Here is a 141295-nt window from a genome sequence, read left to right as displayed (position 1 = left end):
ATGCTGCCAGACCTGCTGAGTTTTTCCAGGTAATTCTGTTTTTGTTTTGGAGTTACAGAGATAGTGGCTGTAATGTTCTAACAGAGGGAGTTACAGAGATAGTGGCTGTGCTGTTCTAACAGAGGGAGTTACAGAGATAGTGGCTGTGCTGTTCTAACAGAGGGAGTTACAGAGATAGTGGCTGTGCTGTTCTAACAGAGGGAGTTACAGAGATAGTGGCTGTGCTGTTCCAACAGAGGGAGTTACAGGGATAGTGGCTGTAATGTTCTAACAGAGGGAGTTACAGAGATAGCGGCTGTGCTGTTCTAAAAGAGGGAGCCACAGAGATAGTGGCTGTAATGTTCTAACAGAGGGAGTTACAGAGATAGTGGCTGTAATGTTCTAACAGAGGGAGTTATAGAGATAGTGGCTGTGATTTCTCAAAATTCCTCAGATTTGGGAATGATCCCACTAGACTGAAGTTGGAAAATGGTACATCTCTTTTTAAGGAAGGAGGGAAAGAGAAAACAATTGTTGGGAAAATGCTGGAATCTATTATTAAGGTAGTTGTAAGAATGCATTGAGAAAATCATAGACTGATTAGAACAAGTGAACATGGTCTTACAAAAGGGAAACCCTGTTTGACAAATTTATTAGGGGTTTTTTTTTGAGGATGTAACTAGTAGTGTAGATAAAGAGGAACCAGTAGATGTAGTATACCTGGATTTCCAAAAGGCATTCGATTAAGGTGCCACACAAAATGTTAATAGGCAAGATAAGGACTCATGGAGTTGGGGGCGGTGATATATCAGCATGGTTAGAGGATAGGTTAATGGATAGAAAGCAGAGTGGGTGTAAATGGGGCTTTTTCAAGTTGGCAGGCAGTGAATAGTGGAGTGGAGTGCAAATACAAGGATCAGTGTTGGAGCATCAGCTGTTTACAATCTATATTAATGACTTTGATGAGGAGACAGAGAATCATGTATCTAATTTTGCTGATGATACCAAGCTGGGAGGAAAGGTAAGCTGTGGGGAGGACACAGAGAGGCTGCAAAGAGATATAGACAGGTTAGATGAGTAGATAACAAGATGACAGGTGGAATATAACGTAGGAAAGCAGAATATTTTTTAAAAGGTGTGGAACTTTTAAGTGTTGATGTTCAAAGTGAATTGGATAAGTTTGTACAAGGAACGCAGAAAGTGACAGGAAGATATAGGCCAGGATATTGAGGTCGGAGAGTGGGAGGGTGGAGGAGAGGGTGGGGACCGGGAGGGTGGGGGAGGGCGGGGCAGGGTGGGGCCTGGGAGGGCAGGGCCTGGGAGGGCGGGGCCCGGGAGGGTGGGGGAGGGTGGGGGAGGGCGGGGCCCAGGAGGGCAGGAGAGGGTGGGGCCCGGGTGGGCGGGGGAGGGTGGGGGAGGGCGGGGCCCAGGAGGGCAGGAGAGGGTGGGGCCCGGGTGGGCGGGGGAGGGTGGGGGAGGGTGGGGTCCGGGAGGGCGGGGCCTGGGCACGGGATGATGTCGGGTGAAATTCCCACCGTCACCCTGTGGGGGTGCCAGTGGGGGCGCAGCTGTGTGCCCGCCGACCTGTCAATGGCCAATTGAGGCCATTTAAAAAGTAATTGACATAATTAAAGGACCTGCCCGTCCAACCTTAAGGTTATCGGACAGGCCGGGAGTCCTGGTGGGAATTAGGAGAAGCATCAAACCTCATCCACGGGCAGGATGATGTTTAGTGAGGGTTCTACAAATTTAATAAATGTTTGATTTAAAATGATGGACAAATCCCAACTTACGTGACAGTGTCACATGAGGGGACATGTCAGGGAAATTTTGTTTGTGCACCGTTACCATTTTAAAATTTGGCGCCAATCTCCCTGAGGCAACACTTAGCCTCAAGGAGATCTGTGCGCTCTTCCGTGCGCTTGCGTGAAAGAGCTCGCTCCCGGGTCACGGAACCCACCCCCCCCCCCAAACCCGCACAGCTTCCTGGTGGAAATCACGCTGGGTGGGCCTTAATTGGCCTGCCCTCATAAAATGACAGCGCCCCCCCCAATTGGTGGCGCCGATCGGAGGCGAGCTCGCTCCTGAACCTCCCCCCCAACGGTGGGGGGAGGGGGGGAGCGGGAGGAATTCTTCCCATAATCACATAGTAATTTCATAATGTTATTGGAACTTATTACAAAGTAGAGTAATAGCGGGGTCTGTGTCTATGGGTGTGTGTGTGTATAGGTGTGTGTGGGTGTGTGTGGGTGTGTGTGTGTGGGTGTGTGTGGGTGTGTGTGGGTGTGTGTGTGTGAGTGTGTGTGTGTGAGTGTGTGTGTGTGGGTGTGTGTGTGTGGGTGTGTGTGTGAGTGCTTGGGTGTGTGCGCGTGGGTGTGTGTGCGTGGGTGTGTGTGTGTGTGGGTCTGTGTATGTGTGTGTGTGTGTGTGTGTGTGTGTGTGTGTGTGGGTGCGTGGGTGTGTGTGTGTGGGTGTGTGTGTGGGTGCGTGGGTGTGGGTGCGTGGGTGTGTGTGTGGGTGCGTGGGTGTGTGTGTGTGGGTGTGTGGGTGTGTGTGTGGGTGCGTGGGTGTGTGTGTGTGGGTGTGTGTGTGGGTGCGTGGGTGTGTGTGTGTGGGTGTGTGTGTGGGTGCGTGGGTGTGCGTGTGGGTGTGAGTGTGGGTGTGCGTGTGCATGTGGGTGTGTGCGTGTGGGTGTGTGTGTGTGGGTTTGTGTGTGGGTGCGTGGGTGTGTGTGTGGGTGTGTGTGTGGGTGTGTGGGTGTGCGTGGGTGTGTGTGTGTGTGTGGGTGTGCGTGGGTGTGTGTGTGTGTGTGGGTGTGCGTGTGGGTGTGCGTGTGGGTGTGCGTGGGTGTGTGTGTGGGTGTGTGTGTGTGGTTGTGTGTGTGGGTGAGGGTGTGTGTGTGGGTGCATGGGTGTGCGTGTGTGTGAGTGGGTGTGCGTGTGTGTGTGTGCGTGTGTGTGTGTGCGTGTGTGTGTGCGTGTGGGTGTGTGTGTGTGGGTGTGTGTGTGTGGGTGTGTGTGTGGGTGCTTGGGTGTGTGTGTGTGTGAGAGTGGGTGTGTGGGTGTGTGTGGGTGTGTGTGTGGGTGCGTGGGTGTGTGTGTGTGTGTGAGTGGGTGTGTGTGTGGGTGTGCGTGTGTGTGTGTGTGGGTGTGTGTGTGTGTGGGTGTGTGTGTGGGTGCGTGGGTGTGCGTGTGTGTGAGAGTGGGTGTGCGTGTGGGTGTGCGTGGGTGTGTGTGTGTGTGTGTGTGTGTGTGCGTGTGTGTGTGTGTGTGTGTCTGTGTGTGTGTGTGAGTGCGTGTGTATGTGTGCGTGTGTGTGTGTGTGTGATTTAATTGAATTAAAGGCAGCCGGCCTGAAGGCTTTGATGTAACAGAAGATAAGCCTGGTTTGGAATATTAAGCAGGTAAACATAGTTTGATTTAACCTTATGGTTGGATGGGCAGGTCTCAGGATAAGGGGCCGATCGTTTAGGACTGAGATGAGGAGAAATTACTTCAATCAAAGGGTTGTGAATCTTCGGAATTCTCAATCCCAAAGGGTTGTGGATGCTCCATTGTTGAGTATTTAAGGCTGGTAAAGGCAGGTTTTTGGTTCCTCAGGGAATTAAGGGTTTTCGGGAGTGGGTAGGAAAATGGAGTTGAAGCCCAGGATCAGCCATGATGATATTGAACAGTGGAGCAGGCTTGCTGGGCCGTGTGGTTTACTCCTGCTCCTATTTCTTGTGTTCTTGTAGAAATTGAAGCTACACTACAAGAATGCTACTAACTGCTAACTTAGCTAACACACTAACATAATTATACTTCCCAGGAGGATTTATACATACTGTAATTTAAATATAGCTGCAACCCAATTAATCTCCAAAAAATTAGTTTGGGAGAACACGTGTCATATTTAAATATGAGCTAAATGCAGACAGATGAACCAAAACTGCAGAGCCTGGAGCGGCTCAGAGAATCACTTTAGACCACCTGACAAAATAACATTTGCTGTTATTTGCAGCCTACTTTTTGATGTTAGAAGAGATACTAGACTTCCCATATTTGTTCCCATAAGGGATGTATTATCTGATGGATTGGAAATTAGGCGATTTATGCAACTTTGACTGGTCTGGAACACATCTCCAAGCCTTGCAATTCTACAGGGAGCTGTGATCAATAAATAAGAATCTCAGTTACAGTAAAAGGTTAGAGAAGAAAGTTGTGTGAATGAAACAGGATAATGTCTCTTAGGTTTTATCCCCTTGAGAAAAACATATTGAACATTCAGTGTTATTTGTAGCTCCAGGTGTGCGTAGATCTAAGGAGGAATCTTAACCCACCTCAATCGGCAGAACGAAGGCAGGGACTTTTCAAATGGAGTGTTTGCCCTGTTCTGATTCCTCTGGAATCTTGCTGGTCTCCACTTGAGCTGCAAACGAGCAACAGCCTCAAGTTTACGCAAACCAGGATCCCCCACCCCATCAGGACCTGATGGAGAGACACCATTGCTAACCTCCTGTCAGGTGAAGGCAGAATGGCAGCAATTAGGAAGACAAAGAAGCACATCCTCCAACACCCCAAACCTCTGTTCCCCCCCTCCCCCACCCCAGCCCCCACACCTGCCCCCACCCCTCCCCCACCCCTGCCCCCACCCCAGCCCCCACACCTGCCCCCACCCCTCCCCCACCCCTGCCCCCACCCCTGTCCCCTCCCCACCACCGCCTCCCCCCCCCCCCCCCCCCCCCCCCCCCCCCCGCCACCCCTGCCCAAGCTGTGTGGAAATCTTTCCTGTGTGGCTCCAGGAGGACAAAGACAGCTCTCCTGGGCCTAGCAAGAAAAGCCACGGTCTCTCCTGTAGTGGGAGGTTCTGGTACCTAAACAGTTAACATGGGACTGAGTGCAGGACCACCCACCGAGGTGATGTAAAAAGGCACATGGCCTACAGCTAAGGCCGGTCTAGAGATAGGTAGTAACATGTAAGGAACTAGATAGATTCCTCTCCCTAACTGTACCCTCCCCACCTGGTGCTTCGAGTCCGGAACATCACAAAAAACAACGGGAAAAGAGATCGAAGGTGGAGGATTTTTTTACAAAAACAAATCGAGTGCCTTGAGATTCTTCGGCATTCCGGCCAAGAAGAATCCTGCCTTCCTGACTGATCCCCGGCCCACAGCACACTGACCCTCAGCAGCGACTCCACCCACTGCTACCCTCAGCGGACATCCACCCTCTGAATTGCACACCGAAACTGAGAATGGCACAAAAATCCTGTCTTTATCAATACTGGCGATGCCATCTTAAAATCCCCTTCGTTCTTAAGGGGCACCCACACTTTAAAAATGTTTTAAAGATGGAACACAATTCTTCCTTACCGCCAGAATGTACCTCACCGATGGCCCTGACCAACTTCACAACTGGAGTTATTGGAAGTAAAGGTTCCTGAGGTACAGCACTGCTGCAGGATTAAGTAAAAAAGTTGGAGGCAGAACAAGTTAGTACATTACATTTATTCCATCAGGCCAGTTGTAGATGATAGCATTGCCAGGCAAGCCATAGACGAATCATCTGAAACAAGACTGTTTCATGGAGTCCAAGCAGCATGCATCATGGGTACCGACAACAGAACAGATCATTGCCTGTCTGCAACTCCTGCCCTACTGCCTCCCTCAGGGTAGTGTCCTCGGCACAACCATCTTCAGCTGCTTCGTCAATGACCTTCCTTCCATCATAAGGTCAGGAGTGGGGATGTTCACTGATGATTGCACAATGTTCAGCACCATTCATGACTCCTCAGATACTGAAGCAATCCATGTCCAAATGCAGCAAGTCCTGGACAATATCCAGGTTTGGGCTGACAAGTGGCAAGGAACATTCACACCACACAAGTGCCAGGCAATGAACATCTCCAACAATAGAGAATCTAACCATCACCCCTTGTCATTCAATGGCATCACCATTGCTGAATCCCCCCACTAACAACATCCTGGGGGTTACCATTGACCAGTAACTGAACTGGACTAACCATAAAAATACTGTGGCTACATGAGCAGGTCAGAGGCTAGGAATCCTGTTGTAAATAACTCACCTCCTGACTCCTCAAAGCCTGTCTAACACCTACAAAGCACAAGTCAGGAGTGGAATACTCTCCACTTGCAAGAATGAGTGCAGCTGTAACAACACTCAAGAAGCCTGACACCATCCAGGACAAAGCAGCCCACTTGATTGGCACCTCATCCACAAACATTCACTCACTCACCACTGATGCACAGTAGCTACAAGATGCACTGCAGGAACCAAGGCTCCTTCAACAGCATCTTCCAAGCCCATGACCACTACCATCTAGAAGGACAAGGGCAGCAGATAGATGGGAACACCACCACCTGGAAGTTCCCCTCCAAACCACACACCATCCTGACTTGGAAAAATATTGCCGTTCCTTCACTGTTGCTGGGTCAAAATCCTGGAGCTCCCTTCCTAACAGCACTGTGGGTGTACCTGCACCACATGGACCACAGCGGTTCAAGAAAGCAGCTCACCACCACCTTCTCAAGGGCAATTAGGGATGGGCAATAAATGCTGACCCAGCCAGTGACACCCACATCCCATAAATGAATGAAAAAAAAAATCCTGAGTCACCTTCCACAAGACTCATCTCTTTGTTGCTCTGTATCTACGTGCTGGAGAGAGTGACTTGACAAAGAAAGATAGGAGAAAAGACAATTACATTTGCAATCACTCATCCCACAGAGCCTGTTAACAGATTCAGAGAAACAGAGAAGGAAAGAGAAAACACAGATGAGAGAATATTAGTGAAATGATTGTTGGACGATATAACAACTCATCTCAGTCAAGTATTAAAAAAAAGCCTTAAATAAATAAATAATGTCAATGTCGGGATCAAATGTGGATCCCAATTCTGCATTGTGCTGGGAGCAGGTGCCTGTCATCGACCCTGGCTGGATTGGCCAATTTGTGAGAGAGAGAGCACTTCTTCCAATTGAGGATGGCAGCTCGGCTCCTGAGGCTGAAGGTCCAATAGGAGGCCCTCCTGTGATGACTTATTGGCAATTACACCCCCGGGGTGGGATATGCTAATGCCCATAGCGTAAGGGAGGGAGGGAGAGAGAGAGAGAGAGAGAGAGAGAGAGCCTCACAACGAAGATGTCTTCTGAAGACCAGGGAGAGAATTTTCCCCATATTGGGCGGGGAGTGTGTGAGCAGCTGCTGGCGCTTGGGACTGCGCCGCCATTTTGTGTTTGTGGGCCAATTAAGGCCAGCCCAGCGTGTTTGGTGACTTCCGGGGACAGTGGGCGGAGTTGGGTCAGCAATCACTGCTGGGTCCAATAGCGACCCGGCGGCCTGGTTAAAGGCCAAGCTGCAGCCGCACCAAGGCTGCTGTACATGGCCAGAGGTCGGGGCCAAGGCACATCTAAAACAGCCATGCAGGAGGGTAGGGCGGGTGGCCAGTGTGTGCCCAGGTTTTCTGATGAATGCCTTGCTGCCCTCCTCGAGGAGGTGACAGCACGGTGGGATGTGCCTGTTCCCAAGGACAGGAGGAGGAGGCCCCCCCACTTGACCAAGTGTGTGTGGGAGGAGGTTGCGGAGGTCGTGAGCTCCCACGATGTGGTGCGGCGCTCATGGACCCAGTGCTGCAAGTGATTCAACAACCTGCTGCACACGGGAAGGGTGAGTAACATGTTGGCATCGTTCACTGCACCCATCATGTAACCTTCTCCCCCCCACCCCCTGGTGCCCCACCCATGTCTGAGTGTCCTGAGTGCAATGGGTCAGTGACGGCCTGTGTCCTTAGCTGGGTGGCCCACCAGATATTCCCTATGTGTTTGTCAGCCTGAGGGGGTGGCGATGAGATGGGTTCTGCACCCGCAGCAGGTGGTGCAGTGACACCCACATGACTGTGGTGGGGTCAACCTGGAGGAGCTACACCCAGGCGCACTGGTCAAACTCCAGGACATGTGGAAGTCAGGGTGATGACCTGGTGTGAGGGGATGTTCAATGTCCTGTGGCACAGATGGATCTGCTGCCCTCTGCCCTCCACATCATTGTGCCTCCTTGCAACGGCTGGTACAACTGTGTGTTCCCAACTGTGATGAAGGCAACATGTGGTCGGGGGGAGGTGGGGGGAAGGACAAACCTGGCATATTAGTGTGAGTGCCAGCGACCAGTAGGGGAAGGGTGCACTGCAGCCCTGCAGTGGCCAACTGGGCTTGGGGTGGGCTGGAGATTGATGCGAGGAGATTGACGGTACAAGTATCACTTATCAATGCTATTTCTTCATTTCCAGGAGAAGAATTCTCATAACAGCGCCGAGCGGCTGAGGACTGGCAGTGGGCCTGCCTAGATATTGATGTTCAGCCGCTTTGAGCAGGAGGCACTGGACCTGGAGAGGTGCCACACGCCCAGGTCCACTGGAGCTAGAGAGGCTGGGGTTCCACGGGCAGGTATGTGTGGCCAGCACTCAGGTCACCAGTAATCTCCCAACATCCATACCATTGCTGATTGTTCAGTGAGTGATGTTACCAACATGACTTGGCCAGTGCGTGTGGAATGATGAGCGCTTGATGATCCAGGGGACAGACATGTACATTGACATTGCCTGCAGGCTAACTGATCGAATTTCCTTACTCTTCCTTTCAGCATCATCGGCACACGGCCGGGAGCAGGAGCAGCAGGAGCCCCTCTGACACCTGAGGGCCATGAAGTTTCACCTTTAGAAGCGACACACCATCTCTGCCAGGCAGGCACCAGTGCAGATACTGGCACCTCAGTGGGCATCATATCTTCGGCTAGTGTCCCAGGTCACAGCGGTGAGGGCACTTCACAGTCACTGGATTTGCTGGCGGAGACAGAAAGTGCCGATGGTGCCAGCAGTCAGAGGACTGAAGAGGCCCAGGCACATGCTCAGTCAGTGCCTGATGATGAGCCTCTGGAGTTGTAGGCGATGCAGCCAAATGCTGACATGCAGCTGGGTGTTTGGGAACATCTGGTGAAGATACATGAGGCTCTGCTTGGCTCGGTGTCAGTGGTGGAGGAGTCTACATGGGCCATGGCTGATGCATTGAGCATCATGGCTGAGCGCCAAGCTTCCTCCATGGAGAGATTGGTGACTCTCATGGAGAGACAGCTCCAGGGACAGGATCAGGGGTTCCTGGGGTTGTGCTCGGACCTGCAATCCCTCACAGGGGCATTGACCTCGTCTGGTCAGTGCCCATGTGGGCGGTGGTTTGGCCACCAGGTCTCCCACCTCGGTGCCCATCCATCTACAGTGAGCAGGGAGGGTCAAACAGACCTCACATTGGCGGAGCAGCTGCCTGTCGTCTCTGCTGGCGCCTCTCAGGGCGCTGCGGGTGAGGGCAGCAGCTCCTCTGCCCCTCTGTCAGTGACCATGGCACCCAATGAGGCTGCGATGACTGGGGAGGTGCCAGCTGTGGAACTGGCAGCTCCCTCCCAGGCGGGGCCAGCACAGGCTCCACAGGCCAGAGGATGCCCGCCAAGGTCATCGAGGCCAACAGGACAGCAGAGAGAACAGGCTGTCTCAGATACCAGTGCCAGTGAGGGGGCACCACAAAGACGTAGCACCTGGAAATGAAAGATGAAGGCACCTTAGGCACATCCCGGGTTCATCACTGGAGGTTTTCTGTTGGGACCCCCCCCCCCCCCACCCATGAGCTGTATCGAGCTTTGTGTGAAGTCCAACACAATTTTACTTCTGTTATATGAAGAGACTTTGGTAACAATATTAAATTAATGTTGTCTCAAATGGCTGTGGGTTCCTCTATTTTTGGGAAGGATTCCTGAGATTGGATGAGTGATTTGTGTGTCTTTTAGATTTATTGACTGCGCCCATCGCCAATCCTCCTATCCAGACAGATGAGGTCTCCAGGATGGAGGCTACAGGCCAGGCTGGTGTTGGAGATCCATATGTGCTGTGCTGGCTAAAGGTTCCTTGGATTAGAGCCTCCCAGGTGTCCCTGCCTCCCTGGGGTATGCCTGGGTCAGCGTCTACCCCCTTAGCATTTCCCTGTGTGTATTCATCCTCGGACTCACTGCTGGACTCATCGTATGGAGCCGCAGACACTGTGTCAACATCTTCATCGTCCACTGCGTCCCCCCTTTCTAGCGCTAGATTGTGGAGAGAGCAGCATCCAACCACTATCACCAACACACGATCTGGGGGGTACTGGAGTGCGCCCCCTAAGTGGTCCAGGCATCAGAAGTGCATCTTGAGAAGACCAATGGTTCTCCCCACCACAGCCCTTGTGGTGCCCTGGCTCCTATTGTACCGCTGCTCAGCTTCTGTTCTTGGATGGTGGAGAGGTGTCATGAGCCACCTTCTGAGGGGATAGTCCTTGTCACCCAGCAGCCATCCATCCAGCCGGGCTGGAGCACTGAAGAGCCCCGGCACCTGGGAGTGTCTGAGGATGTAGGCGTCGTGGGAGCTGCCTGGGTACCTTGCACAGACTTGTAGAATCAGCATCCTGTGATCACACACTATCTGCATGTTCATGGAGTGGAAGCCCTTCCTGTTGACGAAGGCACCGGGCTCACCTGCTGGCGCCTTGATGGCCACATTTGTACAGTATATAGCACCCTGGACACGGGGGAAGCCAGCAATGGCCACGAAGCCTCTGGCTCACTGTGTCTGACCTGCCTGGTCCCAACGGAAGTGGATGAAGGTCAATGCCCATCTGAACAGAGCGTCTGTGACCTGCTTGACACAAGTGTGGACAGCTGATTGGGAGACACCACAAAGATCATCCACTGAGCCCTGGAAAGAGCTGGAGGCATAGAAATTGAGGGCAGCTGTGACCTTCAGAGCCACTGGCATGGGGTGTCCACCCACACAGTTAGGGGGGATCTCAGGGCCAATCATCTGACAGATGGAGGTGACTGTCTCCCTTGACAGACGGAGCCTCCTTTGGCACTGCACCTCAGACATATTGAGGTAGCTGCATCACCGCCTGTAAACCCTGGCAGCAGGATAGTGGCGTCTTCTGCAGCCCCTTCCACCTTGGACTACCTCTTGGCCCTGAGCCCCTTGTGCCTGCGCCTGACCTCCCAAAGGTGGCTCCCCTGGAGGCTGAATGTACACTCCTGACCTCCTCCCCCTTCTAGCCCTCTTTTCCTCCTCAGATGAGGTGCCTCCAGTGGAGAGATCACCTCCCATTCCCAGGCTCAGGGAGGCTTGCTGAAACCTACAGGCCCCAAAACAAATCCTCACTGAAAAGTGCCGACCTGAAGGTTATGAGTGGATTCCAAGCAGCTGCTGTGCGTTTGAGCTTTCTCCACCTCACACACGCAACTTTCAATAACTCCTGAGCACTAACTGTTCAATGTCTGGATTCGCAAAACCTCCGATCCTTCTTTCCTGCCCGTGGATGAGGAACATTAAAGTTTCGGATAGCCGTCTGCCCGTTGTGCTTGTGCGATGAGCCGAATATCACACGGACGCCTTAAATCCACCACAATTGGAGCCTCTACTACCTTAATTGGCCTGGTAATTACTGGCGGCTGCGCAATGGACATCATCACGCACCTGCCCAGTGAAATGTCACAATGGTGCGCGGTGACACTGGGATGTGCGCCCGGCATCCCCCGTGTCATTTTAAACGTCGGCATGTGGGTCCCACCTCCTGCTCGCCAACGGAAAAACTCTGCCCCGGTTGAAAAAACTGAATTTGAGAAAGGCCACAGCTGCCTGGCTTTAATTGTGGAGACACTGCCTTCAGTGGATGGTCAGAAGCCACAGCTATGGCACAACGGCCATGGCATGTGTGGGTGGTGGTTGCTGGGGGTTCCTATGAAGGATCATTGCCCTGAACTCAGATGCTGCCTGTAGCGTCGAGCATTTCCAACATTTTCTGTTTCTATTTCAGATTTCCAGCATCTGCAGTACTTTAATTTTCTGACCTGGAGATCCTACATTTCCTCTCGAATGAAACAGATCAATTTTCTAATGTTTCTAATCCAAGCCATGGGGATATACAGAAACTTACTGCTAATATTATAAAATTCAGTTAAGTCGCTTGGTCGTATTGAACTTGAATCTTGCTGAAAAGAGGGACATGGTGCAGTTTTTCATCTTGCGCTCACCAGGACAAACACGAGAATTGTAAATTTCAAACAATCACAACAATTTATACTCCTGGAGAACAGGTAACATAAACTGTTGTGAAAGTTTGAAATTTGGTATTCTTGTGGTTGGCCTGACGAGTGCAAGATGAAAAACTTCACCAACATGTCTCTTTTTTCAGCAATGTTCACGTTCAGTATATTTACAAACTCGTAACTAAGGTAGCTGCTCACACCTACTCCTTTGTACTTGTTAATAAATTACAGAGATACATCTGCAGAGTATTTGCATTTTTATGTTTGGAAATTATCATTTTTATATCTGCAGTCACTCAGGGTATACAGACAGTCTTATGGAACAAGATCCATCTTCATACATGCTAGTTAACTGTGCTCTGGCAATACCAATTAATCACTGCCTTTTGATAAGGGGATTTGATACCTGAAATCTTTGCTCACATTAGTAGATGATAGATCTGGCCCAGGCATGTCTATCCTGCTATACCAAACCTGGAATATCTCAATGACAAATGACTGGCTTACAAATTCCCCACAAATCTTGTCAACTCTTAACCACCTGCTGTCTGGAGGACAAACCTCAAGTGGAGACTAGAAATTGGAAGGAAAATATCTTTCAAAAGAGTAAATCATACTTGTAGCAAACTCCCAACAATGCCATTGAGACTGAGAAGATTAATTTCTTCAAAAAGAACCTAAATTAAAGTCTGAATAGGATTGGAATTATTGGCAATAAGCTTGACTCTATGCAATGTGTCAGAAAGGATGATTATTGTCTCAAGGACAGCAAACTGATGTTTAATAATGACAAAGTGAGAAAGACTCGATAATCTAGAATATTACTGATTACCATTCAGGAACTGTGATATTCCACATTTTTTCTTCATAAGGTTCAATAAATAGGACAGACTGGATCACATCTTATCATATTGGACAGGAAGCAGAGAGTAAGGATAAATGAGACGTTTTCAAGTCAGCAGGTTGTGACTAGCGGAGTGCCACAAGGATCAGTACTGGGCCCCCAGCTATTACAATCTTTATTAATGATTTAGACCTAAATAATCAAGAGTAATGGATTCAGGTTTTTCCTACAATATGAAGCTGGGCAGAAATGTAAGCTGCAGGGAGGACACAAAGAGGCTGCAAAGAGATACACTAAGGTCAAGTAAGTCAGCAGCAAGGTGGCAGATAGAGTATAATGTGGGGAAATGTGAGATTATTCACCTTGGTGGTAAGAATTGAAATTTAAAAGGAATGAAACTTCTAAATGTTGATGATCAGGGAGACTTGGGTGTGCTTGAACAAGGAGCACAAAAAATTAACATGCAAAAGACAAATCCCAAATGTCAGGGGAAAGAAAATACTTGTGCTGTATGAGAAGAGAGTGCTGAATAGTTGGCAAGTGGACTCTGATTGGTAGAAGCATTTCTATGGAGAATGCACTCATGGATGGTGACTGACAGTTAACTACCAAGAATTGTTTGAAATTTAAACCAGGCAGCTTGATTCCGATTGGTCAAGACATTGCTCTGGAGAATGAACCAAGGAATGGCTGTCACTTATTTTGTTTAACTGAATAAATGACAGCCATTCACTGGTTCATTCCCCTAGGCAGTGTCTTGAGCAATCAGAGTCAAGCTGCCTGGCTTAAATTTCAAGCAATGCTTGGCAGTTAACTGTCAGTCACCATCCACTGGTGCATTCTTCATGGTAAAACCCCTACCAATCAGAGTCCGCTTGCCAACCAATCAGCACTCTCTTCTCAAACAGTATACATATGTTGTTGCCCCTGTCATTGGGATTTTCTTAAGAATTGTCCTGATGAGTGCAAGATGAAAAACTTCAACAAAAAAATGTCTCTTTTTTAAGCAATACTCAAGCTCTGTACTACCAAATGAAGAAGGGTATTTACCCTCTCAACACTAAGGGGTAAAATAATATCCCCTGCATTCATACCTTCATTTTTTTAGTATAGTAGAATTCTGTCATGTTAATTCTTCATTTGCTAAGACCACACAACACAACTGATTTGTTATATTTAATGTCAGGGGAATTTCTAGACTAGCAGTAACATTCCCAGTTTGAAATCTTTCATGGCTTCTTGTAGGATTAGCCAAAGCCTCTGCTTATTATCAGGTCCTACATTTGAACTTTCTTTCAACTATTTCAGTGCTGAAGTAATCTTTAAAGATTCTTTCCAATCTAATACTAAAGAAGTGCACAAGAGAAACCATCCCTAGGCTTTATCATTCAAACCTTATGTATGCTGGACAAGTTCTCAGCCTTTGCATTTTCCTACATTATTCATATCTGCCATGTCTCTCCTTCTTAGACTAAGGGTTTGAATGGCAGTTCTTAGTTGAGTTCAACTTCCTTTGATATATAGCCACAGGGATGCCTTGTCGCCACCAAACACCTGGCTGTTTTGCTAAATTATAGTCTTCAATAATAGTTTGCTTACAGTTTTAAAGCTATTTGTTGCCAAGCTAACTGTGGTGTTAAATCAAAATCTGCATAGTTCTAAACATTTTAAATAAGAAGCATAGTGTGTAATTCATTATGACATGGCTACCTTCCTTGTAGAAAAAGAACCTTGGGATAATTTGAAAATGGAGATTAAGCTGTCTCTTCACAGAAAACTCATGTATTATAAATTGAGAATATTTCATGTTGTTTAGTTTGATATTGTTTTCAATCGATCAGTAAGGTCACATTGTTACTCAGAGTCAAGCTGCCTGGTTTAAATTTAAAACAATGCTCGGCAGTTAACTGTCAGTCGCCATCCACTGGTGCATTCTCCATGGAAATGCTTCTACCAATCAGAGTCCACTTGCCAACCAATCAGCACTCTCTTCTCATAGAAGTAAGTTGTTTCCCCTGACATTGGGATTTTCTTGCAAATTGGCCTGATGAATGCAAAATGAAAATCTTCAACAAAAAAAGTGTCCCTTTTTCAGCATTACTCAAATACCCTTTTTCTCAAATGGATGTGACAGCTGAGACACATTAGCTGCAGGCTGTTATGTGATGCTCAGTTTCATCAGTAAGATCATCTGGGAAGTGGTTATTCATGATGCATCTGTAGTAACCTAATCTCACATTCTTAAAGCAGTTAAATTGGCACTTCACCGTTATAATGCTTAGAGACCCATTGAATCCAGCTGTGGAGCACACAAAGCACTTTTGGTCTTGGTACAGTATAGAATTTTTTTAAACCCTAGAGGCCCTAGCAGTAATATATCACTAAAACATTCAAAACCTTACATCTGCATGCATTTTCTGTGAACCTTTCCCATTTTTATAATGAATTTATATGTAAACTTGTCATGCTGTAATTGCACTCTCTTGCCAGTGGAGGTATTGCCAGTGGAGGCATTGCAATAGAAAAATTGGGATAGAACGCAATAAATTAACACAGGGCCCTAAATTTCATCTGTACAGGCACATTAATACCCATTGGGATTCCTCATCTCTCCCTAACAGTTGGCTGGTGTATTTAGGCCCTGACTTCTAATCCCATAATAAATTGGAGTTTAGGAAATGATAAAACAATTAAGTTAATAATTAAAAAAAAACTCAGGGTACTTATCTGCGAATTAATCTGCAATCAAGCTAAATCCCTCCACTAAATAAAACCTAGATCATAAGTAATTGTATTAAATCTAAAACTAAATTTAAACAAAAATAATTTAAAAATAGAAGCTAAATGCAGTCTGTGTCGGAATGTAGCAGGTGGAGTTCTGAGGGCAGGGACAAAATTTGGAATTGCAGTAAATCTGAAAACAAACAGAAAAAGTTGGAAAAACTCAATAGTTCTGGCAGAATCTGTGGAGAGAGAAACAGAGCTAACGTTTCAGCTCTGTAACCTGACTTGGCGGCAGGGTGAGGAGTTGTCGTTAATTGGCCAATTAATTGCTTTAATTGTCCACCTGTCTTTGTTCGGTGAGCAGACACGAGGCTGATATTCCTGCCAATGTGAATATGCCATGGCCACAGGAAGACATTGGGCTCCCCTCTGAACCCCTTCCTGCCACCATTTATGAAGATCCCCGCCCCTAGCCTGTCTCCAGGGAGTTGGTCAACTTCAGCCCCAACTGTCCAAATGGGATTGACAAGGAGACCGATCTGGGGGTACAGATACACAAATTGCTAAAAGTAATAAGGCTATAAAAAAAGCAATCAAAACACTCAGTATGTTTTGAGAGGGATAGAACTGAAAAGTAGAGAAGTTGTGTTAAAACTGTATCAAAGAACAGACTGAGATGTGACCTGATAGAGGCTTTTAAGATTATAAAGGGATTTTCTAGGTCAATATAGAGACGACGTCTCCAGCGGAGGCCAGAATTACAGGCCGTAAATATGATAGTCACTTAAATTCAACAGGGAATTCAGGAGAAACTTGTTTGCGCAGCGAGTGGTTAGGATGTGGAGCTTGTTACCACAAGGAGTAGAAGTGAGTAGCACAGATGTTAAGGGGAAGCATGATAAACACATAAGGAAGAAAGGAATAGGAGGATGGGCAGTAACATACCCACATCCTGAATACTCTCAGTGACGCTGGGTGCTCTAGCATAGCCAGCTCCATGATACAGAACACCATCTCCTCCATCAAGTTCAGGGGATGAAGGCATGCATGGTCCCTGCCAATTTTCTGCTAGTTGGTTATATTTGGCGCCTCTTGACCTGCAAGAGAGAGAGGGCAAAATATCAGTGAGGGTGTTGCACTGTGTTTGGCTGATGTGCCTGTTATAACTGAATAGCTGGAGGTGTTTGGAGGGAGTGAAAGGTGGGTGTGGGTGGGCAACATTCGATGGCATGTGAGGATGTGTGGAGTATCTGAATGTTGGGCCTGCGAGGGAGTACTAATGTGTGAGTGATAACGTTTATGGTTCATTGGCAGCATGAAAAGTTATATCCTAAGAAAGGTTATACTTGCCATAGAGGGAGTACAGCGAAGGTTCACTAGGCTGATACCGGGGATGGCAGGACTGTTGAATGAGGAGAGATTGGTTCGACTGGGCCTGTATTCACTGGAGTTTAGAAGAATGAGAGGGAATCTGAATGAAACGTATAAAATTCTAACAGCTGGACAGGGCTGGACAGACTAGATGCAGGGAGGATGTTTCCCCTCGTTGGGGAGTCTAGAACCAGGGGCCACAGTCTCAGGATACGGGGCAGGCCATTTAGGACTGAGATGAGGAAATATTTCTACACTCAGAGGGTGGTCAACCTGTGGAATTCTCTCCCACAGAGGCTGTGGAGGCCGGGTCACTGAGTATATTCAAGAAAGAAATTGATAAATTTTTGGATATTAGAGGCATCAAGGGGTATGGAGAGAAAGCGGGAAATGGCATTGAGATAGAAGATCAGCCATGACCATATTGATTGGTGGAAATGGCTCGAAAGGCTGAGTGGCCTACTCCTGTTCCTAGTTTCTATGTTCCTATGTGATGTGTTGGGTATGAGATGTTTCATGAAAATGCATCCCTTGAGCCTGGCCGCCCTTGTGAGATCATTAAACTTCTTCCAGCACTGCTACCAGCTCCTTGGAATCAGAGTGTGCAAGTTCACCTCCCTGGCACCTGTTCCCCCTCTCTTCAGAGGGCAGGCCTTGAAGGCCACCTCCTAAGGTCTCTGGTGCTGCATCGCTGAATCGTGGTGCTTACTCTCTGCTCTGGTGCTCTATTTCCATTTTCTCCATTTGCAGCAATTATAGTTAACAGCAGCCTCTTTTGATTCAGTGCAGTTTTCCACTAAGAAGGACAGACTGTATTTAAGAGCTGGAGGTTAATTACAACATTGTCTAATCTCGCACCCTGTTGAGCATGCAGCCAGCCAGCAGTGCAGGTCACAGTGGGCTGCACACAGGGATGATGAAAATGAAGAGGCAGCATTAAGCTTGCGTGATCCTGCCTCTAATGGAAACGGGCACAAGCAGATTGTAAATCGTGACACCCTCACCTGCAAACTGGATTAATGAACTTCTCCCCCACAGTATTTTTAACCCTTTTAGTTTGCAGTTGGCAAGGTAAGAAAAAGAGACAGATCGATAAAGGCATTTATTGTTCACACTGATAATGCAAATTTATCCATCTTTAGAAGATTGCGATTTAAACTTGTAGACAGCAAGAATGGATAGGGAAGGCGGGTTTGGGTTTTAATTTACACTAATACTGAATGGTTATTAACATGGAACAGCCATGATTCAGATTTTACATCATTATCTAATTAGCAGCCATTCCAATTTGTGGATCAAGAAGAAGAGACAGAGACACCTCCTATTGTAAAATGAGACCAACGTTCCTGGCAGCTGCTATTGGACTGTTCATAGTCCTTCAATTTGAAATGTTCAAACTTCAATTTAATTTATTATGGAAGCTGGAATCCTATTTAATTACTTATCAGTATCTTCTAGTCTCTGTGCAAATGTCATCCAAGAAAGAATTACTAATTTAGTCATTTGCAGGATTTATATATAGAACAATGAGTAGCTGGGAATAATTATAAACATGCAGCTTAATCAAAGCATACAGACAATTTTATAAACTGTAAGGGCTCTCATTGTGATTCTAAAATTAGATCACGCCATTGAACACACTCTTTATCGTCTGCTTTTTATGAACATAGATTCATTTATATGCACATGAAAGTGAATGGTGTCTGATTCTTTTTCAGCACTTATATTCCCGCTATGCAATGCCCACAGTCTGTGCGGTAGAAATTCCTGTTAAGTGATGACAGTTTACCTGAAAATAGTTATAGTTTTTAGTATGATTGTTTCAGGTATATCATGAAATTGTCTGCAGTCAGAAAAATCTACATTCCACCTCTTACAATTATTAGGTTTTGTGTCTAATGAAATGACTGATATAAAGCTGTAGAGTTTCTTTAAGCTGAACACCAGCCATCAGGGATGGTAGAGGCAAGTGTCTCATCCATGAGCATCATCACAGGAGTTCACCGAATATGGTCATATCCAGTGAAACACTTTTCATCATCAAACAGCCTGCTTGCTAACAGTTCAAATTAGTTCTCTCCTTTAATGTGTTGTTTTATTCCATCCAAATCATCGCATTTTCTAAACACAATAAAATGCCAGCAAAAATAAATTGTACTCCGCCTTGACTATTTCATCATCTTATTCATCCCAGAAAGGTCTTTTGTGTATGTACCTGCCGCAAAGCTGGACCTCCTACCTGGGACATGGATGCACTCCATGCCAGCACCTACTTGCATTTTAAGGTATGTTAGTTTGCTGGGCCAGGCATCCATCCTCTTTCTGCAACTATTGCAGTGTCTATCGATGAGAAGGGGTTTTTCCCTGGGCAGTGTAAGAGGGACAGTGATGCTTGCTGTTGACCTTTAACATTTTCTTAAAGCTACTGGATTTGGAATTGGCCACTTTCCCAATGGATTACCTCACGGAATCCTGATGTTGAAAATAAAGGCTGATTTTTACTCAATGTAGGGATTAGCTTCTTTTGATGACCACATTGTTACTTAGCCAAAGAGATGCAACTGAAAATGTAAATTAATTCACAACAGTAACTTTAACCTTATTCATGTCCTGTTGGAAGTCTATTCAATAAGGTTTTCCCTGGGCGTACAGCTACCTGGAATTTGAAATGTTGCTCCTTTCTTTGAGCTGGCTTTCTTCTGCTGGATCTTTCCCTCTGAAATCTTTTTGGGACTCTGGTTCTCATATCCACACTGTTTGGTGATATTAAATTATGTCCTCGAGTAAATCCCTCCCACCTCCTCCACATAAAATTTGCTAAATATCCCTTTGTTCAAGTACTGCTGCTCCCATCAACAGGTGAATTTAAATCAGCTCTGTGTTCTTCATGGCCTGACACACTCCATCAGATCCACAGCCTTGTATGACATGCCCTCTCCTGGGGGTTTCCAAGACAACTCAAACCCAACCTGAGTGTTTCCCAGCATAGAATAACCCAAGCCCAGCTGCATTATTGTTTGGCCTGGCCCAATTCAAACATTTCCTTCCCCTGGCCCATCTCCCATGTTTCCCAGTCTGACCCAGCTCCATTCCCAGCCTTACCTTTGAGCCCTTCTGACCTGCTCACTTCATATCCCCCTCCCAGGTCCTCCAGCTCCTAGCCTCCCCATTCATTTATGCCGACTTCCAGTGCTCTGGCTCTGCTTCAGACATGTGTGAGTGATCAATGCTGTGGTGAATCATCTTGTACCTAATGCATTTTCCTGCTAGTGTCAATGTTGATGAGCTGTCCACATACCTGGTGTGATAAATAACCAGTCACTGGTCTGAGGATCACCATGGCCATTCACGTTTTGGTTAAACAGCAGTAATTTAAGCCTTAACAACCATTGTTTCAGAATGTTATCTGAAATATTACACAAAAAAAGTACCTTCATAGGACACAGACAGATTTATATTGTTTTGTGGTAGTGACGGAACCAATATGAAAATAAAATTTAAATCTGATGGCCAGGCGTTGAAGGACAGAACTGGAGCCTATCTTTATGCACTTACAAACTTTTATTTACCAAGACACACATTACACTTTCCAACAACTCATTTTCAGTCTGCTCCTATATATAGAAGCTAAGGTGAATTCCCACTGAATGCTCAGTATCTGGCCGCAGTTAAACTCCCATTTGATAAATAGTTTACTATGTGTAGTTTGAAGTTACAAAAAAGTTAACCAACATACAATAACTTCTTAAAAGTACAAAACCCAACAGGTGAATGTTCGTCAAATACCAGAGTCTGGATTATACTCAGTGAGAGTTTCTTTGTTTCTGTTCTCTTGTATCTTTATGCTCCAATGAATATGAATTGACCATAAAACTTAAGAAGGAGCTGAATAAAAGCTTGTGCATTCTGGACAAATCCTTGATAATGTTTCTTATAAATAATATATTTATTACCTTAATAAAGATAGTTGTTAGATACCTTACATTCATGCATACCTTATCCTATTTTAGATTTTCACTACAGAGCCCACCTTCAGCATCTTCCGGTCCCACCAAAGTCAATGGGCTTCTGGCTGACCTATCCCCATCCCCATCCCCATCCCCATCCCCATCCCCACCGCAGGTCCCACTACAGCAGGGCTGGAAAATCCCAGCTTATATCTTTACAGTAATTCAGGAGATCAGCACTTCTGACTCCAAGTCACAGTGCAGTGATCAAGACAAACTCCAATCTATTCATCTTTTCCCCTCAGGCAGGAAACAGGAAATAAATTATTGATCAGAAAACCTCGTCCTTGGGGAATGCTGGGAAATCATCCAGTTTTCTTTGAATTAAGTTATAGGATCTTATACACCCAACCGAAGATGAGGATGGAGCCTCAGTTTAATGTATATCTCATCTGAAAGATGGTATGTCCAATAATACATTACTCCTTTAGTACTAAACTGAAATGTAAAACTAGAATATTCACTCAACTTCCTTCTGGGAAATGAGAGGCAGGAATGCTTCTAACTGAACCAGGCTGGCACTGTCAAATATTCCTCAGCAATTTATAAAGTACACAATATATTTTGAGTCCCCCAAAAAGATTCTACCATCAACAAATTGTTATCAAAGAGGCTGCTTTCTGAGCATCAGGATTTTAAACTCTAACCTGGTGCCATATGAACATAGACTTATTACGAAATTATGTCCATATTTTGTACCAAGTCACATTTTCTCATTTGGTTTGATGAAATATTTGACAATGTTTGTTGGTGAATCAAACGCCCAACTGAACAGGTTAAGGAGCAGACCTAGTTAACTTTGACAGTGAGTTAAATTCTGACATTAGTTTAATAGTATTTAATAGTACCCTCTACAAAGTAAACAGCCTAGTATTGTGCATCATAGAAATGGATCCTGCCAAGAGAGGTAGGCTGGGATTTGCCGTGCCCATTGGCATCGGGCATGTTTGGCGGCATGAGCAGACAATATGGTGAGAAGGCTAAAAATCAGCTTCACGGGAAACCGGTTTCCGATCGTCCGCTCAGCCTGTTGATGACAGGCAGCAATCCCTGCCGTCGGACATCGGGAACCACGTTGTCATACATCAGCGTATCATCATAAGGCCAGCCCGCCAGACTCACCCCTCCGCAGGATTGTCTGCCAACATCCCACTGGTGCAGAACACGTCTTGACAACTGTGACATGCAGAACTCGGGACTTACCACCAGGGCCTTGCTCACAGTGTGGACATCCGAGGAGCAGAAGTTGCTGGAGCCCAACAGCAACAGCACATGGGAGGAACGCCCATGGCCTGCTGGCTGGATTCTCATGGACATGGCTCTGCTGCGAAGCAGCTCATGGACGTTGCAAAGTCACCGTTGATGCTCACAGTGGATGATGGTCAAAAGGGTGGGAGAGGAAGATCTACAATCGACTGGGAGAGGAAGAGGTGTCGGTGGGGGGAAGTGACATTGGGAAGCGGGGAATGAAGGTGTCGGGGGGGTGAGGTGGGAGGTGGGGGGAGTGAAGGTGTCGGGGGATGAGTTTGGAAGGCGGGGGGAGTGAAGGTGTCGGGGGGTGAGGTGGGAGGCGGGGGGAGTGAAGGTGTCGGGAGGTGAGGTGGGAGGTGGGGGGAGTGAAGGTGTCGGGGGGTGAGGTTGGGAGGTGGGGGGAGTGTAGGTTTCGGGGGGTGAGGCTAGGAGGGGGAAGTGAAGGTGTCGGGGGGAGATGTTGGGAGGGGTGGAGGGAGTACGGGGGGAGGAGGGGTTAATGGGGGAGAAGATGGCAACTGGGGAGGTAGGTGTAATGGGGGGTGGAAGGTGGAAGGGAAGGAGTTCGGGGGGGAAGGAGTGTGGAGAGGGGAGGGAGTCCAGTGGGAGGGAGTAGTGCGGAGACAGGAGGGAGTCCGGGGGAGGAAGGTGTCAGGAAGGAGAAGGAGTAAAGCTGGAGGAAGACGTGAGGTTGTCTGAGGGGGTCAGGAAGGCGGAGGGACTAAATGGGGGGTTGAAAGGAGAGGATAGTCCAGGGGAGGAGGAGGATTAAGTGGGGGGAAGGGGTTCCAGTTCCGGGGTAAGGGGGGCAGTGGAGGTGTTCCAGTTCCGATGGGGGGACTAAGGGTCTGGAGGGAGGGGATGTCCAGGTGAACGTGCAGGGGAAAGGGTCTGTCAGGTCCATGACTGCCTCCTGGGGAGTGAACTGAGGGTGGGCGTGGGTATGAGGGAGTGGTGAGAATGACCGAGGGCAAAGTGAGGCAGGAGGGTGAGGGTTTGATGGACACGGTAGGAGGGATGGCGAGGGTGGTTGCTGGGAACTCGGAGGCAGACACGGATCCTGGGGGTGGGAAGGAGGATGTCGGGGGGTGCTGAATGTGGATGGGGGTGGGATTTTCAGAAAGGAAGGGAATGTACACATTCACCTGGACATCCCCGGAGGAAAAGGGTTGTGGCTGGTAGGTGACGGTGGGGAGGTGGAAGGTGATGCTGGGGGTGTCGACAATGGTGGGTTGGATTTTATGTTGAGGGTCCGCTACCCTCCTCATGAGACCTCCATACACGCACATGTAATCCCTTCAACCACTCCAACCATGTCCACTGGCCCAAAAGAATTTTGACCCTTCCACATTCCAAAACTCTAATTTACACAATGTTCAAGACAACAGGAATGTAACTCATGAAAAATACAGGCTTTGGTAAAACATATATAGAGGCAAATTAAAATGTGTCACAAAAAATAAATACTTCATTAGCAAAAATGCCTCAAAAATCGCCAGCTACAATCCAACAACAGGTTAGCTTTAAAGGAATCTCAATGGCAGGACAGGACCATTTTGAACTAATATGCCCATTTTATAACAAAAACAGAATTATCTGGAAAAACTCAGCAGGTCTGGCAGCATCGGCGGAGAAGAAAAGAGTTGACGTTTCGAGTCCTCATGACTCTTCAACAGAACTGGGTGATTATTAGGAGAGGGGTGAAATATAAGCTGGTTTAAGGTGGGGGGCGTGGGAGGTGGGGGGGTGGTGGAGAGGGGGTGGTGTGGTTGTAGGGACAAGCAAGCAGTGATAGGAGCAGATAATCAAAAGATGTCACAGACAGAAGAACAAAGAGGTGTTGAAGGTGGTGATATTATCTAAACGAATGTGCTGATTAAGAATGGATGTCAGGATACACAAGGTACAGCTCTAGTGGGGATGGGGTGGAAAGACTAACAGGGCATAATAGATATAGATTTAAAAATAATGGAAATAGGTGGGAAAAGAAAAATCTATATAAATTATTGGAAAAAACAAAAGGAAGGGGGAAGAAACAGAAAGGAGGTGGGGATGGAGGAAGGAGTTCCAGATCTAATGTTGTTGAATTCAATATTCAGTCTGGAAGGCTGTAAAGTGCCTAGTCGGAAGATGAGGTGCTGTCCCTCCAGTTTGTGTTGGGCTTCATTGGAACAATGCAGCAAGCCAAGGACAGACATGTGGGCAAGAGAGCAGGGTGGAGTGTTAAAATGGCAAGCGGCAGGGAGGTTTGGGTCATTCTTGCGGACAGACCGCAGGTGTTCTGCAAAGCGGTCGCCCAGTTTACGTTTGGTTTCTCCAATGTAGAGGAGACCACATTGGGAGCAACGAATGCAGTAGACTAAGTTGGGGGAAATGCAAGTGAAATGCTGCTTCACTTGAAAGGAGTGTTTGGGCCCTTGGATGGTGAGGAGAGAGGAAGTGAAGGGGCAAGTGTTGCATCTTTTATGTGGGCATGGGGTGGTGCCATAGGTGGGGGTTGAGGAGTAGGGGGTGATGGAGGAGTGGACCAGGGTGTCCCGGAGGGAACGATCCCTATGGAATGCCGACAGGGCAGGTGAAGGGAAGATGTGTTTGGTAGTGGCATCATGCTGGAGTTGGCAGAAATGGCAGAGGATGATCCTTTGAATGTGGAGGCTGGTGGGGTGATAAGTGAGGACAAGGGGGGCCCTATAATGTTTCTGGGAGGGAGGAGAAGGCGTGAGGGCGGATGCGCGGGAGATGGGCCGGACACGGTTGAGGGCCCTGTCAACCATCGCGGGTGGAAAAGCTCGGTTAAGGAAAAAGGAGGACATGTCAGAGGAACTGGTTTTAAAAGTGGCATCATTGGAACAGATGCGACAGAGGCGAAGGAACTGAGAGAATGGGATGAGTCCTTACAGGAAGCGAGGTGTGAGGAGCTGTAGTCAAGGTAGCTGTGGGTGTCGGTGGGTTTGTAATGGATATTGGTGGACAGTCTATCACCAGAAATTGAGAATGAGAGGTCAAGGAAGGGAAGGGAAGTGTCAGAAATGGACCATGTGAAAATGATGGAGGGGTGGAAATTGGAAGCAAAATTAATAAATTTTTCCAGATCCAGACGCGAGCATGAAGCGGCACCAAAGCGGTCATTGATGTACCGGAGAAAGATTTGTGGGAGGGGGCCTGAGTAAGACTGGAAGAAGGAATGTTCCACATACCCCATAAAGAGACAGGCATAGCTGGAGACATGTGGAACATTCCTTGTTCCAGTCCTACTCCAGCCCCCTTCCACAACTCTTTCTCCGGTACATCGATGATTACTTCGGTGCTGCTTCATGCTCTCGTCGGGACTTGGAAAAATTTATTAATTTTGCTTCCAATCTCCACCCCTCCATCATTTTCACGTGGTCCATCTCTGACACTTCCCTTCCCTTCCTTGACCTCTCTGTCTCAATCTCTGGTGATAGACTGTCCACCAATATCCATTACAAGTCCACCAACACCCACAGCTACCTTGACTACAGCTCCTCACACCCCGCTTCCTGTAAGGACTCCATCCCATTCTCTCAGTTCCTTCGCCTCCGTTGCACCTGTTCTGATGATGCTACCTTCAAAAACAGTTCCTCTGACATGTCCTCCTTCTTCCTTAACCGAGGTTTTCCACTCACGGTCCTCAACTGTGTCCGGCCCATCTCCCGCGCATCCGGTCTCACGCCTTCTCCTCCCTCCCAGAAACATGATAGGGTCCCCCTTGTCCTCACTTATCACTCCACCAGCCTCCGCATTCAAAGGATCATCCTCTGCCATTTCCGCCAACTCCAGCATGATGCCATCACCAAACACATCTTCCCTTCACCCCCACTGGCGGCATTCTGTAGGGATTGTTCCATCTCCGACATCCTGGTCCACTCCTCCATCACCCCCTACTCCTCAACCCCCACCTTCTCATGCCCATGCAAAAGATGCAACACCTGCCCCTTCAATTCCTCTCTCCTCACCACCCAAGGGCCCAAACACTCCTTTCAAGTGAAGCAGCATTTCACTTGCATTTCCCCTAACTTAGTCTACTGCATTCGTTGCTCCCAATGTGGTCTCCTCTACATTGGAGAGACCAAACATAAACTGGGCGACCGCTTTGCAGAACACCTGCGGTCTGTCCGCAAGAATGAGCCAAACCTCCCTGTCGCTTGCCATTTTAACACTCCACCCTGTTCTCTTGCCCACATGTCTGTCCTTGGCTTGCTGCATTGTTCCACTGAAACCCAACGCAAACTGGAGGAACAGCACCTCATCTTCCGAATAGGCAGTTTACAGCCTTCTGGACTGAATATTGAATTCAACAACTTTAGATCTTGAACTCCCTCCTCCATCCCCACCCCCTTTCTGTTTCTTCCCCCTTCCTTTTGTTTTTTCCAATAATTTATATAGATTTTTCTTTCCCACCTATTTCCATTATTTTTAAATCTATATCTTTTATGCCCTGTTAGTCTTTCCACCCCACCCCCACTAGAGCTGTACCTTGTGTGTCCTGCCATCCATTCTTAATCAGCACATTCGTTTAGATAATATCACCACCTTCAACACCTCTTTGTTCTTTTGTCTGTGACATCTTTTGATTATCGCCTCCTATCGCTGCTTGCTTATCCCTACAACCACCCCCCAACTTCTCGCCCGCCAACACCCCCCCCCCCCACCTTAAACCAGCTTATATTTCACCCCTCTCCTAATATTCACTCAGTTCTGTTGAAGGGTCATGAGGACTCGAAACATCAACTCTTTTCTTCTCCGCCGATGCTGCCAGACCTGCTGAGTTTTTCCAGGTAATTCTGTTTTTGTTTTGGATTTCCAGCATCCGCAGTTTTTTGCTTTTATGCCCATTTTATATGTGCAAAAAACACACCAGGAGCAGAATCTCATCTAAAGTTGATACTTTCAACATGGGACCTAATTAACATAATTAAAATATGATAACGAGACTAAATAATGCCCTACACTGAGGTCTGCTTCTTCCTATTAAAACTGTCTCTTATCAAATATTATACAATACAAAGCAGGCATGTGGGTCCTCTAGTCCTACTCCCTCAACCCCACTCACTCCATCCACACCTCAAGCTGCCTGGAAAACAGGGCTGAACGATCTCTTATAATCCAGCCTGACAATGGCTGTACAATAAATAGCTTTATTGCTGATTTGGGTGTCAGCTTTGGCTCAGACATAACACTCATACCATTTGAAGGGTTTTGGGTTCAAGGATTATAGGAGCTTAGGTACATGATCCAGGTTAATACAAAACTCATTACACTGGGGGATTCCTGCATTTCAGATGAGGTGCTAAACCTAGTCTACATGCTCAGATGGATGTAAAAGACTGGGTGAGATTATTGGAGGAAGAACAGAAGGATTCCTGCTGCCTTGGTCAATATTCCTTCATCAACCACCTTCATTACCTGCAGATTATCTCAATCTGCTCTATGTTGGAATCTTGCAATGTGCAAACTGACTGTTGTATTTCCCTATACTTTCAGAATAGGACTTCATAGTCTCTGACGCACTTTGGAGCAATCCTGAGAGCTGATATAAATCAAAATTATTTCTTAATCTATGGTGTTTATCTTTTGCTTGTTTAAACAAACTAGGTATGAGGATTCTAGTGAGGGCCAGTGATGTGACAGTAAAAATTCCAGTCAAAACAATACTGACAATCCTCTGTATAATCAGCCATGAGAGTGTCAGTTAGTATGACTTATTCAAATATTTACCATTCTGGTGGCATTATCAAATGACAGTATAACATTCAAAACACAGTCTAGACCTCAAGAAAATGCTAGTCTGAAGAATGATTAACACTTTACCCAGTTCATATCTATCCCCAGAATACTGATTACATGGGATAATTTTAACAGCCACAAAATAATTGTCAGTCTAATTTGTCTGAATGAGAGTGACTATGATATAAGCGTTTTATTCCTATCTATAATTACAGGAATAACCTCAAGTGTGCAGCTTTAGTGCTTCCTTGATAAGCCATGTGCAATTCAGTAGATTTGCAAATTGTTTAATTTGGAAAAACTAGGAGGATTATAATAATTAATGAATTGCATTTGGGTGTTGAGCAATAAAGCTGTAATTGGAGCAGCCAATATCCCATCCCAAAATTAGCAAAGTTACAAATGTCACATGCAGGCTGCTTGCTTTGAGGTGAACACCAGGAAACGTGAGCAGGGTTTGGTTTTGCCTTTGTTGTTTCATTTCACAATGGGTCAATCTCCATCGGGGAGTTTTTTAAGAAGCTGAAGAGTGTGGATGAGCAGAGAGACATATTAGTTCAAATATAGAAATATCTATAAATAGCTGACGTATTTTGGTGATTCTTTTTGCAACTAAATAATATCAATTTGAGGAAAAGTACAATATTCAAATTAAATCATGCTACTGACATTTCATTTTCATCTGACAATGAACGTAACAACACAGACATGGAAATAGTGAAACTCGAATCTAAACAGAGGCCTCAGGCCAAACCCTTTGCTTTGTCAATGACCTACCTCTGTCGTAAGGTCAGGAGTGGGCTTGTTTGCTGATGATTCCACAATATTTAACTCCATTCACATGCCTTCCAATTATGAAGCAACCAAATGTGCGTTTACAGGTGAAGGCAATATTCATGCCACATAAATCACCAATACCTCCTCAAGAGCAATAAGGGTTGAACATCAAATGCTGGCCTAGCCAGCGATGCTCACATCCCATGAGGGAAGGAAATGCCCACCTCAAACAGGAGACAATCCAATCATCTTCCCCTTAACCTTCATTGCTGAGTCCTTGGCTCCTGCATCTTGGTGGGGTGGGGATGACCAATGGTCAGAAGATAATTGGGATGGCCATAATGATACCGAACCTCCAAGAGCAGGAGAGAGGCTGTGCACACTGTGATTAGATACTCACCTCATGGCTTCTCTGTCATTTATGAGGCTCATGTCATGAGGATGATGGAATACTCAGCACTCATCTGGCTGGGTACAACTGTAACAAAAGTCAAGAAGCTTGTCACCATCCAGTCATTTATTTTGTTATATAGTCAACAACACTGACTAAGGTTTTAATAGGAGGGTGCATTATTACCATGTGAACACCATAAAAATGTATTCTACTCAAAGTCAAAGTTCTACTCAAAATCTACTCACAGGAAATATGATCTTGTGGTGAAAATGGAGGTCTGGCTTAAGGGAGGGCAGAACTGGTGTTAAATATTCCCGGGTAAAAGGTGTTCCGAAAAGATAGGTCAGGAAGGAAAGCAGGAGGGGTGGCAGTATTGGTTAAGGAGAGCATTGCCGTGCTGGAGAAAGAAGATGTCCCAGAGGGTTCAAGGACAGAATCAATTTGGCTAGAGCTAAGGAACAAAAAGGGTACAATTACATTGCTCAGTGTAGTCTATAGACCGCCAAATAGTGAGAAGGATGTAGAGGAACAAATCTGCAGGGAAATTGCTGAGAGATGCAGGCATAATAGAGTAGTTTTAATGGGTGACATTAATTACCTGAATGTAGACTGGGACAGTGATGATGTAAAGGGTGGAGAGGGGCAAAAGTTCCTAGACTGTGTCCAGGAGAATTTTCAACAGCAGTATGTGTCCACTCCAGCAAGAAAAGATGCACTGTTGGACCTGGTTCTTGGAAATGAGGTGGGCGAGTAGATCAAGTGTCAGTGGGGGAACAGTTAGGAGACAATGATCATTGTATTGTACATTTTAAGATGATAAAAAAGGATGATAGGCAATCCAGAGTAAGGATAATTAACTGGTCACGAGCCAACTTCAAAGGGGCAAGAACGGAGCTGGGCCAGAGAGACTGGAATGAAAGATTGGCAGGAAAAACTGTAGCTGAACAATGGGCTACCTTCAAAAAAGAATTGGTTTGGGCACAGTCAAGGTATACTCCATTGAAAGGGAAAGGTAGGACAAACAAATCCAGAACTCCCTGGGTGAAAAAAGGGGATTGGAATTGAGATAAAGAAGAAAAAGTGTGCCTATGACAGGTGTCAGGCAGAAAATACAATTGAGAACCAAGAGAAATACAAAAGGTGAAAAAGCATATTAAAGAAGCAAAGAGAGATTATGAGAAAAGACTGGCAGCCAACATAAAGGGGAATCCCAAAGTCTTCTATAAGCATATAAATAGTAAAATTGTGTTAAAAGGAGGAGTAGGGGCGATTAGGGGCCTAAAAGGGAATGTACACATGGACGATGAGGCCATGGCTGAGATATTAAATGAATATTTTGCATCCATCTTTACCAAGAAGGTAGACGCTACCCAGGCCATGGTGACAGATGAGGAAACTCTGTCACTAGAAGCATTCAAAATTGATAAGGAGGAAGTGTTGAATAGACTGTTGGTACTTAAAGTTGACAAGGCACTGGGACCGAATGAGATGCGTCCAAGGATATTGAAGGAGGTGAGAATAGAAATTGCACTGGCCATAATCTTTTGGTCTTCTCTAGACTCATGGGTGGTGCCAGAGGACTGGAGAATTGCAAACATCATGCCCTTGTTCAAAAAAGATTGTAAGGATAAGCTCAGCAATTACAGACCAGTCAGTTTAACTTCAGTGGTGGGCAGGATTCTAGAAACAATTATTCGGGATAGAATTAGTAGTCACCTGGAAAAATATGGGTTGATAAGGAAGAGCCAGAATGAATTTCTAAAGGGGAAATCATGTTTGACTAACTTGCTGGAGTTTTTTGAAGAGGTAACAGAAAAAGGTCAATGGAGGTAGTGCTGTTGATGTGATGCACATGGGCTTTCAAAAGGCATTTGACACAGTGCCACACAACAGACTTGTGAGAAAAGTGATTGCTCATGGAATAAAAGGGACAGTAGCAATGTGGTTACAAAATTGGCTGAAAAATAGGAAGCAGAGAGTAATGGTCAATGGATATTTTTCGGGCTGGAGGAAGGTTTGTATTGGAGTTCCCCAGTTGGTATTGGGACCCTCGCTTTTCCTGATATATATTAATGATCTAGGTCTTGGTGTGCAGGGGACAATTTCAAAGTTTGCGGATGATATGAAGCCTGGGAGTGTTGTAAACTGCAGGGAGGATGATGTAGAAATTCAAAAGGACATAGACAAGTTGGTGGAGTGGGCAGATAGGTGGCAGATGAAGTTCAATGCAGAGAAGTGTGGGATGATGCATTTTGGTAGAAAGAACATGGACAGACAATATAAATTAAGGCGTGAAATTTTGAAGAGGGTGCAGGAGCAGAAAGACCTGGGCATATATGTGCATAGATCATTGAAGGTGGCAGGACTGGTGGAGAGAGCAGTTAATAAAATATATAGTACCCTGGGTTTTATTAATAGGGGCATAGAGTACAAGAACAGGGAGGTTATGCTGAATTTATATGAGGCACTTGTTAGACCTCAGCTGGAGTATTGTGTACCATTCTGGGTGCCACAATATAGGAAGGATGTTAACACATTGGAGAGAGTGCTGAAGAGGCTTACAAGAATAGTTCCAGGGATGAGAAACTTCAGTTACGAAGATAGATTGGAGAGATTGGGATTGTTCTCCTTGGAGAGAAAAAGGCTAAGAGGAAATTTGATAAAATTTTTCAAAATCAAGAGGGGCTGGACAGAGAAGACAGAGAGAGGCTGTTCCTAGTTGTAAAAGGATCAAGAACGAGACGGCTTGTGAGATTCATGCACAAGGACCTCCAAATCCCTCTGTGCTGCAGCTTTCTGCAGTCTTTCTCCATTTAAATAATATTCAGCTCCTCTATTCTTCCTGCCAAAGTGTATAACTTCATATTTTCCCAAATTATATTCCATCTGCCAAGCTTTTGCCAGCCTCACCACTTGCCTTCCCACCTATTTTTGTGTCTTTGAATATTTTTAAGGCAGAGCTAGATAGATTTTTGTTTAACAACGGTGTGAAAGGTTATCTGAGGTAGGCAGAAATGGGGTTGAGTTTACAGTCAGATCAGCTATGATCCTATCGAATGGTGGAGCAGGCTCGAGGGGCCGAATGGTCTACTCCTTCTCCAAATTCATATGGTTTTATGCACTGGATACTGCAAAGGCTATGGACCCTGACAACATTCCAGCAACAGTACAGGAGACTTGTGGTCCAGAACCAGCTGTGCCCATAGCCGATCTGTTCCAGTACAGCTACACCACTGGCATCTACCCGGCAATGTGGAAAATTGCCCAGATATGTCCTGTACACAAAAAGCAGGATAAAACCAACCCAGCCAATTACTGCCCATCAGTCTCTCAATCATCAGCAAAGTGATGGAAGGTGTCATTGATAGTGCTATCAATGTAAGTAAGTGGCACTTAATCAGCAATAACCTGCTCACTAAAGCTCAGTTTGAGTTCTGCCAGGGCGACTCAGCCCTTGAACTCATTACAGTTTGTTCCAAACATGGACGAAAGAGCTGAACTCAAGAGGTGAGATGGGAGTGTCTGTCCTTGACAATTAGGCAGCATTTGACCGAGTGTGGCATCAAGGAGCCCTAGCAAAGCTGGAGTCAATGGGAATCAGAGGGAAACCTCTCCACTGGTTGGAGTCATACCTAGCACAAAGGAAGATGGTTGTGATTATTGGTCAGTCATCTCGGCTCCAGGACATCACTGCAGGAGTTCCTCAGGGTAGTGTCCCAGGCCCAACCATCTTCAGCTGCATCATCGATGACCTTCCTTCCATCATAAGGTCAGAAGTGGGGATTGCACAATGTTCAGCACCATTCAAAACTCCTTAGATAGTGAAGCAGTCCATGTCCAAATACAGCAAGACCTGAGCAATATCCAGGCTTGGGCTGACAAGCAACAAGTAACATTGGTGCCACACAAGTGCCAGTCAAAGACCATCTCCAACAGGAGAGAATCTAAGCATCACCCCTTGATGTTCAAAGGCATTACCACCGCTGAATCCCCCACTATCAACGTCCTGGGAGTTACCATTGGCCAGAAACTGAACTGGATTAGCCACATAAACACTGTGGCTACAAGAGCAGGTCAGAGGCCAGGAATCCTGCAGTGAGTAACTCACCTCCTGACTCCCCAAAGCTTGTCCATCTACAAGGCACAAGTCAGGTGTGTGATGGATTACTCTCCACTTGCCTGGATAGAGTCAAGAAGCTTGAATCCATCCAGGACAAAGCAGCCCACTTGATTGGCACCACATCCACAAACATTCACTCCCTTCACCACCGACGCACAGTGGCAGCAGTGTGTACCATCTACAAATGCAGTTCAGCAACTTATCAAAGTTCCTTCAACAACAAACCCGCAACCACTACCATCTAGAAGGACAAGGGCAGCAGATACATGGGAACACCACCACCCGGAAGTTCCCCTCCAAGTCACTCACCATCCTGACTTGGAAATATATCGCCATTCCTTCACTGTCGCTGGGTCAAAATCCTGGAACTCCCTCCCTGACAGCACTGTGGGTGTACCTACACCATAGAGACTACAACGGTTCAAGAAGGCAGCTCACCACCACCTTCTCAAGGGCAACTAGGGATGGGCAATAAATGCTGGCCCAGCCGGCAACACCACATCCCATGAATGAATAAGAAAACTCTATAATGTATCTGGAGCGCCTGAGTATTTGGCTGGACATTGAAGAAGTGAGTGTGTGTGTGTTGGGGAGATGGGGTGGCTACATTGGAAACGTGTCTGTTCAATCGCTGCCCCTCAAGTCAGGTGGCCCCTGTCCAGAATGCCAGGAAATTATGCAAATCAGCTGAGCTGGTGTTGTGTAGCAAGTTTATCTTGTTTGTGGACATGTCGCATTATTAATCCTGATCAGAGATCCTGGATGGATTGTGGACTAGGGTAATGCACGCGGATCTGGAATAGCTGGCATCAGAGCTGCCTGGAATAAGACACTGGCAACAGATAAGAATGCAGAGCTGTTGAATACAAGCAAATATTTTCTTTAAAGGAGACAGAAAAATAGAATGTCAAGTATTGCAGGGAGTTAAGCAGTTGCTAACCTTTCATCCAAATTTGATAATCCAAATTATTTCAATGGGATAAGCTATATTTAGTTTTATAAAATACAAGCCTGAATAAGTAAATTTAAAAGCCAACATTACTTAAGGTTTTACCTTCTTTAGATGAAACAAAAAAAACTTAACTCTAACATGTACCCACCTCTGATGCATCTTGTGAATTCAATATAAAACCTCACCTTGTATAATATAACCAGTGAGAACAGAAATCTGTCCTTCAAGTTGGATTATCATGGTTTGGGATGAAAAGATTTCCACATCAGTTTGAGATCAGCATTCTGACCTGCATTAGTCCCCTCCCATAAACATGCTTCAATGAGGCAACCCATTCTCCCTGGAGCCCTTCAATTCCCTCCTCAAAGCAGTCGTTTTGTTTCTGAGGAGACTGCTTCTTTCTCCAATTATACTCACTCACAATATGGCTAATCATCAGTTACATAGTATGATTATCACTGCTTCTGCTGCTGAAGAAAGTTCTCCAGATCATTGTGACTAACAAAACTAAAAATAATGGTCACAATGGGTTCTTTGTATACTACATGCTGAATCAGGTCTAGCTCGCTATCGTATTAAATGTTCCTGTACCACAGGGCTGGTTATGAGAGGCTGTATTCCTCTTCAGGGATTCTGCAGCCTTGTGATCATATCAGGTTGCCTCAGCTGAGAACTACAACAAACGGCTAAGTTACTTTGAAATCTCATGTGTGTTTGGGGATAATTTTGAACCAATAGCTAGAGCGTTAAATCTTACACTTCAGGCAATCATTACAGAAACCACCTTGACAAAAAGAAAATCGCAATTTTCTGTCGACTGTCCTTCCTGAATGCAGCCTGGTGGTAAGTTGAAATTTACCCCAGTTCACTTTTTATTCAGCCAAGGTTTCCTCCATGCACTTTTTACAACAAAATCATAATATGTTTATAAAGAACATGATTAAGATTAAAACTTTACATTTTGCAACACACAGCAGGTACAGGAGAGCTTCCCCATAATTTTTGATGTTACCCGACTGAATTAATTCAGTTGCAGTTGACCCCCCAGGAATCAATCCCCAATCATTTAAATAAAATAAAAATAACTTTGTAGCAGATAGTTGTTGGAACAGGAAATGTTCCCCCATAGGGAGTAGGTGATGCAGGCATTGTTTTGCAAGAAAATTGGATAAACCTTTAAGAGCAGGGCAGTGGAACTAGTTTTAGATTACTCTAGCAATGAGTCAGCATGAATATGATGGGCCAAATGGCTTTCTTCTGTGCTGGTTTGGCAATTAACAACTGCAAATAATATTCTTCATGCTATTCTTTCACCTTTATATTGGTTAGCCCAGCAAAGATGGTTGCCACCAAAGGAACCCCAATTAATCATAGGCAAATCTAATTTACTGAGAACGTATGAGCTAGTTTACTGTGTGCTCGCACTCTCTCTGTACAGACATTCCCCAATTACCCAAGACCAGAGAAGGGAGGTGCAGCTTGTAAGATCTCAAGATGTAGAGATCCTCAATTATCTGGGGTTTAACTGGTTAAAACTAGGGAGCTCATCCATACAGACCGCTCATATATTTCCCACTGGCACAGCATTCATTTAACATTCCATAGAGGGCAAAAGAACTGGAATGTCGGGTCAGATGGAAGAGGCTGGGAAAGAATATCGCCCTCCAGTAACAAACCTGAACAGCTGCCACTAATAAAGCAGATTGGTTGATGTAAGAAGCCAACAGAAACCTGTGGATCTGCTGGGCTATCAGATTACCAAATCTGCCACACATGATCTGATTGGTTCCTGTCTCGCCTCAGCACCACGTTACCCCCCCACTGCAGTTTGCAAACATATTTCAAAGTGGCAAAGCTGATATTCTGCAGATTCTTATTAAAATAAGGTTCAAATCAAATTCTCTGATTGCACATTCCCGGCCTTGCCCCCAGAGAGCACAACATTGAAAAATTCTCCCTCTGGAGTTTCTCCTGATGCAATCTGACCTAACTCTTCTCCAATAAAAAGAGTTGTGTCCTGTCCCGGGTAATTACGAAACTATCTTAAACTGACCTCACAGGGCACATGTAGTTGCCAAAGGTGCAAAACCATCATCTCATCTGATAGGGCTGGACTCATAAGCAGGTTCCAGAAATAATGGGATATACTGCTCTTGCTTTTGCATAGTTTATTTTGAGAACAGACACTTAACCATAGCATCTTTAGCTCAAAACTATTTATTACACATTATTATAGGTAAGAATTAACATCAAGGCTCAAACACAGAACTGCTTTTACATTGCTACTGTAGTAATCACCAAAGGTGTGGCAGGCAAAAGAACAGACAGCTGTTTTTCATGTGTCTCGTGGTGAGGTAATGACCTAATTCCCCAGGAACAAAGTATCGAAGAAAGGCTAGGGACTCAGGATGCTGGGTCTCCACCCTCGGTGTTGCCCTGGGAGTTCCACCAAGCTGGAGTGGGTGCCTGTACCTGTAATTAGTGCACACCACACAGAGACCTGTAATGAGACAGAAGGTGACATTCCCAGCTTGACTATCTCATTTCCCTCTCCAAGTGCTGGAAAGACACTCATTTCAAAAGATATCCAGAAGAAATGGGCTTTAGTCCAGACTCCAATAGTCAGAGAGGAGAAAGCTAAGAAAACAGGATCAAAGATAAATGCCTCTTTTTCTTCCAGGGACACAGAGTTCTGATGGAAGTCCCTCGCTGCTTTTGGACAGTGATCAGAAATCTTTGATGAGGGTGGCCGTTCCCAATGTTGCAGGCCTGAGAGGTCACTCACAGCTCAGAATCCATTCTCCAGTGTCCATGTGTTGGCCCACATGTGAGCCAAGCTCTATTCCAGGGAAATGACTGGAAGTACAAGCAAATTCAGATTGTTGCAGATGGAATATTACATTCTACCTCCTGAGCACCCAGGGAAAAGAAGAACAGGAAATCACCCCCTGCACCTCTCCATTTTTTTCTCAGGAGACGTATAATGCATGATTAAGGGGCGAATTTATCTGATGCAAGACAATTTCATCATTTTGAGCATGTTGCTATAAAGGCAATTGCGTATCAGGTATCCAATCCCAGTCATCAAATTATACTGAATTCAATGTGATCATCTTTCTCTTTCTGCTCATTCTCAGTCCTGGGGGTTTATAATTATTTCCTTTGTAATTCACAATTGGAATCGATCAGATGTTCCGTGAGGTTATGTGTTTCTTTGTTTCAGTAATGTGATTTTGGGTGAGATTTTGTATCTTTTGCCTTGTCAAGGTGGCTGTGGTATAGAATGCAGATCACCAGGTAGCAGCAGGGAAAGGAGTAGAACACAAAACCCAAGCAATATAAAATATTTTGGGTGGATAATTTCAAGCAATGAAGCAAGCTCGGGATTCAGGTGACTAACAAGTCATTTCAAGTTTATCTTAATGGTTGTGGTATCACCTGAACCCCTCGGTTGGACCACTCATAGCTATCCAACATCTTCTGCAAATTCATCATTTCGTTCCTGAATAAAAGCAGCTTTTGTATTTCGAATGACTCCACTGACGAACTCCTGCAAGATCAAGGCACTATCACATTATAATACTCTGTAGACTGATTTAAACAATGTACACTATTCACACACTCAACAACACAGCTACACAAAACACCATTAGAATTCACTAGCTAGATTTCCCAGACATAGGAAACATACTTTTTTAAACAAGGCCAAGCTGCACAGCAGGCATAATACTGTAATGTCTCACAATGTTTTGAATGTTTAAAACACTTCTAAATACAAAGCACATTTACAAGGGAATGCAGATATAGCAATCTGATTTTGAGTCAGTTATGCCAAATGTCACCTTGCATTACACTGAAGAGGAGGATACAGTACGTAGCTAGCATGAGTGAGCAATAAGAGATCCATTAGTGGTATCTCAGGAATAGAATCTATGTCATTTTCCTAGGTTGGAGCTAGTGGAGAATGCAGTGAGACTGCAACATCTGGACAGCAGGAAGGGAAAGGATCAAGGCAGGAGAGCACTGAAGCATTAACTTCTTTATAGGCTTCAACCAAGCACCAGGCCTAAAAAGTTCGGTGGTTGTAGTCCAAGAAAGATAGAGGTCACTAGTTGGCCTTCCATCTCTATCAGTCCTAAATGTCACTATACTAGGAGCTCCTCTCCATCCTTCCTCTGAGGGTGGGGTGGGTTAGGAATTGGTTAGGAAATAGGAGTTGGACAGCAAAGATAAATGGAAATAACCTGATTAGTGAGATGTGACAAGTGGTGTTCACCAGGGAACTGTACTGGGGCCTCAGCTTTTCACCAGGTACATCAAAGACATTAATGAAAGGATGGAGCTGGATACTCAAGTTTGCAGTGTTAGGAGGCGCAGGAAGTTGTGTCACTGCGAGCGGTAGGTTACATAAACAAATTGAGTGAATGGGCAAAAGTGTAGCAGGTAGACTTCATGGTTGGGAAGAGACTAGAAACTACAGCTGAGCAAAAAGGGATTTAGTCATGGGGTACACAATTCACTAAAAGCTAGTTCATGGCATTAAAAAATCAGAAATATAAATAGAATGTTGACCTTTATCACTAAGAGTTTGGAATACAAAGTGGAGGAGTTATGCTTCTGTTGTACAAAGTCATGGTCTGACCTCATTTGAAATACTGTATCCATACCAAAAGGAAAGATAGATTGGCTTTGTAAGGTATTCACCGGAATGGGAAATGTGGTGGCATAGTGGTATTGTCACTAGGTTAGTATTCCAGAGACCCAGGGTAATGTTTTGAAAGGCAAATGCTGGTGAAATCATTGCAGATTGTCATAAAAACCCATCTGGTTCGCAATACCCCTTAGGGAAGGAAATATGCTGTCCTCACCTGCTCTGGCCTACATGTGACTCCAGAGCAATGTGGTTGGCTCTTAAATGCCCTCTGAACAAGAGCAATTAGGGATGGGTAATTTCAATTCCTGTCAGCGATGCCCACATCCCATGAATGAATAAGTTAAAAAAAAACAGGAATGAAAGGGTTAGAATATGAGGACAAGTTTGCATTATCCTCTGACTTTAGAAGGTTAAGGTGGGGGGTGGGGGGTGGGGGGGGGTGCGCAGGTGTTGGTAGGGGGCGGGGGGAGGTGGTGGTTGGTGTGTGACCTAATCGGAGTGTTTGAATGAGAAATGATAGATCAGATTATTTCCTTGTGGGAGAGTCTGAACAAGAGGGCACCATTTTCATATTGCACCCTGGCTGTTTAAGAGTGAAATCAGAAAATACTTCTTCACACAAACAGCAGTAAACATCGGAAATTGTCTCCACCAAAGTTGTTGGGTCATTTGAAATCTCCAAGACTGAGATCGACAGACTTTTATTAGGTATGGGGACAGGAGGGATATGGATTAAAGGCAGTAAATGGAGCAGAGATACAGATCAGCCACAGTAAAGAAGGCAAATGGTATGTTGGCCCTCATAGCCAGAGGATTCGAGTACAGGAACAGGGATGTCTTGCTGTAATTGTACAGAGTCTTGCTGAGACCACACCTGGAATATTGTGTGCAGTTTTGGTCTCCTTATCTGAGGAAGGATGTTCTTGCTATAGAGGGAGTGCAGCGAAGGTTTACCAGACTGATTCCTGGGATGGCGGGACTGACATATGAGGAGAGATTGAGTCGATTAGGATTATATTCGCTGGAGTTCAGAAGAATGAGGGGGGATCTCATTGAAACCTATAAAATTCTAACAGGACTAGACAGGGTAGATGCAGGAAGGATGTTCCCGATGGTGGGGGAGTCCAGAACCAGGGGTCACAGTCTGAGGATATGGGGTAGACCATTTAGGACTGAGATCAGGAGAAATTTCTTCACCCAGAGAGTGGTGAGTCTGTGGAATTTGTTACCACAAAGTAGTTGAGACCAAAACATTGTATGTTTTCAAGAAGGAATTAGATATAGATCTTGGGGCAAAAGGGATCAAAGGGTATGGGGAGAAAGCAGGAGCATGCGATTGAGTTGGATGATCAGCCATGATCATAATGAATGGTGGAGCAGGCTCGAAGGGCCGAATGGCCTACTCCTGCTCCTAGTTTCTATGATCTAACTGAATGGCAGAATAAGCTTCAAGGGTTGAATGGCATACTCCTGTTCTTAGGTTACTGATTGCTAATCCCATAGATACACTACATTGCTGTACTTGAATAGAATGCAGCTTTATACAAACACCTTTAATTTATCTGTTGCAGAATGATATATCACTGAAATGTTTGTAACCTCATGCACACCACTGCAGAGATTCCTGCAAAACAACATTCAGGACACATTTTCAAGCCTTTGACTGTTACATAATGGAGCAGGTGAATCCACAGCATTCCTTCAGTAGGGTCAGCCCAGTCTTTGCCATGAAAGGTGTAGATGTCTGCTGTGCTCTCGATGTCATTCTCCTTTCCTTCGCAGCATCTGTGATCAGATAACAACACTCTTGGTGATCTGTTGGAACAGAGCATTTTGCTGCAATATTCATACACAAACAAATAATGGATTCCATTCGTAATAGTGAGGAAAGGTCCAATCAAATTCAAGCTCTAAACACAACTTTCCAATCAAAATCATAATAACAGAAGGTTTGAGGAGTTTTCTCTTCCCTCTCCTGCAATATGCTTTTGAAGCCAATAAGTCAGGTAAATCCAGAATGCAAACTATTATGAAGCTTCATTTAGGTTTAGGTGACAGATGTCTGACTGAGATATCAGATCATGAACATGAAATTAAAATCCTTTGATATGAGTTCTAAAATAAAATCCCCATTAGTTTCAAACGCTTCCTGATAAAATAACTTCCTTTGTTGTGTGTTAATTTTGTCAAATGAAAGTAACATTACACACTGTGGATCTGATTTGGATATTTTCTTATTAAAACAGGAGAAATGTGACTTTATCTGCTCACTTTGATACTACTCTGCACATTAAGCTTGAAGATGTTCTATTACATAATTGTATTTCAAAAATGTATAACTAAATGTCCTTAGTTCAACTTACATTTCCAATGAATCTCTTGTTTAAGACTCAATGCCTTTATTTTTATGCAGGTTTCTAAGTGACATTGTTCAGAAGCAGAATGACAGAATCGGAATGGTAATCACCTATAGCTCTGTGATTGGCTGAGGAGATTGTGGCTGACAACAAGACCACAGGATCCTAAAATAACAGAGTTGAACTTTGTACACGTCCCTCGCATAGAAATTTCTGATTTCAGCCAACATTTGAAAAGAACGAACACTCCCAGTACACCATATTCCTCCTTCACTACTTAGGATAAATAGAGACTTTAGTGAGCTCATCGAAATCATCCAGGGTTATCATTTGTGAAGGGGGCTGCTGAAGGAGTCCAGTAGATTCCACACTCACAACAGGGCAGGCAAGATAACAAAGAGTATATCTCATCCTCGCTCAGAGCATTAGAACACTCTTACTCCCTTAAAAAAAGAATGGACTTAACAACTAAAAGATCAGCTTAAACTCAGCATCTTGCATTATGTCCATCAGCTGCACACAGCAGTTATACATGTGGACAACCTTGAAACTCCTTTCTCCACTTTAACAGCCTCATACCCTCACAATTCTTACCACACTTCTCCCAGGCTGCTTAGTATACATTCTTCAACCCTCATTCAGGAAAACTGGTACACAATGCCTGCCAAATACCAGCACTGGAGAGGGAAGCCCACCCTTAAAACCCTCAGCCCAGGTTATCTGCTGTTGCCTGGGAATCCCTGTCAACCTGTGTGTCATCCACCTCTTTCTCCGAATCCTGATCACAAAGGGGACAATCCTTATCCATTTTTAGCTTCCACCATCCTTCCTACAGATTCAATCGAGCAAGAGGTGGAACAGCAGGAGGAAGATGACAAAGGTAGTGAAAAGGATGTATGATGTTGTCCATCAGGACAGCAGCACTTGGTGGCCATATTTGCACTACACCAAGTGTGGAACACCAAACTGCCAAACAGCACTCGATAAGCATGAGGATCATGTTAATAAGGGCTAATAAGTAAGTTTGCAGATGACACTAAGGTCGGAGGAGTTGCAGATAGTGAAGAGGATTGTCAAAGGATACAATGGGATATAGATCGGTTGGAGACTTGGGCAGAGAAATGGCAGATGGAGTTTAATCCAGACAAATGTGAGCTAATGCATTTTGGAAGGTCTAATACAGGCAGGAATTATACAGTAAATGGCAGAACACTTAAGTGCATCAACGGGCAGAGGGATCTGGGTGTACAGGTCCACAGGTCACTGAAAGTGGCAACACAGGTGGATAAGGTAATCAGGAAGGCATATGGCATGCTTGCCTTCATTGGCAGAGGTATTGAGTATAAAAGCTGGGAAGTCATGCTGCAGCTGTTTAGAACCTTGGTTAGGCCACACTTGGAATATTGTGTGCAATTCTGGTCGCCACATTACCAGAAGGATATGGAGGCATTGGAGAGGGTGCAGAGGAGGTTTACCAGGATGCTGCCTGGTCTGGAGGTTATTAGCTATGAGGAAAGGTTGGAAAAACTCGGATTGTTCTTACTAGAGCGACGGAGATTGAGGGGCGACTTGATAGAAGTTTACAAAATTATGAGTGGCATTGACAGAGTAGATAGTCAGAAGCTTTTTCCCAGGGTGGAAGAGTCAATTACTAGGGGACATAGATTTAAGGTGAGGGGAGAAAACTTTAGAGGAGATGTGCGGGGCAAGTTTTTTTACGTAGAGGGTAGTGAGTGTCTGGAATTTGCTGCCAGAGGAGGTGGTGGAAGCAGGTACGATAGTGGTGTTTAAGATGCAGCTTGACAAATACATGAATAGGATGGGAATAGAGGGATACGGACCCCGGAAGTGCAAAATGTTTTAGTTTGACAGGCAATATGATCGGCGCAGGCTTGGAGGGCCAAAGGGCCTGTTCCTGTGCTGTACTTTTCTTTGTTCTTTTGTTCACAAACTTATAATAATCACAGAAAGAATTAAGGGAGAGGATAGGAAAAGTTAAGAACTCTTTCAGCTGTTACTGAAGCAGATTCCAGAGTCTGTGCATTTATCTCCCCCATGCATGTTCATCTGTTCTCTTACAGCCTACTCAAAGCAGATTCAGAAAGCCTTAGCCATCTACACTTGTATTTATTTTCCACATTGGTCTTTAATGGGGATGATAGGACATGGCGATAAGAATGAATAATTGGAATCCTCCAGTGGAGTCGGGTTTTTTTTTTAAGAAACTGATAGACGCGCTCATAGAGAAGCTAAATATTGAGAAGTCTCAGCTCCTTTCTCCACACATGTTGCCTAACCTGCTGTATGAGGCTTCCTGCATTTTCTATTTTTACTGGACTGACTTTGCAAAGCCATTGGCGGGAGATACTAGTAACCAAGAAAAAACAGTCTCTCACCGGCTGTCACTGAATGGAAATGAGGCAGCTTATATCTGCCTGGCTTGTCCACTTTGTAGGATCAGCACATCAGGAATCAATGACAGTTTAAGAAAGTGTCTCCAGTGACATGTCCAGAAGAATATTCACCGATTGTCTGAATGATTTAACAGCATCTATGATTCTGAATTTACAACATGCATTGTGTTACGGGAAGAAAGGAGTAGATTGCAATTTAAAATCTGGAAAATCGAGGCAATGGTTCAGAATTTTAAAATGCAGATTTAGACTTTGCAGATTCCTGCCTGAACGTGTCCATATTTCCACCTGCATCAATAGGAACGCTAACTTGGAACAAAATCCGTGATCCAAGGCTGGGCAGGTTTCACAGTTCTGCCGGAAGGATTGATCAGACAATTCAAACACAAATAAAACTCAACAATCCCCAAGTAATTGTCCTGTCATACCAAAAGTGTGTAAATTAAGGTATTTTACAATGTGGCACTGCTCCCAACACTCAAGTTGTTGGTCCCACTCAATCGAGGGCACTAACTAAAATATACAGTTCTTTTTTATATAAATGTGGGATGTAAGGAGACCCAATTGTTTGCTGGTGACTGGGGTAGGATTTCCACCTTAGGTACAATCAGGAATCTGCATGCATATCATGTGGTTTACCCGGCTCCCCAACGCCTGTCCCCCATTAACAAGGCACAAGCCAGGAGTGTGATTGAACAGTCTCCATTTGCCTAGATTTGAGTGTGCCTTCAACAACACTCAAAAAGCTCAACACCATCCAGGGCAAAGCATCCCTCTTGTCTAGCACAACATTCACCTTCACCACCAACATGCCTGCAGGGGACCAGCAACAAGCTGCTGTATCACATCTTCTGAAGGCTTATTCAATACTACAGCCCAGACCTGTCATCTCGACTACTTAGAATGACAAGGGCAGCAGGCACATGTGACTTGGAAGTGCTGGCAGTCACACATCTGGTTTCTTCTGACAGCTAAGGTAAAAGGCAGTTCCATTGGAGGACGCAGGGGCAGACAATGTGGACGAGAGGGCGAGTGCATGTGAGTAGCCCCAACAGGGGATAAAGTGAGAGGGTGTTGGCTTCAGAAGGCAGCGTGTGCCTTATGGTGATGGCCTGATGGGAAGCCAGGACACCACATCAATGTTCCTTCCTGGGTTTAAACCCTCAGCTCCACTCTTAGGTCACCCTCAAGAGTGAAAGAATCGACCAACTCTCCTCATGATTGTGCTCAAAGATTTACTCTGTGCCACAAAAGCTCCCTGGTACCTGACTCCAGTAGCATGGTGGTGTCGGAGCATTTGGGAGGGAGGTGGAGGATGTACTTGCCTTTCCAATGAGACTGGTCAGAAGGCAGACATGGGATAGTGAGTCAGTAAAGGCTGAAGTGTGGTTTACTGAAATGAAGAAGCAGCTGGTGATGGAGCCGAGGGGAGGGCAGGGGTTCCCCAGTCTCCATCAAGGACACAGTGAACAAACCGGCTGGCTTGGTCTCAGCACCTGCTCCATGATCTACACAACAATGGACAGGGAGCAGCTGTGGACCAGAAGCCCCTCCAGCAGTTGACTCACCAGCTGACTGCTGTCTTGGGGCATCCGGAAAGGGGACAATGAAGTAAACACCAGGACTCCCAAGGGAAGTTCAGGCCATTATTGACAGACTGAATGTCATTATAAGTGAGGCTTTTCATCTGTCAATGAAACCATTGCTGCTGCCAGTATTCCACCCATCACAGTGGTTGGTGAGATTGTGGGCGAGATCTACACTGGTGGGTTGGCTTGTAGGGTCCCCATGGCCAATGCTTCCTCCTCCTAAGTGTAACAGCACTATCTTGAACTCTAACCTTTCAGCAGCAGAGCCATTGCTAGCTGTTTGTGTGCTGTGACTGCCCCTCGGACGAGGTGCCCCAATTTGTTGTGATCCCGGACGAAGTACCCCAAATTGTTAACCTCCCGAATGGGGCCCCACTTTTGTGATACTCTCGGGTGAGGAGGAATGAGCTGGCTCCCCTTCTTTATTCGAGCCCCTCGGTTGGTCGCAACAAGGTTAATTTAAAAAAGGATCCTTTCCCTCATGGACACCTTTTCCCAGTCTAACTATATTTATGTTTTAGAAGGAGCTAATTTAACCAGGCTTTCTTGAGTCACAGAACGAGTAAGTTTATTAGTTACTAAAAACCCGACAAAAAATAATAAAAACTAAACATGCAAACACACAGATCAAAAATAAGAAGTTCAGCCCAAAAATAAAAAGTTAAAAAAGATATACTGATCAGACTTTGGCTTGTCCATGAGGAGTAGATGGCAAAACGTTGTGGCTGTTAAATTGGGTGATTCCAGTAGAACTGACTTTGGCAGTTGAGCAGTTGGTTTGGGGACACTTGGTTCTGCAGGTTAGCTGAAAGAGTTGTGGGCGAGATCTTTTTTGACTGTGCTTTGCTGATTTGTCTCCAGCCACAGAGAGAGATGAGAAAGGCTTTTACCTGCAAGCTGCAGGGATACCTAGTTGATGTTCTCCTGCTGTGACCTTCACAGCACATACTATCACACCAGAACTAGAACACAGAGATCAGGTTTCCAGCTGGCTTTTTAACCCCTTTTCTTGCGTATTCCTGGATAGGGAAAATAAACATGTCTTTCATCCAGAATCTGCTTTCTTTCAACTCAGAACAGTTCCACATTCTGAGATATAACTCAACAGGAGATGGTTTCTGCTGAGATGTGGTAATCAGCCTCCATTGTCTCCGCAACCACAGGAGATTAAAGTTCAATCTTTTGCATTGCATCTCTCCTTTCCAAGAGTCTGAAGTAGGCCTTGGCACCTTTTTAGGTGCAACGTTCCAGAGCCTCTCTGGACTAGTCGGTCAAGCTGTGTAGATGAGGGTAGTGCAGTTGATGTAGTTTACATGGACTGCAGTAAGGCTGTTGACAATGTCTCACATGGTAGAATGGTCAAGAAGGGAAGAGCCCATGGGATCCAGGGCAATTTGGCAAATTGGATCCAAAATTGGCTTAGTGGCAGGAGGCAGAGGGTGATGGTCGAAAGTTGTTTTTGCAATTGGAAGCCTGTGATGAGCGGTGTATCGCAGGGATTGGTGCTGGGACCCTTGATGTTTGTAGTGTACATTAATGATTTAGACATGAATATAGGAGGTATGATCAGTAAGTTCGCGGATGACACGAAAATTGGTGGTGTCGTAAATAGTGAGGGGGAAAGCCTTAGATAACAGGACGATATAGATGGGCTGGTAAGATGGACAGATCAGTGGCAAATGGAATTTAATCCTGCGAAATGTGAGGTGATGCATTTTTGAAGGACTAACATGGCAAGGGAATACACAATGAACTGTAGGACCCAAGGAAATACAGACGATCAGAGGGACCTTGGTGTACATGCCCATAGATCCCTGAAGGCAGCAGCACAGGTAGATGAGGTGGTTAAGAAGGCATATGGGACACTTGCCTTGATTAGCTGAGGCATAGAATATAAGAGCAGAGAGGTTATGTTGGAGCTGTATAAAACACTAGTTGGGCCACTGCTGGAGTATCATGTGCATTTCTGGTCGCTGCACTATAGGAAGGACGTGATTGTACTGGATGCAGAGGGGATTTACCAGGATGTTGCCTGTGCTGGGGTGTTTCAGTTATGAAGAGAGATTGGATAAGCTAGGGTTGTATTCCTTAGAGCAGAGGAGGCTGAGGGGGGACCTGATAGGAGGTATACAAAATTACGATAAGGTAGATAGGAAGAAACTTTTCCTCTTAGTGGAGGTGTCAATAATCAGGGGGCATAGATTTAAGGTAAGGGGCAAGAGGTTTAAAGGGGATTTCAGGAAAAGATTTTTCACCCAGAGGATGGTTAGAATGTGGAACACACTGCCTGAGGGGTTGGTAGAGGCAGGAACACTCACAAGATTTAAGAAATATTTAGATGAGCACTTGAAATGCCACAGCACACAGGGCTTTGGGCCAAGTGCTGGAAAATGGGAGTGGGATAGGTGCTTGATGGCCGGCACAGACACGATGGGCCACGATGAGCAGTTTAGAACCCAGCACAGGAGGACCGAGAAACTGATTAAGAAAGGGAAAAGAGAATATGAATGTAAACTAGTGAGGAACATAAAGGCCGACTGTAAAACCTTCTTTAGGTATGTAAAATGGAAAAGATTAGCTCGGACAAATGTGGGCCCATTGCAGGCAGGGACAGGAGAATTTATAGTGGAGAATAAGGAAATGGCGGAGAAGCTAAACACATTTGTGTCTGTCTCCACAGGAGAAGATACAGGAAATCTCCCAGAAATGCTAGGTGACCAAGGGTCTTATGAAACTGAGGAACCAAAAGAAATGAGTATTAGTAAAGAGGTAGCACTTTAATGTGAATAAGTGTGAAGTTATTCACTTTGGCAGCAAAAACCAAAAAGCAGAATATTTCTTCAACGGTGAGAGGTTGGGAAGTGCGGGTGTCCAAAGGAACCTGGGTATCCTTGTTCACGAGTCACTGAGAGCCAGCATGCAGGTGCAGCAGCGATTAGGAAGGCAAATGGTATGTTGGCCTTCATCACAAGACGATTTAAGTACAGGAGTAAAGATGTCTTGCTGCAGCTGTATAGAGCCTTGGGGAGACTGCACCTGGAGTATTGTACACAGTTTTGGTCTCCTTATCGAAGGAAGGATATACTTGCCAAAGAGGGAGCTCAACGGAAGTTCACCAGATTAATCCCTGGGAAGGTGGGATTGTTTATGAGGAGAGATTAGGGAGACTGGGTCTGTATTCCCCAGAGTTTCAAAGAATGAGGGGTGACCTCACTGAAACTTATAAAATTCTTACAGGGCATGACAGGGTGGATTTAGATAAGATGATTCCCCTGGATTGAGAGTCGAAAACCAGGGGACATCATCTCACAATAAGTCTAGGGCCATTTAGCACTGAGATGAGGAGGAATTTCTCTACTCAGAGGGTGGTGAATCTTCGGAATTCTCTACCCCAGAGGGCAGTGGAAGCTCAATCATTGAGCGTGTTCAAGACAGAAATCAATAGATTTATGGAGACCAATGACATCAAAGAATATTGAAATAGTGTGGGAAAGTGGCATTGAGGGAGATGATCAACCATGATCAAACTGAATGGTGGAGCAGTCTCGATGGGCTGAATGGCCTACTCCAGTTCCTATGTTTGTACTGTAGGACACACCAGCCACAGCCAGGGCCAGCAGGTAGAGGCTTGTCTCAGCATAGTGGCCAAGCATAGTGCCTCAAAAGAGTAGGAGGATTTTAATTTTCCGTTCCTCTACCACCTCCACATCCTCCTCCTCGTTGTCCAAAGGAAGAGGTGACAGGATGATGATTGCACATTTACTAATTATTTGTTTGGACTTTTTCAAAGTTTTTACAATAATATTTTACACTTCCCTAAAGTAAGACATCTGTAATGTCTGAATATTTCCACATTTGTTGATGAAAATATTTTTTATGACACTCCTCCCATCACCCATTAACAAAACTATCTTGTGATGAACCTGTCTGAGATAGCATTCAACATTCAGCAATCACAAACCATGGAACTCCCAATTATCCAGGCCTGCCCTACCAATGGCTGCACAGACAATCCACCTTCACTCACTGAAGCTGTGGAACAAATTAGTTAGTCATTATCTGGAGGAAAACTGCTTTTTTAAAAAAACCCTTGTTGTGCCAAAACCATTAAGAAACCAACTCATTGAAGACAAAAGAATGTTTAATTTTTGTCATGAGTTCCACATGGGGAGTTTTTAATTCATGAGAGCATTGTGAAGAATGCTTGTAATTGCTGTGTGAGTGATCCTATTCCATACAGCTACAGACTCCTTCTGTCCTTGCATTAGAGCAATCCCTTTGTCCTAACGTTCGCAGTATTCATATATTGGTGTGCTTGTCATGATGCAAAATAACAGGGTTCAAGCCCACTGACAAACAAAAACTAACTCTCTCTGTAATCTCAACCAGCCCTACAACCCTCTTGAGATACCTGTGCTCCTCTTTCATGGCCCCTTGTGCATCATCAATAATGAACACACCACCATGGTGGGCTTGCCTTCAGTTACCTGGAATACCCTCTCTACACGTCTTTTCCTCTCTACCACACTCCCCTCTTTTAAGACACTCCTTAAAACCTAACTTTTTGACCAAGCTTTTGAGCACCTGCCCTAGTCTCACTTTATGTGGCTCGGTGTCATACTTTGTTTTAAAATGCTCCTGTGAAGCCCTTTCAACTTTTGTTACATTAAAAGGTGCTGCATAAATAAGTTTTGTTTTAACAATAAATGTCTTAGTGTTACTGTTTGTGACTGACAGCATTGGTAACATTTTACCCTCTGACTTTGACGTTATACTTCAGGCTGAACAGTTGCATCACATGATTGTCTCAATTGCAACACAGATACAGTTCAGTAATCAAATTTAATAGTGGTCAGTTCTTCTGACTAGTTTTATTCCAACACTTCAGCATGAGTCATATCTGATAGAAGTCAGGCCTCAGATTTCTACCTCATGCAAAAACTCTGGCTTCACATAGAACCAGAAGTATAGCCTCCTATGTAGCAGGAATTGGACATGTTAAAGAACTAGATTTTAACTAGTGCGCGACTGACTCACAGACTGTGAGTTGTGTGGTTCGGCTGCACATGCTAAACACTCTCTCTGCTGCAGCTTCCTTGCAATTTTCAACAGCTTGGAAACCAGCCCGAGCTTTAGCAAGGTATTGCAGGGGTGGAGGGATGTGATAACGGTGGACCTGAGAAGCTTGGCCAGCACCAACCAACATCATTCCTGCAGAGTCAGAGGAGAACTGGCACCTCTAAAGGAGGTTTCACTTTCCTATTGTTGATCTTTGGCCACAAAACTAAATCAAACTGGGTGGTTTGTTCCCAGCATTTACTCTGCTATAATGGCGATTGGGATCTTGCCTGTGTCATTGACTCTAAGGTACATGTCCAAAGGACCTGATCCTTGAAAGAGACAGGCATTCCAGCCAATCAAGATGGAGTTGGCTGATCAGAATCAGGGACAGGTGGTAAGTTTTCGCTTGTGACGTTCAGCATTCTGTTTCTGCACAACCGAAACCAGGGAAAGTCTCCCTCAATATTTCCAATCTTTATTCCATCAACTTCAGTTCTGGTTCTGGCACAGGGATTTAAGTACAGGGGTAAAGATGTCTTGCTGCTGTTGTATAAAGTCTTGGGAAGACCTCACGTGGTACAATTTTGATCCCCTTTTCTAAGGAAGAATATACTTTTCCCCAGAGTCTTCCTTGCCAACCTCCAATCCTTCGTTAGACATTAAACCAAGACCACATCTGGCTGCTTGAGTGATGTAAATGATCCCATGCCACTATTTCAATGAAGAATGGGGGATTTACCCTTGTGTCCTGGCCAATATCTAACGCTCAATCAACATCGTTAAAAATGATCCGGACACTATCACATTGCTGTTTGTGGGAGCTTGCTGTGCACAAACTGGCAGCCACATTTCCTACATTGCAACAACCACACTTCAGAAGTATTTCATTTGCTAATAAGTGCTTTTGAGGCATCTGGTGGTTGTGAAAAGCGCTATCTAAATGCAAGTGTTTCTTCCTCTCTTTCTACAAACACAACTTGTCCAAAGTCAGCAGCCCATGCCTGATCCCACATGAGTTCCTGTTTACTGATCACCCTTGTCTCCAGTGACCCATGTTGGTTCCCTACATGCCTCCCAATGGCTTGATTGTGCAATCCTCATCTTCACCTTTAAAATCTCCATGGACTCGCTTCATGTTCTCTCATCAAACTCCTTCAACCTTATTCCAGGATTGCTTCCAACTCTGGTTCCCATCACCCCCACCACTTCTGATAGATGTTTTCATCCACTTCAGCCCCACTGTCTGAAATTCTTCCAGTAAAAACCATCCACTTCTCTCTCACCTTTAAAGCCTCTTCTCAAAACCCAGGGTTGAATTTGTGATGTTGTCACTGGGAAGTTATTCCCGAAATTATGCTTGGGGCACTCAATCTGGGATGTGAATTTACACCTAAATTTCCTGCCAACCTCAACAGCATACAGCAGGACACAAACTTTTCCCACAAACAAGTGGAAACCAGTACAATGTGAGGAAGTGCAGAACTCAGGCCATATGTTCCTTCTTTAGCTGCACAAATCTCAGTTTCAAACTATTTTGCCATCATTCATGTACATTTGGCACAGCACGTTTAAAACATTTAATTATGGAAGGATTTGAATTTTTAATATGATTCATACAAAAGCTACAAAACTGCATTCAAAGAAACAGAAAATACAGAATACAGTGCTGGTTCCACAGAGGATTAAATATACAAACGTCACTTTAATAATAAAAGATAAAACACATTCCCCTACTGCGACAAATTCTGGGCATAATTTTACACCCTTGCAAACTCGTAAGATTGCAGTAAGTTTGCCTGGAGCTCTCTTTCACTTGGGGTAGAGCCATTATGACGAGCCAAGATGCATTTGGAGGGTAGTGATCAGTTGATGCATGTAGAGTATTTGATGCAGCAAACTTCAGCCCAAGTGAACTGGGGCCAAAATCAAAGGTTTGATGCTGGGGATGGGGATGGGGGGCATAAAAACAGGGAAATTGCAGATTTGGAGAGGACGTTTCTTTTTCCGCATTAGCAGAAATTTACAGAGGTGACAACCAGGAAAGGAATCAGAGTCTTGACAATCAAACACCTACTTGTCTTTCTCGAGCTGGCCTTTGATAACTTCGCCTGCAGGAAATCAGACATTTCTTTATCTTCCTCTCTTTCTCTGTGGTAAAAGCAATAAAATTCAGTGATCACTACTTAGCAAACATCGTGTAGCCGATTAATTCAAAGCAACTGCAACCTTATCAAAGCAAAATACTGTGGATGCTGGAAATCTGAAACAAAAATCTGAAGGAGAGTCATACAGACTCCAAATGTTAACTCCCTTTTTCACTCCACAGATACTGCCAGACCTGAGCTTTTCCAGCATTTTCTGCTTTTATTGCAACTTTATCAACCCATATTTGATAATTCAAATCTCAAATCCTTTAGGCTGTGTCAACATTTATCTGAAAGGCTTGTTTAACTGAAGTGCTGTACCTCAACCGTTCAAATTCAACATCATCCACAAGGAAATCTCTCGTCTCCACCAGCTTATGGATCCGTTGCAATAATTCTTCTTCCTTCTGTTTATCTTCATTCGATTTGTCCTTATCTAGATTTATAAATGAGAGTGCCTATTAGGTCACTATTTATAGAGAAAGATTTTATTTAATCCATCTACACGAAGCTTTTCCAGAAGTAACAGTATCTTACAGGCCAGTAATGGCTCAGTTTTGATCCCTGGTCTGCATAGAATGAACAGATCTGTAGTGGCAGCAGGAGTGCTCCAGTTAACACTGCCCTTAGGTTAGGAAGGGGAAAATCAGCTGTGGCTCTGTTGGTAAACTCTTGTCTCTAAATCAGAGAATTGCTGGTTCAAACCCCATTCCAGAGACTCATGCCCAAAAATCTAGGCTGGCGTGCAGAACTGAGGGGTTGCTACATCGTTTAGAAGGGCTGTCTTTAGGATGAGATGTTAAACCAAGGCCTGGACAGGTGGATGACAAAAGTCCACAGAACCATTTTGAAGAGGAGCAGGGGTATTATCCTCAAGCACCTTGGTCAATATTAATCCTTCAATAACCATCACAAAGACAGTTACAAACAGTCGTTTGATAGTACAAAACTTAAATATTGCTGAAACAAGAGATATGTTGATGAAGCTTTTCATCTTGCACTCATCAGGACAAACACAAGAATGCCAAATTTCAAACAATCACAACAATTTATACCACAGGAGAAAAGGATGTGGATTGGTTGGCAAGTCAACTCTGATTGGCCAAGGCATTGCCATGGAGAAAACAACAGATTAGATGGTCATTATCACATTGCTGTTTGTGGGAACTTGCTGATAGCAAATTAGCCTTTGCATTTCCTACCTTGAAACAGTGGCTACACATCATAAAAGTACTTCATTAGCTGTAAAGTGCTTTGGAACATGCTGAGGTTGTGAAATGTGCTGTATAACTGTTGTAGGGTGGCCGAGCTGTACTATTAGTGATAGAGATGATCTGCAGACACTTCTTAGGTGGAAATGTTAAGTTTATTTACAACATACTCAGCAGCAACTACACGTGTGCTTTCAACTCCAACTCTATCTCTACACTGACTGTGGAGGTAGCCCGCGCTACTCTCGTATTGGTTACCACAGATCATGTGATCTTTCCTAAAAAGTATTGTTCTTAAAGGTACATTACACACTAAATAAAACCATAATTACTACAATAATGGAATCAGAACAAGTTTTAAATTACGATAACTAATCCTGTTACTTCTGTTAAAGTGCCTTTGAAAATAGGGTCAGGCAATGTTGTGCTGCAGCCTGATAGTGCTCACTCTCGAGATTCACACACAAGGATTCCTCTCGGAATATTCCACAGTATCCAGAAATTAAATAAAGGTTCCATCTCCTACACAGTAGTGTGGAGTAACTCAAGTAACTCAAGAGAGAAATCATAGGACATGTAAAAAGTGTCCGTTTTAGATTTCCTTTGAACACATTGGTAATAAAAATATTGGAGACAGCAAACAAAAGACCTGTTTAACTGGCAGGGAGGTTAGAGGTCAGCAACCATGTGGTGAAAGTTCTGGGAATATGTTCTTTCAGAATTGGCAAATCTATCTTGGCATCTTGTGTGAGGTAGGAAGTAGCAGCAGTTCTGGGGCTGCACACAGCATGGAGGCAAAAAGGGAGAAAGCAAACATTTGAGAGCAAAAACTAAAGGTTCCCAAATCTCTCGCACAATCTTTCGGCCTTGGGATAAGCCACTTACACAAAACAGTCAAAACTCTAGCTTATGCATATGAATGCATGTTGCTGGACAGCCTGAATATTTTGCATGCAAACAGAATAGAGCATTTCTCCTGAGATAGGGTGTTCAAAAATAACTTGGGTGTCCATTTCTAACCACAATCAAGTGATAGTTGTGGGATGTGGGTGAATGTGGGGGGTGGAGGGAGGGGTGTCCCAGGGGACAATATCCAGGGCAGCTCTGACATCTTCTATGGATAAAAAAGGTCTCCAGTGAAGAATGGTCACCTGCTCAAAATATCACTCGTAGAGTCACAATAGTTCCATGAGACAAGATGGGGTTAGGGGGTGGGGGGTGGGGGGGGGAACAGGTGGGTAGAGATAGAAATTGGAAGGATAAATTACATTCATGAAACCAAATTAAGGATGAATAAGTATTTTGCTCCTTTCGATAGTGTTAACAAGACTAGACTGTTACTGGATTCATTTTCTCTCGTGGTCTGGTCATCATTGTTAACATATTTCAAGTAAAAAATTATTTGAGGAGACTGGGAAATATTTGGGATTATAATCGGCCCAGTCTGAGTGGGTGGGAGTCCCTGATGTGCATCAAGGTTCTATGTGACCATCTCAGCTCAGTTCCTGAAACCTCACAAAGTTATTCATAAATTTAAGGCTAGGCAATCTTGCAAGATGGTTAGTGCGGGATTTGGAACACAGATCACTCTGCTGGACCAGACATATTTTTGTAAATATCCTGAATGTAATTTAGCTGATGAGATAGTAAATGGTAAAATTATTTTGGATGTTAATAGGTTATTAACCTATTTCAATAAAACTGTTTAATCACTTTGGTAAAATACCAGTAAGAATTTTTCACAAACTCTTTAACCAGGTTGTTGAAAAGAAAGTTCAGATTGATTCCCAAATCATTGCTGGACTAGAGTAAATAGTTATCCTGCAACCAACATATGTATTATCTGATCTGGGAGGACTTGATACTGATTCAATAAGCTCAATATGGAAAAATCTTTCTATTCTGCATTGATAAACATGAAGAAATATCCTAAAAGAGAAATCATTTTTCTCCGTTCAAGCAGAAAGGCCTAAAAGGCACATTTTTGAAAAAGGTGTACAAGTGCTCCAAGCTTCCAAATTTAAAATGCAAAATGTAAACTTTATTTTTGGCTGCTGTAAAGAAACACATGGCAGATGGATTACAATGTGGGGAAGATGGATTATAATAGAGGGAAGTGTTAAGTTATCCATGTTGAAAAATTTTTAAAATTCAGAATATTTATAAAAGATGAGAGAATGAGGGAAAATTGGCATTCAGAGGGACCTGGTGCCCTTTCACACAAATTACAGCAAGTTAACATATAGATACAACAAGCAATTATGAAATCAAATTGTAAATTAACTTTTATTACAAAGGGATTGGAATATAAGAGTAAAGGTTATATAGGGCTTAGTGAGACCACAGCTGGAGTATTATGTACTGTTTTGGTTTCCAGCCGAAGGAAGCACGTACATGTCTCTGAAGGAGTGCAACCAAATTTTACAAGACTGATTCTTGAGTTTTGGGATTGTCCTGCAAGGAGGTTGAGTAAACTAAGCCTATATTCCTGTTACAATCCCAGCTGAGATTACCCCTGAACAAGCCTGATCCCAGAATGGAACCCAGCTTGATAGATCCTAACTTTTATTTGTTTGCTTAGGTACGTGGAGAGTCAGCTGATGAACTTTTAACAAAAGAATAAAACATTTATTCAACAAGAAAAAGGTAAACTGCATTACAATACACCTTCACTCACAACTATATTTTTACAGATAAATACGGATTTGTAAGGATAACACAAGTTACAAAAGCTATCTTATACTTCAATGTTCACAGTAAATACACAGTCCATGTAAACCAATAGGCACCTTGTGGTCAGACACACCACACTCTGAAACCAAGTGACAGATGCCACCTCAACTAGATGCTATGGATCTCTCCTCAACTCCCCCCAGACACTTGTTAGACCGTCAGCCAATCAGTTGCACTGAACTCTGTCTTTCACATGAGGGTTTCCAACCTCCACTCTCCAAGAAATCACTTTGGAAACTTCTCCCAAATAAACACTTTCTCTCAGATACCTTCCGCAAGGGTTTACCTCCAGGGTTTCAAACTCTCCTTGATGTTCCTCTTCCCTGGGTCACCACATGCATTCAAACTATCTTCCTCACATGCTCTCTCACCAACTCAGCCATCAACTGTACCACTGCTTCACATAACCCATAGCAAAGAGGCAAAGAGTTACAGACCTTCAGCTGTCTCTTTGGACCTTCTTGCCTCTTGCAAGATGTTCTCACTTTAAATCTGCTTTCTGCAGCTTTTGTCTCTTTATATCTGAAGCTTGGAGCCTTTCTCTCTGCCCTTCATTCTTAACTTCACCGAATAGGACCTTTTTCCAGGTTGCTGTCCTTCCTTTGACTAGAAGGTCAAACTTTCTCCTGTTCCACTTCCTGGATTTTTGGGGTCTTGTCTTTAGCTTGGGACTGACCACCTGTCCCCTTTGCTCCAGTCTCTCTTGGCAGATACTTTCAAAACCAACTGAACTCAAACGGCTTCCAAAATCAAACTGCTGTTCCTACTCTTGTGTGTATGTGTCTGTGGGAGGGACCAGCCGTTCTGGACACCTGTTGGTAGGCAACAGTGCTGTTTTTTCTACTCTTATTGTTTAATTTAGCTGCAACAGTCCTAAAAGACTCATTAGAAGTGCAGGCAACTTTTAAAGTGAACCTAAAACTCAATTTGACCTTTTCTTAACACACAAAAACAGAAATACAGGTAAAACTTAAACATTAAAGCTAAAACTCAGTTCTAATACCCACAAATACCAATATAACTCACTTAAACTGCCTCTATTTACCGACAATTCCTAAGAATTTAGATGAATGAGGGGTGATCTCGTTGAAGCGTATAAAATTCTCAGGAGACTTGACAGGGTAGGTTTTGGGAGGTTGCTTTTCCTGGAGACTAGAACAAAGGGTCACAGAAATAAGGGGTCAGCCATTTAGGACTGAGATGAAGTGAAATGTCTTCACTGAGTGGGTTATGAATTTTTGGAATTCTCTACCCCAGAGAGCTATGGATGCTCAAGTTGTTGAGTAAATTGAAGATAAACATTAAGGGAACCAAAAAATATGGGGCTAATACAGGAAGATGAATTTGAGGTATAAGATTAGCTATGATCTTATTGAATGGTGGAACAGGTTCAAAGGGCCAAATGGCCTAATCCTGGTCCTGTTTCTTATATTTTAAGGTTCTAATTGCTTTTCTTGTCTGTTTCATTTACCTTGAGAACAGAGTTCTACATTTGTAGGCCATTTGTAACCAAGGCCTGAATTTTCAACAGGCCAGAGAGCCTCTTCCATCATGGTGAAAATGGCCAAAAATCCTTAGTCCCGCCCTCAAAAATGCCACTTCCTATTTTTGTGGGGGCAGGCCAGGGTTCACACATCCGTGGTTTATGGAGGCAGCTGGCCATTTAAATCATCAGCTGCCTCCACTCAATACTGATCTTTTGCGTCCCTGTAGCGTGAAGCCTGGACCAGGATATGGAGGTCGGCAAGCGGGAGTGGGGCCCACTTGCCGATGTGTAAAATGATACAGGATGACTCGGGCGGAACTCCCGACATCACCCTGTGTCATCTCCATTTTCAGGTTGGCGGGGGTGCAGCCGAATCAGCTGTGTGCCCACCGACCTGTCAATGGCCTATTGAGGCCATTTGAAAAGTAATTGAACTCATTAATGGACCTGCCCATCCAACCCGGGAACCTTGGCGGGCTTCAGGAAAAGTATGGAACCTTATCCACGAGCAGGATGTGGTTTCAAGTAGGTTTTTAAAAAGTTAATAAATGTTTGATTAAAAGTGATGGACATGTCCCAACTCATGTGAATGTCACATGAGGGGACATGTCAGGGAAATTTTAACTTTGTGCATTGACCTGTTTTGAATTTGTGTTGAATTAATTTTGAATTAGTCTCACGGAGATCAGTGCGCTCTTTCGCACATAAAATGGCGGCGCGCCCCCAATCAGGGGGCCCGCTCCTGCACTTCCCCCCCCAACAGGGGGAAATTTCTTCCCCTGGAGTATGTAGATCAGACCAGTTACAAGCAGGTCTTTGTGGATTCATTTGGATTGCCCTTTGGAGAGATAAGGTGCCCCTTTAGATCTGGCCCCAGGATGCCTTTGGTGGAGCTAAGGTGCCCTTTGGTGGGGGACAGATGCCCTTTGGGCTTGTTAAATACAGGCATAAATGTGCATAAAAAGTGCATAAACCCATTAACTGTCAAGCTCATCGGACCTGCCAAAACCAACTGTTCAAACCTGTCAGCAGCACCTGTCAAAGGGACCCATCAGACTGTCAGGAGGACCTGTAAAGACCAGCTCTTAAAGGGAGCTGTCAAACATTTAAGGCATTTAAAGTTGTAAGGAGCTTAAAATCCGGCCTTTTAAATTTTTGAAAAAAAAATTGCTTGCTATGGGTACTGAGGTGTAGGTTGGCATGGATGGAATGGGGGTTATGGGGGTGGGTACAGGGGCATGAGGTGGCATGGATGGGAATGGGGAGTGCATGGGGGAGTGTTGAGGGCTGTTTTTTGTTTTATTGGTTTTTTTTAAACTTTGACAAAGTGTTGGATTTCCGAGGCAAGCCCGGCAGCCTCTGTGCCCGCCAACCTCTGTGCCCGCCAGCCTCTGTGCCCGCCAGCCTCTACACCCGCCAGCCTCTGCGCCCGCCAGCCTCTGCGCCCGCCAGCCTCTGTGCCCGGCAGCCTCTGTGCCCGGCAGCCTCTGTGCCCGGCAGCCTCTGTGCCCGGCAGCCTCTGCGCCCACCAGCCTTGGCGCCCATTCCAGGGACGGCAAGTCTGACTCCTGTTACACGCCGCTCACCAAATCCCGGGGCCACTTTTGCCCAAGTCGGGTCTATGGAGCTGGGAATGTCCCAACTCTTATGCTCCTGACTCAGGAGGAAAAACCCTGGCCTAAATCAGAGAACCCACAGGTTAAAGCAGCTTCATTCATGTTGCTGTGTGATACGCGATCGACATCATTCCTAACTCTGTTATCAGGGAAAGAAAAACAATATCAACATCTGGAGCAGAGTCTCCACTTGTTTCAGCACAAAATACAAGAGTAAATCATAACTAATGTAAGCATTAAAGCAATACAAGTTGATAGTTTTTCCATTTAGGTTTTAAATATCACTTCAGTTGACTTCCACCAATAATTGTGAAACTCACTGAGTATTACTGTCCATTATATATCTGTCTTTTACATAATTGTTTCAGTTTCCACATTCCTGGAATCAGTACAAATTTTACACGCAGTGAGAGAAAAATCTTGGAACTCCATTCTTGGGTGCTGGTTCTTGATTCGCTTTAAAACAACATAAACTAACCAACCGACTGTTTCATGTCAAACTACACGAAGATTTCAGCAGATTCAGATACTCACCTGGGATTGATACCAGTTTTTGCAACTCTTTCTTAAACTGGGTTATTTCCTTACACAGTTGTATATCGTCCATCCTAGAAATAAATGTCAGAAAACACATTGGTAATGTGATAATCCACAGAAAGGCATGAAAAAAATTCTCCTAAGGGTGTTATCTTCCCTATGACTGAACAGTATTGGATCTCTGAAATTGACTAGTTAGCCGCTTTTCCTTTTAATCCAAGTGGGATTGGAAAATTTCACAAGGAAATCTTTGAGACAATTCAGCTCGTGGAAGATTAATTACTTAGTGCCACAATGTATTAGTAATAACGGCAATCAAAACTGCAAACAACATCTATTTAAATACAAAAAACCTTTACCCCAAACAAAACAAAAATTGCTGGAAAAACTCAGCAGGTCTAACAGCATCTGTGGAGAGAAAGAGAGAGTTAACGTTTCGAGTCTGTATGACTCTTCTTCAGAACTTTTACCTCATCGTTGTTTACTTTTTGTATATCCTAACAGTGGATTAAATGCTGTCATAAACATTCTCTCAATTATTTAGTTTTTATAAAATCATTCTACCTTTTACTCATGGGCCCCTCATTACTAATTTTCCTAAATTATCTTGCTGTTTGACTAACGATTATCAGTCTAACTATAGAACTTTACTATTTGGTTTTACATCACATAACCATTCCTGAAATAGTAATCCAGAGGACTGGACTGACCATCTGGTGACGTGAGTTCAAATGGGGAACTTAAATTCAATTAATAAATAAATCTGGAATAAAAATCTAGTCTCCGTATTGGTGACCATGTGACTGTGGTAAAAGCCCATCTGGTTCACTAATGTCCTTTAGGGAAGGAAATCTGTCGGCCTTACCTGGTCTGGCCTACATGTGACTCCAGACCCACAGCAATGTGGCTGACTTTTAACTCCCATGATTCAAGAAAGAAAAACAACACACTAAAAATTATTTTTAAAGTTACCCCTGTAATCAATTCCTGTTTTCTGACCACTATAGGAGATCAGCAAAGAAGTGGGAAAAAATAATAGATCAGCAACACAGAAAATAAAATGATAACTTTAGTAACTAGTGAATGAATAGCTTTTAAAAACTCCAAGCAAAGTTCAAATATTTCATTTGAAGAGCTTAATCTAATAAAAAAATTATTTGGTACATGAACTGGAATGCACTTTATTGGTTAAATATAACCAACAGTCACATTCTAAAAGATATTCGTGGAGCCATTACAACTGCAAAATCTAGACCGATTTTTCTTTTATATTTTTAAGCTTAAAAAAAATCTATAGAAAAAGATAATGCGCCATCCTTCAGACCGTGTCAGCTGACATGGCCAGTTACTGACCTGCCATCTCTCCTTCCTTGGGGGTTGGGGTTGGAGAGACAATGCAACGTAAACAATCATTATTTAATTCCTCTCATGGGTAAACAGAAACATAAACTGAGTGTCCGAAGGGACTCCCAGCTTTTGATTTCAAGCTTCTAACTCAATTAAAGAGTCTCAACTTCAGTAATGATGCACAGTGGAAAAGGGAACAGATCCTAATCATAGCAGAAGGTGTCTCAGGGAGGTGTTCAATTATAATGGTTGGAAACGATTACATTGCTGTAATCGAGCCAGGTTCTAGTATGTTTCATATTGTTTCAATTTCACTCTTGTGGTTTTATGTCATCTCAAGCTTCTATTAGAAAAATGCCTTGTAATTAAACCCAGCAAAAAAAATATGGTTTGAGAGTAGGCTCACAGGAGCTATTCCATTCAATGTTGTGAGATACATTAGGAGAGAAGACAAAAAGCTTAGAAATTTTGGCTAATGATCAAAAAACACTGGAGTTTTGAGTTTATGATTTATTTCCTTTCTCAAGCCAAGTATTTGTAGCCTTATGTAGTGTATAAGATATAAAGGCAACACAAACCAGCCTCCATTACCATTCCCAGGTAAGAATAAGGCTTTTCTCCTTGTTCAACTGAAATAAATTCCTCTTTGGAATTAACGCATGGAATATTACAGAATGGGATTGTGCAATTATCCAATAGCTGCTTCTGTCATGTGTCAATCTCCCTCAAACTATGAGCAGAGTAGAGGCTCTAGCCATGGGAAGTTAATTGAAAATACATTTTATCTGCGTTCGATATCGCTGCTGAGCTGGATTCTACTACTTTGCTGTTTGCAAGTGGGGTTCATCATTTCAGTAATTAGGAGTTAAATGTCTGTTTTAACAGACATGGGTAATCACCTGTCCTTCTTCACAATTGAAGACCTACAAATAAATTGGCAATTTTACTTTCATAGAATCTTAATGCACAGAAGGGAGCCATTTGGCCCATTATATCTGTGCTGGTTCTCATCAAAACCCCTCAGAATTTTGAACACATCTATCAAGTCCTCCCCATAACCTTCTCTATTCTAAGAGCCATCTCAACTTCTCTCATCTCTCCTCACAATAAAGTCGCTCATCCTTTTCGAAAACATGTATTCTGCAATTCCACATGAAACAGACATTCTTGCCATGTTTCAGAAGAACTTGAGGCTGTAAATTTCTGTTTATTACTAACAAGGAATGCATAAAAAATCCTGTTGGTTGCATTGCTCAATTTGTTTACAGACACACTTTCTAGAGAGCAATATATGTATTTTGATGCAGTAACAAATATTGGGGTAGCTGACAGAAATTTGTCCATCGCTATTAAAGTTAACAATTCCACTATGTTTTCTAACATATCACCTTTCAGGAGTTATTCTGCATTAAGCATTGTCCCATCTCTGTGCTATCCTTCATTAAACAGAGGTTGAAGAAATGAATGCCATACACAACTATGAAGCATTCATAAACTTATATCCTGAAATTTAAAGTTCAAATTATCTAACTTTAGTTATGCATCTAACAGAGGATATCTAGTCCTGGATTAATGCTTTAATTCCTTTGGCAAGCTCTGGGGATAAGGTGCACAGAACAGGCAGAAATAATATAATTGCTGAAACATAGATCTCACAAGATAATTACAGAAGAGGGAGGTGATTTGATCCATCTGAATTCATTCAACTAGAAGGATCCCAGATGGTCTCAAACTTCAAATTGTCTCAAAAAAATTACAGGTTTGTTGGCATTACTGTTCTTCCTGGAAGATTATTCCATACACTGATCATTATGAAAAAGAATTCAGTCCTAAATTTGCCTCTTACTAGTTTAAAACAGTGTCTCATTGTCTTACTCTCATTTTAGTTTAAAATAAAACTCTGGGTTTACCATGTTCATTTTCTGTAGTATCTTATATCCTGCTAAAGGATCATCTCTCAGATACTTCTCTTCTTGGGCTTTGTCATTAACTGATAGTATAACAGTTATCATGTAAGTAAATCTTCCAATTCTGTGCTCCCAGTGCAAGAGCACTGTGCAGCAAGAACGCACGTTGAAATATTAGGCATAGGGTGGAGCTTACTTACTCCGTAGTCTTCCAACCACCTGTGGGTGACTAGACTGACTCCATTAGCAGCCGACATCACTGCAACTTTCACCTTGGTTTTTACCACAAGTAGCTTTCAACCCTAAAAGTACTTTCCTTTGATGTTTCTCCCACAATTCTTCATTATCAAAAGAAGCTCTTATTTTGCTAATATTTCGAAATACAAAGTGCCATTCTGAACAAAGCGCCATTCTGAACAAATCTATTATGGAATTATAGCTAAATCATCTTCATACCAATCTGACCCCAGCACCTATCAGAGTGATAACCATCTCACCTGACCCACACTTTTACCCTCTATTCTACCTCCTCCACACAGCCTGGAGAGTATTAATAATTTTATTCAGTTTTTGTTTTAAACTTCTGATTATTTTTGTTTTTAATCACTACTTTGGCTGATTTAAGGGTTATTTGCAGGAGGTCATTTCTGGTCAGTTTTTGTTTTGATTCCCTCATGTGATCTTATATCTCTAGGGTCATTGACATTACTGGAAGACAGCTTTTTGTCATCCTGCATATTGAAATAGCTTCAGACGGAGTAAATGCAAAGCTTATATTCATGGACACAAGGTTATGAGGACGTGAAAGCACTGGGATGAGTTGTTTCTTCTTGATTTGCCACCCATTTATCACTTTCCACCATACTGCCATAGACATCTGCTTGCAGCTGCTAAGCCAATCCTCTAGTTGAGAGAACAGGATACAAACACTATATGCTCCTATGTCATACATTGCATGGATCAATCAGAATAAACATGTTAACTAAGGAATGGATTTGGGACAAGGCAGAGTAGAACAATGCATCTCTTCCCTTATAAACCAATTTCTTTTTCACAGAATCACACAGTGCAGAAGAGGCCCTTCGGCCCATCGAGTCTGCGTCGACACGTGAGAAACACCTGACCTACCTACCTAATCCCATTTACCAGCAATTGGCCCATGTTTTTTCACTGGGCTGGTGCTGTTTCCCAGTGGAAGTGAAACTCAGAGTCACTGGAGTTTAAAGTCAGTTCTATTAATTTTATATAATTGTATAAAGGCGCAAAATCTCTTTCCCCTCCTCACTGTGAATCTTCGTCCCCATGCAGATCTTGTTAGGTCTTGCACCTCCTGTAGACAGGCAGGCAGACGGGCAGCCTGATTCCAGGATTCAACCAATCCTGTTCATCAGCTGTTCACTAAGAGATGTGTAATTGCAACAAAAGGACAAGTCCATTATTCCTTCTCCTTCCCTTGGAGTGGGGAAGCAGGTTGCCTGTACTAACCATCACCGTATCACTGAAATCAGCACAATCGGGAGATTGAACCTCTGATCTTCACACTGCATTTTGGAGAACCCAACAGCCCAGATGTTGCAGTTGTAACGATGGTGAAACTGTGATTCCATGTCTCCATTGGTCGCACTATTGAAGTCCCCACTGATGGAGATTATTAGAAATAATTTAAATTGATGTCAACTTCCACACTCTCATCTTGCTGTAAAAACAACCAAAGTTATGCCTGGTTGAATAAGAAACATCTGGGTTTTTAATTGCATACCAAGTCAACCTCTCTGGCCCTTTGTGGAATGTCGTGTTTTTCCGTTATGATTAAAATTACATAGCTTCTTAATATAATCATTTTTGAAAAATGTTTACATTTCAGCTTCTACCATAATCCCATGTTTATCCGATCTTTGTTTTATTCTCTGTAAAATGATTGAAAGGTGGAGGATAACCAGTGCATTTTGCTTACTGCTTTGCTGACTGTGAGAATTCTTCAATGTGATTGGCTGCTTGGCTTGCTCGATGACATCACTGTTGTAGCTGCCAGAGTTCCCCTATAGTTGGTGCTAGAATTAAGTTAACATTGGAAAAGGTGAAATCTACACTACAAAGAGAATGCAAGATCTTTGTGGAAAGCTTTCTTCAAGGTCAATGGTGCGTACATCACTTCATGCGGATTGTAAAACCCAGGCCGATTAGTTTAAAAAGCACTTGGATTTACTTTTATGTTTGACTGAAGTAAAGGAAGCAATGAGAACAGGGGGATGATACTCAAGTGATGGAAGAATGTTTTTCTTGCAGTCAAATATTCTTGCTAATGGAGTGTTGGCCTTTAGCCAACACCTCACACAAATGAGGAAGTGATCTTTCAATTACAGAGTCTTGATTTGACACCATCTGGAGTTACTGTGTTGAACTACAGGAAAGATGTATTGGTCTTGGAAAGAGTACAGCACAGTTTAAACAGGATGATAAACTGTCTTAAATAATTAAATTATGAGGAGAGATTGCATAAACTTAGCTTACATTCCTGTGAGTTTAGATGGCTGAGGGATGATCTAATCAAGGTGCTTAAAATGCTGACAGGATTTGATAGAATAGATTGGAGGAGAAGTAATCTTCACTATAGGGAAATCCAAAACAAGGGGGCTTCATATTAAAATTAGAGCAAGCCATTCAGAAGTTTAATCAGGATGTGTTTTTCATGCATGGGGTCGTGGAAATCTGAAACTTGTCTCCCCAAAAGACTTTGGTTGCTTTTGATTTCATTCCTAATTGGACTTGCTCTGATTTTAAGATGAAGCCCCTTTGGTTTGGATTTCCCCGCAGTGAAAATCACTTCTCCATAGCCACTCTATCAAATCCATTGATGTTAGGTCAATTGAAATTTCAAAATTGACATTGACAGGTCTTTGTTGGTAGGAGTATCAAGGGACATGGATCAAAGGCGACTGGATAAATGGGGCTGAAGTACAGATCGGGTATGATAGACTGGCAAAAAAGACTTGAGGCTGAATGATCTTTCCTGTTCCGATGTTTCTCTCTATTTAGACTGTGGACTTAGGTGTCCAAGAATCCTTTAATGAATTCCTAATCACCTGGTCATGTCATACATGATATCTGGGCTGTACAGATGATGGGTACAAAAGGATTTATGTTCAGTTTCTTTAATCTTGGACTTTATTAAACTTAACAAACACTTTGTAATTGAATGCAATGTTCTACGTTTCATTTACATTTCAAAGCATTGACCTTTCCCATGTTAATTTCATACTTCTATGCCATGAGTGTGGGTTTCATGTAATTTTGGCAATAACTTTAGGAAATGTCATTAATGGTTTTCTTTTCCTGATTCAAGAACAAGAGGGATATCAGACAATTGTACACTTGTTACTTAACCACTCTGGGTTATATGTACACAATGTTCTTTTCAAATCAGAAAACTAGCTTCTTTGAAAAAAATTATGTAAGCTCTTCCCTCTTACATTTTCTAAAACTAGTGTAAATCTTTTTCACACAGCAATACAATATAAATAAAATCCAATAGCATTATACCTTACAACAGATACAACTAGTATCAGAGAATAAATCATTATGAGGAAAGGCTGGACAGGCTAGGCTTGTATGCACTGGAGTTTAGAAGAGTAAGAGGCAACTTGATTAAAACACATCAGATCCTGAGGGGTCTTAACAGGGTGGATGTGCAGAGGATGTTTCCTCTTGTGGGAGAATCTAGAACTAGGGATCACTGTTTTAAAAATAAGGGACAAAAACAAAAATAGCTGGAAAAACTCAGCAGGTCTGACAACTTCTGCAGACAGCAATACAGTTAAAAATAAGGGGTTGCCCATTTCAGACAGAGATGAGGAGAAATCTTTTCTCCAGAGGGTCATGGGTCTTTGAACTCTCTTCCTAAAAAGGTGGTAGAAGCAGAGTCTTTGAATATTGTTAAGGTAGAGCTAGATAGATTCTTGGTAATCAAGGGGGTGAAAGGTTATTGGGGGTAGACAGGAATGTGGGGTTGAGGTTATATTCAGATGAGCCATGATCTTATTGAATGGCAGAGCAGCCTCAAGGGGCTGAGTGGCCTACTCCTCCTAACTCACATGTTCATATGTATGTAGCACAGAGATGAACATTGAATGGGATACTATGCTCCTAATGGAACTCCTAAAGGAAAAGCGTGTGGGTTCAGTTATGGCTGTGTGACCTTCTGTGTTCACTTCTCCTGTACCCAGTCGATGCTTTGCTGTCAAATAGTAATATTTATTAAGAATCTTCACCACCAACTTTTCAAAACCTCAATTAGAAATGTTATTCCAGTTTGGACTTGACCAGTCCCAGTGTTTTTTCTGGCTGTCTACGTACTATGTACTTATGCTCAGATTTAATAGTTAACCTTTAATCACAGAATATTAATTATGGGACAATCACATAAGATCTCCACCATACCCTTCCAAATGGCAGAAATAACACATAATAAACTATCCTTCTTAGGTATAATTACAGGTTTCACACACAGAAGCTAAATAGTACAGCAATATTTTGACAAAGCACAAATCTAATAAAATTAAAATAATTTAATGAAGTGTTATATCCCATTGGAGAACATTTCTTACAGTCTAAGAGGAGCAAACTCAGGTATATCCTGGATGCCATGGGCTGAGCCATCTATCATCAGATTTGGCTGACCATATCAAATACTAACAACAACAACCAGGGCCATTCTGGAGGGCAAGAATAGGCTGAAGTTACATTTTACTATGAACTTCTATTCGTATCCACTTCCTTCGCACCCACTTAACTGTCAATAGCTCATTGATATGTTTGTCACTATCTGTGCTGCTAACCTCAACTACCTGATGTTCTTGAGCTCCAGCCTTCACTCTACTCCAGATCTGAACCACCTTCTCTCTGTAGTTTTGCTCTCATCTCTGTTGTAAAGGTTTGTTTGGTGTCTCACAGAGGCTTGGAGGCTTTTATAGTTGAACATTAACCATTTATTGTTAGCCCACAACTATATACATCTCCAAAGTACAGCCCTGCATTGGTGCTGTCTCCATGCTGAGTCCTTCCAAACTCTACTGCACATATGTGATTCCCTATATCATACTGTAGGCGGTATGGGTTCAGAGAACACGATGAGCCTTGGAAATTTTTTTAAAGTTGGAGAGAGCAGAAGAGTGGATGAGTTTAGGGAGGGTCCCAGATGTTGAGATGAGGGAGTTGGGGGGAAGGAATAAAGGAATGAATGAAATGAACAGAGTATTTGGAAAAGGGTTAAAGGACTAGAGAGGCTACATAGAAAAAGTGGGATCCAACTATGGAGGCGCTTAAACATGAGAGAGAAAGCTTGATGTCAGTCATGTAACTGTGGAATGTGCCTTTGAATGATTAGGACAGAGAAATAATCACTGGAGATATTCTGACAGTGCTGTGATAGGAATTGAGTGGTGCAAACACAGTCCCACAGAGTTCTCCTGTCCCATATTAACCTTTGCTCTGCTGAACACCTTTATACTACAATGGCATGTTGGTATCCCTAAAGGCATACCACAACAATCTCACCCACCTTTTCCAATCCAAGACACTCACCTGTTCCCTCAATCCCTTTACCACTGCACTCCTATCCTGATGCCATGTTAACAGGTATTGTGAATAAATCCCTCTCTTCAGGCACTGCCATTCTCCACTTCAGAGCCATTAGCATCATCCATTCTCAAAAAAAAAACATTCTTGGCCATCAAGTCCAACTCCGTGTGACCAGGTTCAAATCCTTTCATTCTGGCTTTAGCCCTGTTGCAGCACTGAAACGACCCTAACAAACTTCACAATTCATCCTCTGTGCTTGTGATAATACAAACTCTCATCATTCTCCTGACCTTTTTAACATTTCATGAGGTAGATCATGTCATTCTCCTCTTAACATTTTCCCTCCATTTCCAACTCTGTGGGACTGTGTTTGCACCACTCAATTCCTATCACAGCACTGTCAGAATATCTCCAGTGATTATTTCTCTGTCCTCCACCACACTTACCCCTCCAAACCCCCACCCATTCCCCTGCCGAGCCCCCAAATATCCTCATCACCTCTTCATTATCAACATGCTATTTCTTGGCGACATCATTCAAAGGCACATTCCACAGTTACATGAATGACATCAAGCTTTCTCTCTCATGTTTAAGTACATCCATATTTGGATCCCACTTTTTCTATGTAGCCTCTCTAGTCCTTTAACCCTTTTCCAAATACTCTGATCATTTCATTCATTCCTTTATTGCTTCCCCCACCCCCCCACTCCCTCATCCCAACATCTGGGACCCTCCCTAAACTCATCCACTCTTCTCCTCTCTCCAACTTTAAAAAAAATTTCCAAGGCTCATCTTGTTCCCTGAACTTTGGTTACAGCTGCCAATATCTCCCTTCATTTTTTTTTATTCATTCATAGGATGTTGGCTTGGTCAGCATTTATTACCCATCCCTGGTTGCCCTAGGGCATTTAAGAATCAACCACATTGCTGTGGGTCTAGAGTCACATGTAGGCCAGACCAGGTAAGGTTGGCAGATTTCCTTCCCTAAAGGACATTAGTGAACCGGATGAGTTTTTAGAACAATCGACAATGATTTCATGGTCGTCATTAGACTTTAATTCCAGATTTTTATTGAATTCAAATTCCACCATCTGCCACAGCATGATTCAGATGCAGGTCTCCAGAGCATTAGCCTGGGTCTCTGGATTACTAGTCCAGCAGCAATATGCCATTGCCTTTGTTGTATGTTATGGCACAGCCGATGGTAAATGCTGAGCTGCCCAAATCCCAAAGGGAAACTTGAAACAACTACCACAACTGTTTTGCAATTTGTATAAATTTCAAGATGTGTGCCTTGAATTCAATAATAATAAGACATTGAGTTTTAGAGGGTTTTTGCAAAACTAAATTAAACATTCATTGATAGAAGAAATGATTTTGAGCACATACATAGGTCTATAAATTACAACTATAATAATTCTGAGCTCAAATATATATATATATATATATATATATATAAAAACAAAAAAACTGCGGATGCTGGAAATCCAAAACAAAAACAGAATTACCTGGAAAAACTCAGCAGGTCTGGCAGCATTGGCGGAGAAGAAAAGAGTTGACGTTTCGAGTCCTCATGACCCTTCGACAGAACTTGAGTGAGTCCCAAATAACTCCGAGCTCCCCTGATTAATCTAACTCCCAGTTACATCTCCGTTGGATTTTAAAACACATGGATTTTAAAAGACCCAGGCAGAGTAACATGATGCCCCAAACAGTCAAATTCAAACTGAGTTTTGTTCACTTCAGTTCCTTGTAGACAGTAGCGTGAAGCTTAGTTGCTGAAGGCTTTTCACACTTGTGTTAGATCTTAAAATGCCTTCTTTCCTACACACAACCTCATCTCCTTTATACAGATTTCTTCCTTTTCAACGTAAATCCCACTGTCCCAATAAGACTTTTCAACTCTAATTTTCTAATAATAAAAATCTTTCATAGTACCATTTTATCAGTAAGCTTTGGGAAAAATAAACACACTGTTTGGCTTAGCCTCTGTTGGCTAGGTCTAACACCTTACCGCCTCTTTGAAATTCAGTACTCTGGTTTATCTAAAAATGCAAAGGTTCCCTTTACATCTCACACTCTACAACTCCAACCATGCTTACCTATTTAACATTTCAAACCTAGCTTCTCTTGTTGATATGTCAAAGCACCCAGACCAGTGTCTGCAATTCAATACACACACACACTCACAATTACTCTACTTTACAATAAATTCCAATAACGTTATGAAAATTATTATATCTCCCTGACATTTGACATTCATTTTGTTCACACCTGTGAAGAATTGTAGGGCAATGTTTTAATTAAGTTGCTAAATAAATGCAATTTGCTTTTGTTGACTGAGCTTTTGAAAGAAAGAATGTTGTTTGACTTATTGTATGTGGACAATAAGATTCTTGGTTCATAGATACAAGTCAGAATTCTCACCAGAACTACAGCTGTGATTCATGTCCTTGGGTGTTCTTCATGTTATTGACATTTAGACTAAACATTTGACAGATTTCAGACCTGTGAGGTGAGGTGTTAAATGTGAATTCCTGTTATCCTTCATTTGTCATTGTGTTAAAACTTGTTTCTCCATAATTCTCCTTAAAAAGTCAGCAGAGAGATCACAACTGTCAGTTCCATCAAGTAATTTGAAGTAGGCCATTATAATCACCCAACAATTTTTTGACAGTTTCCAAACAAAACAAATAAATTTCATTTGGTGAATATATTTCCCATAAAGTATCTTATCAGGATCCGAATGTGCAGCTCCTGAAAATGAGTTCATTCAGAGATGCAACCAATTCCTAAACTTCGGATAGTTAGGAAATCCTCATTATCTGGCATTGCATAGCATACAATACAAAAATTATAGAACATCTTCATTCAATAAGAAAAAGCTTCAAGACTGTTTATTTTACAATCAGAAAATCTGATCCAGTGCCGTCACCCAGCAATCCCCAGAGCTGTTAATGATGGAGAAAAAGAAAGAGGCATTTGTTTTAATCATTAACAGAAAAATTCTCTTCATCAGAACTTGGAATAAGAAAATTGAACCGTGCTGTGAATTGCCAGTGGGCGACTCAGAGTTAGGAATGATGATGAACAATACAAAAAGTAGAATAGCTTTAGTTTTGAGCAGTGAATTCTCCAAGGTGTAAGGTTAATTGTTCCCTCTGAGCAGCATGGCCAACCCAGAGTTCCTGTGCAGGTCAAGTGCTAGTTGACCCCTTTAAATTAGTGTGTGTGCAGCCATGCTAAAACATTTAAAGGGCCGACACACTTAAATTAACAGAAAAAATAAAGGAGCATTGGTAAGGGTTCAGATAGATATTTCAAGGTGGTACTGCATCAGGAGGATGTCTTGTGGTGCAGTGAGTAGCGTCCCTGTCTCAAACTAATGCTAGGAATTACTACCATAAATTCCAGACTGGGATATTTTAAATAATTCTCCAGGATATCTAATGTTCTACCAATCCAGAGGGATTCAAGAATCGAGAAAGTGTAGCCTCCCCAAGAGGAGTTACAGTCAGGCTGCCTCAGAATAAATCCAATCTTTATATTTCATGCAGGTTAAGTAATAATATAAATTTCAAACTATAATGATTGTTAGAGACAGATTCTGTCGGGTTAGTAAAGAGCAAGGTGAAATAGAATTGTGCAGAATTAGTACTATTTAGAGTGAACGATGAGCACTGTTACAATGTGAAAAGTCTCAAGTTTATCGAAAATCTACATTGTGATGTTACACTATCAGGATGGTTACTGGATTCAGATGTTTTCTAATATCTAGTGAATGTATCTATTAGATGGGTAGATGACTAGGCAAACAGTTTACCAGATTTATGACTAATCCACCCACCAGCAAAAATATCAAATAGATCATCTTGTAATTTCAGGCCCCTCTACCTCAGGTAGCAGGGAAATCGGGAGGAATCTATCCCATTTTTGTTAAGCATACTGGCTATTCCAGTTCAGTAAGATTGAGCACCGCTCTGCAGCACAATGTACTGCTTATTAGTCAGCATTATTCAATAAAAAGGAATAGTTTGAGCTCTGAATCCAGTAATAAAGTTACAAAAGTACCTTTTACATTGTACAAATGCTTATAAAATTAAATCTTGTCCTAATTTCAGAGTTACAGTTAGTCCCAGTGGAAGTCTTATTATTAAAATAGACAGACTGGAGCATCCAGCAATTTCAGATCGATCTGCCTCATGTGGAGGGGGGAATAGAATTAAACTCAATCCTTGTGTAGATGAAGGGGATGCCGCGCGTGCTCCACACCGCACTCCATGCCGCACACGCCTCGCTCCACGCCGCACAAGCCTCGCTCCACGCCGCACACGCCTCGCTCCACGCCGCACACGCCGCGCACGCCTCGCTCCACGCCGCGCTCCACTCCGCACACGCCTCGCTCCACACCGCACACGCCTCGCTCCACTCCGCACACACCGCGCTCCACGCCTCGCTCCACACCGCACACGCCTCGCTCCACTCCGCACACGCCTCGCTCCACACCGCACACGCCTCGCTCCACACCGCACACGCCGCGCTCCACACAGCACACGCCGCGCTCCACTCCGCACACGCCTCGCTCCACACCGCACACGCCTCGCTCCACTCCGCACACGCCTCGCTCCACTCCGCACACGCCTCGCTCCACACCGCACACGCCTCGCTCCACTCCGCACACGCCTCGCTCCACACCGCACACGCCTCGCTCCACTCCGCACACGCCGCGCTCCATGCCTCGCTCCACACCGCACACGCCTCGCTCCACACCGCACACACCTCGCTCCACACCGCACACGCTGCACTCCACACCGCGCACACCTCGCTCCACACCGCACACGCTGCACTCCACACCGCGCACACCTCGCTCCACACCGCACACGCCGCGCTCCACACCGCACACGCCTCGCTCCACTCCGCACACGCCTCGCTCCACACCTCGCTCCACACCGCGCACACCTCGCTCCACACCGCACACGCCTCGCTCCACTCCGCACACGCCTCGCTCCACACCGCACACACCTCGCTCCACACCGCACACGCTGCACTCCACACCGCGCACACCTCGCTCCACACCGCACACGCCGCGCTCCACACCGCACACGCCGCGCTCCACACCGCACACGCCTCGCTCCACTCCGCACACGCCTCGCTCCACACCGCACACGCCGCGCTCCACACCGCGCTCCACACCGCACACGCCATGCTCCACAGCGCACACGCCGCGCTCCACACCGCGCACACCTCGCTCCACACCGCACACGCTGCACTCCACACCGCGCACACCTCGCTCCACTCCGCACACGCCGCGCTCCACGCCATGCTCCACACCGCACACGCCTCGCTCCACTCCGCACACGCCTCGCTCCACACCGCGCACACCTCGCTCCACACCGCACACGCCTCGCTCCACTCCGCACACGCCTCGCTCCACACCGCACACACCTCGCTCCACACCGCACACGCTGCACTCCACACCGCGCACACCTCGCTCCACACCGCACACGCCGCGCTCCACACCGCACACGCCTCGCTCCACTCCGCACACGCCTCGCTCCACACCGCACACGCCGCGCTCCACACCGCACACGCCACGCTCCACACCGCACACGCCGCGCTCCACACCGCACACGCCGCGCTCCACTCCGCACACGCCTCGCTCCACACTGCACACGCCTCGCTCCACACCGCACACGCCGCGCTCCACTCCGCACACGCCGCGCTCCACTCCGCACACGCCGCGCTCCACTCTGCACACGCCGTGCTCCACACCCCACACGCCTCGCTCCACACTGCACACGCCGCGCTCCACTCCGCACACGCCTCGCTCCACTCCGCACACGCCTCGCTCCACTCCGCACACGCCGCGCTCCACACCGCACACGCCACGCTCCACTCCGCACACGCCACGCTCCACACCGCGCTCCACACCGCACATGCCGCGCTCCACACCGCGCTCCACGCTGCACACGCCGCGCTCCACGCTGCACACGCCGCGCTCCACACCGCACACGTTGCGCTCCACACCGCACACGCCTCGCTCCACTCCGCACACGCCTCGCTCCACTCCGCACACGCCTCGCTCCACACCGCACACGCCTCGCTCCACTCCGCACACGCCGCGCTCCATGCCTCGCTCCACACCGCACACGCTGCACTCCACACCGCACACGCCTCGCTCCACACCGCACACGCCGCGCTCCACTCCGCACACGCCTCGCTCCACTCCGCACACGCCTCGCTCCACTCCGCACACGCCGCGCTCCACACCGCACATGCCTCGCTCCACACCGCACACGCCACGCTCCACTCCGCACACGCCACGCTCCACACCGCGCTCCACACCGCACATGCCGCGCTCCACACCGCGCTCCACGCTGCACACGCCGCGCTCCACACCGCACACGTTGCGCTCCACACCGCACACGCCGCGCTCCACACCGCACACGCCGCGCTCCACACCGTGCTCCACTCCGCACACGCCACGCTCCACACCGCACACGCCGCGCTCCACTCCGCACACGCCGCGCTCCACTCCGCACACGCCGCGCTCCACTCTGCACACGCCGTGCTCCACACCGCACACGCCTCGCTCCACACTGCACACGCCGCGCTCCACTCCGCACACGCCTCGCTCCACTCCGCACACGCCTCGCTCCACTCCGCACACGCCGCGCTCCACACCGCACATGCCTCGCTCCACACCGCACACGCCACGCTCCACTCCGCACACGCCACGCTCCACACCGCGCTCCACACCGCACATGCCGCGCTCCACACCGCGCTCCACGCTACACATGCCGCGCTCCACACTGCACATGCCGCGCTCCACACCGCGCTCCACGCTGCACACGCCACGCTCCACACTGCACACGTCGCGCTCCACACCACGCTCCACGCTGCACACGCCGCGCTCCACACCGCACACGCCGCGTTCCACACCGCACACGCTGCGCTCCACACCGCACACGCTGCGCTCCACACCGCACACGCCACGCTCCACGCCGCGCTCCACACCGCGCTCCACGCTGCGCTCCACACCGCACACGCCGCGCTCCACACCGCACACGCCGCGCTCCACACCACACTCCACGCTGCACACGCCACGCTCCACACCGCGCTCCACACCGCACACGCCACACACGCCACACACGCTGCGCTCCACACCGCACACGCCTTGCTCCACACCGCACACGCCACGCTACACACCGCACACGCCTCGCTCCACACCGCACACGCCGCGCTCCACTCCGCACACGCCGCGCTCCACGCCATGCTCCACACCGCACACGCCTCGCTCCACACCGCACACGCCTCGCTCCACTCCACACACGCCGCGCTCCACACTGCACACGCCTCGCTCCACGCCGCACACGCCTCGCTCCACGCCGCACACGCCTCGCTCCACGCCGCACACGCCGCGCTCCACACCGCGCTCCACGGTGCGCTCCACGCCGCGCTCCACACCGCACACGCCTCGCTCCACACCGCGCTCCACTCCGCACACACCGCGCTCCACTCCGCACACGCCTCGCTAAACACCGCGCTCCACGCCGCACACGCCGCGCTCCACGCCGCACTCCACGCGGCACACGCCGCGCTCCACACCGCACACGACGCGCTCCACACCGCGCTCCACACCGCACTCCACGCGGCACACGCCGCGCTCCACACCGCGCTCCACTCCGCACACACCGCGCTCCACTCCACACACGCCTCGCTCCACACCGCACACGCCGCGCTCCACTCCGCACACGCCGCGCTCCACACCGCACACGCCGCGCTCCACACCGCACACACCGCGCTCCACACCGCGCTCCACGCTGCACACGCCGCGCTCCACACCGCACTCCACGCGGCACACGCCGCGCGCCACACCGCACATGCCGCGCTCCACACCGCACACGCCGCGCTCCACACCGCACTCCACGCGGCACACGCCGCGCTCCACACCGCACACGCCGCGCTCCACGCCGCACACGCCGCGCTCCACACTGCACTCCACGCGGCACACGCCGCGCTCCACACCGCACACGCCACGCTCCACACCGCACACGCCTCGCTCCACACCGCACACGCCGCGCTCCACTCCGCACACGCCGCGCTCCACGCCATGCTCCACACCGCACACGCCTCGCTCCACACCGCACACGCCTCGCTCCACACCGCACACGCCTCGCTCCACTCCACACACGCCGCGCTCCACACTGCACACGCCTCGCTCCACGCCGCACACGCCTCGCTCCACACCGCACACGCCTCGCTCCACACCGCACACGCCGCGCTCCACGCCGCGCTCCACGGTGCGCTCCACGCCGCGCTCCACACTGCACACGCCGCGCTCCACACCGCGCTCCACTCCGCACACGCCGCGCTCCACACCGTACACGCCTCGCTCCACACAGCACACGCCTCGCTCCACACCGCGCTCCACGCCGCACACGCCGCGCTCCACGCCGCACTCCACGCGGCACACGCCGCGCTCCACACCGCACACGCCGCGCTCCACACCGCACACGCCGCGCTCCACACCGCACTCCACGCGGCACACGCCACGCTCCACACCGCACTCCACGCGGCACACGCCGCGCTCCACACCGCGCTCCACTCCGCACACACCGCGCTCCACTCCACACACGCCTCGCTCCACACCGCACACGCCGCGCTCCACACCGCACACGCCGCGCTCCACACCGCACACGCCGCGCTCCACACCGCACACGCCGCGCTCCACACCGCACACGCCGCGCTCCACACCGCACTCCACGCGGCACACGCCGCGCGCCACACCGCACATGCCGCGCTCCACACCGCACACGCCGCGCTCCACACCGCACTCCACGCGGCACACGCCACGCTCCACACCGCACACGCCGCGCTCCACGCCGCGCTCCACACCGCACTCCACGTGGCACACGCCGCGCTCCACACCGCACACGCCGCGCTCCACGCCGCACACGCCTCGTTCCACACCGCACACGCAACGCTCCGCTCCGCACACGCCGCGCTCCACACCACACACGCCTCGCTCCACACTGCACTCCACACCGCACACGCCGCGCTCCAGTCCGCACACGCTGCGCTCCACACCGCGCTCCACGCCGCACACGCCTCACTCCACACCGCACTCCACGTGGCACACGCCTCGTTCCACACCGCACATGCCGCGCTCCACTCCGCACACGCCGCGCTCCACACCGCACACGCCTCGCTCCACACCGCACACGCTGCGCTCCACACCGCACACGCCGCGCTCCACTCCGCACACGCTGTGCTCCACACCGCGCTCCACGCTGCACACGCCGCGATCCACACCGCACATGCCGCGATCCACACCGCGCTCCACGCCGCGCTCCACACCGCACTCAACGCGGCACACGCTGCGCTCCACACCGCGCTCCACGCTGCACACGCCGCGCTCCACACCGCACTCCACGCGGCACACGCCGCGCTCCACACCGCACACGTTGCGCTCCACACCGCGCTCCACACCGCACACGCTGCGCTCCACACCGCGCTCCACACCGCGCTCCACGCGGCACACGCCGCGCTCCACACCGCGCTCCACACCGCACACGCCGCGCTCCACGCCGCACTCCACGCGGCACACGCCGCGCTCCACACCGCACACGCCGCGCTCCACAACGCACACGCCGCGCTCCACACCGCACTCCACGCGGCACACGCCGCGCTCCACACCGCGCTCCACACCACACACGCCGCGCTCCACACCGCGCACGCCTCGCTCCACACCGCACACGCCGCGCTCCACACCGCACTCCACACCGCGCTCCACGCTGCACACGCCGCGCTCCACACCGCACACGTCGCGCTCCACACCGCACACGCCGCGCTCCACACCGCACACGCCGCGCTCCACACCGCACACGCCGCGCTGCACATGCCGCGCTCCACACCGCACACGCCGCGCTCCACACCGCACACGCCGCGCTCCACACCGCACACGCCACGCGCCACACCGCACTCCACGCGGCACACGCCGCGCGCCACACCGCACATGCCGCGCTCCACACCGCACACGCCGCGCTCCACACCGCACTCCACGCGGCACACGCCGCGCTCCACACCTCGCTCCACACCGCACACGCCGCGCTCCACGCCGCACACGCCTTGCTCCACACCGCACTCCACGCGGCACACGCCTCGTTCCACACCGCACACGCCACGCTCCGCTCCGCACACGCCGCGCTCCACACCGCACACGCCGCGCTCCACACCGCACACGCCTCGCTCCACACTGCACTCCACACCGCACACGCCACGCTCCAGTCCGCACACGCTGCGCTCCACACCGCGCTCCACGCCGCACATGCCTCGCTCCACACCGCACTCCACGCGGCACACGCCTCGTTCCACACCGCACACGCCGTGCTCCACTCCGCACACGCCTCGCTCCACACCGCACTCCACACCGCACACGCTGCGCTCCACACCGCACATGCCGCGCTCCACTCCGCACACGCTGCGCTCCACACCGCGCTCCATGCTGCACACGCCGCGATCCACACCGCGCTCCACGCCGCGCTCCACACCGCGCTCCACGCGGCACACGCCGCGCTCCACACTGCGCTCCACGCGGCACATGCCGCGCTCCACACCGCGCTCCACACCGCACACGCTGCGCTCCACACCGCACGCGCCTCGCTCCACACCGCACTCCACGCGGCACACGCCGCGCTCCACACCGTACTCCACACCGCACACGCCTCGCTCCACACCGCGCTCCACACTGCACACGCCTCGCTCCACACCGCGCTCCACTCCGCACACGCCACGCTCCACTCCGCACACGCCACGCTCCACTCCGCACACGCCTCGCTCCACTCCGCACACGCCTCGCTCCACTCCGCACACGCCTCGCTCCACTCCGCACACGCCTCGCTCCACTCCGCACACGCCTCGCTCCACTCCGCACACGCCTCGCTCCACTCCGCACACGCCTCGCTCCACTCCGCACACGCCTCGCTCCACTCCGCACATGCTCGCCGTGCTCCACACCACACACGAGAGCGCATACGATGTGCTCACTCACCACACACGAGAGCGGGCCGCACGCGCACAAGAGTCCCAAGTAGGAGACAAAGAGAGGTCCCAATAAAGAACCCAGAGTGGAGATGGGGACCAAGAAAGGTCCCAGTTCAGTAACAAGAGAGAAGCAGAGAAACAGGCTCCAAATAGGAACAGTGCTGTGGGGAGCAAACTTTAAGTGAAGAAATCAGCCGAAGGTTGGTGACTCCACGGTGCGGGTCTCTGGGGCAAAGGCATCCTGTTCTGACCACGGCCAGCGTTAACTGCTGCACAAACCAAATCCCAGAGGGAAACTTGGTTTATGGGCTGTACCCTCTTTTTTATGGTCTGAAAATGAGAAAATGATGTACAAATCTCAGCAGTAAGAGGTCCAGTAACTCTTTTATGTTTTTAAAAATTAAATATAAAAGATTTATTAACAAAAAGAAATAAAAGAAAACTTAAGCACACAAGATTACAGTTACACAATTAAGGTTAGTTTTACAAAACATTCCCTAAAAGCTCTCTACTTGATCAAACTCAAAAGTAAACACTTTCCAGGCAACACTCCCTTATAGATATTTAAAAATGGAATCCAGTAATATCACACAAGGCAGACTGCTGTAGCTTCGATAAAGATGTACCACATGACCTGTATCCTCTTCCACTTTATGATATGGAATCCCCTTCAGAAAAAAACTGCTGCTGCAGCCAAGACTTCTCAACAGCTCAGACAGCTCCAGCTATCTTCAACCATCTCCAGTTTAATGGCTCAACAGCTATCCAGCTCAATAGCTATCTCTAGCTCTCTCTACCTCAACAGCTACCCATACTAACTCTAATACACCCTTTTTTCCTTTCACCTCAGTCCCATTGTTTTCACACCCCTCTGAAACTCAAACCCTTCCAAAGATAAGATCTTCCATGTTTCCATCTTGTCTTTGCTTTTGGGTCAATAAAAATATAATATCCCCACTACGATTTACCTATGGACTCCTACAAGATGCAAACATTTTCCTTTCTTCCTCTGACTCTCCTTTGAAATTCAAACAACCTCTCAACTTATCTAAAAATGCAAATGTGAGATCTAACCTATTTACTTGTACCTCAAACTTAACACCTTTAACCCTTTCATGTTTCCAAACGCCCAGGCAGCCTGATGCCCATCATCTTCTTGCCCAGCTTAATTAAATCAGACACACACACAGAGACACCCAGCATTCTTTACATAATAACACAATATTCCCAAAAGTACTTTTTAAAATGCGCCCTTTTTCACAACCCCTTTGGAGCGGTAGTGTTCTGCTTAACTGTGCTTGTGAGTTGGTGATGGAGTGCATACTTGGGAATTCAGGGGGAATGGAATCCCAGCGACGAGGTTGAAACCCTGTGAGGTGAGCCATTGTTGATGCCGTCCAACTTGGAGTGACCTTTGGAGAGAATTCCCAGTTTAGATCTTTGAAGGTAAAGACTGGAATGCCTCATGGGAGAAACAAAGTTTCAGTGAGATTGGTTGACTCAGTATTACTAACGCCTGTGTCAGCTGTTAAGAAATCCATGGACTCTGTCTTGGTTACATCGGCCATTTATTGTGTAGTGTGGTGTGTTCAACCATAGTTGTTAATTCACATACTTACCCTGAATGTTAGAGTGTATGAAGTATAAGGCAGATATTGTAAATTGTTTTATCTTTCTGACGTTATATAGTAAAGTTTATTTTTGTTTCTTCAAAACCCCACAGAATCTGGTGGCTTTATTCACTTAGTAAGTGTCTTGAATCTCAAAATTTGTCCACTTTAAACAAAACATTAATGGTCCCTAACTGGGTCTTACTAAAAACTTGGGGGCTTGACTCAGGATCATAACAAGGTGTCACTATGCTCATCTTATTTTTTTCATCCTATGAAATAAGGTATAGATACCCGATAGCATTCAAAAATATTCTGTGCACCAGCAATAAAATCTATGGCCTATCTTGCTAGACGCCAGGGTTTTCACAAAGTGTGACTTTGTGATTTTGTATTATTTCATCCACATGAAGGTGACAGAAACTATAAAAGACAATTACAGTATTTATATGTATATATAATACAATATTATATAGTATTATACAGTAATTATACGGCAATTGTGTTACTGTATTCCCAGGCATGGAGTAGTATGCATAGTACAATATGAAATATGGCAATCATAGAAGAAACGAACATTGCAGATATCTTGAAGAATATTGACATGCACTTACATTCAGTCACAAATCTAATAAAACATTTATCTGACAGATACATTCACTGGATATTAGAAAACATTTGAAACCAGTAACCATGCCAATAGTGTAACATCACACTGTAGATTGTAATAAACTCGAGGCTTTTCAAATTATGACAGTGCTCATCTAAATAGTACTAATTCTGCGCAATTCTATTTCACCTTGCTCTTTACTAACCTGACAGAATCTGTCTCTAACAATCATTATAATTGGAAAACATGGTATGAATTTCATTTAATGTTATTTCAATATTATTCCAGTTACCACAAAATTATCAGCACAGACAAATTATGTGGAATATTGGGTTTCTGTCCGAGAACATCATGCAAGGTCTGTGCACTAACAGCCCTCCCCCTCAGCCTATAGAATCAGATAGAACAGGAAACACACTGTGCAGCACTTTGAAACAGCTATCCAATTTGTCTCACTCCCTGCTTTTATCCATAGCATTACAAATGTTTCCTTTTGAAAGCTACTGTTGAATATGTTTCTATCATCCTTTCACCTAGTGTAATCAATGTGTTAATAACTTGCTGCATAAATTATGTTCTGGTTATTTCTGGTTATTCATTTCTGTTCTGGTTACTGTTGTATGTTGATTGTGACTGATTGAGGAATGAATGCTAAGACATTAGTACATCTAAACAATAGCTCTTTATTGGATATAACAGAATGATGTACATACATACAGGAACATACTTGACTGGGTGAATGTCTAAGCTAAAAGGATTCTCCCTCTCAACTCTTGGTCATATGTCTCTTACATCATCATGTTTCCACAGCCCCACATTAACTCTTTCAACCCTAAAACTCCAGTTATTTTGTCAATTACCTTAAATCTGTGCCCTCTGGTTACCAATTCACTCAACTGTGAAGTTTTATGCTGAGCTGTGATGCAGTGTGATAGCACACTGGTCCCCATTTACACCCTTCACATTTGGAGTTCAATATCTGACACAGTTTATCACATGAAAACAGATCTCCTCACTTTTGAGATGTTCATGCTGAGATTTCGCACTGTAACTTAGCTCAGCATTTCCACTTATTAAGCATCACTCTCATCCCACTCCCCAGACATCCCACTGCCCAATCACAGCGGAGCTTTTCCCATTAATACAACTGAACAATTGTCAGAAAAAGAAACTAGAATAATTCTCATCTCCTTTTTGCCAGTTCCCATCTTCTCTCCTATTGTTAATCATTGATACAAAAATAGTATTTGCAGAATTAAAAGAAAAATAAATACATGTATTTTCATGTTTGAAGTAGCAAACAAATATGGAGTGGGCCAGCAGCAAAGGGATTGGGAAATTGAGTTAAGTTAACAATTCTTTCGAGATATATACAGAGATAATAAAACCAGAGGACAACATGTGAACAATGAAATGAATGATCATCCATCACGGTTAAACATTATGAATGAGTACATAACAATTTAGGAACAAAGATAAAAACAAAAAAACTGCGGATGCTGGAAATCCAAAACAAAAACAGAATTACCTGGAAAAACTCAGCAGGTCTGGCAGCATCGGCGGAGAAGAAAAGAGTTGACGTTTCGAGTCCTCATGACCCTTCGACAGAACTTGCGAGTTCCACGCAAGTTCTGTCGAAGGGTCATGAGGACTCGAAACGTCAACTCTTTTCTTCTCCGCCGATGCTGCCAGACCTGCTGAGTTTTTCCAGGTAATTCTGTTTTTGTTTTACAATTTAGGAACATATAGGACATAGGAGCAGTAGGCCATTCAGCCCTTTGAGTTTCTCCAACACTCAATAAAATCATGGCTGATCTGGTCATGCCTCAACTCCACCTTCCTGTCTGACCCCACATAACCTTTGACTCCCTTGTTTATCAAAAATCTGTCTAACTCTGCCTTGATTAAATTCAATGACCCGACCTTCGCTGCTTTCAAGAGAAGACAATTCCACTGATTCATGACCCTTTGAGAGAAGAAATTTCTCCACCACCTGAAAAGGGAGACCTCTTATTCTTAAACTGTGTCCACTAGTTCTAGTCGCCCCCACAAGGTGAAACATCCTCCTGGTGTCCACACTGTCAAGTCCCCTCAGGATGTATATGTTTCTACAAAATCACCTCTCGTTCTTATAAATTCCAAAGGGTATAGGCCCAACCTGTTCAATCTTTCTTCATAGGCTAAGCCCTTGATTCCAGGAATGAGTCATGAACCTTCTTTGAACTGCTTCTAATGCAATTATATCTTTTTTTCAAATGGAACCAAAACTGTACACGGTGCTCCAGATGTGGCCTCACCAAAGCCCTGTACAGCTGCAGTGAAACTTCCTGACTTTTATGTTCTATTCTCATTGCAATAAACTCCAACATTCCGAACCACTGCTGCAGCTACAAACTAACAATCTGTGATATTGTCTCTGAAGAAGCTGAGAATCTGCAGCCAGTAACTCACCCCAATTCCCCAAAGCCTCTCCACCATCTACATAATGTAACCTCTTGATAACGTGCAGAGGAAAAGCAATGGGTGATTAACCCATGCCAGTTTACTAGGTGGGCAGCACACCAACCTCATCTTACAGAGTCGTTTCACTGACTTCAGTATCATTGCATGATCGCAGTCCCCAGCTCAGATACTGACACTGCACAGAATTTAGATTCTGTACAGAGGCAAGATCTATACGTGGTGATCGATCTCCATGGTCAGAAAGCCTGGTCAGAAAGGGACTGCTCAGATTGTCTTCTCTCTCCTCCTGTTACCCCATCTCACCCTCCTGCTCCTCAGCTGCTCGCTGGATAGCTGGTACTAAGAGCAGCACCCTCTTAATGCCAAGGTTTTGGAGCATGCAGCGGACTGCATCAAACTGTGACACCCGCTCGGTGCTGCAGTCCGGGTAGGGTGAGCAGCTCGGTATGTCAATGGCACTTAAAAATCTCCGAGGCACAGAAATGCCTCAGGGAGATGAAGAGTTTTGAACATTAAAAATAAAGATTTCTGAAATGTTAAAATAACATAAAAATGTTATAATGTGTCGCATGAGCAGGGACATGTTATTGATTAAATTTAAACATTTTTATTTGATTTTTATTTGCTGTTGGAAACCCCATCCTGCCCATCGCCTGTTAGGTTGGACGGGCAGTGAAAACTTTCTCTCAGTTATCTTTTCAATGGCCTTAACAGGCCTTTTACTCATTGGTGAGCGCTCTGCTCACTCCAGCACGCGCCCGCTGACTGAGATATCACGCGAGTGTGTAATGACGCTGCTCACTCCAGCATGCGCCCACTGACTGAGATATCGCGCGAGTGTGTAATGACGCTGCTCACTCCAGCACACGCCCGCTGACTGAGATATCACGCGAGTGTGTAATGACGCTGCTCACTCCAGCACGCGCCCACTGACTGAGATATCACGCGAGTGTGTAATGACGCTGCTCACTCCAGCACGCACCCGCTGACGGAGATATCACGCGAGTGTGTAATGACGCTGCTCACTACAGCACGCGCCCGCTGACTGAGATATCATGCGAGTGTGTAATGACGCTGCTCACTCCAGCACGCGCCCACTGAGATATCACGCGCATGTGTAATGACGCTGCTCACTCCAGCACGCGCCCATTGACTGAGATATCACGCGAGTGTGTAATGACGTTGCTCACTCCAGCACGCGCCCACTGACTGAGATATCACGCGAGTGTGTAATGACGCTGCTCACTCCAGCACGCACCCGCTGACGGAGATATCACGCGAGTGTGTAATGACGCTGCTCACTACAGCACGCGCCCGCTGACTGAGATATCATGCGAGTGTGTAATGACGCTGCTCACTCCAGCACGCGCCCACTGAGATATCACGTGCGTGTGTAATGACGCTGCTCACTCCAGCACGCGCCCATTGACTGAGATATCACGCGAGTGTGTAATGACGCTGCTCACTCCAGCACACGCCCACTGACTGAGATATCACGCGAGTGTGTAATGATGCTGCTCACTCCAGCACGCGCCCACTGACTGAGATATCACGCGAGTGTGTAATGACGCTGCTCACTCCAGCACGCGCCCACTGACTGAGATATCACGCGAGTGTGTAATGACGCTGCTCACTCCAGCACGCACCCGCTGACGGAGATATCACGCGAGTGTGTAATGACGCTGCTCACTCCAGCACGCACCCGCTGACGGAGATATCACGCGAGTGTGTAATGACGCTGCTCACTACAGCACGCGCCCGCTGACTGAGATATCATGCGAGTGTGTAATGACGCTGCTCACTCCAGCACGCGCCCACTGAGATATCACGCGCGTGTGTAATGACGCTGCTCACTCCAGCACGCGCCCATTGACTGAGATATCACGCGACTGTGTAATGACGCTGCTCACTCCAGCACGCGCCCACTGACTGAGATATCACGCGAGTGTGTAATGACGCTGCTCACTCCAGCACGCGCCCACTGACTGAGATATCACGCGAGTGTGTAATGACGCTGCTCACTCCAGCACGCGCCCGCTGACTGAGATATCACGCGAGTGTGTAATGACGCTGCTCACTCCAGCACGCGCCCACTGACTGAGATATCACGCGAGTGTGTAATGACGCTGCTCACTCCAGCACGCGCCCGCTGACTGAGATATCACGCGAGTGTATAATGACGCTGCTCACTCCAGCACGCGCCCACTGACTGAGATATCACGCGAGTGTGTAATGACGCTGCTCACTCCAGCACGCGCCCACTGACTGAGATATCACGCGAGTGTGTAATGACGCTGCTCACTCCAGCACGCGCCCACTGACTGAGATATCACGCGAGTGTGTAATGACGCTGCTCACTCCAGCACGCGCCCACTGACTGAGATATCACGCGAGTGTGTAATGACGCTGCTCACTCCAGCACGCGCCCGCTGACTGAGATATCACGCGAGTGTGTAATGACGCTGCTCACTCCAGCACGCGCCCACTGACTGAGATATCACGCGAGTGTGTAATGACGCTGCTCACTCCAGCACGCGCCCGCTGACTGAGATATCACGCGAGTGTATAATGACGCTGCTCACTCCAGCACGCGCCCACTGACTGAGATATCACGCGAGTGTGTAATGACGCTGCTCACTCCAGCACGCGCCCACTGACTGAGATATCACGCGAGTGTGTAATGACGCTGCTCACTCCAGCACGCGCCCACTGAGATATCACACGCGTGTGTAATGACGCTGCTCACTCCAGCACACGCCCATTGACTGAGATATCACGCGAGTGTGTAATGACGCTGCTCACTCCAGCACGTGCCCACTGACTGAGATATCACGCGAGTGTGTAATGACGCTGCTCACTCCAGCACGCGCCCACTGACTGAGATATCATGCGAGTGTGTAATGACGCTGTTCACTCCAGCACGCGCCCACTGACTGAGATGTCGCACGAGTGTGTAATGACGCTGCTCACTCCAGCACGCGCCCACTGACTGAGATGTCGCGCGAGTGTGTAATGACGCTGCTCACTCCAGCACGCGCCCACTGACTAAGATGTCGCGCGAGTGTGTAATGACGCTGCTCACTCCAGCACGCGCCCACTGACTGAGATATCAGGCGTGTGTAATGACGCTGCTCACTCCAGCACGCGCCCACTGACTGAGATATCACGCGAGTGTGTAATGATGCTGCTCACTCCAGCACGCGCCCACTGACTGAGATATCACGCGAGTGTGTAATGACGCTGCTCACTCCAGCATGCGCCCACTGACTGAGACATCGCGTGAGTGTGTAATGACACTGGGACACTGGCCCAACATCATCGTGCGTCATTTTACACTCGATCAGTTCGGGCACACGCCCACCTGCCAAGCTAAACATTCTCCCCGTTGTGTGCGCCAGCAATGCCTTCATTGTACACACACCACACTCATGTGTCAGTTACTGCTGGAGTCATTACCGTGTGTCAATGGATAGACCTTGTTACCACCCTTTACTCTACTGACTCAGATACAGCTGTCACAGAATGAAGGCATTACGACTGCTGCCAGGATAATTTACCGCCTGTGGTCACACACCAGCTGGACAGAGCGTGGAATTCCTGCAGAGCTGTGTGTGGGCTGGCAATGGCCCCCCGAGCCATGGGGAAGCCTGTATTCCTAGAAAAGTAAAGTGCTCACCCTGCCTGCTTCTTCCTGGAAAGAGAGTGAAATGTAGTTCTCTCTCACTGAGCAGAGAGCTTCAGGGACCTCCCCTACACAACAGTGGAGAGTAAATATCACCAGCCCCAGCCCAGAAGAAGAAAGACATAACAGATCATCACCACAATCACTGCCAATGTGCTCCTTGACCCACTCCGAAGTTACAGTTTCTCCTGTAACAAGTGGCAAATTTCAGTGTGGATAACCTTACTAAAGGACGTATGCCTCGCACATTGTTCCTAAGATTCAAGTACAATTGCTGCACAAACACCCTGGGTGGGTGTGGCCTCCTGCTGAGAGCACGTACCTCTCCTCCACCTCTCTCTGCTAGCAGCTTGTCCTGCTCTGCATAACTTCTGTTCATTCTCCAAGTCATGCTGTATTACAAGGGGAGATGCCTACTAGTGCACCCATGCCTGGGGGTAACTGGTTTGTGTGGAAGCATTGACGTCAGCAAAATCTCTTTCTGCGCCAATCACACCACTCCCTGTAAACCTTTGCAACAACAGATGTAGAAATCCTTGTAGAATCGAAGCAGCAGCAAGAAGAAACCAGCCGGCTACTAATGTGTAACTAGTGGGTGGTTCCTTTGACTAGCACCTGTGGAAATGTCCTTCATGCTACATGCTCAGCTGTACAAGGTTGAGAGAAGAATTGGCTAGAGCATTGAGCTCCATAATGACATCTCTGATGTTAAATCCATGTTGTGCATTATCTGACATCATGATCTCCCTGCTCTACATACTTCTGACAAATCTTTACTGCCGGCTCACTAACACTCTCACCATTACAGTGTCTGATGTAGTTCATTTGTAAAATGTGCTTGCACGCCCTGGAGGTCATTCTGTAGCTCTGAGGGCACAAAACACTCATGCAAATAATCCCTATTTCTTGCCCATTGACTGCTTTCCAGGTTACAATTTCAAGAGCATCTACATGGCCATCTCCATGTGATCACTATTTATATATGAGCCTTGACATTAATTACCAGGGAGTTAATGATTTCAAGTTGTACTTAACATTCAGGCAGATAACTGAAGACAAAGCCTTCTTGTCAACTCCTTAGTTTAAATGAATTACCATCAAGAATGAAACAATTCCAAATTACATTGATCGACTACAGTCACTGCAATTCTACTGCCAGAAAGACAGACTATTCCGACAGATTGATCGAGAGTTCCTGCAGCACCTTCAACAAATCAATCTCCACTTGCAGAAAGCTGAAACATGGCAATTAATCATGGAGAATCATGGGAGAAGTGTCAAAATTTTGTGCAGTGACCATGACTCAAAGAGCTTCATCTGAAAATTAGCGTAAAGCTCAGCCCATTATCCACTCAATGATGGTCAGTTGACCATGGCAGAGTGTAACAAAATGAAGAGGATGTAACTACTCATTTGTGACAGAGAATTATTCAAGATCATGGTATCATAGAATGATACAACACACAAGGAGGCCATGTGTCTGTTCATTTTTATCAATCCAAGATTTCCTGAAGTCTATTCCCAGCCTCTTCACTGTTTCCTACATTTAAGTTTCTTGTCATCTGTGAAGTTAAAAGTATGCCTCATACACTCATGCCCAGGCTGTTAATATATAGCCATGTGGACATTGCAAAAATGTTATTCCTGGTGCCTAAAATGACAGGTGCAGGCATGCTTACAATCTCTCATTTAGTTTCAGTTATCTGTTTGAAAACTAGCAACAACTTGCATTTATATAAGAGCCATAAGACATAGGAGCAGAAATTAGGCCATTCGGCTCATCGAGTCTGCTCCGCCATTCAATCATGGCTGATAGGTTTCTCAACCCCATTCTCCCGCCTTCTCCCCGTAACCTTTGATCCTCTTACCAATCAAGAACCTATCTATCTCGTTCTTAAATACACTCAATGACCTGGCCTCCACAGCCTTCTGTGGCAATGAATTCCATAGATTCACCACTCTCTGGCTAAAGAAGTTTCTCCTCATCTCTGTTCTAAAAGGTCTTCCCTTTACTCAGAGGCTGTGCCCTCGGGTCCTAGTCTCTCCTACTAATGGAAACATCTTCCCCTCGTCCAGGCCTTTCAGTATTCTGTAAGTTTCAATCAGATCCCCCCTCATCCTTCTAAACTCCATTGAGTATAGACCCAGAGTCCTCAAACGTTCCTCATATGTTAAGCCTTTCATTCCTGGGATCATTCTCATGAACCTCCTCTGGACCCTCTCCAGGGACAGCACATCCTTCCTGAGATACGGGGCCCAAAATTGCTCACAATATTCTAAATGTGGTCTGACCAGAGCCTTATAAACCCTCAGCAGCACATCCCTGCTTTTATATTCTAGTCCTCTCGAAATAAATGCCAACATTGCATTTGCCTTCCTAACTACCAACTCAACCTGCAAGTTAACTTTAAGAGAATCCTGGACTAGGACTCCCAAGTCCCTTTGCACTCCAGATTTCTGCATTTTCTCCCCATTTAGAAAATAGTCTATGCCTCTATTCTTCCTACCAAAGTGCAAGACCTCACACTTCCCCATGTTGTATTCCATCTGCCACTTCTTTGCCCATTCTCCTAACCTGTCCAAATCCTTCTGCAGCCTCCCCGCCTCCTCAATATTACCTGTCCCTCAACCTATCTTTGTATCATCTGCAAACTTAGCCAGGATGCCCTCAGTTCCTTCATCTAGATCATTAATGTATAAAGTGAAAAGTTGTGGTCCCAACACTGACCCCTGTGGAACTCCACTAGTCACCGGCCGCCATCCTGAGAAGGACCCCCTTATCCCCACTCTCTGCCTCTTGCCAGAGAGCCAATCTTCTATCCATGCTAGTACCTTGCCTTTAACACCATGGGCTTTTATCTTACTGAGCAGCCTCCTGTGTGGCACCTTGTCAAAGGCCTTCTGGAAGTCCAAGTAGATAACATCCATTGGCTCTCCTTTGTTTAACCTACTCATTACTTCCTCAAAGAATTCTAACAGATTTGTCAGGCATGACCTCCCCTTGATGAAACCATGCTGACTTTGCCCGATTTTACCATGCACTTCCAAGTATTCTGAAATCTCATCCTTAATAACAGACTCTAAGATCTTACCAATGACCGAGGTCAAGCTAATTGGACTGTAATTTCCCGTCTTTTGCCTCACTCCCTTCTTAAACAGAGGGGTTACATTAGCGGTTTTCCAGTCGTCTGGGACCCTCCCTGACTCTAGTGATTCCTGAAAGACCATCACTAACGCCTCCACTATTTCTTCAGCTATCTCCTTCAGAACTCTAGGGTGTAATCAATCTGTTCCAGGTTATTTATCCACCTTCAGACCTTTCAGTTTTCCTAGTACCTTCTCCTTGGTAATGGCCACCATATTCACCTCTGCCCCCCGACACTCTTGTACTTTGGGGATGTTACTCGTGTCTTCCACCGTGAAGACTGACGCAAAGTACCTATTCAGTTCCTCCGCCATTTCTTTGTTCCCCACTACTTCTTCTCCAGTATCATTTTCCAGCGGCCCAATGTCCACTTTTGCCTCTCTCTTACCCTTTATATATCTAAAAAAACTCTTGCAATCTTCTTTTATATTACTGGCTAGTTTACCCTCAGATTTAATCTTCTCCCTCCTTCTTTCTTTTTTAGTTTTCCTCTGTTGGTCTTTGTAGGCTTCCCAATCCCCTGGTTTCCCACTGCTCTTCACCGCATTGTATGCTTTCTCTTTAGCTTTTATGCTGTCCCTGACTTCCCTTGTCAGCCACTGTTGTCTCGTCCTCCCTTTAGTATGTTTCTTCTTCCTAGGGATGAATTTTTGCTGTGTCTCCCAAATTATTCCCAGAAACTCCTGCCATTGCTGTTCCACTGTCTTTCCTGCTAGGCTTATCTCCCAGTCAATTCTGGCCAGCTCCTCCCTCATGCCTCTGTAGTTGCTTTTATTCAACTGTAATACCGTTACATCAGATTCCAGCTTTTTCCTCTCAAATTGCAGGGTAAATTCTATCATATTATGGTCACTTCCTCCTAAGGGTTCCTTCACCTTAAGCTCCCTTATCAAATCTGCCTCATTACACATCACTAAATCTAGAATTGCCTGTTCCCTAGTGGAATCCACCACAAGCTGCTCCAAAAAGCCATCTCGTAGACATTCCACAAATTCCTTTTCTTGGGATCCACTACCAACCTGATTTTCCCAGTCTACCTGCATATTGAAATTCCCCGTGATCACTGTAACCTTGCCTTTCTTACACACCTTTTCTATCTCCTGGTGTATCTTGTGCCCCACATCTGACTACTGTTCGGAGGCCTGTACATAACTCCCATTATGGTTTTTTTACCTTTGCGGTTCCTCAACTCTACCCACACAGATTCTACATCATCTGACCCTACATCATATAGCTCCTTTAACATAGATAAACATCCCAGGAGCTTCACACAGGCATTATCCGATAGAATATAATTGGCACTGAACCAGAGAAGGAGCCATTAGAACAGGTAACCAAAGGTTTGTTCAAAGAAGTTAGCTTTAAGGAGCATCTTAAACAGAACAGAGAGCTGGAGAGGCAGAAATGTTTAGGGAGGGAATTCCAGAGACATTTAATGTGACAGACAAGCTGTGCACAGGTAAACAGAGTGATTGATCTGATAATTAAGAGATGATAAGATGGGGAAAGCAGTACCTGCCAGATCTGTCTGGAGAATATAATTGATTAAAAATGACATACTTGCATGTTATGAAAAGAGCTCAGGCTTACTGAAAAAAAACTTGCTCCACAAAGAAAAAGATCTTTGTTCTGAGATACAAGAAACTGTCGGGACCAGAAACAACTAAACAGGAGCTCCTGATGTTCCAGTTCCTTTGTTATGACACTTGTCAAAGTTACTACAGTTAGACAGAACTCCATGGAGCCTGCATGTTGCAGATTTTAAAGGAATTAATTATAAGCACTCTAGAAAAAGACTAATGATTTGCTATTTTGGTCTCAGAAAACAGTTTCCTTGCCAATGAAATGTAAGCACTGTATTGCTATTCACTTGCTTTGTGTCAAAGAGCACATTCCTCTTTCATTTTAATGAGCAATGATTTCTTGTAAAGCTCATTTCTGCCTATTTATTTTGCTATGTTATCTGTTTGGCACTGCTTTGATTAGGAGTGAACAGACGGGACATTGCTATTTATGTACGATATAGTCAGGAATATAATCAGTCAGGAATGTAAGAATAATCAGCTAAAAGGGTGACAGCAAATGTATTTCCAGTTTGATTAAAATATAAAACTTTTGGAGGTCACAAGGCCTATAGAGAATTAGATGGGTACTCAAAAAATGGCAAATGTAAGGTTTAAATGTTCATTTAAATTAAAAGCTGTTGCACTGTTGTGTAACACTAAGACCAGCTAAATGTATTTGGTTGGAAGATCTGCAAATTACCAAACTATTAGCAACATTACATTCAATTATTTAGTGTTTAGCAATTGAATACTTTGCTTAATAAATTTGAGAGGACATTTTCAGCCTTTATACATCTTTGTTATCTTTCCGTAATGAATTGATCAGATGGTTAAAAACACTTCTGCGTGAGCTCCTTCTCATGTGCACAGACGTAAGATAACAAAGATATATAAAAGGGTGAAAGTACCAACAAACCCTGGCTTGGATAAATCAATAAAGTGTAAAGAACCTATCCTCATTCAAAACTGCAATTGTGTTTAGTTTGTGTATCATATTAATGCACTGACAAAGGAGACCAGGAGCATGAAGATCCTTCTTGACAAGTGTGAGTTTACAATCCTTTGCATTTTGTTTTCGTTTCGAGGGTTTCAGCAGAGGCTTTGGCCTTTCACCCTTTGGTATTTCGCGTTCAACCATGGATGTTTCCCCTTTCTGGTTGGGGCTCGATTGCCTAACCAAGGAAACTAAGATGGCTGCAACAAGTAACCTAGTCCCAAACCAGGAGGGGTGTAGCACCATTAGGGTGGTGGTGAAAAATCCTGAAGGAGGTACACCAATTGACCACACCTTCTTTGTCAAGTCTGTCCTTTTGGGATTCTGCAGATTCAAAGCTACAGACATCTACTGCCTGCAGGACTTCCCCAGTACAGTTCCCCAGTGCAACCTTCAAATGAACCTCAAGGCCATCGCTGCATGTATGAAATTTCACATGTTTGAGGATGGAAAGAAACCTGGCATAGCTGAAAATCCTCACAGCAAAGCCGCTGTTTACACTGCTGTCACAATGGAACAGTGTTGTGACTGTCCATCTTTCCTGCCCACATATTCCTGCTGCAGATGTGCTCACTTTCCTAGCCAGGTGTGTTGAGGTGGTTGGGAACTGCACGGAGGTCAAGGCACCTTTGGGATTTGAACCAGGAAATAGCAGGGCAAGGTGACCTTAATGGTGGACGGCAAGGGAACCATCCTCCACACTCCTTCCAGCTTCACTTTTGGAGGAAGTCGGGGCTATTTAGTTACACTGGGCTGCCCAGGGATTGTTGTACCCACAGTAAACCTGACTACTTTGCAGCAGCATCATTTGCAAGAACTGCAAGCAGGAAGGACATCAGACAAAGGACTACAACCTGTGTGGTGGGGCAAGACACCTTCACAAGACCTGCCCAAAAGGCTGCCTCCGTTACACACTGGCAATGAAAACCAAACAGGGGCTTGTGAACACAACGCCAAACCTGGTTACTGCGAAGGAGACTTGGAATCATCCACCAACCAACCCCCCAATGAGAAGAATTGGACAAGAATGGACCAAGGAGGTGGTAAAGGGTGTGACAGCTGATTGCCAAACACCAACACTTTCCCCACGTTTCCAACGTTTCAGCAACCAAATCAATGGAGGAGGAACCAGCAGAGAGACAACGGGCTGAGTGGCAGCTGTTGGAAGAGATAACGACAAGAAAGGACCAAGACATGACACCCACCCGAAATGGATGACAGTGACTACTGCATTTCAGATTAGGAGGGATAAGGAGGAGCAGCAAAAGAAGTGGAAAAGCACTAGGGAGCCGGAAGAGAAGAAACCTGAGCTTCAAAATAGTGGAGACAACAAAGGGGCCAGTGCATCCCAGCTCAGGGAAGCCCGGAGCAGCAACATCCTCAAGGAGGAGCAGAATGGAAAGACTCTTCACTTGAGGAAAGCCCAAACTTCACCGCTTGCTTGACTCCCCCGATGTCAGCCAGGCAGAAGAGCACTAGCTGGGCAGACCAGGATGGCTTTCTCAGCCTGACAACAGTGAAACTGTTTGCAGAAATACTCATGCTTAAACCGTATATTGTCCCTTGGCCACTATGTCCAACTCAGTTTACTGAAACATTGCATTTTCAATAAATATCCATACAAAACATTCCGTACGAGGGCCAAACCAATCCTCACTATCGCTTCATATGCCACATCTAAACTGCATAACCTTATGATGGGAACAAGCAGATAGCATTCTGCCACAGCCAACAGTTTCAGGGTGCTATGGTGGCCCACAGTGGCTCATATGTAATGAAGGAAACAGGTAGCATTGCATCTGATATATTACCAGGTCGGTCAGAATTTACCCCAGAAAATTCTAATTAATCAGTTCTAGAGACAAGAATCATCAGAAGCCACCAGGACACTGAATGATCCACCAATGGTGAATATAGAAAAAGATATTTTCAGTTCCAACTTCAATTCAATCAAGGCATCTGATTTTATGGGACATCTTCTGGTGTCAGGACAAATAACAAGGTTTTTAACTTTAATACTGGCAAACGTGCAAACAGTTGAAGGAGACCTGACTTGATGTCAGATATGAAAGGGTGTTGCTGAACAACTGCGAATTTTTCTCAGAAGATTTCCTCACAAGTGACATATTTATGCCACAATGAAGCGGAGTTTTAATTTTTGCTTTTTATGATTATTACAGTAATAAAGCAGTGAACACTTAAATATATCCATAATGGCAATATCAGCATTTGTTTCAACCTCATCACAACATGTACTTAATTTACTGTAAAGGCTCCAAGACATCCAGTGGTTTTGAAAGGCGCTATATAAATAAAGTCTTTCTTTCCCATGAGCTAAAAACTTTAAAAACAATACTTTCACCGAGACCAATTCCCTGGAGCTGTCTGCAATGTAGCTGTTAAACTCCAGTTTAAAATGTCTATATTTTGCCCTCTTTCAGTTGGGAACTAATTGATTTAAAATTCCCCATTAGTTCCTGACTCCTCATATGGATAGAAGGACATTATCACTACAAATCCACCAGAAGGGCCAGAAGTTAGTAGATACACTGGCTCCTACGTCCTGAGCTGTGAACTTCATTGAGTCTTGTATGGGGTGGAGATTTCACCCTAACCAAAATCAGTGGTAGTGGACCATTAAAGCCAGTGGCCATCAGACCTTGGCAGATGGGGGTCACGCAACTGGAGACATCGTTTTATTCATTCATGGGATGTGGGCTTTGCTGGCTGGGACAGCATTTGTTGTCCATCCCTAATTACCTTTGAGAAGGTGGTGGTGAGCTGCCTTCTTGAACTGCTGCAGTCCATGTGGTGTAGGTACACCCACAGTGCTGTTAGGGAGGGAGTTGCAGGATTTTGACCCAGTGACAGTGAAGGAACAGCGATATATTTCCAAGTCAGGATGGTGAGTGACTTGGAGGGAAACTTGCAGGTGGTGGTGTTCCCATGTGTCTGCTGCCCTTGTCCTTCTAGATGGTAACGGTTGTGGGTTTGGAAGGTGCTGTCTAAGGAGCCTTGGTGAATTCCTGCAGTGCATCTTGTAGATGGTACACACTGCTGCTACTGTGCGTCGGTAATGGAGGGAGTGATTCTTTATGGATGGGGTGCCAATCAAGCGGAATGCTTTGTCCTGGATGGTGTCGAGCTTCTTGAATGTTGTGGGACCTGCACTCATCCAGGCAAGTGGGGAGTATTCCATCACAGTCCTGACTTGTGCCTTGTAGATGGAGGACAGGATTTGGGGAGTCAGGAGGCGAGTTACTCACTGCAGGATTTCTAGCCTCTGACCTGCTCTTGTAGCCACAGTATTTATATGGCTAGTCCAGTTCAGTTTCTGGTCAATGGTAATCCCCAGGATGTTGATAGTGGGGGTTTCAGTGATGGTAATGCCATTGAATGTCAAGGGGCAATGGTTAGATTCCCTCTTGTTGATGGTCATTGCCTGACACATGTGTGGCGTGAATGTTACTTTCCATTTGTCAACCCAAGCTTGGATATTGTCCAGGTGTTGCTGCATTTGGACATGGACTGTTTCAGTATCTGAGGAGTTGCGAATGGTGAACATTGTGTAATCATCAGCAAACAACCCCACTTCTGACCTTAAGATGGAAGGAAGGTCATTGATGAAGCAGCTGAAGATGGTTGGGCCGAGGACACTACCCCAAGGAACTCCTGCTGAAATGTCCTGGGGCTGAGGTAATTGACCTCCAACAACCAAAAACATCTTCTTTTGTGCTAGGTGTAACTCTAAACAGCGGAGATTTTTCTCTAATTTCCATTGACTCCAGTTTTGCTAGGGCTCCTTGATGCCACACTTGGTCAAAGGCTGCCTTGATGTCAAGGGCAGTCACTCTCGCCTCACCTCAGGAGTTCAGCTCTTTTGTCCATGTTTGAAACAAGGCTGTAATGAGGTCAGGAGCTGAGTGGCCCTGGCGGAAGCCAAACTGGGCATCAGTGAGCAGGTTATTGCTAAGCAAGTGCCGCTTGAAAGCACTGTTGACCACTTCAATTACTTTGCTGATGATTGAGAATAGGCTGATAGGTGGTAATTGGCCGGGTTGCATTTGTCCTGCTTTTTGTGTACTCGACATACCTGGGAAATTTTCCACTTAACCGGGTAGATGCCAGTGTTGTAGCTGTACTGGAACAGCTTGGCTAGGGGCATGGCAAGTTCTAGAGCACAATCTTCAGTACTATTGCTAGAGTAACATAGCCTTTGCACTATCTGGTGCCTTCAGCTGTTTCTTGATGTCACGTGGAATTAATCAAATTGGCTGAAGACTGGCATCTATGATGCTGGGAACCTCTGGAGGAGGCCGAGATGGATCATCCACCTGGCATTTCTGGCTGAAGATTGTAGCAAATGCTTCAGCCTTATCTTTTGCACTGATGTGCTGGGCTCCTCCATCATTGAGGATGGGGATATTTGTAGAGCCTCCTCCTCCAGTGAGTTGTTTAATTGCCAACCGCCATTCACAACTGGATGTAGCAAGACTGCAGAGCTTAGATCTGATCCATTGGTTGTGGGATCGCTTAGCTCTATCTATCACTTGCTGCTTATGCTGTTTGGCACGCAAATAGTCCTGTGTTATAGCTTCACCAGGTTGACCCCTCATTTTTAGGTATGCCTGGTGCTGCTCCTGGCATGCCCTCCTGCACTCTTCATTAAACCAGGGTTGATCCCCTGGCTTGATGGTAATGGCAGAGTGGGGGATATGCTGGGCCATGAGGTTACAGATTGTGTTCGAGTACAATCCTGCTGCTGATGGCCCACAGCACCTCATGGATGCCCAGTCTTGAGTTGCCAGATCTGTTTGAAATCTATTCCATCTAGCATGGTGGTAGTGCCACACAACACGATGGAGGGTATCCTCAATGTGAAGGTAGGGCTTCATCTCCACAATAACTGTGCAGTGGTCACTCCTACTGACACTGTCATGGACAGATGCATCTGTGCCAGGCAGGTTGGTGGAGATGGGGTCAAGTATGTTTTTCCCTCTTGTTGGTTCCCTCACCACCTGCCGCAGACCCAGTCTAGCAGCTATGTCCTTTAGGACCAGGCCAGCTCGTTCAGTAGCGGTGCTACTGAGCCACTCTTAGTGATGGACATTGAAGTCCCCACCCAGAGTACATTCTGTGCCCTTGCCACCCTCAGTGCTTCCTCCAAGTGACGTTCAACATGGAGGAGCACAGATTCATCAGCTGAGGGCGGGGGGTACGTGGTAATCAGCAGGAGGTTTCCTTGCGCATGTTTGACCTGATGCCATGAGACTTCAGTCGATGTTGAGGACTCCCAGGGCAACTCCCTCCCGACTGTATAACCACTGTGCCGCCACCTCTGCTGGGTGTGTCCTGCTGGTGGGACAGGACATATCCAGGGATGGTGATGGTGGAATTTAGGACATTATCTGTAAGGTAGGTATGATTCTGTGAGGATGACTATGTCAGTCTGTTGTTCGACTAGTCTGTGGGACAGCTCTCCCAATTTTGGCACGAGCCCCCAGTTGTTATTAAGGAGGACTTTGCAGGGTCGACAGGGCTGAGCTTGCTGTTGTCGTTTCTGGTGCCTAGGTCAATGACGGGTGGTCTGTCCGGTTTCATTCCTTTTTTGAGTGGCTTGATACAACTGAGCGGCTTGCTAGGCCATTTCAGAGGGCATTTAACAGTCAACCACATGGCTGTGGCTCTGGAGTTAAGCGTAGACCAGACCACCCAAAAAAGACATTTGGGAACGAGATGGGTTTTTACAACAACTGATAATGGTTTGATGGTCATCATTAGACTTTTAATTCCAGATTTTTACTGAATTCAAATTCCACCATCTGCCATGACAGGATTCGAACCCAAGTTCCCAGAGCATTACTCTGGGTCTCTGAATTACTTGTCCACCAACAATACCACTACACCATCACCTCGCCTCTAGCCATGAGTCATAGCCTGGGACCCTCAACAATCAAAAGCAACTAAATTCCTGTAACGGTCCCTTACAAAGAGGAGTGGAGAGAGAGCATATAATTCTGATCTTTCTGAGAAATGCCCAGCACCATGCCCAAGCCCAATGGCAGGGATGGATTTTACAATGGCTCCTTGGGGTAGTATTCCCAGAAGAACCCCTGGTGGTACTGGTCAACCACCACTACTAGCGTAATGAGGCAAGAAGTCCCTAATCCCAGAAGTTAGCTGAGAGCAGCAGAGGAGGCTCCTGACACTTATATTGAAATAAGTCTCCTGTGAAACTTCAGCCGTAGAATCTGTAATAAAGGTTGACATTAAGTTGCAGAGATATTTAGTGCACAATTGATTCAAAATAACATTTTGAAATTTGATCTTTCAGATTGAAGGATGAATCCTTGAATATTCTCCACTGTACCAAATAGCACCTATGTTACATTGTGCAGGTGAAAGCACACCCAATCATTTTATTGTAGAGTCAAGGGTGAATGTCCTTGAATGGAACATAGTGTTAGCAACAGAACAATGTAACACACGTACAAACTGAAGGAATATTCTAACTGTACACAGTGCTCCTTGTACATTGCTAAAAACTCCAAGGCTCTACCTGGGGTCAGTTGTTTTAATCCAAGGCAATAATGCTTCAAAAAACTAATTGAAATGAATGCTGTGTTGACAGTAGAAATGTTTTGCAAAGGCCATTTCCAAAGTTATATTAATCAAATATATTCCCTAAAGTACATGTACCTTCCTCAAAACAGGCTTTTCATGAACCTGGCAGAGAATAAACCAACATAATTTACAATGGACAAGCAATTAGGTTATTCAATTCAAAGCATTTCTCGTTTTCCCTCCAAAATTTAGTGTATTCCCATCTTTATCCACCTGTCCCATTTGCTGTGACACACTGTTGTTTGGATCGACATTCCCAATGCCTCAGTTGAGCTAGCAGCCAGAAGATAGATGGAACCGGGCCTTTGCCAATGTTTCTAAGGCAATTAAGGTGTATGAAGTGCCTGTTTGTATAATTTATACTCATTATATACTTATGCAGCTAATGGAGTCAAATAGCCCCTGTTAGTAGCTGAATTACATGGTTTATAATGACATAACTGGATAGAACAAGTCCCACTGGTATAAGGTTTTATGCAGTGGATTTTGTGAGATGTTGTTCAGAATGAGTCAATGGACAGAAAGGAAACTACTTCATACAATGTGAATAAAAGACATCATTATCTTGGCACGACTACAATCAAAGATGGAGGAGACCATACATCATTCCACAGCTCACTGGAGCATCAATGATGCACAATTTATATAAGGCCATAATAAGAAAGGAAAACTCTTACACTTACATGTACCGGAGTTCAGATTCTCTTCTAACCAGGATATCTCTTATCCTTTCAATTTTAAAAAGTTCATCTTCAATGTCATCCACTGTTATGGTAGAATCAGCCATTGATACAACATCTATCTCTGCAATGCAAATAAAGGCATTAGTGATGAATGATTTACACGTTTGAATTACAGGGTTTTCTAGAAATAACTACTCCATTATTTTTTAATTCAGATTTTTGGAAAAAGAACTATTGTATAACACAGACAAAATAGGAAATGATATTCCACTTCGCTGGGGGAAGGGGAGAGGTCGAGTGGAAGGTAGAAACATTTGGTTTCTATGTATTTTCCTATCAATGGCCTTAAGTAATTAGTGGTAAGCATTCTAAATGCTTCATTAAACCATTCCATCACTGAAATTAAAAGCACAAATGATTCATCCATTGTTTCAAAATATAAACCCTGAGATATTAATAGCTAACATTCACTGATATTGATGACACTTTGAACATTTTCAACAAGCTAAATATTCAGGAGAATCACACAAAATGGCAAATTGCCCTTTATATTGTATTCATGTTTCCTAAATGTTCTGTACAGTGGATAATGGTCACAATATACTGATTAAATGAATAAAACCATAAGAAAGAGATCAAACTTTGAGTTGTGGTGTTAGCATTCGATCAGACACTTGATTCAATGATCAAACAAATGGCAGCTGTTTCAATCACTTACTATGACGACTTACAAATATATTTGGGAGAGGATTGAGGTGTCCCACAGTGTTCTGGAACTGTTCCTATTCATGGTGTACATCAAGAATTTGGAATATAGTCTTAGAGGGAGTGACGTCCAAGTCTGCAGTTTCACCTGATCCCATCTCTGTAACATCAAGCCCTCCGACTACCACCCCACTAACCCCGGAATGCTCCTTTCTTTAGCCTCTGGCTTCTTTTACATCCCCTCTCCCTTTGCCTCCGCCATTGGTAGCTGTACCTTTAGCTGCCTCAACATCAAGCTCCAGAATTCCCTTCCTAAATCCTTCCATTTCTCCATCAGTCTTGTCACATGTAAGGTACTCCTTAAAGTTCATCTCTTTGACCAAGCTTTTCCTCAACACTTTCAATATCAACATCTATGGCTCAGCGTCCGTTCTCTCCTCCGTAAATCATTAGAGGAAACTTTTCTACATTAAAATTCAAGTTGATGTTACAGATATCACTTGTGTTGACACAAACACCTCTATGGATTGGCTGGACGATTTCCAGGTATAATTTCTATTAAAAAAAGGTACTTCTGGGACAGATAATAACAGCTATTCCAGGTTTTGACACTACTGTTAAATTCCTCAGTACTGAGCATGGCTGGCTGAGTGGATCCTAAATCTAAACAGCGAGTTGATAAACATTAACCTGCGGAGTCACAGTTAGACGCTTTTAAAAAAATTACATCGTCACTCTCTTCATTAGCAACAATGTCTAGAGTGCTTTTGACTGGAACATTCTGCAACTTAAGGACCAAATATTTTTTGAAACTGAACACCATAAATTTCAGCAAGGTTTTTAAATTTAGTCCTGGAATCCTGCGTGCAGGTGGTTAACTTTTAAAAGTGAAGCATATATGACTGTTTATGTTATTCACTCCTGTAAGTTATCAAATATTTGACAATACTAATTATTCTTCATGTTCTAAGGTAAATTTTTCCTTCACTTACATTTCTACTAGGAGGCACTTTGATGACTGCTGCTTCTATTCTAAGAAGTCACTGGATTGTGATATCTGTATCAAGCTCATCACTAGTTGGGTTGCAGTCCCCTTTGGAAAAGTTCATTTATATTCCAAGTTATTCAATTAGAAATTCTTAAATTAAATCATGTAGGTGCTTTTAAACTACTTTAAAAAAATACGTCCCTAATTAATTTACCTTGTAACTAACTGAGAATGTGTGTTGTAATAAGACTAGTCATTTAAACTGTGAACCAAACTTAAGATTGTCACTTTCCTGTTAGTCTGCTGGGGCATGCCTTGTAGGTCAGAGACTCCTTGATGAAATGGACAAGTTCAAGCAGTGTGCCACATAATGATTTCCCCACGTGCCACAACATCTCAGTGCATGACATTGTAGCTCTGCCGTTAGACTTGTCTCACCAAGACGTGATTTTAAGATATAAAGAAATTATAAGATATCAGGAATCAGAATCTTTCCATTTTGATTTTGGGGTGTAATTCATTAACGTTTCAGAAAGAAAAGTGCCAGAAGTTGCACTTTATATATTACATTTCACAAAGACCAAGATCAAAAGCATTTCACAGCCAATGAAGTCCTTTCAAAGTGTAGTCACAATTGTGTTGTAGAAAACACAGCCGCCAATTCACCCAAAGCAATGAAATAATGACCAACCTGTTCAAAGAACAAAGAAAAGTACAGCACAGGAACAGGACCTCCGCCCTCCAAGCCTGCGCCGATCATGTTGCCTGTCAAACTAAAACATTTTGCACTTCCGGGGTCCGTATCCCTCTATTCCCATCCTATTCATGTGGTGGTTAAGCTGCCTCTTAAACACCACTGTCGTACCTGCTTCCAACACCTCCTCTGGCAGCGAATTCCAGACACTCACTACCCTCTGTGTAAAAAACTTGCTCCGCTCATCTCCTCTATCGTTTTCTCCTCTCACCTTAAACCTATGTCCCCGAGTAATTGACTCTTCCACCCTGGGAAAAAGCTTCTGACTATCTACTCTGTCCATGCCACTCATCATTTTGTAAACTTCTATCAAGTCACCCCTCAATCTCTGTCGCTCTAGTGAGAACAATCCGAGTTTCTCCAACCTCTCCTCATAGCTAATAACCTCCAGAGCAGGCAGCATCCTGGTAAACCTCCTCTGCACCCTCTCCAATGCCTCCATATCCTCCTGGTAATGTGGCGACCAGAATTGCATGCAATATTCCAAGTGTGGCCTAACCAAAGTTCTATACAGCTACAGCATGACTTCCCAGCTTTTATACTCAATAGCCCTGCCAATGAAGGCAAGCATGTCATATGCCTTCCTGACTACCTTATCCACCTGTGTTGCCACTTTCAGTGACCTGTGGACCTGTACACCCAGATCCATCTGCTTGTCAAGGTACTTAAGTGTTCTGCCATTTGCTGTATAATTCCTGCCTGTATTAGACCTTCCAAAATGCATTACCTCGCATTTTTCCGGATTAAACTCCATCTGCCATTTCTCCGCCCAAGTCTCCAACCGATCTATATCCCGTTGTATCCTTTGACAATCCTCTTCACTATCTGCAACTCCTCCAACCTTACTAATTAGCCCAGTTACATTTTCCTCCAAATCATTTACGTATACTACAAACAGCAAAGGTCCCAGCACTGATCCCTGTGGAACGCCACTAGTCACAGCTCTCCATTCAGAAAAGCACCCTTCCACTGCTACCCTCTGTCTTCTATGACCAAGCCAATCTTGCCAGCTCACCTCCTGTGGACTACAAAGGGAAAATAGCCTGCACCTGCTCTCACCCACTGCACCCACCCTCACATGCTGCACCCACTCTCACCCACCCTACCCACTGCACCCACTGTCGCTCCCCACCCTACTGACTTCTCCTACTGCACCACCCTCACCCACTGCATCCACTCTCACCCACCCTACCCACTGCACCCACTGTCGCACCCCACCCTACTGACTTCTCCTACTGCACCACCCTCACCCACTGCATCCACTCTCACCCACCCTACCCACTGCACCCACTGTCGCACCCCACCCTACTGACTTCTCCTACTGCACCACCCTCACCCACTGCATGCACTCTCACCCAACCTACCCACTGCACCTGCTCTCACTCATTGCACCCACCCTCACCCACTCCCACCCTACCCACTGCACCCACCCTCACATACTGCATCCACTCTCACCCACTGTTGTCCCCCCCACCCTACCACCTTCTCCTACTGCACCACCCTCAGCCATTGCACCCACTCTCACCCACTGCACCCGCTCTCACCCATCCCATCTTACCCACTGCACCCGCTCTCACCACCCCCACCCTACCCACTGCACCCACTCTGATACACCCTACCTCCCAACATCAAAGCATAAATCCGAGGAGTGGTTGTTCACCTAATTATTACTAGCCGGCTGTATGGATCACACAGCGTTTGATCCAGCGCAGGAAACAACTCTCCCAGGCAGCGTATTCCAGGTCAGAATGTGTTTTCCTCACGCCCTCATTGGTCCTTTTGTCAATCTGTTACTTTGGTTACCAACCATTCTGGAAACAATTTTTCCGTATTTACTTTATTAAACCCTTCATGGTGTGGAATGCTTCCTCCAAATCTCTCCTTAACATTCTCAGCTCTAAGGAGCAGAATTCCCAGTTTCTCCATGGAAATGGTACCATTCTAGTCAATAGAGATAAAAACAAAAAACTGCGGATGCTGGAAATCCAAAACTAAAACAGAATTACCTGGAAAAACTCAGCAGGTCTGGCAGCATCGGCGGAGAAGAAAAGAGTTGATGTTTCGAGTCCTCTTGACTCTTGCACAGAACCCCATTCTAGTCAATCTCATTGAAATCTCTCTAAGGTCTTTAGGTCTTTGTAAAGTGTGGTGCCCCAAAAGACCAAAATACTCCAGCTGGAGTCTAAGAGTCTAACCAGTGTTTGATATAGGTCGAGTAGAATTCCTTTGCTCTTGCATTTTATACCTCTATTTATAAAACCAACGATCCCACATGCAGTTTAACAGTATTCTCAACCTGTAATGCCATCTCTAAAAGATTGTGCTCACCAGTTCCTGCACCTCCCTTAAAATTGAACTATCTGGTTTATATTCTCTCTCATTTGTTCTACTGATATGAATCACTTCACACTTCTTTGCATTAAATTTCATCTGCCACATGTTTACTCATTGCACCAGTCTGTTGATGTTTTCCTGAAGTCTGTTACTATCCTTCTCATTGTTTACTATATTCCCAAGTGCTGTATCAGCTTCAAACATTGAAATTAAGACCCGTGTTTGCGAGTCTAGGTCATTAATTACATCCAAAAGAGCTGTGGTTCCAATAATGCAGCAAACTTCCCTCCAGCCATGATAAACAACTGGTCATCACTTCTCTCTGCGTTTTGTCCCTTAGTTAATTTCAGGTCCATAGAGTAACTGTCCCTTGAGTCCTCTGGATTTTCTCCAGTTACTTTTTCCACTGTCTCTATGCTTTATAAAAATGCTGGTCCAGTCCTCTCTTTCTCTCTACACTCTATCCAAACAGAAGAACTTTGAGCAATTGGTTAAATATTTCAACAATTGGAGTGGTTTCACGGCAAAAATAAACTGCAGGTGCCTTTGCAAGTGCAGCATTGTCATGCATACAACAACAACTTACATTTATATAGCAGTTTTGATTAATGAAATATTCCAAGGCACTTCCCAGAAGCGTTTTAAAAAAAAGGATGACAGATTCACAGGAGGAGATTTTAGGTCTGATAACCAAAAGCTTGGTCAAAGAGATAGGATTTATTTCCATCCATTGTTTTATCTCCACCTTTTAGCCTATTTCGATCCCTTCCCCCTACCCCACCCCCACTAGGGCTATCTGTACCTTGCTCATCCTGCTTTCTACCCTTAATGTCCCCATTAGCACCTTGCTTAGCTAATATCACCACCGTCAACACCTCTTTGTCCTTTTGTCTGTGACATCTTTGGCAATCTCTTCTTTGCCTCCACCTATCACTGGCCCTCTATCCAGCTCTACCTGTCCCAACCTCTCAACCAGCTTATATTTCTCCTTATTTCTATATTTCCTCAGTTCTGATGAAGAGTCATACGGACTCGAAACGTTAACTGTGTTCCTCTCCGCAGATGCTGTCAGACCTGCTGAGTTTTTCCAGCTATTTTTGTTTTTGTTTCAGATTTCCATCATCTGCAGTATTTTGATTTTATCTTAGTTTTTAATGAGTCTCTTTAAGGAAGAAAGTGAGACAGAGAGGTGTGTGTGGGGGGGGGGGGGGGGGGGGGGGGGGGGAGGGATTCCAGACCTTGCAGCCTCAGCAACTGAAGGTACGGTCACCAATGGTGTAGTGAGAATGCACAAGAGGTCAGAATTCGAGGAGCATAGATATCTCAAAGAGTTGTGAGTGGAGGAGATTACAGAGATTGGGGGGGTGGGGGGTGGGGGAGGGAGAGGCCACGGAAGGGAAACATGAATGAGAGTTTTAAAGTCAAGATGTTGTTTGACCAGGAACCAATGTAGATCAGCGAGAATGGGGGCGATAGGGGAACAGAACTTGCTGTGGGCTACGACGCTGGCAGCAGAGTTTTGGGTTTACAAAGAGTAGAATGCGGGAGGGCAGCCAAATGGGTCTGGAGGAAACAAAGGCATGAATCAGCATTTCAACTTATAACATAGATCCAGGTGTTGAGAGCTCAAATCTTACTAAATACCCAATACCCTGTGCACTAGTATTAGAAATAAATGACAAATAAAGCTGCCAAATTGTCATAAAAACTGTCTGGTTCATTAGTGCCTTCAAAGGAGTTGTAAAAGCAATCACTGTTTCTTAACAAGGTGGCCTACTGGCACCTTGTCAGGTCAGTAGGGACTGGCAATAAATGTAACCTTGCCAATGCCACCCACACTGTGAGAACAAACACAATTTAATGATTGGATGTCACAATGGTTGTTGTGAAACAGTAGATTTTGTACAGTGCCAGGAATTATGCTGTAATGTTTTTTTAACCCAAAAACAATTTGCCAAGTCAGGTCACCCTGCTTCATATCGTTCACTGTTCAGAACGCTAGAAGGTGGCTTGCAATTTCCTTTCAGCAGGTTGATGAGCTCTTATTAACTCAGCTGGTGTTTGCAGGGCAAGTGCCAGGATTGACTCCCATCGAGATCAGGTGCTGCACTCTCCATGGGCAACTGTCCTCTGAAAGCTACATCCTGTTGGCATGATTGACTTGCACAGCAAAGTGGAATACCACCACACTCCATTCTAACAGTCCAGTCAGTCAAAGCTCTCACTGTTAGAACATCGACATTGAAAGCAAATACTCACTTTAAAGGAAGTAATTCCAATTCTTCCGATGTTTACAGGATTATTTCTATTCTATATAGTATATTAATTGGAGAACCAAATTCCTAGCTACCTAAGATGATGGAGGGAGCGTGCGGAGGGGAAGAAGCTATACAAGAGAGACAGTAAGAGAGTTTAGGCTGCACAATGCTGCCAAGAGGGATTGATTCTAATATTTGGTGGCACTAGTCACTCACATAATGTAACTCTTCCATGGTCAAATTTTCTTATCCAGTCTCTGTTGTTTCAGTGGAGGTCAGAAGTTAAGCACAATAGTAAAGCAACCATTTGTGTATGTTTTATAAAAGATGCAATGAAAACTAGCAACTTATTAGCATTTTAACAAACACAAAAGTTGCTTTTGAAAAATAACAGCTCCTGTGAAAGTATGTTTCTTTTAAATGTTAGCATACAGATTTTGCTCGACTCTACTTCTGATTTGTGATAGATTGTCTTTACGCATTGTGGCAGCCTTCTATCCCATACAATGATGGTTTGTGCTGCAGTAGCCAATTGTTTTATGCATCACCTGGTGTGGCTCAGGAGTTCCACTCTGGCATTTACTGCAGAGGAAGACACTGGGCTGAGAAGTTGCACAATTTGCTGGCCTTAGTTTTCTCTGGGCCTTCTCCTTGGCCAGTTGAACTTTTTTTCTGTTCACTTCTTCTAATACCCTCCCAAACAGCCAGCCACCAGAGGTCAAAGCAATCAGCAACTGTCTCCCAGTCGTCTGTGTCAATGAGTAAATTAATATCAGGTTGCTTACTCAATGGCCAATTAGACATAAAGCTGAATGCTTTCAGTGTCTGGTGCAATGGGTTTGCACACTAAAGCATTGTTTCATCACGTTAGCCCAGACTTTGCAGTTATAATGATGGCAAAATTGTCAGCATTCATCACCAGTATCCAATGATACTACTGACAGCAACTTCTGGCATTGCACATGCAAATTAAACTCAGAAATGCAGAAATGACTGTCAGTGATTCCACACTCTGCCACATGCTGTGGTGTTGAAGCCCTAACAAATGCAAATCTTAGAATTATCACTTGAATTGACAAGAACCGCCACTTTTGTTCTATTAGTTTTGCTGTAAAAACCTGTTAAAAAAGTTATGCCTTGTTGAATTAGGTGTAACTGGGTTTCTAAGTGGTATGCTAAGTCATAAATACTGCTTAAATTCTCTAGCCTTGAAAAAAATATTTTATATTTCTGGAATGTCAAATTCCTCCATTATGATTAAAATCCAATAGATTTTTAAAATAATAATTTTGTTAAATTAATTATAGTTTAACTTAGGTATTAATCCAATGTGTATGTCCAATTTTTTTTTGCTTTCTATAACATGTAATTAAAAAGTGAATTATAAAAGCTGCTTGTTACTCCCTGGTTTGATGTCTGTGGGAATTCTGCAATGTGATTGGCTGCTTAGGAATATCACTGCTGCTGGACACCAGACATCCTCAAAAATTGGCACAAGGATTAACTTAACATTGACAAAGGTGAAATCCATGCCACAGAGATCATTAGATCTTTACGGGCAGCAGCAGGTATGGTCATCACCACTGACTGCAAAATCCAGGCTATGATGCAATCTATTGGTCCTATAACCATATAAAAACAGCTTCTAATGTACTGTGTGTGAAGAAAAACTCACTAAATGGATCTCTGATGATCTGTCCTGAAAAGTCCAGCTCCACTGAGGGAATTGCTTTTGATGATTTTGTTATTTGTTCTGAACAGGAGGCAGTTGATTGCTCTACAAGAGCAGAAACAGATAGCAAAAGTCAAACAAGAACATACCAGAGGAATTTTCAAAAAGGATTTTTCTACTTTCAAAAGCACTTTGGGCTAAATTTCCATGAGAGTGTTAACAATAAAGCAGGTCTACTTGGTGGACTATTCCTTACCAAGTTTACATCTAACCGATTTAATCAAATTACTTACAAGTTAACTGTAAACAACGTAACTGCTGTGACAAACCAATTTCAGAGAAAATCATTGTCAAGCACTCGACATTAGTTTCTGGCACATCCAGTTATAAATCTTCGATACTCTGTTTCATCCTTAAAAAGGCAGACCCTAGCTGCATCAGTCATCTGTGAATGAGGTTGCCAATTTAGGAGCAGAGTTGTTCTGTAGGTCTCAAACCAGGAAACATTGAGCAGGTTCATGTCAGATTCAATCTCTCAGGCCCACTAAACACAAATCCAGGCACCAATCCATTGTACCACTTAGCCCCCATTTCAATATCATATCAAAAATAGTTTTATCATGACAGGCCTTCCCTCTCACCACCTGTCTAACCTATTAAAACCCTCAATATCCTCTACCTATCAAAAAAAAACTGAAGTATGAATTAAAAAACACTATCTAAGCTCAGTTCTTTAATTGTCTTAACTGAAATATCATACAGTACAGTAGTGCTTCTACATCAAAAACACTAAGTGTCACACTCTTTCTTGCAGGGTTAGTTTGTAATTCTTATTCTGTGTACATCTATATCCAAAACTATACATTGTTAAATAGAGAACTGTTAATGATTAAGTTTGATCCAAACATTACCATTCAGCCGGTGCTGAACTAGCTGTGTTTATCCTATTGGAGATTCTGATGAGAGGCAGTTCTTTTGGGCTGAGCTGCTGAGAGTTGGAACCCCCAACTCTTGATTCAGTGGGCTTGTTATTCATTCCCTCTCTGCCCAGGTATATCCCCCAATAACATACAGGGATCTGCAGGTATGAGAGTTCCTCGTGGGTTGCCAACATCTCTATTGCTTTTCACCCTCGCAAATATTTTACAAATGCTTTCATATTAAAGGGGATAGATGTCATCTGCCAAACATCAAAAAATAGGAACTAAAATTTTCAAAACGAGCAAACTTTAAGCGATTTTTAAAGCTGACGCTGCTGTGAGCATTGGTGATAATTCCTTAACACAAACATTTCAGCTACCTGAAAAACCGGCACTGAGGATTGGCTCAGATGTGTCTCTAACCAGGAGACCCTTAAAGGTATTTCAAACCATTAATCTACAAAAAAAAAATACATCGATACAAAAGAAACAAACAAAATACATATACATGGAGCAATGACGAGTGCATGGAACTCAGTAAGATCATTTTAACTTTGTCAGCAAACCAAACGATGCACTTAATCCATATCACTGGTATATAAGACAAAACGCAAATAAACAAAATACCTTGTGAGGAGCTGACATTTTATTTTACCTTTTACATTGTCTGCATTCCACGTTGTTGATTCAAGAGATCCATAATGTTTTGCGCATGCCTTTTCATTCTCCATGATTTTTAAATTTAACAATAAAACACACAGGTACTTTTTTTATCCCTAGCTCTCTTGGTCATTAATGTTACAGCACAAGATTCCTACAATACCATGGCGGATTCACACCCATTAGCTAAAGGTGTTGAATATTTCAGTGGAATTAGCTGGCGAGAGCAGCAGTATTTAGGACGCCAGGGATGTGGACCTGATGATTTGCTCGGTTCATTCACATGTGAGATTGAGCAGGGCGAGGGCAGAGGGTTTTCCAGAGACACCTGCTGGGCTCAATCGGAACTGTCGCTCCGGGAGGTTCTTTTTGTCTCTCGGCAACAAATCTTGTGTGTTCTCCAATAAAAAAATGTTTATTTTTCAAACAATCAAAAGCATTCCTTCACTGTATTGGGGTAAACAGGAAAAAATACAATTTCACGTTACATCATATTATTTTCTAAAATTATAATAGAACTTTCTCACCATTAATGATCTAATTTTATCTTAATTTGCTAAATTGCAAAACTAGTTCATGGATTATGGTGCCCCCTTAACTCGCTCTTTCCCTATATTAGTCTTAGATTTACCGATAGTAGGTTTATATTTATCTGTAGTAGATTTATATTTATTTACTTGTGCTAGGTTTATATTTACCTGCATTAAGCTTATATTTATCGAAACGTCTTTTCTCCGCCGATGCTGCCAGACCTGCTGAGTTTTTCCAGGTAATTCTGTTTTTGTTTTGGATTTCCAGCATCCGCAGTTTTTTGTTTTTATAGTTTTATATTTATCTATAGTAGGATTACATTTACCTGTAGTAGGTTTATATTTACCTGTAAAAGGTTTATCTTTACCTGTAGTAGTTTTATATTTCTGCTAGGTTTATATTTATCTATAGTAGGTTCATATTTACCTGTACTAGGTTTATATTTATCTATTATAGATTTATATTTACATGTAGTAGGTTTATATTTATCTGTACTAGGTCTATATTTATCTATAGTAGGTTTATATTTACATGTACTAGATTTATATTTACCTGTAGTAGGTTTATATTTACTTGTACTAGGTTTATATTTATCTGTAGTAGGTTTATACTTAGCTATAGTTGGTTTATATTTATCTATAGTAGGTTCATATGTACCTGTATTAGGTTTATACTTATCTGTAGTAGGTTTATATTTATCTATAGTAGGTTCATATTTACCTGTAGCAGGTTTATATTTATCTATAGTAGGTTCATATTTATCTGTACTAGGTTTATATTTACTTGTACTAGGTTTATATTTACCTCTAGCAGGTTCATATTTACCTGTAGTAGGTTTATATTTATCTGTACTAGGTTTATGTTTATCTATTATAGATTCATATTTACATGTAGTAGGTTTATATTTATCTGTAGTAGGTTTATATTTACCTGTACTAGGTTTATATTTACTTGTACTAGGTTCATATTTATCTATAGTAGGTTTACATTTACCTGTAGTAGGTTTATGTTTATCTATTATAGATTCATATTTACATGTAGTAGGTTTATATTTACCTGTACTAGGTTTATATTTACTTGTACTAGGTTTATATTTATCTATAGTAGGTTTATATTTACCTGTAGTAAGTTTATATTTATCCATAGTAGGTTTATATTTACCTGTACTAGGTTTATATTTATCTATTATAGATTTATCTTTACATGTAGTAGATTTATACTTATCTGTAGTAGGTTTATATTTACCTGTACTAGGTTTATATTTACTTGTACTAGATTTATATTTACCTGTTGTAGGTATATATTTACTTGTACTAGGTTTATATTTATCTATAGTAGGTTCATATTTACCTGTGCTAGATTTATATTTATCTGTAGTAGCTTTATATTTACTTATAGTAGGTTTATATTTATCTGTACTAGGTTTATATTTATTTACCTGTAGTAGATTTATATTTATCGGTACTAGGTTTATATTTATTTACCTGTAGTAGGTTTATATTTATCTGTAGTAGGTTTATATTTATCTATACTAGGTTTATATTTACATGTTGTAGGTTCATATTTATCTATAGTAGGTGTATATTTACTTGTAGGAGGTTTATATTTATCTGTATCATCTTTATTTTTAACTATAGTATGTTTATATTTATCTATAGTAGGTTTATATATATCTGTAACAAAAACAAAAATTGCTGGAAAAGCTCAGCAGGTCTGACAGCCTCTAGCGAGAGAGAAAAACAGAATTAATGTTTCAAGTCCAGATGACTCTTCTTCAGAACTAAAGAGAAGTAGAAATGTGGCGAAATATATACTGTATAAGGGGTGGTGGGACAGGTGGATAGAAGACCAGTGATAGGTGGAGGCAAAGCAGAGATTGCAGAAGATGTCATAAACAAAAGGTTGAATGGGTGTTGAACAGGTGATACTGGCTATAGGAGGTGCTAATGGCGACATTAAGAGCAGAAAGCAGATTGAGCAAGTGACAGTGGGGATGGGGGGAGAGGACGGAGTGGGAGAAAAAAACAAAATAGTCTAGAAGGTGGGGATAAAACAATGAATAGAAATAAATTTAAAAAAATAATAATAGAAATAGGTGGCAAAAATATATAAAAATTTAAAAATAAATATTGAGAAAAGGGGTGACGATGGAAGAGGGAGTTCATGGCCTGAAGTTGTTGAACTCAATGTTAAGTCCGGAAGGCTGTAAAGTGCCTAGTCGGAAGATGAGGGGCTGTTCTTCCAGTTTCGTTGGGTTTCACTGGAACAATGCAGCAGGCCAAGGATAGACATGTGGGCATGAGAGCAGGGTGGTGTGTTGAAATGGCAAGCGACAGGGAGGTCTGGGTTATGCTTGCAGAGAGACCAAAGGTGTTCTGCAAAGCAGTCACCCAGTCTGCGTTTGGTCTCTCCAATGTAGAGGAAATCTCATTGGGAGCAGCGAATGCAGTAGACCAAATTGAGGGAAGTGCAAGTGAAGCCCTGCTTCACCTGAAAGGAGTGTTTGGGCCCTTGGACAGTGAAGAGGGGGGAAGTAAAGGAGCAAGTGTTACAACTTCTGCAGTTGCATGGGAAGGTGCTGTGGGAGGGGTTGAGGTGTAGGGGGGAGGTGGAGGAGTGGACCAGGGTGTCCTGGAGGGAACAGTCCTTATGGAATGCCGATGGTGGGGGGGGGTGAAGGGAAGATGTGTTTGGTAGTGGCATCATGCTGGAGTTGGCAGAAATGGCGGAGGATGATCCCTTGAATGCGGAGGCTGGTGGGTGATAAGTGAGGACAGGGGGGACCCTATCATGGTTCTGGGGGGGAGTGGAATGGGTGAGAGCAGAGGCGCGGGAGATGGACGGACACGGTTGAGGGCCCTGTCAACCATCGTGAGTGGGCAACCCTCGGTTAAGAAAGAAGGAAGACATCTCAGAAGCGCCGTTTTGGAAAGTGGCATCATCAGAACAGATGTGACAGAGGCGAAGGAACTGAGAGAATGGGATGGAATCCTTACAGGAAGCGGGGTGTGAGGAGTTGTAGTCAAAGTACCTCTGGGAGTCAGTAGGTTTGTATTGAATATTGGTGGACAGTCTATCACCAGAAAAGGAGACAGAGAAGTCAAGGAAGGGAAGGGAAGTGTCAGAGATGGACCATGTGAAAGTGATAAAGAGGTGCAAATTGGAAGCAAAATTGGTAAATTTTTCCAGGTCCAGATGAAAGCATGAAGCAGCATTGAAACAATCATCGATGTACCAGAGAAAGAGTTGTGGGAGGGGGCCTGAGTAGGACTGGAACAAGGAATGTTCCACAAATCCCATAAAGAGACAGGCATAACTGGGACCCATGCAGGTACCCATGGCCACAAGTGAGACAAGTTTAAGGAGAAATTGTTCAGTGAGAGGACAAGTTTAAGGAGAAAATGTTCAGTGAGAGAACAAGTTCAGCCAGACGCAGGAGTATTGCAGATGTAGGTGGGAAGAGACTGGACAAGAGGAGAGGGAACAGAGTCAAGATAAGAAGAAATGAGTTTTGTGGGGCAGGAACAGGCTGACACAATCAGTCTGCCGGGACAGTCCTGTTTGTGGATTTTGGGGAGGAGGTAGAAGCTGGCTGTCTGAGGTTGGGAGACTATGAGGTTGGAAGCTGTGAAGGGAAGGTCTCCAGAGGAGATGAAGTCAGTTACAGTCCTGTCACTGTATCTGTACTAGGTTTTTATTTATCTATAGTAGGTTTATATTTACTTACAGCAGGTACATATTTGTCTATAGCAGGTGTATATTTATCCATGGTAGGTTTATATATATCTATACTAGATTTATATTTACCTATACTAGGTTTATACTTATGTATAGTAGGTTACTATTTACCCTTGCCTGGCACGTCCTTGTGATTTAGGTAGCTTTCATAATGCATATATAGACAAATTCCTGCAAATTGCAATGTCAAATATAATATCAGAATATCCAGTGTAAGAAAAGGCCTTTCAGCCCATTAGGGCTTTTCCTCCACAATTGATATGTAATAATATGATGACTGCACAATGTTCAGCACCATTCATGACTCCTCAGATAGTGAAGCAGTTCATGTCCAAATGCAGCAAGACCTGGACAATATCCAGGCTCGGGGCTGACAAGTAGCAAGTAACATTCGCACCACACAAGTGTCAGGCAATGACCATCTCTAACTAGAGAGAATCCAACCATCGCCCCTTAACATTCAATGACATTACCATCACTGAATCCCCCACTATCAACATCCTGGGGGTTACCATTGACCAGAAACTGAACTGGACTAGCCATATAAATACTGTGGCTACAAGAGCAGGTCAGGGGCTAGGAATCCTGCAGCGAGTAACTCACATCCTGACTCCCCAAAGCCTGTCCACCATCTACAAGGCACAAGTCAGGAGTGTGATGGAATATTCCCCACTTGCCTGGATGAGTGCAGCTCCCACAATACTCAGGAAGCTGGACACCGTTGTCACGACTCACTGGGGACAGTACGCTGTAACGTCAAGCCCCACTGTTCCACAGGCCGCAACAGATGTGAAAAGTTCAACCCACCAGACTAGACCATAGACCATAAGACGGAGGAACAGAAGTAGGCCATTCAGCCCATTGAGTCTGCTCCGCCATTCAATGAGATCAAGGCTGATCAAATAATCCTCAACTCCACTTTCCTGCCTTTTCCCATAACCCTTGATTCCCTTGCTGATTAAAAATCTGTCCATCTCTGCCTTGAATATACTTAACGACCCAGCCTCTACAGCCCTCTGCGGTAAAGAATTCCACAGATTCACTACCCTCTGAGAGAAGAAATTCCTCCTCATCTCTATCTTAAATAGGTGACCCCTTACTCTGAGATTATGACCTCTGGTCGTAGTCTATCCCACAAGGGGAAACAACCTCTCAGCACCTAAGAATCTTATATGTTTCAATAAGGTCACCTCTTATTCTTCTAAACTCCAATGAGTACAGGCCCAACCTACTCGACCTCTCCTCATAAGAAAATCCCTCCAAACCCAGGATCAATCCAGTGAACCTTCTCTGGACTGCCTCCAATGCCAGTATATCTTTCCTTAGATAAGGGGACCAAAACTGTTCACAGTATTCTAGGTGTGGTCTAGTGCCTTGTATAGTTTTAGCAAGACTTCCCTATATTTATGCTCCATTCCCTTAAAAATAAAGGCCAACATTCGAATTGCCTTCCCTATTACCTGCTGAACTTATGTTAGCTTTTTGGGATTCATGCACGAGGACCCCCCAAATCCCTCTGTGCTGCAGCTTTCTGCAGTCTTTATCCATTTAAATAATATTCAGCTCCTCTATTCTTCCTGCCAAAATGCATAACTAACATTTTCCCACATTATATTCATCTGCCAAGTTTTTGCCCATTCACTTAACCTGTCTGTATCCCTCTGTAAACTCTTTGTGTCACCCTCACCACTTGTCTTCTCAGCTATTTTTGCCTCATCCATAAACTTGGCGATAGTACATTCATTTCCATTATCTTAGTCATTAATGTGTGCTGGAAATAATTGTGGCCCCAGCACTGATCCCTGTGGCACTCTACTAGCTACAGGTTGCCTTCCTGAAAATGCCCCCTTATTCCAACTCTCTGTCATCTCCTAGTTAGCCAATCTTTTATCCATGCTAATATACTACCCCTAACACCATGGGCTAAATATCTTAATAATTAGCGTTATGTGTGGTACCTTATCAAACACCTTTTGGGAATCCAAATATATTACATCTACTGGTTCCCCTTTATCTATCCTGCTTGTTACCTCCTCAAAGAATTCTAATAAATTTGTCAGGCATGATTTCCCCTTCATGAAGCCATGCTAACTCTGCTTGATTACATTATGCATTTCTAAATGCTTTGCTATTATAATATTTATAATAGACTCTAACATTTTCCCAATGACAGATGTTAAGCTAACTGGCCTACAGTTGCCTGTTTTTTGTCTCCCTCCCTTTTTGAATAAGGGTGTTACATTGGTAGTTTTCCAATCCTCTGGGACTTTTCCAGAATATAAGGATTCTTGGAAGATTACTACCAGGACATCCACTATCTCTGTAGCTACTTCCTTTAATATCCTAGGATGCAACCCATCAGGTCCAGGGGACTTATCAGCCTTTAGCTCCATGATTCCCTCGTACTTTTTCTCCAGTAATAGTTATTGTGTTTATTTCCTCCACCTTTTTTGCCCCTTGATTATTTAGTATTATTGGAATGCTATTAGTGTCTTCTAATGTGAAGACTGATGCAAAGTATTTATTCCATTCCTCTGTCATTTCCGGTTCCCCATTATTATTTCTCCAGTCTCATTCTCTAAGGGGCCTATGTTGACTTTGGCCTCTCTCTTCTTTTTATATATTTAAAGAAGCTCTTACTGTCTATTTTTAAATTACTTGCTGGTTTACCCTCAAAGTTTATTTTCTCCATCTTTATTATTTTGGCCATCTTTTGTTGGTTTTTATAACTTTCCCAATCCTCTAGCATCCACTAATCTTTGCCACATTGTAAATTTTTTCTTTCAATTTGATACACCCCTTAACTTCCTTGGTTAATCATGGTTTGTTTATCCCCTCCCTAGGATCCTTCTTCCTCACTGGGTTATATCTTTGTTGTGAGTCATGAACTATTTTCTTAAACGTCTGCCATTGTTCATCAACTGTCTTTTCTGCTAACCTTTTTTCCCAGTCCACTCCAGCCAACAGCCAGCTCATTCCTTTGTAATTACTCTTATTTAAGTTCAGCACAGTTGTTTCTAACCCAAGTTTCTCACTCTCAAACTAAATGCTAAGTTCTACCATGTTATGGTCACTGTTTCCAAGGGCATCTTTTACTCTGAGATCATTTATTGAAACTGCCTCATTACACATTACCAGATCCAAAATAGCCTGATTCCTGGTTGGATCCACAACATATTGTTCTAGGAAACTGTCCAAAATACGCTGTATGAATTCTTGCTTGTGGTTACCTCTGCCAATTTGATTTTCCCAATATACATGAAGATTAAAGTCACCCATAATTAATGTACTGCCTTTTTTTACATGCCCTTATTATCTCCTGATTAATTCTCTGTCCTACAGTATAGCTACTGTTAGGGGGCTTGTAGACTACTCCCACCAGTGTCTCCTTCCCCTTGTTATTTCTTACCCCCACCCAAATGGATTCTACATCCTCTGATCCAAGATCATTTCTTGCTATTGCACTTACTCCATCTCGTACTAACCCCACCACCCTTTCCTTCCTGCCTATCCTTTTGAAAAGTCACATACCCCTGAATATTTAGTTCCCAGCTTTGATCTCCTTGTAACTATGTCTCCATAATGGCTATAAGATCATACCTATTAACTTCTATTTTGTCATTAATTCATTTATTTTGTTCTAAATACTATGTGCATTTAAGTAAAGACCCATTCGTTTTTACCATATCTTACCCCCTTTGAGCCTATTTGCTATTTTTAAAAAATGTTTGTACACTCTGTCCCTTCCTGTCACACTCTGGGTGTCATTACCTAAATAGCTGCCCTGCAAGGCTGCCATATCCTTTTGCTTTATAAGCCTACGTATCCCTTCTCCAGAACTCTGCCCCCCTCTACTTGGTTTAAAGCCCTCTCTACAGCCCTAGTTATACAATTCACCAGGACACTGGTCCCAGCACGGTTCAAGTGAAGCTGATTCTACCGGAACAGCTCCCTTCTACCCCATTACTGGTGCCAATGTCCCATGAACTGAAACCTATTCCTCCCACACCAATCTTTGAGCGATGCATTTAACTCCTTGGCTTTATTTACCCTATGCCTGTTTGCCCGTGGTCCAGGGAGCAATCCCAAGATTATTACCTTGGAGGTTCTGCTTTTTAATTTAGCTCCCAATTGTTCAAATTCTTTCAGCAGAACCTCCTTTCCAGTCCTATCATTGTCGTTGGTACCAACGCAGGTGACGACAACTGGATCCCCCCCCCCACCACCCCGCCTCCCCCACTCCAAGTACCTTTCTAGCTCTGAGGAGATGTCCTTAACTCTGGCACCGGGCAGGCAACACAGCCATCAGGACTCGTGTTCACAGCTGCAGAGAACAGTATCCATCCCCCTAATTATACTGTCCCCCGCCACTACTGCATTCCTATTTCCTCCCCCCACTTGTGTGTCTCCCTGTACCACGGTGTCGTGGTCAGTTCATTCATCCTCCCTGTAGTCCCTGTTCTTATCCACACACCTTGCCAGAACCTCATAACTGTTGGGCAGTTGCAGGGCCAAGGATCCTCAAACATTACCCCCTGGGTCCCCCATACCTGCTTCACCTGCAGTCACACCCTCCTATCACTGATCACAGACCAAATCTGAATTACCTAATCTGAGGGGTGTGACCGTCTCCCAGAGAAAAGTGTCCAGGTAACTTGCCCCCTCCCTGATGTGGCGCAATGTCTGCAGCTTGGACTCCAGCTCCTCAACTCGGATCCAAAGGTTCCTTGAGCTGCAAACGCTTGGTACAGATGTGTTCACTCTGGATCACCTTGGTGTCCAGCAGTGCCCACAGCAACACTTCACCCGTCCTGCCATCGCTATCATATTTTATTTCATTACTTAAGTAATTACTCTAGTATCCCTGCTCTTTACACTTGAAGAATACCCTACTCTATACACTTTATTGTAAATTTTTACACACCAGTATCAATCTTATACTTAACAAGCTATTTTTAAGAAAAGAGAAGAAAAGGACTAGAGACCTAAACACAAACTAAATACCTTACTTTTACTTTAAATACTAGAAATACTCACCAGTCAGTTGCTCTCTGTGCTCCAATTCTACCTAATTGTTTAATTTAGGTTAACAGAATATGGGCACCAGGTTTGTAAATTTAATAAGTAAATAACTGTTTATTGAACAAATTGTCTTTAACCAGTGGCAAAAGAAAGAAATACGAACTGCTAATTTCTAACTCAACAACTTAAACTCTGCCCCTTCTTAAACCCCTATATGCTCACACACACACACACACACACGCACACATACAAGACACACAAAACATGGATTTTAAGGGTGGGATATAACAGTTCAATAGCACCAATCTGGAGTACAGGATTCGATGGGTTGCTTTTGATCGATGTCTTCCAAATTTCTTTCAATTTTTGTTGATGACACGAGGTGGTCTTCCAGCACTTTCAGTCTTTAGTTCACTGATTGAGAACTTGCTTTTCAATGTCTCTAACAGTGGTTTTCCCCTTTTCCTTTTACAGGGGTTTCCTTAGAGAGAGAACAGGTTATAGAGATATAAGGGAAAACATTTTTTAGATGTTTTGTCTTTGCAAGCCAGGAACTTTTTTGCTGCATTGCTACCATACAAAAACCTGTTCACCTGGTCAGGAGCCAATTAAAATGCTGTTGTCAGGCAACTCCCTTGGTCCAGGACTCCTTTCTGGCATCACCCTGTCTTTCATGGCACTCTCTGTTGCAGGACCACAACATTGTATATATCTCTCATCCTGTCCCAGTGGACATGTCTCTCAAATGCAGCCATTGCAATCCCAATCTACAGTCCAACAGAAAATAAAAAGATATGTTCCTTACACCATCCAGCACAAAGTAGCCCACTTGATTGGCATACCATCCACAAACATTTAACCCCTCCACCTCCAATGCATAGTGGCAGCAGAGTGTGTCATCTACAAGATGCACTGCAGAAACTCACAAGGCTCCTTAAACAGCACCTTCCAAACCCACAACCACTATCATCTAGAAGAACAAGGGCAGCAGATATATGGGAGCACCACCATCTGGAAGTTCTCCTCCAAGTTACTGACCATCCTGACTTGGAAATATATCGCCGTTCCTTCACTGTCACTGGGTCAAAATCCTGGAACTCCCTCCCTAACAGCACTGTGGTTGTACCTACACCACATGGAGTGCAGCGGTTCAAGAAGGCAGCTCACCACCACCTTCTCAAGGGCGACTAGAGATGGGCAATAAATGCTGGCCCAGCCAGTGACACCCACATCGTGTAAATGAATTTAAAAAAAATATTAGCATTGTTTAAATCTCTGTAACCTTTAATCTATTTCAAATTGATGCCAATCTAACTCCCCTTTAAAAGGTTTCTCCTGTCCCTGAGTCAAATGACTTATCTGGAAATTTGTTCCCAGGTCCACCATCCGTCAATATCTAACTTTACTGTCTTGTGAATTTCGTACTGTGTCCTGATCGCTTATTCTCATTTTGGCCATGTTCTATGCTGTTCTATGTTCTATGCTGTTCTATGTTCTATGCTGTTATATGTTCTATGTTCTATGCTGTTATATGTTCTGTGTTCTATGTTCTATGCTGTTCTATGTTCCATGTTCTATGCTGGCCTGTATGTTGTGTCAATCAAACTGTTAATCTCACACTGCATGCAGAGGTGAGTCACTCCAGATCTCATTTGGGCCTTTTGTTTTCAATGACATAACCTATATTTCTAATTTTGCTCTCATACTGCCAGTGGGTTGGCAGTATTTGTGTAACTACTAACAACTCGCCATGCTACAACAACAACTTGCATTTATTTTGTGCCTATCCTGTAGAAAAATATCTCAATAACACCTTACAGTGTTACAGAGGAGGAGGGAGGAGGACGGTGCCAAGCAAGACAAAAACAGCAGATGGGAAAGGTTGATGGAAGAAGCAGATGCTTCTTTTGGAGGAAAGGAAAGAGAAAAGGCAATATAATCTCAGAGGAGAATGCCGAAAGGCAGAGACAGGACAACTGAAGGACTGTAGAGTAGAGCAGTCAAAGGATGCAGGCTAGGGAGTGTAACCAGAACAGGATAAGACAGTGGGGGGATTTGAAAATGAGGCCAAGATTTGAAGTCAATGCACTGAGGGTCAGCAAGCAGCATCAGGCATAATAGAAATCAGCTGTGGATTTCTGGATTAGCTGGAGTTTGTGGGGAGAAGCCAGTAAGGGAAACATCTGGAAAAAGCACTGCGTGATACTTGAAATTGCATCACTTTCGGCTGATGCTTGGACTCACATAAATTGCTGTTACTACCAAGGTGGCAACTGTAAACCAGAAGTGTGACCAATACATTCGGTTTTACACTGCACTCCAGGCAGCTGTTGAAAAGGACACACTGCAAAACACTTAACTGCTGAGAAGTAGAATTACAATTTATAACACACTTAGTAGTACATTTGTAAATGGCCACTGACATCTAGTGACCAAAAAAAACAACGCTGCAACTCTTTCAGCATTATCACATTAGGATTTGTTTTAATTAATCAAATAACAATAGATTAACTTTGTGTCCCCCACTTTTATTCACAAATATCTATACGGGAAAGAGCCTATATCTAAAGAAAATGGATAGTCCAGTATCACATGGAAAAGATTGTTTACTCTGCAGTAGCTGCCCTATTACATCTCAGAGTTTATGCATTTGATCTCAAAAGTTCGAACATTTCACTTATGGTTATGAGGCACTCATACAAATCTGTCCCAGCAGAGTTATCAAATAGAGCAAGTTATACTAGCAGCAGAAACCATATTTGTGAAACTGCTAATCCATTGACATTTCTTACATATTGAATATGCATACATAAGATATATGCCAAACAAATTTGTGCAGTATACACCTGAGTACTTTCCAAATATAAGTCCCAGCTGTGAATAAACATTGCTAAGACCAATGGAGCACAGGAATTTCCAGGGCTGCATCAAACGCAGTGTGAATGAAGCATAAAAGCTGTAAGAGAAAGGTAACAAACATACAGATAATTCCAATAGAGCCACCCTGAATTGTAATCATGCTCTTGATTTACTAAAAAAAATTGCAATATAATTTTAGAAAGTATAGGTTGAGTGCAGTTTACCACAGCATACGTTTGATTTGGGTAATTGTTAATTAATATTATTAAGAGATTACAGACAGTTAAGATGGCCAGTTACAATTATTAGATTAGTTAATATGTATAATGGTGAGAATGGAGATTATACACTGAAAGAAAAAATTGTCTTAGTAATTTACACTTACATTAATAGTTGCCTTTAGTAACAGAGATGCAATAAGCGTGGGCCTAAATTAAATAGATCAACACAGGCAATTGTACATAGCATTATTTAGTTACCTATTCACACTTTGTCATATTTTAATTTTATATATGGACATGTAAATGCGGAATTTAAAAAACCAGACAGATTCTCTAACATTCCCACATCATTCTAATTCAGTTAATTATAAAGCATTTTATCTCTGTGCTACCATGACAACAGCATTCCTGTATGTAGAGAACAATGACTATTCATGATACCAGAATATGGCATAAATCTTTCAACCCTGTTTACACATACAACCTACAACATAGAATCCCAATTTTTAAAATAAATATAAATACATTTTGAATGCATTTCAAAGCATATAGAAGTTAATTAAGGGTTAAACATAATTATTTTGTGGCTGAATGTGATATTTAATAATTAAGTAGCTTCAACTGGCCTGTGGCTTCATAACTCAAATTGTTCAGATGGAACTGCTTAGAAGAATTTGATAGGACAGTGAACCTATTTTCCTCTGGTGGAAGAGTCCAGAACAAGGGATCATAACCTTAAAGTTAGAACTAGACCATTCAGAGGTGATGTCAGGTAATATTTCTTCACATAAAGTAGTGGAAATCTGGAACACTCCCTCAAAAACCAGTTGAGCCCAGACCATTTGAAAATTTCATTTTTTCTGCTAGGCAAGGGTACTAAGCGATATGAAACCAAGGTGGGTCAATTGAGTTAGGATACAGTTCAGTCATGATCCAATTAAATTGGCAGAATATCCTCAAGGACCTAAACAGGCGATTCCTGTTGCTATGTTGCTAAGTCCTAGGTAGGGCTTGAACTCATAACTTTGAATTCAATGCATGAGTATTACCAACTGAGTCAAACAGACTCAGGAACTGTTAAAAATCTGTCTTCAAATTTACTCCTGACTGCATATTTACAAGCATTTCAGTGTAACTTTGCCCAGTCTCATGCTCCCAAAATAAGTTCCTCTTGCTTTTTTTTTAACCATTGCAAATCAAGATCAGTGCTATTCTCAAACTGGACACATACATCAGGTTCTTTATGCAATTCCAAATATCTCCACCCTATTTTCAGACGGACAGCCTTTTTGATCAAGGACCATAACAATTTGAAAATATTGCTTCTCTTCAACTTTCCAATTGGTTGTCCTCTCGCTCAAATTGTGTGAGGCAAACTTAAAAATATCATAAAAAAAGGGTCATGAGAACTCAAAACGTCAACTCTTTTCTTCTCCGCTGATGCTTCCAGACCTGCTGAGTTTTTCCAGGTAATTCTGTTTTTGTGTTGTTAAAAATATCATAGTTTGATTAAATAGCAGAAGAATAGGATGTGTTATGCAACAGGTGAAGTTGAAGGTAATAGTGCAAAGCGTCTGACCAGTAATCTTGGCTTTCAATCAGTTGGCCAACACTTGACATTCGAATACAAATCAAAGGAGGTTGTGACGAACTGCGATATGTTCTGGTCAGATTGTATCCTGAGGACTGTATCCAATTCTGGTTGCCATGAAACAAGGAAAATTTTCAAGCTTTGGAGGCAGTGCCAAATTATATTCATTCCTGGTCTTAGATGTCAGAGTTACAAAGACTGGAAAAACTTGAGCTTTTCAACCAGGAAAGGACTGAGATGTGATCTTTCAGAGATATACAAAGCTACGTGAAAGATCAACCCATAATATTAAAGTAAATTTCATAATGAAAGGCAACTTTAGGACTGTTCAAGGATTTTTTTCTTCAAACAAAGTTATCAATGGAACAGACTCCCGGAGAGAGCAAAGGAGGCAAAAAGTCCTGGAGTTACTGGAGATACAATTGGATGCTGCGAATGGTACTGGGTTGGGGGGGAGGGGGGGGTGGTGGCAATGGTTGTTGGTGGTCCTGCTAAATAGATAAATTAGCCAGATCTAAATAGATTCCTTCATCTATAATTATCTTGACATGTGACTTGCAAATATTATTAAAAGGTAAGACAAGGGATTACATTCTATACAAAGTCATTCATTTGTATGTGTAGTTTATCTTCAGTTCCATGGCTTCTGCTTTGTTCAAGGTGAACAAAGGTGATAGTCTCCGATAATGGCTCTATTGACTTTAAAGGATTCAGTTGCTTGGCCAACCTGGGGACTGCTCTGGAGGTATCTGTGCCAGAGAAAAAAAATCATTGTTAATGTTATCAGTTGATAACGCTGCCAAAGGGTGTAGATTAAAGTGAAAACAAATGCATCAGGTTTAATTTGTCTTTCAGTCCTCACTGATAGAAGTCGGTACACCACAATCACCCTTTTGTATTCTGTAATATTTGACTCATTCATGTTAATGAAATACAGCTTGTTCCTTCCTTACTATTTTATAAACCTGCCAATGAAAACATTGTTACAGATTATCACAGCTTTGTTGCACTTAATTTATTCAAAACATGTTGTACTTCTGAAAATAGAGAACTAAATATTGTGCATTACCACCCTTTAGATGTTGGTGTAGAAATGTAATTTTTAAAAACGTATTCACGGGATGTGGGCTTCGCTGGCCAGGCCAGCATTTATTGCCCATCCCTAGTTGCCCTTGAGAAGGTGGTGGTGAGCTGCCTTCTTGAACCACTGCAGTCCATGTGGTGCAGGTACACCCACAGTGCTGTCAGGGAGGGAGTTCCAGGATTTTGACCCAGTGACAGTGAAGGAACGGTGATATATTTCCAAGTCAGGTTGGTGAGTGACTTGGAGGGGAACTTCCAGATGGTGGTGTTCCCATCTATCTGCTGACCTTGTCCTTCTAGGTGGTAGTGGTCATGGGTTTGGAAGGTGTTGTCTAAGGAGCCTTGGTGAATTCCTGCAGTGCATCTTGTAGATGGTACACACTGCAGCTACTGTGCATCAGTGGTGGAGGGAGAAAATGTTTGTGAATGGTGTGCCAATCAAGCGGGCTGCTTTGTCCTGGATGGTGTCGAACTTCTCGAGTGTTGTGGGAGTTGCACTCATCCAGGCAAGTGGAGAGTATTCCATCACACTCCTGATTGTGCCTTGTAGATGATGGACAGGCTTTGGGGAGTCAGGAGGTGAGTTACTCGTCGCAGGATTTCTAGCCTCTGACCTGCACTTGTAGCCACAGTATTTTTATTTCAGTTTCAGTTCAGTTTCTGGTCAATGGTAACACCCAGGATGTTGATATTCAGGGATTCATTGATGGTAATGTCATTGAACATCAAGGGGCGTTGGTTGGATTCTCTCTTGTTGGAGATGGTCATTATCTGACACTTGTGTGGTGCGAATGTTACTTGCCACTGGATATTGTCCAGGTCTTGCTGCATTTGGACATGGACTGCTTCAGTATCTGAGGAGTCACGAATGGTGCTGAACATTGTGCAATCATCAGCGAATATCCCCACTTCTGACCTTATGATGGAAGGAAGGTCATTGATGAAGCAGCTGAAGATGGTTGGGTCTAGGACACGACCCTGAGGAGCTCCTGCATTGATGTCCTGGAACTGAGATGATTGACCTCCAACAACCACAACCATCTTCCTTCATGCTAGGTATGACTCCAACCAGCGGAGAGTTTTCCCCATGATTCCCATTGACTCCATTTTTGCTAGGGGTCCTTGATGCCAGACTTGGTCAAATCCTGCCTTGATGTCAAGGGCAGTCGCTCTCACCTCACCTTGGAAGTTCAGCTCTTTTGTCCATGTTTGAACCAAGGCTGCAATGAGGTCAGGAGCTGAGTGGCCCTGGCGGAACCCAAACTGGGCATCAGTGAGCAGGTTATTGCTAAGCAAGTGCCACCTCCACTACTTTACTAATGATCGAGAGTAGACTGATAGGGTGGTAATTGGCCGGGTTGGATTTGTCCTCCATTTTGTGTACAGGACATACCTGGGCAATTTTCCACATAGCCAGGTAGATGCCAGTGTTGTAGCTGTACTGGAACAACTTGGCTAGGAGCAGGGCAAGTTCTGGAGCACAGGCCTTCAGTACTATTGCCGGAATATTGTCAGGGCCCATAGCCTTTGCAGTATCCAATGCCTTCGGCTGTTTCTTGATATCTCGTGGAGTGAATCAAATTGGCAGAAGACTGGTATCTGTGATGCTGGGGACCTCCAGAGGAGGCCGAAATGGATCATCCACTTGGCATTTCTGGCTGAAGATTGTTGCGAATGCTTCAGCCCCATCTTTTGCACTGATGTGCTGGGCTCCTCCATCATTAATGGTGGGGATATTTGTAGAGCCTCCTCCTCCAGTGAGTTGTTTAATTGCCAACCACCATTCACAACTGGATGTGGCAGGACTGCAGAGCTTAGATCCAATCTGTTGGTTGTGGGGTCGCTTAGCTCTGTCTATCACTTGCTGCTTATACTGTTTGGCACGCAACTAGTCCTGTGTTATAGCTTCACCAGGTTGACACCTCATTTTTAGGTATGTCTAGTGCTGCTCCTGGCATGCCCTCCTGCACTCTTCATTAAACCAGGTTGATCCCCTGGCTTGATGGTAATGGTAGAGTGGGGGATATGCTGGGCCATGAGGTTACAGATTGTGTTCGAGTACAATTCTGCTGCTGCTGACGGCCCATAGTGCCTCATGGATGCCCAGTCTTGAGTTGCTAGATCTGTTTGAAATCTATCTCATTTAGCACGGTGGTAGTGCCACACAACACGATGGAGGGTCTCCTCAATGTGAAGACGGGACCTCATCTCCACAATGACTAAGCGGTGGTCACTCCTACCGATACTGTCATGGACAGATGTATCTGCGGGAAGCAGGTGGTGAGGTTGAGGTCAAGTATGTTTTTCCCTCTTGCTGGTTCCCTCACCACCTGCCGCAGACCCAGTCTAGCAGCTATGTCCTTTAGGACTCAGCCAGCTCGGTCAGTAGTGGTGCTACCGAGCCACTCTTAGTGATGGACCTTGAAGACTCCTACCCAGAGTACATTCTGCACCCTTGTCACCCTCAGTGCTTCCTCCAAGTGATGTTCAACATGGAGGAGCACTGATTCATCAGCTGAGGGAAGGTGGTACGTGGTAATCAGCAGGAGATTTCCTTGTCCATGTTTGACTTGATGCCATGAGACTTCATGGGGTCCAGAGTCGATGTTGAGGACTCCCAGGGCAACTCCCTCCCGACTGTATAACCACTGTGCTGCCTCCTCTGCTGGGTGTGTCCTGCCGGTGGGACAGGACATACCCAGGGATGGTGATGGTTGTGTCTGGGACATTATCTTTAAGGTATGATTCTGTGAGGATGACTACGTCAGGCTGTTGCTGGACTAGTCTGTGAGACAGCTCTCCCAATTTTGGCACTAGCCCCAGATGTTATAAGGGGGACTTTGCAGGGTCAACAGGGCTGAGTTCGCCATTGTCAGTTCCGGTATCTAGGTCGATTCCAGGTGGTCCATCCGGTTTCATTTCTTTTTTGTGATATTGTAGTGGTTTGCTAGGTCATTTCAGAGGGCATTTAGGAGTCAACCACATTGCTGTGGGTCTGGAGTCACATGTAGGCCAGACTAGGTAAGGACGGCAGATTTCCTTCCCCAAAGGGCATTAGTAAACCAGATGGGTTTTTACAACTATCAGCAATGGCTACATGGTCATTATTAGACTTTTAATTCCAGATTTTTATTGAATTCAAATTCCACCATCTGCTATAGAGGGATTTGAACCTAGGTCCTCAGAGCATTACCCTGGGTCTCTGAATTACTAGTCCAGCGACAATATCACCACACCATCGCCTCCCCCAAATTTCTGCAATATTTTTTGAAATATAATTTTCTTTCCCAGTTTTCCCACATTTCTGTCCCGCTGGCAACAGATCTCTGGGTGTTGGCTTCCCCAAATCTACCTCAGTCACATAACCAGTGAGTGTGTCTCTGGATCATTAATGTTGATAAGCCAGTTTACCCCGTAAGGCACCAAATGAAACCATTCCTTTGAAAGGTACAGAGAATATTAAACAACATGAGGTTAGTGCATAGAATGACATTTGGATCCCAACAAAAACTTACCATTAGAGAAGAGATGTCTTTTAGTTATATTGGTATCTGGTCAGAATGTTTAAGTTTGGAGTAATGGGAAGGAATGGCTATAGTCAGTAATATTTTGTGACAAATTGTGGTCAGCAGTAAAGTGCTGTTGTTCACTGCTGACCTCGAAGAAAGCTTCCCACAAAGATTTAACCAACAGTGATATGGATTTTACATGTTGCAATATGTTCCTTTATTTTTGAAAATAAGATTTTTCAACTCAACTGACTGGAACTTCTGCAAGTTGAACTGAGACAAAGCAAACTGCATAAAAATGCAAGGCCATATTCCAAGTTCAAGGTGAAAAACCAACAAAACATCCTCAGGAGAGTGTGAAGAGAGAGACATTTCCTATTATTCAGATACCTATCAAAATTCAAAACTAAGAAAGAGACATTAAAAATGCAAAGTATTGGATATTGAAACATTGGCTGCCACAAACAGACACACCCAAAATCTCTTAGAAATATACAGAGGCAAAGTATTTCAAGGCAAGGCTGCCAACCAGAAATTGCAAGTGACATAGATAGTGTCCAGAAAGCCTTCAGTAGAGGAAACAAGCTGAGGGCTGCACATTCTCTCTTTTGGAATAAGCGTGTTGCACGATTCAAGAAGCCAACTCTACCAGAAACCTACCAGCAAACAGATCTCGTAATAAGTGCAACATTTTCTTCATCTGATCACATCCAAGAAACCATCTCATCTAAATCGGGCACAAAGTTTAAAATCTACACATCGAGGACAATAAAAGAACATTTAACTGTATAATCTTTTTTTTTATTGAACTCTAGCTCCCCTTATTTCTGATATGTGTGTGTGTGCGTGCGTGAGAGAAAAAGAGTGGGTGTGTGTGTGAGAGAGAGAGAGAGTGTGTATGTGTGTGTGTGTGAGAGGGAGAGAGAATGTGTGTGTGTGTCTGTGTGTGAGGGAGAGAGAGTGTGTGTGTGTATGTGTGTGAGAGTGTGTGCGTGAGAGAGGGAGAGAGAGAGAGAGTGTGTATGTGTGTGTGTGTGTGAGAGAGAGTGTGTGTGAGGAAAGAGAGAGAGAGAGTGAGTGTGTGTGTGAGAGGGAGAGAGTGAGTGTGTGTGTGAGAGGGAGAGAGAGAGTGTGTGTGTGTGAGAGGGAGAGAGAGTGTGTGTGTGTGAGAGAGAGAGAGTGTGAGTGTGTGTGAGAGTGTGTGTGTGTGGAAGAGAGAGTGAAAGTGTCTGTGTGTGTGTCTGTGTGGGAGAATGTGTGTGTGTGGGAGAGAGAGAGCGAGAGTGTGTGTGTGTGGAAGAGAGTGAGAGTGTGTGTGTGTGTGTGTGTCTGTGTGAGAGAAAGTGTGTGTGTGGGAGAGAGAGAGTGTGTGTATGTGGAAGAGAGAGTGAGACTGTGTGTGTGTGTGTCTGTGTGAGAGAAAGTGTCTGTGTGAGAGAAAGTGTTTGTGTGGGAGAGAGAGTGAGAGTGTGTGTGTGTGTCTGGGTGAGAGAAAGTGTGTGTGGGAGAGAGAGAGAGAGAGTATGTGTGTGGAAGAGAGAGTGAGAGTGTGTGTGTGTGTCTGTGTGAGAGAAAGTGTGTGTGTGGGAGAGAGAGAGAGTATGTGTGGAAGAGAGAGTGAGAGTGTGTGTGTGTGTCTGTGTGAGAGAAAGTGTGTGTGTGGGAGAGAGACAGTGTATGTGTGTGCACGTGTGTGTGTGTATGTGTGTGTGAGAGAGAGAGTGTGTGTGTGAGAGAGTGTGTGTGTGTCTGTGTGAGTGCGAGAGTGTGTGTACATGAGTATGTGTGTGTGTGTAAGAGAGTGTGTGTGTCTCTGTGTGAGAATGAGAGTGTGCGCGTCAGTGTGTGTGTGTGAGAGAGCGAGTGTAAGTGTGTGTCTGTGTGTGCGTGTGAGAGAGAGTGTGTGTGTGAGAATATGAGTATGTGTGAGAGTGAGTGTGTGTGATAGTGAGAGAGTGTGTGTGTGTGAGAATATGAGTATGTGTGAGAGTGAGTGTGAGTGAGAGAGTGTGTGTGTGTGTGTGTGTGAGAGAGAATGTGAGTGTGTGTGTGAGAGTGAGAGAGTGTGTGTGTGTGTGTGAGAATATGAGTATGTGTGAGAGTGAGTGTGTGTGAGAGCGAGAGAGAGTGTGTGTGTGTGTGTGTGTGTGTGTGTATATGAGAGAGAGAGAGAATGTGAGTGTGTGTGTGAGCAAGATAGAGAGAGAGAGACTGTGTCCCCCACAGATGACTGCATGAAGGTGAAACGCTTGACCTTATTGTTTTTCTTGGCTTTGGCGATTAATAAATTTGCTCTTTGACTCAAGAAAAGCTTCTTTGATCGGCTTCTTGTTCATAGCTTAAATAATTAAATACCTTCTGATTTGGAAAAGGTACATCCTTGTGAAAAAGAAATTTAAGCCTTTCTTGTGACCTACCGAGGGAGGCTGAATAGACCAGTTCATCTCTTCTCCCCTTGTCGTTACACCTTTCCCAATATTAGTTTGAATCTGGCACCAAGTCCTGGGGATCTCCAGGTGATGTCATCAAGCAGGCAACTGTTGGTATGATTCCAGCCAATGGAGCAGTTTTCCCAATTGCCATCGATTTCAGTTTTGCTCAAGTTTGAAGCCACTCTCGGTCAAACATTGCCCTCATGTCAAAGGCAGTCACTCTCACCTCACCTCACCTCCTGAATTCAGTTCTATTTCCATATTTGGACCAAGGCTGTATTGCAATTTGGAGCCAAGTGGCCTTGGTAGAAACCAAACTGAGCATCAGGAAGCAGGTTATTACAAGCAAGTGGCACTTTATTCAACTGTCAGCAACAACTTCCAACACTTTGCTGATGATTGATTGTAGTTTGATGGGGCGGTAATTGGCCAGATTGGCTTTGTTCTGCTTTTTGTGGACAGGGTCTACTTGGGTGACTTTCCACATTGTTTGGTAGATGCCAGTGTTGTCGCTGTACTGGAACAGCTATCTAGGGGTGTGGCTAGTTCTGGAGTACAAGTCTTCAATACAATTGCTAGAATGCTCTCCACAGATTTTATTACCTCTCCCACTGAAGGTAGGAGCAAGTGATCTTTTTGCCCCTTCTCCTGTTTGTCTATAGCCAATATATCTCAATAACTAATGGACAAATTTCAACAAAATTTGGTACACAGATGAGATATGGCCCAAAGAAGAACTGAATTGTTTCTGGTGAAGATATGGATCTGGATCCTGAAATTTTTAAAGGATCCGTTAACATTGGGAGATAGGACAAATTGACTTTTCTTTTAAGAATGTTGTGGGTTGTCTTATTTAGAATATAGTTGATTGTTTTAGAATGTTGTGAATTGTCTCTGCTGCTGCCAAAATTTGAGCAGTGTTTTCAGAGCAGGTTGTTGGGTATGGATTGGCCTGAAACCTCCTCAGTGAGTTGGAAACTCTTAATAAAAAGATTTCTTATTTTAGCTTTATAGTTATAGAGCATCAACCAGACAAGGAAGAGCTTCAAGAGAAAGCTGTGTGATTGTGAGTTAACAGCATGGCAGAGGTATGCATTCTGAGTGCCCTTTTCACTTCTTGTATCCTATGCTTTCAGCTTTTTCTTAATATCACATGGTGTGAATCGAATGGCTGTGATGCTGGGGAATTCAGGAGGCAGCTAAGATGGGTCACCCTCTTGGTGTTTCTGGCTGAAAGTGGCTGCAAATGCTTCACCCTTGACATTTGCACTGAAGTGCCAGGCTCTCCCATCATTAAAGATGGGGATGTTTGTGGAGCCTCTTCCCCTGGTTATTTGTATAATTGTCCACCACCATTCATGACTGGAAGTGGCAGGACTGCAGAACTTAGATGTGGTCTGTTGGTTTTGGGATTGCATTGCATTACTGCATCACATGCTACTCCCATTGCTGTGCATTGCAAATCCTGGGCTGCAACTTCAACAGGTTGGAACCTCATGTTTAGGTATGCCTGGTGCTGCTCCTTACATGCCCTCCTGCACTCTTCATTGAACCATGGTTGATCCCCTGGCTTGATGGTAATGGTAGGGTGGGGGATATACTAGGCCATGAGGTTGCAAATTGTGGTTAAATACACTTCTGCTGATGATGATGGCCCAGAATGCCTCATGGATGCCCAGTTTTGAGCTGCTAGATTTGTTCTCAATCCATCCCATTTAGCATGGTGGTAGTGCCACACAACATGATGAAGGTTATCCTTAGTATGAAGACAGAACTTTAGCTTCACAACAACTTTGTGGTGATCAATCCTACCAAAACTGTCAAGGACATGTGCCTCTGTGATGGATAGATTGATAAGGGAGATGTCAAGGAGGTTTCTTCCTCTTTTTGGTTCTCTCACCAGCTGTAGCAGGTCCAGTCTGGCAGATATGCCAGCTCAGTGAGCAGTCGTGCTACCGAGCCACTCCTGGTGATGGACATTGAAGTCCCCCACCCAGAATACATTCTGTGCCCTTGACATCCTTAGTGCTTTTTCCAAATGGTGTTCAACATTGAGGAGCACCGTTCATCAGCTGAGGGAGCATGGTACTTGGTCATCAGTGAGAAGTTTCCTTGTCCATGCTTGACCTGATGCTATGAGACTTCATAGGGTCTGGAGTCAATGTTGAGGACTCCCAGAGCCACTCTTGCCTTACTGTATACCACTGTGCCACCACCTTTGCTGGGTATTTATTCCTAGTGGGAGTGGATATTCCCACAGATGGTGATAGAGGAGTATGGGATATTGGTTGTAAAATATAACTCCAGTGAGATTGACTAATCCATGGGACAGGTCTCCCAATTTTGGCTCAAGTCTCCAGATGTTAGAGAGGATTTTGCAGGACCAACTGAGCAGGGTGTGCCATTTTTTAGATATATAAAGGGTAAGAGAGAGGCAAAAGTGGACATTGGGCCGCTGGTAAATGACAGTGGAGAAGTAGTAGTGGGGAACAAAAAAATGGCGGAGGGACTGAATTGGTACTTTGCGTCAGTCTTCACAGTGGAAGACACGAGTGATATCCCCAAAGTTCAAGAGAGTCAGGGGCCAGAGGTGAGTATGGTGGCCATTACCAAGGAGAAGGTGCTAGGAAAACTGAAAGGTCTGAAGGTGGATAAATCACCTGGACCAAATGGATTACACCCCAGAGTTCTGAAGGAGATAGCTGAAGAGATAGTGGAGGCATTAGTGGTGATCTTTCAGGAATCACTGGAGTCAGGGAGGGTCCCAGAGGACTGGAAAATCGCTAATGTAAACCCCCTGTTTAAGAAGGGAGTGAGGCAAAAGACGGGAAATTACAGGCCGATTAGCCTGACCTCGGTCGTTGGTAAGATTTTAAGAGTCCATTATTAAGGATGAGATTTCAGAATACTTGGAAGTGCATGGTAAAATTGGGCAAAGTCAGCATGGTTTCATCAAGGGGAGGTCCTGCCTGATAAATCTGTTAGAATTCTTTGAGGAGGTAATGATTAGGTTAGACAAAGGAGAGCCAATGGATGTTATCTACTTGGACTTCCAGAAGGCCTTTGACAAGGTGCCGCACAGGAGGCTGCTCAGTAAGATAAGAGCCCACGGTGTTAGAGGCAAGGTACTAGCACAGATAGAAGATTGGCTGTCCGGCAGGAGGCAGAGAGTGGGGATAAGCGGTTCCTTCTCAGGATGGTGGCTGGCGACTAGTGGAATTCCGCAGGGGTCAGTGTTGGGACCACAACTTTTCACTTTATACAATAATGATCTAGATGAAGGAACTGAGAGCATCCTGGTTAAGTTTGCAGATGATACAAAGATAGATGGAGGGACAGGTAGTATTGAGGAGGCGGGGAGGCTGCAGAAGAATTTGGACAGGTTAGGAGAATGGGCAAAAAAGTGGCAGATGGAATACAACGTGGGGAAGTGTGAGGTCACTTTGGTAGGAAGAATAGAGGCATAGACTATTTTCTAAATGGGGAGAGAATTCAGAAGTCTGGATGCAAAGGAACTTGGGAGTCCTAGTCCAGGATTCTCTTAAGGTTAACTTGCAGGTTGAGTTGGTAGTTAGGAAGGCAAATGCAATGTTGGCATTTATTTTGAGAGGACTAGAATATAAAAGCAGGGATGTGCCGCTGAGGCTTTATAAGGCTCTGGTCAAACCACATTTAGAATATTGTGAGCAATTTTGGGCCCCATATCTCAGGAAGGATGTGCTGGCCCTGGAGAAGGTCCAGAGGAGGTTCACAAGAACGATCCCAGGAATGAAAGGCTTAACATATGAGGAACGTTTGAGGACTCTGGGTCTATTCTCGATGGAATTTAAAAGAATGAGGGGGGATCTGATTGAAATTTACAGAATACTGAAAGGCCTGGATAGAGTGGACGTGGGGAAGATGTTTCCATTAGTAGGAGAGATTAGGACCCGAGGGCACAGCCTCAGAGTAAAGGGAAGACCTTTTAGAACAGAGATGAGGAGAAACTTCTTTAGCCAGAGAGTGGTGAATCTATGGAATTCATTGCCACAGAAGGCTGTGGAGGCCAGGTCATTGAGTGTAATTAAGACCGAGATAGATAGGTTCTTGATTGGTAAGGGGATCAAAGGCTACGGGGAGAAGGCGGGAGAATGGGGTTGAGAAACTTATCAGCCATGATTGAATGGTGGAGCAGACTCGATGAGCCGAATGGCCTAATTTCTGCTCCTATGTCTTATGGTCTTATGGCCATCGTTGTTTCTGATGCCTAGGCCAACATGGGTGATCAGTCCAGTTTTATTCTTATTTAAATTTTTTATAACAGTTTGATACAACTGAGTGGCTTGCTAGATCATTTCAGAGGTAATTAACAGTCAAGCACATGCTATGGGCCTGGAATCACACGTAAGCCAGACTGGGTAAGGGCAGCAGATTTTTTTCCTAAAGGACACTAATCACATTAAAACTGAACCACTTGTTACACATGTTACAGGCCCCTTTATAATTGCCTAGACTTCAAAAGGCAGTAGATTAAGTAATCATACTGTGCATTGGGCTATAAACTATAGAACAAGTTTATGAAAAGTGACCAAATACTGGAAAATATAATTCAGCAGTTTGCATTGTTTTTACAGAACTATCTACTCCTCACTAAATACAGAAAACAGATGTAACTCCTACTTGAGGTGATGCATACTACAGTTCTAGATACCTGATTGGAGCTGTACTAGCAATATGTTATAAATGCAATGTCTTAGTTTAACATATTTTATTAGGGGGAAAGATACAGAAAACACAGGACAATGTAAAGATTAACAGAGACCTCACATTACAATCGTTAAATTTGGTTGCTGGAAAAATAAACTCCTGAATGTTTCCTAATTTCCTTACTATGGTTTCATTGTTAAACTTAACTGAAAGGCCATTAACATTACCTTTGCCATGAACTTCACAGTTGGTTTTACAGTTAACTTATAATAACTCAGCACTTCAACACTTCAATGAGTTGAACTGAATAAAAACTGGCCCTTTAAGTATAGAAAAATGAAACATAGTCATCTTACATATGTAACTCTTTCGAGTACAAACCCACTTCCATCTGTTTCAGATGAAGTTACATTGTTTCATAGTTTGCCATTGTGAGATTTGAACTCTTGATGTTGGTGTTACAAACCCAGTACCATAACCACTTGGCTATTTAGGCCAAGCTTATCTTATACATGTACATACGTATTTGAAGATTAGACTTACACAAGGCTGGTCTATATGACGGAACTTGCAGATTTGGTCTTGGTGATTTGAGCTTTCTGGCAACATTCCCCCAATAGCCCATTTCAGATTATGCAAACTGTCTTTTAATCACAAAGTTAAGTCCCGAATATAAATTGGATTCTTTAATAAAACCTTTCCTGCAGGCATGCCTGTTGGCATTCAATGAGGTGATCAAAAAATTAGATTTCAAACTCAAAGTTACCAGATATTTATGATCCAGTGGGTGTCTGCAAATAAACATCAGACACGAATCTGTTTATCACTTTACTGCACATCCCCTTCAGTGAAAACAAATCAGGTAGATATCAGATGGCAACAACTTTAATAAGCTGACTATTAAATTGCATGAACATATTAAAAGTCATCTTGCCTCACTGTAGTAATCAGTAGACAAAACGAAAAGGATAAAATGGTACAGAAATTGAATGACATAGCTCTAGCAAAGAAATCTCTTACAGGGCTAAACATCCCAATGTTTTCTTCTGGTTATGTAACGAATACTGTAAATCTCTCACTCGACTGGCGTAGAGCATGCGTGTCAGTGTTATTTCTAACTGTGGGAGATATCATCATGTCTCATTGGATAGCTACTGCTCACTTCAAGCTTGGCAGTCAGCCCCCCAGTCAGTTAGGTGCTGCCTCACCACAGCCTGCTTGCTCCAGTGAGTGCTTGGAGCTTAAAAAGTCATCTCTCCACAGGCAGGTTTGCTAATCTATGCACCAGGCAACACAAACACAACAAAGACAAACCAGTCTTTTGCATTGCAAGCTGGAACGTAAGGACCATGTGTGCTGACCTTACCCATGACCTTCTGCTGCTTGACGATGCAGACAAGACAGCCGTGGTCGACCGAGAACTAACAAGGCTCAATATGGATACTGCTGCACTGCAACAAGCGCGGCTGGTTCAAAGTGGATTCCTTAAAGAGACACTGCACGTTCTTCTGGCAGGCAAAACCCTTGAGGTAACATATGAGCATGGAGTGGGTTTCGCAGTAAAAAATAACTCCACTTGCAGTGATTGAACCTCTCCACAGAAGAACGTCTACTCTCCGCTTGTCAACAAGCGCAGATCCTGTTAAGCTCATGTGTAGCTGTGCGCTGACACTCACCATTACCCCAGGTGTCAAGGGTCAATTCTATGAGGCACTTAGTGCTGCCATCAGCAGAATTCCCAGTACCGAGGGACTGAACCTTCTGGGGGACTTCAACACAAGGACGGGTACCGACTACGCAGCTTGGCCAATGTGCACAGGGCTCCAAGGAATTGGCAAACTGAACAGAAATGGACAGAGGTTGCTGGAGCTATGCTGTTAGCATGGAATCTGTAATGAATAGCTACTTCCAAACAAAGCTGTGCCACAGGGTGTGCAGAAGACATTCGAGATCACGTCACTGGCACCAGCTTGATCTCAACATCACCAGGCGTTCCTCCCTCAAGAAGTGTCCTCATCACTTGTAGCTATCACATCACTGACTATGACACTAACCACTCCCTGATGTGTAGCCAGGTGAGGCCTCAGCTAAGGAAACTATACCACTCCAAAAAGAAAGGATATCCTTGGATTAACACTTGCCACCACTGACCCAGAAAGGACCCAGGAGCTCCTCAACATCCTCGAACAGGCTCTGCTGTACAACAACGCCCCAGGCCAGATTGTAGCTTCAAAGTGAGATCATCTGAGCAACACCATCTATAGACCTGCACCTCTCTACATAAGTGAAGAGATCAGCGGAAGGCTGAATGGTCTGAGGCTTGTTAGGCTGAAATGGAGCCAACTATTGCAACTGAGAGCCCTCATGAACTACAAGCAAGTGCCCAGCAAATAAAATCTAGGTACGCTCAGAGCTGCCAGAATCAAGTCTCCTCACGCTGTTTGGCTCTGCGCCAATTAATACGGTCCAAATTCTGCAAAGGTATATAATCTGCTGCCGAATCCTGGGATGCTGCAGCAATGTATGAAGGAATCAAGAAAGCATCAGCCCCCTTGGAAACATAGACAGGGATGATTGTCACTGAACCTAGAAAGCAGATGGAAAGGTGAGCAGAGTACTCTTTCAGGCTTTTTTTTAAAAATTCATTCATGGGATGTGGGCATCACTGGCTAGGCCAGCATTTATAGCCCATCGCTTATTGCTCACGGTGGTGGTGAGCTGCCTTCTTGAATCACTGCAGTCCATGTGGGGTAGGTACACTCACAGTGCTGTTAGGGAGGGAATTCCAGGATTTTGGTCCATGACAGTGAAGTCAGGTTGGTGAGTGGCTTGGAGTGGAACTTCCAGGTGGTGGTGTTCCCTTCTGCCTGCTGCCCTTGTCCTTCTAGATAGTAGTGGCCGTTGGTTTGGAAGGTGTTGCCTAAGAAGCCTTGGTGAGTTCCTGCAGTGTATCTTGTAGATGGTACACACACTGCTGCTACTCTGCATCGGTGGTGGAGGCAGTGAATGTGGATTGAGTGCCACTTGAGCAGGCTGCTTTATTCTGGATGGTGTTAAGCTTGAGCATTGTTGGAGTTACACTCATCCAAGCAAGTGGGGAGTATTCCACACTCCTGACTTGTGCCTTGTAGATGGCAGACAGGCTTTGGGGTGTCAGGAGATGAGCTACTTGCTGCAGGATTCCTAGCCTCTGACCTGCACTTGTAGCCACATTATTTATTATGGTTAGTCCAGTTCAGTTTCTGGTCAATCATAACCCATGTTGGTAGTGGGGGATTCAGCAATGGTAATGCCATTGAATTTTAAGGGGTAATGGTTAGATTCTCTCTTGTTGGAGATGGTCATTGCCTGACACTTGTTTGGTGTGAATGTTACTTGCCACTTGTCAGCCCAAGCCTGGATATTGTCCAGGTCCCGCTGTATTTAGACATGAACTGCTTCAGTATCTGAGGAGTCACAAATGGTGTTGAACATGATTACACAGTCATCAGGAAGGTCATTGATGAAGCAGCTGAAGATGGTTGGGCCGAGGACACTACCTTGAGGACCTCCTGCAGTGATGCCCTGGAACTGAGATGACTGACCCCCAACAACCACAGCCATCTTCCTTTGTGCTGGATACGATTCCAACCAGTGGAGAGTTTTCCCCTGACTACAGTTTTGCTAGGGCTCCTTGATGCCACACTCAGTCAAATGCTGCCTTGATGTCAAGGGCAGTCACTCTCACCTCACCTTGGAAGTTCAGTCCTTTTGTCCACGTTTGAACCAAGGCTGTAATGAGGTCAGGAGCTGAGTGGCCCTGGCGGAACCCAAACTGAGCATCAGTGAGCAGGTTATTTCTAAGCAAGTGCCGCTTGATAGCACTGTTGATGATCCCGTCCATCACTATACTGATGACTGAGTGTAGACTGATGCAATGGAGAATGTTGTCACTGAAGAAGCATTCAGTGCCATTCCAGATTTTCCAGTCTGGAAGAGCTGGGCAGCAAGTCCACTTTGGTGGGGC

The 141295-nt window shown here is 44.7% G+C and overlaps 1 protein-coding gene across 1 annotated transcript; it reads right to left on the bottom strand.

Annotated features, from left to right (window-relative positions):
* Positions 1-40591: 40591 nt before the first annotated feature.
* Positions 40592-102444, bottom strand: zgc:171844 (uncharacterized protein LOC100151763 homolog). The gene is made up of 6 exons (XM_041217426.1): positions 102306-102444; positions 101327-101447; positions 60071-60144; positions 52812-52926; positions 52421-52494; positions 40592-40710 (listed from the first exon to the last, which is right to left on the bottom strand). Exons 1-6 carry the CDS (start codon positions 102442-102444, stop codon positions 40592-40594), a joined length of 642 nt encoding a protein of 213 aa, XP_041073360.1.
* Positions 102445-141295: the final 38851 nt, after the last annotated feature.

This window comes from Carcharodon carcharias, chromosome 22 (genome assembly GCF_017639515.1).
Source record: "Carcharodon carcharias isolate sCarCar2 chromosome 22, sCarCar2.pri, whole genome shotgun sequence".
In the NCBI taxonomy this organism is placed as follows: Eukaryota; Metazoa; Chordata; class Chondrichthyes; order Lamniformes; family Lamnidae; genus Carcharodon; species Carcharodon carcharias.
Note: the sequence above shows the minus strand (reverse complement) of the source record. Positions and strands in the feature narration are given on the sequence as shown.

Bases quoted from the DNA above. Each gene is read 5' to 3' on its own strand.
- zgc:171844 (XM_041217426.1), bottom strand. From the start codon at position 102,444: ATGTTGATATTGAAAGTGTTGAGGAAAAGCTTGGTCAAAGAGATGAAC. The intron at 101,448-102,305 runs GTACAGCTACCA...TTTGCATTGCAG, and splicing joins TGATGTTGAGGCAGCTAAAG to AGATAGATGTTGTATCAATG. The intron at 40,711-52,420 runs GTAGGTGTTTGA...ATCTGATCACAG, and splicing joins GGCCAGCTCGAGAAAGACAA to ATGCTGCGAAGGAAAGGAGA.